The sequence below is a fragment of the Pipistrellus hanaki genome, assembly GCF_964339955.1.
Source record: "Pipistrellus hanaki genome assembly, contig: scaffold_39, whole genome shotgun sequence".
NCBI lineage: Eukaryota > Metazoa > Chordata > Mammalia > Chiroptera > Vespertilionidae > Pipistrellus > Pipistrellus hanaki.
Window position 1 is genome coordinate 242,462 of NW_028182294.1, and position 102,728 is coordinate 345,189.

Consider the following 102,728-nt stretch of genomic DNA (forward strand, 5'->3'; position numbering starts at 1 on the left):
GGGGCAGCATGTGACACGGAGTCCTGCCCGGGGGCTGGAGGAACCCGCCCTGCAGGCCTCGCCCGTTTTACCGTTTTACCGGGAAGGAGCCTGGGGGGCGACCCTCTCAGGCTGCCGGCTTCCCAGCTTATTTCTCTGGGCACCGTGGGACCCCTCCTTTCTCAGCAGAGAGGTGACCCCCTCTTTGGCGAGACTCTGAATCGAATCAAGAGTGGCAGTCACCGGCTTACTGAACCTGCCGGTCCCGGGACTCTCTGGGCCCTCCCCGTAAGGCAGGGGCAGAGCCTGGGGGGGGGGGGGGGGGCAGGCCACCCAGGGCCCCGGCAAGCAAACATCACACTCTGGATACAGACACTGCGCTCTCCTTTTGTCGTTAAAAGTGTGTGGGGAGGAAGCAAAGGGAACCCGTTTGTGCTGGAGACGGCACCGCAGCCGGCCGGGGTCCGAGCCCTCTGTGGGGCGTGGGGCCCTGCTGGCACCTGGCCCGTACCCTCCTCACCCCCCCCCCCGGAGTGGTGGGCGCCGGCCGGGCCACAGCCCTCCGGAGCTCGGAGAGGCCACGTGTGCCGACCCTCGGCCAAGAGGCGAGATCGCAAAACCAGAGCAGAGGGGCCCAGCGCCCCAGCCCTCCCCGGCCACCGGCGGCTCCCCCTCCTCGCCCCGGGGCGCCGCGGTCCGGGAGGAGAGAGGGACCGGGGAGGCGGCTGGGACGCCCAGGAGCCCGAGGACCGCCGAGCAGAGCGCGCACACCGCCTGCAGCCGGAGCAGAAACACACTTTTATTGCGTCTCCGTCCGTTACGGACACACTCACTCTCGTGACACGGGCCCCGGGCCGGGACGGCCCTGTGGGGTGGCCTCCTCCCGCGCCCCGAGATGGCGGGACCCGCTCCCTTCTCAGCCTGAGACCCAGGTCCATCGCCAGCCCTCGCCTAAGTGCTGGGCGGCGCCTTCCTGGCCGCACACTGCCCCCTGGCGGCCGATCCGCCGCGGCGCCTCTCCCTTCTCCGGGGGACCTGCCAGGCTGCTCTGGAGACCCACTGGGGCCGCGGCCCCCTCCTGTGCCCGGGACCCCGCGGGGTGTCTCTGTGTGTGTGTGGGTGTGTGTGTCTGTGTGTCTGTGTGTGTCTCTGTGTCTGTGTGTGTCTGTGTCTGTGAGTGTCTCCGTGTGTGTGTCTCTCTCTGTGTGTGTATGTGTGTGTGTGTCTGTGTGTGTGTCTGTGTGTGTGAGTGTGTGTGAGTGTGTGTGTATGTGTGTGTGAGTATGTGTATGTGTGTGCATGTGTGTGTGTCTGTGTGTGTCTGTGTCTGTGTCTGTGTGTCTGTGAGTGTGTGTGTGTGTCTGTGTGTGTGTGTCTGTGTGTGTCTGTGTGTGTCTGTGTGTGTGTGTCTGTGTCTGTTTGTGTGTGTATGTGTGTGCATGTGTGTGTGTCTGTGTGTGTCTGTGAGTGTATGTGTGTGTCTGTGTCTGTGTGTGTCTGTGAGTGTGTATGTGTGTGTCTGTGTCTGTGTGTGTCTGTGAGTGTGTGTGTGTGTGTGTGTGTGTCTGTGTCTGTGTGTGTGTGTGTGTGTGCGCCCCAGCCAGGCAGCCTCTGATGCCATCCAGGCCGTGCCCGTCTGCAGAGCCCTCACCATCACACACCCAGACCCCCAGCCACACGCCTCCGGACCCTCCGGACCCGGGGGGAGGCGTCCGGGTGCCTGTTTGGTGGGGGAGGAACCGGAGTCCGGGCAGCCGGCGGGAGCAGGTCCGAGCCTCTCCCGGCCTGGAGCCCCGACTTCGAGGCCGGGGGCCTGAACGCAGTAAGAACGTCAAGGGTCCCCGCTAACCTCCCCCGGCAGCCCTGAGCCCCAGACCCGGCTGGGCATCCGGGGGGCACAGCCCTGCCCAGGATGGCTGACCCCCGGCACCTCCCACCTGGATGGAGGGGACCAGGCTCCCCTCTTCTCCCCTCCCTCCCCCCCAGGCCTGGACCTGTCCCCCTCCCCCCTCCTCTCCCCCCAGGCCTGGACCTGTCCCCCTCCCCCCTCCTCTCCCCCCAGGCCTGGACCTGTCCCCCTCCCCCCCTCCCCCCAGGCCTGGACCTGTCCCCCTCCCCCCAGCAGGGCCAGGCCCGCCCTGTCCCATCCACTCCCCCCCCAGTGGAGGGGCACCCACACGGCCCCAGAAGGCCCCCCCGGCCTCCAGCCGCACCCCAGAGTGGGCCTTCCATAGGCCCCGGACTGCGGGCCCTCTGAGACCCCCCTGGGAAGGCCCTGGCCCCGGAGCCCCCTTCCCCTCCCTGAAATGGGCCGGAGGCCCCGCGGGTGGGAGTTACAGATTAACCCGCGGCCCAGCGCCAGGCGGGGCGCTCCGAGCGCCCGCTCGCCAGCCCGCGGGGGAGGCTCTGCTTGGCCGGGCCCAGCGCCGCCCCGGCCTCTCCCCCCGGTTCCCGCGCCCGGCCCGCCCGCCCCGGCCTCTCCCCCGTTCCCGCGCCCGGCCCGCCCGCCCCGGCCTCTCCCCCCGTTCCCGCGCCCGGCCCGCCCGCCCCGGCCTCTCCCCCGTTCCCGCGCCCGGCCCGCCCGCCCCGGCCTCTCCCCCGTTCCCGCGCCCGGCCCGCCCGCCCCGGCCTCTCCCCCCGTTCCCGCGCCCGGCCCGCCCGCCCCGGCCCCGGACGGCTGTTCCCGGCGGCTGCCAGGCACGTCCCCCACAGGTGCCGCCCGCCGCGGGGAGGGCCGGCCTGGGCTCTGGTTACAGGGCGGCCTCCGGCTGGGGTGCCTCAAGCTGGGGTCCCCGCCGGTATCGCCCCGGATCGAGGGGCTGGGGGCGGGGCAGCGGGACCGAGCAGCCCTGCCCCCGCCCCTCCCGCCCCAGCCCCTGGCTGCTGGCCTGGGTCTCCAGCGGGGACCCTCCCCCGGGGCTGCTGGCCTGGGTCTCCAGCGGGGACACACACCCCCTCCCCCCGGCTGCTGGCCTGGGTCTCCAGCGGGGACCCTCCCCCGGGGCTGCTGGCCTGGGTCTCCAGCGGGGACCCTCCCGACTGGGTGGGAACGTCTCCGGGTTTAAGGCTGACCGTCCCGGGAGGCCTGGACCCTGGTCCTCGCGGGCCGTCCAGGGCTGGGGCCGGCGCGGGCTCAGGGGTAACCCCCTCAGAGGCTGCATGGCCGGCTCTGAGCCACCGGCACCCCCTCCTCCAGGCCCCTCCCCAGGCCCCTCACAGGGAGGCTGGTGGGCTGCGGGGGGCTCACTCTGCCGGGGAAGCAAATGGACCTGGGCCAGGCCATGCCCCTTCCTGGACCTCACACCCCTGCACCCCGACTTTCTGTCTGCTTTTCCTGGACCGTGGGGACCCCTCTGAGGCAGCATGTGCCGCCACGTGGTGCTCCGAGAGCCAGGAAGGCAGGGAGGAGGCTCTCCCCCAGCGGGGACCTGGCCCCGTGGTCACAGAGGGACAGGCTGACCCCCCACACGGTGTCCCCATCCCAGAGCGCCCTGAGCCGCGGTGGAGACCGCGTGGGCGTGGGGTGAGCCCCACCTGGCCGGCTCAGGACAAGTCTCTCCGGGAAGAGCAGGCTCAGGCCTCTGCCGCCCACGCCCACGTCCACATCCATGTCCACGCCCATGCCCACGACCACGTCCACGACCACAACCACGACCACGTCCACGACCACATCCACGCCCACGACCACGTCCACGGTCGGGATGGGGGGAGACCTCCCCACTCCTTCGCCCCCCACCCCGTTCATCCATCCTGCCAGCTCCCCCCGCCGAGTGTGGAGGGGACAGGCTAGGAGGTCAAAGCAGCTCTGGCCGGTCCTGGGGGGCGGGGGCAGGGCTGCTCAGGGTTAGGGGCCCAGCAGAAGGGGCGCCATCCCCTCTCTCCCCCTGGAGCCCGGGCCGCCTGCCAGACCCGGCCCGCCACCTCCCCGCCCGCCAGCAGCCCCAGGCCTTGAGGCCCAAAGCTGGATGCCTGCTGCCCCCTGGTGTCCGCAGATGGCAGCGCAGCCAGCAGCCTTGGGCCCCGCCCCGGGGACAGAGGACCCCCAGCCCGCCCCGCCCCCGTGCGGCGAGGGCCTGGCTCTGTGACTCCGCCTCCTCAAGTCCAAGGTGGGGTGTCTGCCAATGGGGCCAGGCAGGGCTGTGCAGGGGGAGATTCATTTAAGTGAATAAATAAATGAATAAATGACACCCCAGGTGCTGGGGGCTGTCCCTCACACCTCAGTGGGAACAGCAGGGTAGGCCGGGCCAGGGGGCCAAGGAGCTGGGGGGTGGGGGGGAGGCCGAGGTTAACGCTGAAGGTGAAGGCCAGCCCCGCCCCACTCCAGTCCCCTCCCTCTCCCTTCCCCCTCCCCTCCCACCTCCCCTCCCACCTTCCCTCTCAGCCCCTCAGCCCTCCCGCCCCTTCCTCTCTCCCTCCTCCTCGCAAGCTCCTCCTCTTCCTTTTCCTCCTATGGATCCCCCTCCGCCGGCCTCCAGCGCCCTCTGCCTTCCTTCTGTGTCAGTGCAGCCAGGCCTGTGCCAGCTCCTGCCTGTACCTGCGCCCTGCCCCCTGCCCTCTGGCCCCCTGCCCCCTGCCCCCTGCCCCCTGCCCCCTACCTCCTGCCCCCTGTCCCCTGCCCCCTGCCCTCTGGCCCCCTGCCCCCTGCCCCCTGCCCCCTGCCCCCTGCCCTCTGGCCCCCTGCCCCCTGCCCCCTGCCCCCTGCCCTCTGGCCCCCTGCCCCCTGCCCCCTGCCTCCTGCCCCCTGTCCCCTGCCCCCTGCCTCCTGCCCCCTGTCCCCTGCCCCCTGCCCTCCGGCCCCCTGCCCCCTGCCCCCTGCCTCCTGCCCCCTGCCTCCTGCCCCCTGTCCCCTGCCCCCTGCCCTCCGGCACCCTGTCCCCTGCCCCCTGCCCTCTGGCCCCCTGCCCCCTGCCCCCTGCCCTCTGGCCCCCTGCCCCCTGCCCTCTGGCCCCCTGCCCCCTGCCCTCTGGCCCCCTGCCCCCTGCCCCCTGCCTCCTGCCCCCTGTCCCCTGCCCCCTGCCTCCTGCCCCCTGTCCCCTGCCCCCTGCCCTCCGGCCCCCTGCCCCCTGCCCCCTGCCCCCTGCCCCCTGCCTCCTGCCCCCTGTCCCCTGCCCCCTGCCCTCCGGCCCCCTGCCCCCTGCCCCCTGCCTCCTGCCCCCTGCCTCCTGCCCCCTGTCCCCTGCCCCCTGCCCTCCGGCACCCTGTCCCCTGCCCCCTGCCCTCTGGCCCCCTGCCCCCTGCCCTCTGGCCCCCTGCCCCCTGCCCCCTGCCCTCCGGCCCCCTGCCCCCTGCCCCCTGCCCTCCGGCCCCCTGCCCCCTGCCCTCCGGCCCCCTGCCCCCTGCCCCCTGCCTCCTGCCCCCTGCCTCCTGCCCTCTGGCCCCCTGCCCCCTGCCCTCCGGCCCCCTGCCCCCTGCCCCCTGCCCTCCGGCCCCCTGCCCCCTGCCCTCCGGCCCCCTGCCCCCTGCCCCCTGCCTCCTGCCCCCTGCCTCCTGCCCTCTGGCCCCCTGCCCCCTGCCCCCTGCCCTCCGGCCCCCTGCCCCCTGCCCCCTGCCCTCCGGCCCCCTGCCCCCTGCCCTCCGGCCCCCTGCCCCCTGCCCCCTGCCTCCTGCCCCCTGCCTCCTGCCCTCTGGCCCCCTGCCCCCTGCCCCCTGCCCTCCGGCCCCCTGCCCCCTGCCCCCTGCCCCCTGCCCTCCGGCCCCCTGCCCCCTGCCCCCTGCCTCCTGCCCCCTGCCTCCTGCCCTCTGGCCCCCTGCCCCCTGCCCCCTGCCCTCCGGCCCCCTGCCCCCTGCCCCCTGCCCTCCGGCCCCCTGCCCCCTGCCCTCTGGCCCCCTGCCCCCTGCCCCCTGCCCTCCGGCCCCCTGCCCCCTGCCCTCCGGCCCCCTGCCCCCTGCCCCCTGCCTCCTGCCCCCTGCCTCCTGCCCTCTGGCCCCCTGCCCCCTGCCCCCTGCCCTCCGGCCCCCTGCCCCCTGCCCCCTGCCCTCCGGCCCCCTGCCCCCTGCCCTCTGGCCCCCTGCCCCCTGGCCCCCTGCCCCCTGCCCCCTGCCTGCCCGGCCTGGGCCTGGGCAACCGCGGGGGGCACGCACTGAGCACCTGGGCTCAGCGCCTCCCATGCCAACGTGGAAACCCCAAACCCCGGCTCCCACTTGTGAGCTGGGAGCTGGGCCTGGGGCGCAGCACCCCTAGGTGCTGTGAGGGGGGGCTGTCCCTAGGCAAGCAGGCCTGAGGGCTCTGTGTTCCCCACTCTCCCCATCGGCCGCCACCCCCCAAATGAGCCCGCAGCCGCAGGGAGCCGGGTCCCCTCCCGCCCACAGCCAGGTGCACAGGCTGGGGCCCTCGGCTGCGGTGCCCACGACGGCGGGCAGAGGGACAGGGGAACCCGGAGGGGCCCCAGGATTGGGGCGAGGAGGAGCCGGGAGGGAGGGGCACACAGGCCTGAGCCCCTGGCCTGGAGCCCAGGCCGGCCGGGGGAGCCGGCTGAGGGCTGGGCTCTGGCTCTGGCTCCGGCTCCCGCCCCGGCAGGGGCTGCGCCGGGAAGGCCCGATGCCCGAGGGTCCAGCGCGGGTCCGGGTCCGATGACGGGGCGGGGGGAGGGGGCAGTGATGGGGCTGGTGGGCAGGCCGGGCAGGGCTGGGGCCCACGAGGGGGCGTCAGAGGCCCCAGGCCCCGGGAGGTGGGGGGGGCAGGAAGGGGGAGTCTGGGAGGATGGGGGTGCTGAGGGCAGCCCCGAGGGTGCTGGTGGCTCGGTCCCTGCGGTGGCAGCGGCTCCTCCACCCGGCGCTCCCTGCCGGCAGCACCGCAGCCGGGGGAGCGGGCAGGGCTCGGCACGGTGCTGGCCGAGGGGCAGCGTGGGCTCAGGAGCCAGGCAGAGCGTGGCCCCTTCCCGGCGTGCGCCCTCGGCCCGCGGCGTTACCTCTCTGGCCTCCCGCGGGGGCTCAGGCCCGTGACCACCGGTGCCGCCGGGCCCTCTGGGAGGCAGCCTCACCTCCAGCCGCGGCTCTCCCTCCAGCCCCACGGGCGGCGTGCTCGCCCAGCCCAGGGACGCCGCGCGGGAGAGCCCGCCACCGGCCAGGCCTGCCCGGCGACAGCCCGGGGCCGTGGGAGCGGATGGAGCAGGGTCTGCATGACAAGCAGCCGGGACAAAGCCGGTTCAGAGGAGTCTGGCACAGGCTGACGCTCAGCCCGCCCCTACCCGCTCACACGGGCCCGGCTCCGGCCCAGGCGGGCGCTGGTTAGAACCCGCTGTGCCCCTGTGTGAATTATCTCATTCCACCTTCACAGGGATCCCATTTCACAGATGGGGAGACTGAGGCCGAAGAGGACAAGGCCGGCCGGCCCAGCGTGGCCACAGCTGGCAGCACCACCATGGCAGCCCCTCGGCTGTCCAGTCGGGGCCTGGCCTGGGGGTGTCTGGTCTGTGTCCTCGTCCGTGTCCACCCATCTCCCGGAGGCCTCAGGAGCCCTCCCCCCAGGGGCTTCTGGCCGGCGGGTGGGGCAGAAAAAGGCGAAGAAACGGGGGGTGCAGGCGGGTCAGGGCCACGACCTGGGCGGAGTCCCAGGGGGTCCCTCCTGCTGCTCCGGTTTGCACACTGTGAGCGAGCCCAGGCTGCCTGGCCCTGAGCGGCGGCCGACGCCCTCCTGCCCCCCCAGGTGCACGGGTTCGAGACCTCCTGCTCTGAAGTCCTTCCTGCCTCTTCCTGGATCCCCGCAGAGGCCCAGCGGCGGAGGCTCTGGAAGAGGCTGAGTGCCGGACGGAGGTCAGAACCGGACCTCCAACTGGACCGCAGCCGGACGACGCCCCTGCAGGAGCCGCTGGGCCTGGGCTCCGGACCCACCCGCCCGGCCCTCCCCGTCTCCGCGGCTGGAGGCCCCGCCCGTCAGGGCACCGGCCGCCTTCCTCCCCGGTGCAGAGCCCCCTCGCACCCTCTGCCCCCCTGGCCGGCAGCAGCGGCCTGTGCTGCCCCCTCCCCGCACACCGGCCGCTGCCCTCAGAGCAGGAGGTCAGGGCACGCTCAGCGGTGCACCGAGCCTCGCGTGCTTGTGCCACCGGCGGTCACCGTGAGCCAGCCACACGCCTCGCACGCAGGCGAACACGGGCGTGCACGCAGGCGAACACGAGTGTGCTCACGCAGGTAAACACGGGCATGCATGCACAGGCAAACACGGGCGTGCACGCGCACGGCCCTCCCCGCACTGTGATGCCAGCTGCCCGGTGGGCGGAGCCACGGGGGACACAGCACAGCGTGGCGCTCGGTAAGGCCTGTCCGCGTGGCGAGGCTGCCCGTGGCGGGCCCCCTCTGGCCTCCGGCTCTGGGACACTCCGGGGACCCGCCCTCCCCCAGCCCAGCTCACCCTGATCCTCCCACTCCCAGCCCTTCCGGGCCCGGGCCTCCCCGCCCTCTCCTCCCCGCACTGCACACCGCCGCCCCGTCAGACAGGGGTTTTCCCAGTCCCACACGCCTGGCTTTTCCCCGCTCCCCCCACCGGCACGCCCTTCCCACACCCGTGGAGGCAGTGCCTCCTCCGAGAAGCCCTCCTCCCAGCCCCCCCAGAGGCCTCGGGAGTGCTCTGAGGGCTGGATGCCCGGCGGGTGTGGCGGACGCAGAGGGTGGCCCCGGAGGAGGCGGGGGCCCGGCCAGGGCTTGGTGCTCCTGCCCAGCCGCCCCAGCTCCCCCTCTCCTGGCATCAGGACGCCCCCGCCTCCCCGGGCCTGTTCCTGGCAGCACCAGCCAGACCTGACTGCTCCGCGACAGCTTCACCGACCACGGGCCCCGCGTGAGCAGGAGGCAGGAGGAGGGGGAGGTGAGCAGCCAGCCCCCGCCTCCCCCACCTCCCCTCCCGGCCTGGCGCTGGAGACTCCCTCCGCCAGCCCCGTGCCCTCCGCCAGCCCTGTGCCCACGCCAGGCCCCGTGCCCTCCGCCGGCCCCGTGCCCTCCGCCGGCCCTGTGCCCTCCGCCGGCCCCGTGCCCTCCGCCGGCCCCGTGCCCACGCCAGGCCCCGTGCCCTCCGCCGGCCCCGTGCCCTCTGCCGGCCCCGTGCCCTCCGCCGGCCCCGTGCCCACCGCCAGGCAGGCCGTGGGAAGCAGCCGGAGCCCTGGGCTGGGACACCTGATGCTGCCGCCGCGCCCCTGCCCAGAGCCGGCTGCATGGCGGCCGGGCGGCTCACGCTCAGTCCGGGGAGGGGGGGGGGGCCCGCTCTGACTGTGGGCGCTGTTCAGGCTGCACGCTGCCTCTCGCCCAGGCCCAGGCTGAGAGGTGCAGGGGCCCAGGCTCCGCTCAGCCTCACCGCCTGGGCCTCGGCCTCCCTCCGCCTCCGGGCACTTGCCTGGCTCTCCGGCATCTGCCAGCCTCGCCCCGTCCCTCCCGGCTCTCTGCTCTGCCGGCTGCAGGTCACACGGGGCGGGGGGGGGGGGGGGCGGGGGCCTTGGGTCCTCACACCTGAGCCCGCGGCCTGGCTCTGAGCTGCTGGCCGGGGAGGCAGCAGGAAGAAACGCTGCCTGCAGGGAGCTGGGTCTGTGTGCTGCCCGGGTCCCTGTGGCTGTCAGCCCCCGGCACCCCAGCCCCCGGCCCCCGGCCCCCAGCCCCCAGACCCCGGCCCCCAGCCCCCAGACCCCAGACCCCAGCCCCCAGACCCACAGACTCCCAGCCCCCAGCCCCCCAGCCTCCAGACCCCCAGACCCCAGACCCCAGACCCACAGACCCCCAGACCACAGACCCCCAGACCCCCAGCCCCCAGTCCCCAGCCCCCAGTCCCCAGCCCCCCAGCCACGCAGAGGGACCTCTTGAAGCAAGTGGCTCTGGTGGCCCCAACCCGGGGCGTCACCACGTGTGACGGGGAAAACGCTGAGCCTGCCACTCACACAGCCTCCTGGGGGGGCGGGGGACACCCCCAGAAATGCTCCCGTCTTCCTGGCCCTCCTCTGGGCTCTGTCCCGCCCTCCATCCCGCTCATCCTTCCCAGCCTGCCCCGCCCCGCCCCGCCCCCTCTGCACCCCACGCCCGGCCTGGACCCAGTGCTCTCAGAGGTCAGAGGTCAGAGGCCCCGCCTCCCTTGGCGACGGGAGAAATGGAGCCAGGCCAGTCCGGGCAAAGTCAGGCGGAGGGAGGAGGCTGGCAGGGTGCCCGGGGGGCGGGCCGCAGGGGGAAGGGGTGTGTGCCAGGCTCGGCCAGTGAGAGCGAGGCGGCCACGGACATGGGTGCCCCCGAGAGAGTGGGTGTCCCGGTCCCCCTGGGTGGGCTGGAGTCTCAGGTCTCCCCGGGAGCGGGGACTCGCACCCAGCCCCGATGGGCCCGGGTCAGATTCACCGGGCGGCTCAGCCCCGGACGGTGCCAGGCCGAGCCCCGGGTCGCCGGGCCAGAAAGCGGTCCTGCCCCTCGAAGCGGCTTCATGGTGGGGTGCACTGGGCCTCAGGGTCCCCGCACCCCACACGGGGACCCCAATCCACCCAGGCAGGAGGCACCTACTGCGGGCAGTGAGCACACCCCGGCCTGCCCTGCAGACGGATGGGCACCCCCGAGGGAAGGCGTGAGGGTGAGACGGGCCGGCCGCCCCAGGTGCTGGGGCCAGGTGGGTCCCAGGCACCCGCCCGCCCGCAGGCCCGCAGGCCCGGGGCCAGCCCCGCCTGCCGCCCGGTGACTCAGCACCTCGCCGGCACCGCGGACTTTGCCCTGCCAGCCTGCGACTGATCCCTGCAGGCTCCCAGGATGCAGGGTGCCGGGGCCCCCGGGGGCCAGGGCCGGGCCCCCTCCGGGCTGGGCGCCCTGAGCCGGCCCCGGGTCCTCCTGCTCACCTACCTGCTGACCACGCTGGACCTCACCTGCCTCTTCATGCAGTTCTCCGTGCTGCCGGTGAGCCCCGCCCGCCCGCCCGGCACTCAGCCCACTCCGCGCCCCCTGTGCACCCGCAGGCAGGGCCTGACGCCCCGGGCCCTCTCGCCGGGCGAGGACGGGCCTCCTGGCGCCCCATCAGCACGTCCTGGGCTCGGGCGCACGGCCTGCCCCTGGCCTCCGACCACTCCCCCGGGCCGGCGCCTGGGCTCCTGCCTGTGGACCCGCCCCTCCGCCCCGCGCTCACACCCTCCCTCACCCACCCCGAGCCTCCTCGCCGCATCCTCTGCCCAGGCCACCCAGGGGCCCTCCCACAGGCTCACCCCGCCCAGCGGCAGCCCGGGCTTTGGGGTGCCAGAGCCCCTGTCTGGCCTGCCCAGTCCCCACCCGGGCCTGGGGGCAATGGGCATCGCCAGTGCCAACATCCTGGCACTGCCAGGGGCTCCGGGGCAGCGTGAGCCCGACACCGGCCCTCAGGCCCAGCTCCCTCCGCCCACGGCCCCATCCTCAGCATGGGGTGGCCGGGCAGGCCCACGTCCTCACCGCAAAACGGGGCCCAGCCACCGGCCTCGGGGGCTAGTGGGGAGCGATGGGTGCAGTTAGAACCCCAGGAGAGCTGGTGCCCAGCACAGCAGCTGCTGGGGCGGGGCTGACGGCCTGGAGACTGGGGTCCCCCCCCGTTCCTGGGGGACACTGGTCACTGCCCTCCGCTCCCCAGACAGGCCTCAGTGAGAGGGGCTCACTGGGCACTGCGGAGTGTCCCTGTGGCTGCGGGCACTCGGCTCACCCGCAGCTCTGAGCCCCGGGACAGACCCCGGCCCCTCCAACGCCCCCCCCCCCCCCCCGTGTCCCAGTACCTGTCCCGCAGGCTGGGCCTGGACTCCGTGGCCTTCGGCTACCTGCAGACGGTCTTCGGCGCGCTGCAGCTGCTGAGCGGGCCCATGTTCGGCAGGTACCGCGGGCCGCGGCCCCCCAGGCCACGGGCTGCCCTGCCAGGCCCCCCAGGGGGCGCCAGCTCCCGTTCCACAGAGGGGCCCACTGAGGCACCCCGACCCCCAGGGTGCCCCCCGGGACTCCCACCAGAGAAGAGAGGATCTCACGGGGAGACTCGGGGCTGGAGGCCCCCTCCGGGGGAACCGGGGACCCCCTGGCCTCGCCCTCCCGCTCACTCCTTGGGGGCAGAGCCCTGCAGGCGTGGGGTCTGCAGGGACTTTGCAGGGAGGGACTCCCCAGCAGCGAACGCCGCAGACAGGTGGGGGCGGCCGGAGGGGGCCCCACAGGACAGGCTCTGCAGAATGCACACACCGTCCCCTCGGATCCCAGTCTCCCGCTCAGGGGACGGGGCGCCGGGCGGGGTCAGGCCCCTCCGGAAGGCTGGGGACCCAGGCCAGCCCGGGCGCCCGCAGGGGGTGGGGGCGGGCAGAAGAGGGTCTCAGTGCGGGCCTCCAGGTTCGCAGACCAGCGCGGGGCGCGGGCCGCCCTCACCGCCTCCTTCCTGGCCGGCTCGGCACTCTACCTGCTCCTGGCGGCCGCCTGCAGCCCCGGCCTGCCGGGCACCGCCCTGCTCTTCGCCTCCCGCCTGCCCGCCCCGCTGCTGCACACGCTGCCAGGTGGGCTCTGGCCGGGGGCACTGAGAGCGGACGGGGGCGGGGTGGCCTGTGGGAGGGCGGGGAGCAGCGTGGGGGTGGCCTGTGGGAGGGCGGGGAGCAGGGTGGGGGTGGCCTGGCCGCAGGGGGTCAGGATGGGGCGGCCCCCTCACCCCCCCCCCGGCCCCCCAGCTGCCCAGATGGTAGTGGCGGACCTGTCGGCGCCGGAGGAGCGGCCCGCAGCCCTGGGCCACCTGGGCCTCTGCTTCGGCGTCGGCACCATCCTGGGCTCGCTGCTCGGCGGGACCCTGAGCGCCGCCTGCGGGTGAGTGGACGGCGTGGGGGGGGGGGGCCGCCAGCAGGGGGCGCCGTCCCTGTCCCCGCCTCCGGGGCTGCAGGGGGGGACGGGGGAGGGTGTGGGGCAGCCCAGCCGGACGGGGTCGCGGGGTGACAGGGTCGGGAACCGGACGGCGGCCCGCGGCCCTGGGACGGGGTGCTGGGCCGGGAGCCCCGGACGGGAGGGAGCTGTTGGGCGGCTGCTGACCGCGGGAATGAGGGCTGTCCCCTCCGCACGCACACACACACGTGCACGCACGCACACACATGCACATGCACACGCACAAATACGCGCACACGCACACATGTGCACCGGCTTTGCATCTGGAGAGCCCAGCCAGCAGGCCCCGCAGGCGGCCACAGGGACCCTCCAGGCCGCACCCACACCCCCACCCCTGTGAGGGGCTGCCCCTGCCGGCGCCCTCCCGGGAGAAGAGCTTAACCGTGGCCGGGGTGCCTGGCCCTGCAGAGGCCGCCTGGCCCCCTCACCCCCCGGTCCCCCTGCGCCCCTCCCCCCGCCCCAGAAGCCCCCACACCACCCAAACCAGCCTTCCTCCAGGAGCGGGTGACCTCTGACCTCTGACCTACCTCCATCCAGCCTGGGTTTGGCTTCAGTCTGGGTGGTGGCAGTGAGCCGCCCAGGGCTGCCTCCAGGGGGCAGATGTCCTGGTGTCGGAACTACACACACGCACATGCACACACACACACACACACACACACTGAACATGCTCCCACACACATGCACACACACACCTTACACGCTCATGCACACAGGACAGCGGATCTCTGCTTGGCTTCTGGCCGACCCTGACACGTGGCCCCCAATCTTGGCGGACCCTGTGCCAGCCCCTAGGCTCCGGGGGGGGGGGGGGGGGGCGGGGTCTGTTTCCCCAGGCCACGTGCCCACAGTGCGGGGCGGCTGGTGATGGCTGAGCCCGGGTGGGGCCCAGGGAATGGTGGCCCCCTGGGGTGCCCCCCAGCATTGCATCCGGGCCTGGGTTCGGGGAGTCCCCTCTGCTGAGCCTCCTCCTCCGTTCTGTTCCTCGCCATGCTTGCTGCACACCCACTGGGCGCCCGGGGACCCAGGTCCCGGGACCGAGCGGCAGACAGACGGGCTGTGGCTCAGACGCCCTGACTGTGACATCCCCGCAGGCCAGGCCGGGGAGCGGGGTCGGGGCCGCCTGGACAGCGGTCACCTCGCTGGAGGGGGTGCCGGCCACGTGGCTCCGTGGCCGAGCGTCGACCTGAGTGCCAGGGGCCGCGGTTCAGCCCCTGCCAGGCGCACGCCCGGGGGTGACCCCCTCCCTCGCCGGCGGGAGGCAGCCGTCCGGCTCTCCCTCCTCACAGCGTGTCCATCTCTCCCTCTCCCTCTCCCTTCCTCTCTGACATCAAGACAAACGTTAAAAGAGGAAGGTGAGGGCGGAGGCAGGAGGCGTGTGACTGGCGTGGAGGGAGGAGGGCGGGGGGGGGGGGCAGGCCCGGAGCCCGGGCGGGCGTGAGCGGGCGTGAGCGGGCAGGTGCAGCCGGCTGCGTGCTGAGAACTGGGGGGAGGGGCCGGGCACGGAGCAGCGGGGGCTGCCGGCTGCCCCGGGCAGGACAGAGTGGCCCGGGCCAGAGCGGCTGGGGGTGAGGGTGCGGGGGGGGGGGGGGGGGGGCAGAGGGCCGGTTCGGCCCGGTTTTGCCCACGGGGTGGGGATGGGGGGATGCGTGTGTGGGGGCCGGTGGCAGAGGGAGTCGGGCGGGCGGAGCCGGCTCCGGGTGGCTCTGAGCCCTGGGAGCCGGTTCGGGTGGCGGTGGGGGGGGGGGGTCACTGCGGAGGCACCGGAGGGCCGAGGGGAAGGTCCATGGGAGCCGCGAGGCAGGGGGTCTTGGAGGGGAGGCCCCGGATTCCACTCCGCCGTGCTGGCTGAGCCGGGGTCCAGGGAAGCAGGCCCCCAGTGCCAGGAGAGAAAGGGGTGCAGGGCTGAGAGCCGGGCAGGAGGACCCGCTGCACTGCTCCCTCCGGTCCCTCAGCCCAGCGCCTGCTCCCTCTGGCTCCCTCCGTGGCTGCTGGGTGGTCTCCCCTGGGCAGCGCCCCCGTGCCAGCCCTGCCCCCTCCCCCAAGCCACCCGCTTCCTCTCCACCAGCTGCTGGCCCGGGGGCCACGTCTCTCCCTGCCAGCAGCTTCCAGAACATTCCATTCGCTTCCCTCTTTCATCCCGAGATCTAAGGCGCTTTATGTCCTGGGAGTTTCCTTTGATGGCGGGAGGCAGGCTCCCGGTGGAGCGCCCAGGCCTTACCCAGGGCCCAGGGAACCGGCTCCAGGTGCCTGATGCCCTGTGGCCAGGTCTGGCACCCCTCTCCCTGCCCCCTCCCTGTACACCTCCCCCAGAAAGGCCCAGCCACCCCACCCCCTCCTGGGGGGGGGGGGGAAGCGGGCTAGGCCGGCCGGGCTGTGTGCCGGCGGGCGGGCGCTGGCATCGGCGGGCGCTGGCATAACTGGTTTGGCTCAGCGGGAGCTCGGCCGGAGGCTGGTCTGGGGCGGGGGGTGGGGGGGCAGGGACAGCTCTGTGACCCGGCTCTGCCCCCAGCAGAGGTCAGATGCCGGCAGATGCCGCCGGCCACGGTCTCAGCCGGGAGAGCGAGAGCGTGGGGCGGGTGGTGTCAGCCACGGGCCACGGGCCACGGCGGAGGGGGGGGCCCACGTGCCCGCACGGCAGCGAGCAGCCCGGCTCTGCCCGGCTGCCCGGGGCGGGGAGCACCGGCTCTATCAGGAGGCGGAGCCGGCCCGCCCGGAAGCCGCCCCGCCCGGTGGCTGGCGAAGGCGTGGGAAACCCTTATCTCGCGACAGGTTTCCGCCTGGCAACACCCCGGCTTCCCCTGCCGCTGCCAAGCCGGCATCCGGCTGTCCCGCCGGCCTCGGGCAGCAGTGACTCACCCACAGCCAGGCCACCTGCCCGCCTGGTGCTGGGTGGCTCACCGCGGCCGTGCCAGGCTCTGCCTCCAGCCCGGGTGCCAGCCCTCACACAGCCGGGGTGCCAGCCCTCACACAGCCGGGGTGCCAGCCCTCAGACAGCGGGGTGCCAGGCCTCAGACAATCGGGGTGCCAGCCCTCACACAACCGGGGTGCCAGCCCTCACACAACCGGGGTGCCAGCCCTCACACAGCCGGGGTGCCAGCCCTCACACAGCCGGGGTGCCAGCCCTCACACAGCCGGGGTGCCAGGCCTCACACAGCCGGGGTGCCAGGCCTCACACAACCGGGGTGCCAGGCCTCAGACAATCGGGGTGCCAGGCCTCACACAGCCGGGGTGCCAGCCCTCACACAACCGGGGTGCCAGCCCTCAGACAGCCGGGGTGCCAGCCCTCACACAACCGGGGTGCCAGCCCTCACACAACCGGGGTGCCAGCCCTCACACAACCGGGTTGCCAGCCCTCACACAGCCGGGGTGCCAGGCCTCACACAACCGGGGTGCCAGCCCTCAGACAGCCGGGGTGCCAGCCCTCACACAACCGGGGTGCCAGCCCTCAGACAGCTGGGGTGCCAGCCCTCAGACAGCTGGGGTGCCAGCCCTCACACAACGGGGTGCCAGCCCTCAGACAACTGGGGTGCCAGCCCTCAGACAGCCGGGGTGCCAGCCCTCAGACAACCGGGGTGCCATCCCCCCATATAACCCGGGTGCCAGCCCTCACACAACCTGGGTGCCAGCCCTCACACAACCGGGGTGCCAGCCCTCACACAACCGGGGTGCCAGCCCTCACATAGCCGGGGTGCCAGCCCTCAGACAGCCGGGGTGCCAGCCCTCAGACAGCCGGGGTGCCAGGCGCTGGGTGTGCAATCTGAGGGCATGAAGGCGGGTGAGGGGCTGGGAGTCGGGCGTCCCCGTGGGAGGCCCGGGCGCAGGGCTCAGGCCGGGTGAGGGTGTGGGCGCCCAGGAGGCCTGTGGTGCAGTGAGGGGGGCGGCACAGAGGGCTGGGCGCCGGCGGCCACGCTGGGGGCTGTGTGTGGACCTGGCGCTGGAGGAGGCTGTCAGGGGCCGCCCCCCAGGAGTCCCCTCCCCCCGGGGCCCTTCCTCCACGGTCCAGCCCGGTGTTCCAGGCGGTGACCCCGTCCCAGCTGACCCCAGCCTGCCCTCCGCTGGGACGGGGGGACCCCAGGCCCCCCTGCAGCCAGGCCAGGGACCCAGCCACTGCCTGCCCTCAGAGCCTCGGCCCCGCTGGGAGGCAGCCGGCTTCACAGCGACCGGCCCTGGAGCGGCCGGGGCGGCGGAGGGCACAGCGGTCACACTGGGGCAGCGGCCAGGCCCCGCCCTCCGGACAGTGTCCTGTGGGCCCCACGGCAGCCCCCGGAGACCAGTGCAGCCTTGGGGGTCCCGGAGGGAAAGCAGGCCTGACCCCGCCCCTCCTCTGTGTCTGAGGAAGGAGTCCCCCTTCCGCGGCGTCCGAGAGGCTGTCTGTCCAGCCTCCTGTCCGGCGATGGACAGTCGCGGGGAAGGCGCTGCCTGGCAGCCGGCACCCACCTGTCGAGGCCCCTGAGCCGGACCCATCCGGGCGGCCCTGGGTCTGAGCTCCGGGAGGTCCCAGCACACCGCCCAGGGCGCCCGAGACCCTCTGAGCAAAGGCCCGGCTGGAGCCGCCCGCCCGTGTCCCTCTTCCCGCTCCGGCATCAGCCTGCCGCCGACCCTGCTTGTCACCAGCCCCCAAATCAGCCGTCTCAGGGCCGCTCTGCCCCCACGTTCCCCGGGCCTCCGGCAGGGAAAGCAGGCCTGACTCCGGCCCTGCAGGGACTCTGCCCGAGTCTCTGGGGCAGCGTCCGGTGTCCCTGCCCCGTCACAGGCCGGCCCTGCGGGGAGGGCGGCGAGGGCCACGGAGAGGCCGCGGGGGCCCGGGCAGTGGGAGCCCAGGCAGTGGCCTCGGGGGCAGGGGTGTAGGTAGAGGGGCAGAGCCGGGCCCATGTGGGCGGGAGGGGTCAGGCTGCACCCCTGTGTGAGCCGGGCAGGTCCCGGCCCAAGGAACGAGGGGGGCCAGGAGCAGGTCCCCACCGGCTTCCCTCTTGGTGTGTGTGCATGCAGTTTGTGTGTGTGCATGCGTGTGCAGTTTTTGTATATACCGTTTGTGTGTGTGCATGTGTGTGTGCAGTTTGGGGGGTCTGACACTCGCACAGTTGCAGGGGGAGGGCGGGGGCGCCCCTCTGACCTCCATGGGGAGCTGCGGGCAGCTGGGGGGAGGCTGCCTGTGGGGGTGCAGGGGCGCCGCTGAGGCCACGGACCCAGCACCGTGTCACTGGTTCCTCAGCCACAGCAGGAGGGCGTGGGGTCAGGAGGGCCTGGGGTCAGGAGGGCGGTGGGGTCAGGAGGGCCGTGGGGTCAGGAGGGCGTGGGGTCAGGAGGGCGTGGGGTCAGGAGGGCCGTGTGGTCAGGAGGGCCATGAGAGCTTGGAGAAGTGCGCCTGCAGACCCCCGCGCCGCCCGGTCTGGGGTGCGGCTGCTCACGGCCGGCCTCGGTGGGGCTGCAGGGGGGGAGGGGCTCAGGCACTGGCCCTGGGCTGAGCCCAGGTGATGCCGCTTCCCCAGGATTCAGTGTCCAGTCCTCGTGGCTCTCGTGGCCAACCTCCTGGGAGCCGCCCTCAGCGCCACCTACATCCCCGCCAGCACCAAGGGGGCCCACGCCCAGGCTGCCCCGCCGGGTGAGTCCCCAGCCACGTCCCCAGCGACGCCGACGGCGCAGCCTGGGCTCCTGGCCCCGCCACACCCCCCTCAGAGCCGGCGGGCACAGGCGGGGGCGACCGGGCCCCGGGCCCGGCAGCAGGCAGGGGTGGGGGTGCGCCCTCGGGGCACCTCGCGGGCAGTGCCCAGCCAGCAGAGCCCCCACGTTCAGGCCCGGGGGGACTGGGGGGCCTGACGGCTCCTCTCGTGGCAGGCGTCCCCGCGGCCCGCGTGTTCGACCTGAGGGCCGTCTCCCGCCTGCTGCTGCGGCCGGGCGTGCTGCCCGTGTTCCTGGTCAAGGTGGTCTCCGGCTTCCCCTCCGGTGAGTCCCGGCTGCCCGGCAGGCGGGGCTGGCACAGCCAGGCATGGAGGCCCTCCCTCTGGCCCAGGTCCCTCAGCCCCGCTCCCGCCCCGGCCCCCAGGCCCGGCCCCCAGGCCCGGCCCCCACCCCGGCCCCCGCCCCGGCCCCCGCCCCGGCCCCCGCCCCGGCCCCCAGGCCCCGCTCCCGCCCCCACCCCGGCCCCCAGACCCCGCCCCCGCCCCGGCCCCCAGGCCCCGCTCCCGCCCCGCCCCCGCCCCGGCCCCCAGGCCCCGCCCCTGCCCCCGCCCCGGCCCCCAGGCACCCCCTGTGGGAGGCCAGCCCCCAGCCCCTTCCTGCTCATCGCACAGCCCAGGGGGCGGGGTCCCGTGCCTGGGACTGGCCACACTGAGGCAGCGCCTGGTCTGGCAGGCGCCACCCGCTCCCCCATACGGTCCCGTGGATGACCCTGCTAGCCCGCCCCTGACCCCTGACCCCTGACCCCTGACCCCTGCCCCCACCCCCAGGGCTCTTCATGGTCATGTTCTCCATCATCTGCATGGACTTCTTCCGGCTGGACGCCGCCCAGGCCGGCTACCTCATGTCCGCCTTCGGGGTCCTCCTGATGGTGAGTGAGGCCAGGCGCCGGAGGGGGGGGGGGCCTCAGCCTCCAGGCAGCTCGGGCCTGTGCTGCCGCCTGCTCACCTGCTTCCCGGAGCCCCCGCCTCCGCACCCCCTCCCCCCCCCCCCCCCCCCCCGCTCACCAATCTCGGACTCACTGCCCCCCTCGGGCTCCTGTCCACAGAGTCCTCTGAGTGCCCAGTGTGGGCGTGGGAAGGAGGGCCGGGCTCCATAAGACACTGAGGGGGGTGGGGGGTCTGCAGGGGCCGCAGGGGGCCCCGGAGGCGGACGAGGTCCCCCCCCAGGCTCCAGGAGGGCGCGTGGTGTGGGAGACGGCGTGTGGAGCGCAGTCAGGCCCAGCCCACACGCCGGCCGGCCTGTCTAGTGGAGCGGCCAGCGGCGCACGAGGGTCGGGGAGCGGGGTTTTCAGAGGACGCTGATGGTTTGAAAGAGGTTTTTATTGGTCTCGGGGAGGGAGGGAGAGAGAAACGTCCATAGGAGAGAATCATTGATCGGCTGCCTCCTGCAGCCCCCACTGGGGATGGAGCCAACCCGGGCACTGGGGATGGAGCCAACCCGGGCCTGTGCCCCGACCGGGAATCGAACCCTGACCTCCTGGTTCCTAGTCGGCAGCCCTGACCCTCCTCCTGTCCCCTCCCCCCAGGTCATCCAGGGCCTGGTCATCGGCCGGCTGAGCAGTCGCTTCTCTGAGGCCGCCCTGGTCCGGGCCAGCGTGCTGGTGCTCAGCCTGGTGGGCCTGGCCATGGTGAGCGTCCAGCTGCACCGGGGGCCGGTCCAGGCCTGTTCCCTGACCCTCCCTCCCCCCTCCTCTCACCCCTCCCACCCCCTCCCACCCCCTCCCACCCCCTCCCAGGATCCCGCGATGGGGCCTGGGGCGGAGCCTCCTGCCAACCCCCCGCCCGCCTGTGCCAGGCGCTGATGTCCTCCGTGTTCCACTTCTGCCTCCTGATGCCCGGCCTGGTCTTCGGCCTGTGCCTGCTCAACGTGGTGACGGACAGCATGCTGACCAAGGCCGTCTCGGCCTCGGACACCGGTGAGCACAGCGGCCGCCGAGGCGAGGAGGCCCGGCTCCGGGGACAGCCGTCCGGGTTTGGGGCAGGGTGGGTGAGAGGCTGGCCACCAGCCGGCCGGCTCCTAGCCCTCAGACCAGTCCAGGCCGACCTGGGGTGGGAGGAGGGCTCCCTGGAAGTGGCTTCGGCCTGGCTGTGCGGGAAAGGAGGGAGGGGCGTCTGGCCCAGGAGCAGAGACGTGGAGTGGGGGCGGGAGAGGCTCCAGTCCGGGAGGCAGCCCGGTGGGCGGGGCGGGGAGGGGGAGGCCGAGGGGCCAGGCCCTGTCCCGCCCCAGCACGGTGCCCAGGTGCCCGTGTGAATGCCAGCTGGTTAACCCGGGCAGCCTCGGCTCACAGGGCCAGGCTCCCGCCCCACCCGCTCCAGGCCGAGTCCGGGGGCTCCCGTGGCTGTCTGAGGTGAAGGGGTCCCCAGCAGCGGGGGCAGAAAGCTCGGGGGGCCTGGCTGACGCTCGGTCCGTGCGTCTGTCTGTCAGTCAGGGAGGCGCTGGCGGAGGCCTGTGGTCCTGGGGTCCCGGGAGGCCGGGGGGGCCTGGAGGGCTTCCCGGAGGGGGCGGCCGGCACGTGGGAGGCGGGAGGAGCAGCCGGGGACAGGCCTGAGAGGTGAGGGCAGGCCGGGCCTCAGGGTGCCGGAGGCCCCACCCTCGGCGTGGAAGGAGCCGGCGCCGGTTCCCAGCACCGGCCTGGGAACCCCGGCCACAGAGGGGGCGGAAAATTGCTCCGTGGCCGCCGGGCGGGCCGTGTGGGCGGCGGGAGCGGCTGCTCCGCAGTTTCCCTCCGGCCTGAGCCCGGCGCGGCTCCCAGGCGGCTCCGGACCAGCCAGGCTCCCACCCGCCTGGGCGCTGACCTGCGGCTGGGGACAGGAGCCACCACGTGCTGCCCACAGCGGGGGAGCCGGGAGGGGGGGTCAGATGCGGGGGTGCCCGCCGTAAGCCCCCAAAGCCCTCGGGACCTGTGGGGTGTGTTCCCATCAGGCCTGTGGGGGGCTGTGTGGGACCCTGGGAAGTTGTGGGGGGCTGTGTGGGACCCTGGGAAGTTGTGGGGGGCTGTGTGGGACCCTGAGACGGTGGCCACCTTGCTCCCCAGGCCCCGCCCCCACCTGGCCGCTCACCTTTACCGCCAGGCTCACCCCCACCCCGTTTCTGTGGGCTGCGCACATCGCCATCTCCCTGGCGGCCTGGGGGGGGGGGGCACCCCGTGACTGGGCCCAGGCCACCCCCCGTGCGTGGGAACTCTCCGGCCCAGGGCGGCCGGTCCGGTCCGGCGGGCCCTTCACGGCTGAGTGGTCGCAGGGAGCAGGCCCACAGGCCGTGGGGGAGGGGTGGGGAGACAGGAAGTGGGCGGGGTGGCGCTGAGGGACCCAGGCCTGACCCCTGCCCCCCCCAGGGACCATGCTGGGCCTCTGTGCCGCGGTGCAGCCGCTGACCCGCACGCTGGGGCCCACGCTGGGCGGCCTGCTGTACCGCGGCTTCGGAGTCCCCGCCTTCGGCCACGTGCAGCTCGCCGTCAACCTGCTCGTCCTCCTGGCCCTCTGCCGGCAGCCCACGCCCCGGAAGGCGGACAAAGTGCGGTGACCGTGGCCCCGGGCACCGGGGGCAATAAACCAACCCCCGCACGGCTTCCGCCTGGTCTCTGCGTCTGCGCTGGGGGGGGGGGGGCGCAGAATTACCCAGAGCTTGTCCCGGTGTGCGGGGGGGGGGGGGGGGGTGGCCCCTGAAGTCCAGCCCCACCTCCCGTGAGACGTGCCCCCCAGAGAGGGGGAGCCTGCTGCCCCTTCCCTCCTCCTGCCCCAGCTGGGAGCACGCGGCCCCCACGCGCCCCCTCAGGGACCCCGCACGCCCCAAGACTCTCCAAGTCGTCCTGCTCCTGAGAAGACGTGTTTGCTTAGGGCCAGGAATCCCGGGCTCGGGAAGGGCCTGGGCACAGGGCTTCCCTCTGTGGGGGCCCAGCGGGGAGCCCGGGCAGCCAGGCCTGAGGCCTGAGGCCTGGGTGCACCATCTCCCCCTGCTCCCCCCTGCCTTCCGGAGAGGGGCCCGGGCAGGGAGACCAGGGGCTGCTGTGACCGACAACAACCTTGACGTGGCCGCTGCCCCTGAGGCCAGCCCTCCCCCCAGGCTGCCTTCAAAGCCATTAAACCCGATTCCAGCCCCAACCAGACAAGTCCGGCTGCTCTGGACCCCTCTGGGGCCCGGAATCCGCTCCGGCTGCTCATTCGTCCCCACGAGGGGGTCCCTCCGGGGCCCCGGGGCCATGCGGCTGGCCCGCCCCACCCTCTGAGCCCCCCCCCCCCGCCCCGAGGCGGCTTCCTCTCTGGGCCCAGCACCCAGGGGAGGGCAGTGGGTGACTCGGCCCGTGTGTCAGGTTCCTCAGGTGCCCCTCCCACGCCCATCACTGGCCCCGGGCCCCTCGGAGGCCTCAGCTCGGCCACATCCCGCACTGCCCGCTCTGCCGGCCTCCGTGGCGGCCAGACCACCCCGAGCGTGGCCAGACGGGTGGGGTCCGAGGACAGAGCAGGTGGCCTGTGGGCGTGACGGCAGCTGGCCGGGGAGGCTCCTGACCGCAGTGGCGGGTACATGACCTCCCGGAGCAAAAGCTGCCGCCGCCCCGTCCTGCCAGGCCCTGCCCGGCCGGCCCCAGCGGAAGTCAGCCCGGGCCGAACCCGGCGCACTTCCTGCCTCTGGGGCGGCTGCGGGCGAAGAGGTGCCACCGGCCCATTCATTCAGCCCTGCCCTGCCCGGCGGGCCGCACCCCGTGACTCGGCCGGGCCCCCCCATTCCCAGGAAGGCACAGCGCCCGCGGGTAGAAAAGCGAACCCACAAGTGGTTTATTGGAATGGCACTGGTTTAAAAAACAGAATATTAAGACAAAAGACCTGGTTTAACGACAAACAGCCACCAGAATAAATACATAGATAGTCAATAACTTAGGGCAGCCGCGCGGGGCGGCGGGCAGGGAGGTCCCTCCGGGGGCAGCCCCGCCGGCCCCTCCTTCAGTCCTCGCCGCGGCGGAGCGGGGCTTCGGCGTCTCCTGCCGGCTCGTCCGTCCAGCGGGGTCCTGCGGGAAGAGGGGGTCAGGGCTGCGCCAAGCCGGGGCGGGTCCGGCCGGGTCCACCGGCGGCTCCCCGAGGCCGGCGGCGGCCCCGGACGCCCCCGCTCCAAAGGGAACGTCGACGGCGCGGTCCCCCGGCGTCGCCGTCCGGCGCACTCACCGCGGCTCAGGACGCGCGGGCGGCGCGGGGCTCGGGGGCGGCGGGGCCCGGGGCCGGGGCCGGGGCGCGGGGGGCCGGGGCCGGGGCGCGCTCCTGCAGGGCGCGGCGGTTCTGGAAGTCCATGAGCGCCAGCGCGATGGCCGCGTTCCAGCAGCTCTCGCCCGGGCAGCGGAAGTCGATCTCCTTTTGGTCGGTGGTGACGAGGGTGAAGTAGACGTGCTTGCCGGTGCGCTCCACGCAGTCCACCTTGAGCAGCGAGTGGAAGCGCAGCTCCTTGGGCCGCGCGCCGCGGCCGGCGGGGAAGAGGCGCAGCCGGTCGGCCGTGAGCTCGCCGCGCTTCCGCTTCCAGAGCTGCAGCAGGCTGCCGCTGCGCTTCTCCAGCTCGCCCTCGCGCAGCACCTCGCGCAGCACCTCGCCGGGCGCCCGGGGCACCGCGGGGCCGGGGGGCCTGGGGGCCGCGGGGCCGGGGATCCTCATGGCGGCGGGGCGGGGGTCCGGGGGCCGAGCCGAGCAGCGGGGCGGGCGGCGGAGGCGAGAGCAGTGTGGCCCGGCCGCCCGGGCGCGCGGTCTTTATAACGGCCCCGCCCCCGCCCGCTCAGGCCCCGCCCCTCGACACGCCCCCGGAGGCTCCGCCACTCACAGCCACGCCCGCAGGCCACGCCCCGCACGCTCAGGCCACGCCCAGCGGCGCCCCGCCGCCCTCCCGCCCGGGGTCACCCTTCCTTCTTGTCTGCAAACCGCCAGGCGCCCCTCCGACCCCCGGCCCCGGCCCCGGCCCCCGGAGGGACACGCGGTCCCCACCCCAGGGACCGGCCCGCGGAGGAAGGTCCTTCCCGCCAGCGGTGACTCAGCGCCCGGGGCCGGGAAGCACCGCAGCCGGGCGGACCCGGGGCGCCCGGATCCCCGCCCTCCAGGCGCGGACACCCGCCCCGGCCGCGCTGGCCGGTTCCTCCCGGGGCCCTTCCCGGGGAGACCCCCCTGGCTTCGCCCCCCGGACCCCCGGCCCCCGGCCCCCGGGAGCAGGCGCTCTGAGCCGGGGTCCGGGTGCGGAGCGGACGGGACACCGGGAAGGGCTCCCGCAGCCCCGCGCGGTGCCAGCGGACGTGGGGGAAGGCGCAGCCTCCTGTCCCGGCGGGGCCGCCTCTCCCCGGACCCCGAGCCGGAGGGGCGCGGGGCAGGGGCGGCTCCGCTGGGGCCGCACGTGCGGCGGGGAGACCGGAGCCCGGGGGGCGGGGAGGCCGGTCGCCGGGCGGAGGCCGCGGGGGCGGCTGAGTCATCGCCGGCAGCCGGCGCCCGGGCGGCGTTCATCACCTCCTTCCTTTAGGCTGAGCGGGAGCAAATCCGGGCGGCCCCTCCTGTTCCCAGGGCGGGGGGGGGGGGGGGGCAGTCAAGGGGATTTCTGGGGCGCACAGCCGCCGGGCCCCACCTTCCCACACCCACGGAAGCGGTGACCCGGCGGGAGTGGCAGGAGCGGGACGGGTCCCACTGAAACGCAGGTGCCGGCGCCACAGAATTAGGCATTTCCGCCGGGACAGCCCGGCCCGGGGCAGGAGCGGCCGGACTGGACCAGCCTCTCCTCCCCTCCCCGGCTCTGGCTGTGCCTCTCGGCTGCCCCTGACCCCTGAGGGTGGTCCAGACCCTGGAGGGACGTGGGGGCTCAGGTCTGTGCCCACGGCAGCCAGTGGTGCTCACTGTGTGGCTAGAGGGCTGACTGGGGTGCGAGTGAGTCCCCCGCTAAAGGCTCCACCAGCCTGCGGACCCCCCAGCACCGGGTCACCCCAGCACCCCGGCCCGTGCCGAGCTGAGCAGGTCTCAGGCTGCTGGGCAGACCTGGTCCTCGGGACAGTGGGACACCAGGCACAGACCAGGGGTGCTGCTGTCACCGTCCCTAGGGAGCCACTGTCTGGCCGCCACCCCCACCCCCGTGCCCGCCGCTCTGCAGGGACCCTCTGAGGTCCACCAGCGTGCCAGCCTGCCCCCCCCCCACCCCCCCAAGGGCCAGCTGCTGGAACCTGAGCTCTGGGCAGACTGGATGCTCAGCTGAAGGTCCTACTGTGCCTGCAGGCCCTTCTTGTCCTAGTCCTCGCAGGAGAGGGGTGCCTGCAGGCCGTGGGTGGTGGGGGTGCGGGGTGGGGGTGGAGCCTAGAGGAGCTGTCCTGGCAGGGCCCTGAAGGTCAGTGGGGTCCGTGTGCACACGCCCAGCCTCTGTGCACCGCCCCAGAGACCGCCCCGCGGGGGCACGCTCCCTGGGAAAGAAGCCCCAGGGAATGGGGAGACCAGAAACCAGAGGCGGGGCTTGGGGTGTGGGAGGGAGGCTGGGAGAGTGGGGCCAGGTCTCTCCCTCCTCAGCATGGGCCTGGCCCTCTGGCAGGGGTGGTGGTAAGCTGGGGGTTGTGCTGACAAGTGGGCGTTAGTGGGAGCTGGGAGGACAGGCCATGGGGTGGGGAGCACACTGCTCTTCTCAGAGGCTCCTGGGCAGGGTCCCCGGGGAGAGGACCCTGAGGGAGCCGGTGGGCACCGGCCAGGCCCACCCAGGCAGCCTCACTCCCAGCAGCCCGCCCAGGCCTGAGACCTGGGGGGTGGGGAGAGAGGAAGCGGGTTTGACCGCCCTGTCAGAAGCTGCTCGGTCCCAGTGCAGCTCGGGCCAAGCTGACCCTGGAGCGAGGGGAGGGCCGTGTCTCCGCCCACTTCCTGGGAGACAGAGGCAAAGTGCTGGTCCAACATCGTGGGGGTGGGGGCCCTCCCTGGACAGCCAGGAGCCTAGAGGACCATCAGGATAGCTGCCCAGCGGGCTGCCCCTTCCTACCCCGCCTCCCCCCCCCCCCCCCGGGGAGCAGCCGCCCAGGGATCTAGGCCCAGACAGAGCCCTGACCCCCCTCTCCACCACGGCCGGGCTGTGGGGCTTTTCTTGGGTTTCCTGGGAACAAGATGAGGGCCTGAGAGACTGGTCCGAGGTCACACAGCCGGCCAGCACGAGGCCAATCCGTCCCACCGAACCCCAAGGCCAGGCAGGGAACGGCTCGCTGCAGCTGGCTTCTGGGGTGGGGGCGTTAGGGGTGCACTGGGCTTCGCCTCCTCAGTGGGTATGGTCCGCGGGGACCTTCCCCAGGCAGTGACACTGGTCCTCGAACCCCTGGCAGTCCAGCTGGGAGGCGTCAGGTGGCCGTGAAGGAGGAAGACGCCTCTTCGAAACTCCGTGTGAGGTCACTTCCACAGTGACGCAGCCAAGCCCCGGGGCTGCGTGTGTCAGCGGTTGTGCCTGGGGTTGGGCACCACCCCCTTCCTGTGTGGAGGGCAGGAGGGAGAGCAGACTGTCTGCCATGGGGGTCCCCTGCCTGGAAGACCCTCTCCCCTGGCCCCCCCCATGGAGCCCTCCTAGATTGCCAGGGCAAACTCTCAGACCTGCTCCCACCCACCGGCAGGAGAGGAGGGGAGGCAGGGAGAGGAGCAGGGGAGAGGCCCACACTGCCTGGCACTGCAGCACCGGAGGCGGCCGGCTACAGTCCACTGGGCCCAGCCTGCGGTCCAGGCCTGCCCTCTGCTGGAAGGTGCAGCCGGGGAGGCGGCGGCCCAGGTAGAAAGGGGAGGCCGCTCCACCTGGCTCCGGGATCAGGCTCAGCCCGGCCTCCTCACAGCCCCGCCGCTGGAGTCTGAGGGCGGGCCCACCTCACCAGGCCCTGGGGGTCCAATGAAAGCGATACCCCAGTCAGCTCCAGAGACGCAGTGGCCACGTCCTGTTCTTCGGGGCCCCCAGGTGCTCAGAAAACGTCTTTGGGGAAAAGGAGGAACTAAAGTGTCCACCTCGCTGCCTCCAAGACCTCACTCTGGTCAGAGCCAGGGAATCGGGGAGACGCAGCCCTCCTGTGCCCCGAGGGCGCACTGTGTGCTGCGGCAGCCCTCGGTCTGAGCTCGAGGGGTCCCCAGCTCCTGGGGGAAGAGGTGGTTCCACAGGCAGGTCCCCGGCTCCTGGGAGCCTGGGAGCGGAGGGTGCCCGGGCTCTGCCTGCGTCTCCGGCCTGGAGGCGGTCCTGAGCCACAAGCCCCAGGCGGGGCTGGCGGCTCAGGGCCAGGCCTGTTAGGTTGCCATGGGAAGTAACATCCGGCCGCGCCCACAGCAGTCAGCATGGCCAGGCGGGGCCAGTGACGCAGCGGTGACACCTGGGGCGGGTGGAGCCCTGTCTGGGGCACCAAGGTGACTTGGCCTGGGGGGAGGGGTGCCGGGGAGCTGTCGTGGGACCTGGAAAGGCTGGAGGGGTCCAAGGCTGACAAGGTGCCTGGAGACCCTCACCAGCTCTGAGCATGAGCTTGGTGGGGGGTCCGGGGGTGCAGTCCTGCTGTTGGGGACCACTGCGTCTCTTGGTGGGGGGCCAGATGCTCCTCAGCCTCCCCTGCCCCCCAAGACCTGCCCTGAGGTTGAGGGAGAGTCTGCCCCCCGAGGAAGGAGGCTGGGAAGTCACTGACAGGAAGGGACCGAAGTCCAGGTGCGGCCACACTGGGTGGCGGGGCGGCCAGCTGGCGGGGAGCCGAGGGCAGCCCACATGGACGATGCCGGCAGGACTCCACGCCCAGCCCTGGCCCACCAGGGGCTCTGAGCAGGGGGACCGGGAGGGAGGGAGGACGGCCACCCCGTATTCCCTGCCACGGGCGCTCGGGAGGGAGACAGGACCCAGGTTCTGAGCGGAGGAGCCTCCTCAGGGCAGGGCAGTCAGCCACACTGACACGGGCACCGGCCTGGCTGAAGCCGAGGGCCCAGCCCCTCCCTCCCCGCCCACCTCCCTGGTGGCCAAGGAGCCTCAGCAAACCCCTCTGGGAGCAGGAGCCTGGGCTGAGGGGATGGAGGGGCCGGGCTGGCCCACCAGACGGGCCAACAGGAGTCGCAGGAGTGGGCAGAGGCTGCCGCCAGGCTGCAGGTGACCACGACTCCTGACCCCTGGAGAGGAAAGCCAGTGTTTTAAGTGGAATCTGCCCAAAGTGGGGCTTTTGAAAAAGGCTCCAATGAGGTGCGATTCACACCCAGAAGCCGCAGGTACCCACCTGTGTAACCACTCCCTCCCGAACAGGCCCCGCCCCAGCAGGTGCTCAGCAGGTCCCGGGTCCCAGAACCCCGTCCCTCGGGTCATGCTTTCCTGTGTTGTGGGGGTCCCGATGCTGGGGCCACTGTTGTGGGTACACAGCATTGCTAGCGCCCCACCTTTAACTGCTGGCACCTGGGGGAAGCAGCGAGCCCCTCCCAGCAGGATGCCAGGAGAGCAGAAAGGGCAGCGGGACCCAGGCCAGTCTGTGACAGGCAACACCCCGGCCCCGAGGGCCGCAGGGATGGGAGCTGGCCTTGGTCACCCTCCCGTCACCAGAAAGCTCTGATGTCTGGGCCCAGAGTGGTGGCTGGGCTGGAGGCTGGGCTGGAGGCTGTCCAGGGACCATTGGGGACAGAGGCACAGCAGCACCAGAGGGGGGAAGGGGGTCCTGAGGCCGGAGGCTGCAGCTCCCAGGCCCAGTGGGCCCGGCCAGGCCAGGCGGGTGGCCACCCGGAGTGCTACAAGCGTCACCTTCCCCGCTGGGACTCCGGGCAAACCTCCCATGTCCGTGACTGCCCAGCTCGTGCCAAGGCCCAGGGCAACCTCCACAGCGCGGCGTCCTGGAGGCCTGTGACGGGAGCGGAGTGGCCTCCCCCGGGGCAGGGGCAGGGCCAGGCCCCTGGCCACCGGAGACTGTCCGGGAGGGGGAGCCGTGGGAGGGCAGAGGACAGCGTCATGATGGCCTGGTGCAGGCGAGGCTGAGCCCGTGGGCGGCCGGGAGAGCCCCGCCTCTGGGCGCGGCGCTGGAGGCCCGTCCGTCCCCGTCCGGTGCAGGAACAGCCTGGCAGCAGCTGCGCCCCTCCTCGCCCCCACAGTGCCCGGCTCACACGGAGGGCGCAGAGCGGCCAGCACCGCTTGTCCTGCCACCTGACCCCGGCAGCCCACTGCCTCCAGCTTCCTGTTTACCTGTGGCGGCCCCACGGAATCCCTGTGCACACGAGGCCCACCCCTCCCCCCTGCACGCCATCACACCCAGAGACCGTCCTTCTCGTCCCCGGCACCCGTTTAGGCAGGAGCCGACCTGACCGGTCTCCTGGCCATTTCATCGGCGTGTGCCCCGGAGCGGAGTGTGTGCCGCCCGCAGCACACGAGGGCGGGGGCTCCGTCACGGGGAGCTCAGCAGCTGGCAGCCGCCCGCTCTCAGCCCGTCACGCTGAGCGGCCCAGCCCTCGTGACCACTCCGTTTCCGCTCCCCTGGCGAGGCCCCGTGTCCGGGCGGCGCGGCGCTGATGGCACGTGAGCCCGCCCGTGATTGGGGCGGTGGGGACGGCTCCCCCTGGAGCCCGGTTTCCTTGCAGACGGCCCGGGACAGCGCTCTGTGCAGCCGCTCTGACTGCAATGACCTGTGCGCCAGGTGCTCAGCCAGCTCCCTTCGAGCGCCCAGGCTGTGGGCAGCGCAGGCTCCTCTGCAGCCCGCCTGTGGGGGGGCATCCTCAGGCTGGGGTTCCCGGGGGAGCCCGCCCTCTCGTGCAGGGCGAGGAGCCAGCAAAGGGCGCCCCATGGCCTGGGGACCAGCAGGCAAGAACATGAGCCTGAGGAACAGGAGGAAAACCAGACACCGAGGTTCGGACTGGCCACACCTCGGGGTGCGACCACCCGCCCCATCCCCTTTCCCCTTTCCCCTGCCCCACAGAGAGACACCGGGCCCAGGTTTCACCGCTTTAATAGATACTCTAACTGTCTGTACAAATTGAAAACAGCATCTTCAGTTACAAATGTATCTAAGTAATAAGGCTGAGCACTCTCCAGGCCTGTCCGTGTGGCCCCGAGTCGCCGGCTGCAGGGACCAGGGAACGAGGTCACACGCTCGGAGCCCCACACGCCAGCCGAGAGCAGGTCGCTCTGAACCCAGGGCTTTAAGACACGATGGACATGGGGCTGAGAAACGGGCTAAGGAGACGCGACACGCACACACGAGGACCCGTGCCCGCCCAGCCCTCCCACGGAAGGCGGGCGCACGGCACGGCCGGCCAAGGAGCCCGTGTCCGAGAGGCGGCTCGCCCAGCTGGCGTGGCGGAGGGCGGGCTTCCCGCCTCAGGCCTCCTCCCAGCCCTCCCAGGTCTCCATCACAAACATGGTCTCAGAAACCTGAAACAGGCGCCAGCACCACCCGAGGCTCACAGCACGAGGAACAAATAAATATGGGGACGCACCACACAAGCCAACGCCTCAGCACTGTGGGCGCCGGACCCCACCCCACCCAGGAAAGGAACCGAAGGAAGAGCCGGCAGCACGGACGGCTCTGCGGCCCGAGAGGCCAGACAGGACCCGGCCGGACAGAGCGTGTGGTGTCTTCAAACGAGAGGGAGCAGAGCTCCCGGACTTCTGTCCTGGGCTCGGGGACCTTCCCACCCCACGGGGTCTACGGGCCCCCCAAAGGTGGGCCTGGGGAAGTCTACTGAGCTGCACCCAAGGCTGCGGAGGGTGCGGGATTAGATTCAACCTCCTACTTCTGAAACGCGTGTAAGTGGCCGCTGTACAGGTTAAGCAAAATAATAAGGAAAGAGGAAAACGAAGCGAAAACCATGCACGTGAAGAAGGCCGGTGTGGGCGTGCCGACAGGTCGCTGCTCACTGCTGCTTGCACTCCGAGGGCTGGCTGGGCTCCTTCTGTCAACGAGAGACAAGACTTGTGGGACCGTCCACGCCCCCGCCATTTCCCACCAACACCACGTGTGCAACACGCTGTGGCTGAAAAAGTGGTTACTGCTAGCGGACTTGTAAGAGTACCAAGTCCTGCTGGGGTGGCTCAGGGGTTGAGCATTGACCTGTGAACCAGGAGGTCACCAGATTGAATCCAGGTCAGGGCACAGGTCCGGGTTGCGGGCTCGATCCTCAGAGTGGGGTGTGCAAGAGGCAGCGGATCCAAGATTCTCTCTCATCAGTGATGTTTCTCTCTCTTCCTCTCCCTTCCTCTCTGAAGTCAGAACATACACAGTTTATAAAGTAGCAAACATAAGCCAACTGCCCAGAGAATGTCATAGCAGAGCTGCCTCTTCTGTTCCAAGAGGCCTGAGACCCTCTCGTTCTGGGCATGGCAGCAGGAGGCCCGGGCAGAACGGCTCACTCGTGAGCAGGTGACAGGAGACCCCGTTGGCAGGCTGGAAGCAGCTGGGAGCTCTGGGTGCCCAGGCACTGCTCAGTGAGTCCTGACGGGCTCCTGTCCCAGCCCCACGCCCAGGAGGGCTGCCTCTCCCCTCCTTGATGATGAGTGCCCGCAAAGCCATGGCTCCAAGATCCACAGACAAGCTGCGCCCCCCCCCCCAGGAGCTCCAGGGGGGATGCTAGCCTTTCGGATAAGCTAGGGGGGGTCCCCCACCCTGGAACCACTTCAGTGTGACGTGTCGTGTGCATCCCTGCCACTGAAACCGCACGCGCCCCTGAACGCGGTGGGGCACAGAGCAGGCCCCCATCGTCCGAGCTAAGATTGCCAATCTCCCTGCACCCACCGGCCCGCCTATGGACTCAGCACCCGGGCTGAGAAGCAGCACCTGGGACCACACCACCCACACCCTCAGGTGGGAGCTGGGCTCCAGCTGGCCTTTGGAATCCCATTTAAGGGCTGAGAAAGGCTCGTAAGGGGGCATACAGACAAGCAGCAGCCTCGGACCCTGGTCCACGCTCCCGATGAGAACACGTAATGGAAAGAGCACAGGACATGCCAGGACCCACAAGCTGGCCCCGTGTCTGCCTAGCTCTGCCCAGGGCTGGGGGCCCGCCCTGTCACATGCTCACCCGAAACACCAAAACCACAAGCCTGACCAGCGGTCCTGGCCGAGAGCTCGGCACCAGCAGCGTCCTTGCAGGGGGACCGTGGGCCGGGCCCCGTGCTGCGGCCGAGCAGAGTGCTCAGGGAGCTGCGGAGGGGACACAGCGGACTGTATCACGCAGGGAGCACGAACTGCCCGCTGGTCCACAGGCAGCCCCAGCGTGGCTGTGGAGACGGGGGAAGAGTCTGCACCCACACCAAGGCCAGGAGGGCCGTGGACACAGGACAACACGGCTGCCGGCCGAGCCTCCTGCTTCATGCCAGTGTGACGGCAGTGTGGCCACTCCACGCCGATGATCAAGGGAGAGGAACTGGCGTTCCAAAGGCACAAACTTACAGTCAAAAACCTGGCGAATCCCGGGACCAAAGACGGGTTTGGGTGGCTGACAAGTGCCCGAGCAGGAGCGCAGAGACGCCCGCACCGCTGTGCACGGGGCGCTGTGGTCACACCGCTCCTCTGCTCAGAGGCCCAGGCTGCACAGCTCGTGACGCTCACAGGAGCTGGCGGGGGGGAGTGAGCTTCGGGCACAACCTGGGAGACAAGCTCCTCAGACATGTGGGCGCAGTCATGCCAACACGCAGGTAGGTGATCAGCCCTGCCCTAGCTAGCGCCCAGACCTACCTTCAGCCCAGTCTGCGCCCCACGAGCGAGAAAGGACAGTGCAACCGACCCTCTAAGGCGCCGATCTGAACTCACACCAGCACCTGCGCCTCCTACAGGGAGCCCCGGTCCCGGCTCTCACAGGCACGTCCTGTCTGAGCTGCCTCTGGCCATAGACCCCGACTTCCCAGAAGGCCCCTGCTGCCTTCGTGCCTGCCTCCGGCCCCAACACCTCCCCCGCTGCGCCCCAGCCCTGGCAGCAGTGAGTGTCCCAGGCGAGCCCAGAGGGAGCACGGTGACGACGGCCCACAGGGGACAGTGGCCCTGGCTTGCTGCTGCTCCTGCTGCTGAAACCAACAGCTGACCTGGCATTGAGTGAGAACTGCAGCGACCGCAACACACGTGCTAATGCCACCCCACACGGGCAGTCGCTTTCCAGATAAGAAACGCACAAGCTCCGCCACCTCACTGCCCACTGGCTGCACACGGACAGATGCACACCCAGGAACATCGCGGGGTGGCACGGGCACAGGGCCTGAGGGAGCGGCAGGGGCGGGGAAGCGTGCCGCCTCCAGGAGGACCGCTGGCCTCTGGCTCTGTGCCCTGCAGACTGCCCACCTCCCAGGGCCTCCCCTGTCCTCTTCCTGGAGGGCAGTCCTGTCACCGAGAAAAACGCCACACCAGTTGCTCCTTGGCTGCGTGGTCAGCAAGAAACCCTGGGCTCGGCAAGCAGGAGCCATGCGTGGTCGTGGCCAGCTGGTTCGCTGGGCACACAGAGCCCCCCACAAGGCGGCTGGTCAGGAGGCCGTGTCCGCCTGGCGCGTGCACCCGCACAGCAGCCTGCTCTGCCCCAGTCACAACAGGCATTGTCATAAAGCACAGATCGACAATTTGGAAGTTAGGAATGAATGGAATTCCACCTTACCTAGAAACGCATGATTAACAGACAAAAATTACACCTAAACAGGGAGAAAAATTGAAAGGCACGGTCAGCATGAGGAAAACGAAGGCACGCCATCTTACAGGAGGGAGCAGCCCCGTCTCAGGCACGAAAGGGCTGCAGCGAGGCCGAGAGCACAGCCTCCACACACAGCTGTGCTGGCTCCTGCTGCTGCTCTCCTTTGCGCACACACTCTGGCAAGTGCCTCTACAGAGGTGCCCTCTGACAGGGGACAGGGGGACGTGGACAGACGGCTCACAAGGACAAGCCTGAGTCTGACTCACGGCTGACAGTTCCAGCACTCACAGCACCACCCGCTCCCAACAGACACCTCGAGACGTCATGGGGTGAGTGCCACAACCCTCCACCTCTGCCAGGTCATGTGACCGCGTGGTGACAGTGCCCCCAGGACACAGGACGTGGAACAGGACAGACACCAGAAGGAAACAACAGGAGCCAAGCGCCTGCTGCCAGTGAGACAGGCAGAGAACACATCTGGGGCTCGGCGTGGCAGTGTCAGGGGTCACCACCACCCAGTCTTGTTAACTTAGACACCCCGCAACTCCTGTCCCCCAAGGGTGACGCGCTCACAGCCGGCCCCAGGTCTGCGTGCCTCTCCGCTATGGCTCAGAGGCGAGCACAGGGGTGTATGGAACAGCTGCCGTGATGGACAGGCCACCCCAACACAACGCTCGTTCCGGGGAGCACATTTACACCCTGACCCCTCGTCCCCGCAGGCACTCCGCAGCGAGCATGGTTCACGGACACGCGGTGCGGACAGTGACAGACGGGCTCTGCACGCACAGCCACGGGCACACTGCACCGGGAAGACGGGGACACGCACACGGGGAACCAGAAGTGCGCACTGCCCAGGCCAGGTGTCGGGAGGGACGACTGCAGAGGCTCCTGCGCAGACCAGAGCGAGTCCCAGGAAGGCCGCCCTGCAGTCAGCACCAGGCAAGTGGCAAAGCACCTGAGTGTGAGCCAATCAAGAGCAGGAGCACAGCTCCGGACTTACAATAAGTTAACGGGGCTGTCCACTCATGTTGTCACTTTTAAAAAAACTTCGTTTACTTTAAATTATGAGAAATCTAGCCAGTTTTTCAGCATTCTCACCCAAGTACAGGTGGTAAGTTACACTTACGTTTTCGTTACGCTATTTAAAAATAACACCCTGCCCCCCACGAAGTGCCATCTTCCCACCTCTCCAAAAGCAAGCACCTGAGTGCCTGTGCGTCAGTGACAGCGTCCCCGGACGGGACCAGAGGGGCACAGCCTGAGGAGCTGGGGGCAGGCGCTGGACACTCGCCCGCCGTCCAAGGCGCCGAGCAGTCCCGCCCCAGTCCCCGACACCTGCCCGCGTTCTAACTGGAGGGAGGGGCCACGTCGGGCTCCTCACCGATGTGGGCGGGCGTGCTCAGCAGCACAGCGCACGGTCGCACAGCCCCAGAGCAACTCACCTTGAGGCCGGCGTCGGCATCGTCCTCTTCTTCCGCCTCCTCGTCTCCTTCCAGCTCCTGCGCGGAGGATGGACAGGCATCACTTCCGCTCGGAGGAAAGCAACCGCTCCCCACACTACTGACCCCTCTGGACTATTCCGTTCCCCGTATCCTCTGCTGCTCAGCCCTGCAACCACCCTCGCGCTGCTTCTGTGGACTGAACCACCACTTCCTAAGAAGCATTTCATCAGCCAAACATAGGGTCACCGGGACACTGCGAGGGCATCTGCCACCTTCCTGCCGCCTCACCGGGGCCCACGTCTGACGTGCCACACCAAGGGATGTCACCAGGGCCCGGGGCCCACACGCTGTCCCCCCGCCCGGGGCACTGAGCTGCCACATACAAGCTGGCCTTACCTCCTCTTCTCCTTCCTCACCTTCTTCAAACTGAAAAAGAAGGGAACACACGTTTAGGTTTTGAAAGGCCTGAGGAAGGCAGGCCATCCTGCTCGGGCGGAGCACAAGGCAGCATGACCAGACCAAGTGCTGAGAGGCCACCTGCTGCTGGCAGCCTGGGCACCAGCGCCATGGCTGGCTAGGGCCAGGCTGCAGGAAGGCTTGCTCCCAAGCCCTGCCCATCAATGGGATGCCAGTCGAGAGGACGAACGGGGGTGAAGAGGGGAGACTGCCTGCTGGGGCTGGCCCAACCAGGACACTGTCATTTGTCTCCGACCGGCTCAGGGGTGGGCTTCCGAAGCTTCCACACGCACCCTTTCACGGGCAGCCTTTGGAGATCCGCAGAGGCCTCTCAAACCCGTCTCACACTCGGCAGAGCTGGTCCTATGTGGGGCGCACAGGCCCAGGACGAGCCCAGAACTCCCGCCTCCACTTCTTCGTGTGACCAGCACTTCCTAAATCTCAGCAAGCACTTGTGGTGGCACAGCACAGGCCAAGCTGTGGACACGGGCCCAAGCCCACCACGCCCTCCAGCCTGGACCACACAGCCCAGCAGGGCCTTCAGCACAGGAGTGGGGGGAGCCGGCCTCGCAAGCAAGGAAACCTGAGGCACCAGGAGCCGCCATCGCTCTGAAAGCAAGGGATCAGCATCACCGGAAACGCCCCGGAGCAACATGCTGCACAACAGAACTTGGTGCCCAGCCCACGTGGCTCAATGGGTTGAGTGTCGACCTATGAGCCAGGGGGTCAGGGTTTGATCCTGATCAGGGCATATGCCCTCGTTGTGGCTCAACCCCAGCATGCGGCGTGCAGGAGGCAGCCAATCAACGATTCTCACCATTGGTGTTTCTCTCTCCCCCCTCTCCCTTCCTCTCTGAAGTCAATGATACAGTATATATGTTTATATACTTAATGAAAAAGAACTTTGTGGCCAATAATCAGGACCCATGGCAACCTGGGTTCTGGAGGAGATGCCTCAGGTGCAGACCCGGGACTGGCAGTCCTGGGAGGCTGGCTCGGGGCCACCCCCCACTCTGGCTGGGGAGGCTCCCCTCCGTGAGCGACCCTTCTGAAAGAGCGGGCCCACACCCGAGGTCACAGAGCCACAGGCCGGCACGAGTCGGCTCTGCTGCTGCTGACTGCGTGGTGCGGTCAGACCTCCGTGGATGAGGGTCCCTCCTGTTTGGCAGTCACCCAAAGCTTACAGGGACTGCCCGGACGCTGCCTCCCCCCTGCGGTGACCTCTCCTCTCCCTTCGTCCCCCCAACACCACCAGCAGCGCCCGCATCCTGGGCGGGCTCCGCAGACACATACATTGTCGTCATCCTCTATGGCCTCCCCCGTGAAGTACAGCACGGCCCTCGGCACTATCCGCTCACGGAAGAAGTGTCCAATCTCAAAGTCAGAGGCTAGCGTGAACTCGGAATCTTCATCCTGAGAGGGAAGCTGCACAGTCACTCCCTTCAGTGGGACTGGCCCACATTCCCATGTCCCACCCCCCCGTCCCCGTGACAGCACCCCGAGTTCAGCTGCTTTAAAGGCACAGAGTGCAATGCAGGAGGCAGAAGTGCAGCCATATGGGCAACACGGGCTGTGTCCCAGGGCAGAGGGCAGTGGACACAAATCCCCCCCACCCCCGCTTCAGGGAAGAGGAATAGATCGCAAAGCAAGTAGGTATCTAATTGGGAAACAGATCTATCAGCCAAGCAGGAGCCCTCAATAACGTCACAAATCTTACCAGCGATTCTCCGTCCCCGGATGCTAGAAAAAACAGAACACACCGTTACACCGAGCAACAGAACCGCCCAGCAGAGCGCCTCCAGCTCAGCTTTAACCTGTGCCTCCTGGTGGGCACCCACAGCACCCATGCCCGCTCCCCCGCACCCCAGGTGGGCACCCAGCTGCAGGAGGCCAACCCCGAGGCCCTGACAGCTGTTTAAACGTGAGCAGGTGCAGGCGTGCCGAGTGGCGCGGACTGTGGCCACGGAGCACTGTGCCGAGTGGGTGTGACTTCCGTCCTGCAGAGCCTCGGGGGCCGTGTGGGAGCGGAGGGCAGGGAGGCTCCCAGAGGTCAGCACTGCGCTCCGTCTGCGAGGAGGCAGGAGCGAGCATGCTGCCCCCTTGCTGCGGGGGAGAAACTGCCCTGTGGGCCGGGGCATTATCCCTGCCCACCCAGAGCACCTCAGCTCCACACGAACCATGACGCTGAGTCGGTTCCACACACGACACAGACTGTGCTGGACTGAGGGTGACGGCAGGTCAGGAATCAGACCCGCCCTCAGTGAGGCCAGTGACATTCAATCGATCAAGGGATTGGAATCCCTAATCTCAGCGGTGCTGGCCCGAGACCCTCCCTGAACTGCGGGCCTCATTCCTGCCTGTCCATCCTCTGGAGTCTCCGCCTCTCCCCAGGCTGTTTAAGATTCAGGGCCTGGGGCCCCGGGCTCAGGGTTCGGGATCAGCCCACGGACCTCCCCAACTTGCCTTCTGGACCCGTTTTGTAGGTTTAAGGACAGAGGCCGCTGGGCTGGCCATTTTGTTTCTTTCATTTCAAAAATCACTTCATCCATTCTGATGTCTTTTTGGCTACCCCTCCCTGCCCCACTCGCACCCCGTTTTCATGGAGCTCATCACGGGTAGGGATGTTCGTGTGATTGCTGTGACCACAGCAACATGGAGCCATGACGCACATTCCACAGAGCTCGCCCCATGAGGAGTGCAGTCAACGCTGCCTGTAGGCTTGGAGCCGTGCTGCCACCAGTTCTCGGGACCACCCACAAAGGACCAATCCCCCCGCCCCCGGGTCTCCTTGGTTCCATTTGACCTCACCAAGTATTTTAAGGAAACTCCCTAAAATCAAAGCTCATCTGTGTCCTGACTCCACACAGGCTCCGAGGGACCTCCCACTCAGGGACACTAAGGGGCCACGTTTATGGCTGTTCTCACCCCCCAGCCCGCTCAATGGCACCTTCTGGGCCCCAAGACAAGCCACAGAAAACATCCACAATGACGAGGAGACAGGACAGCATGGGGAGCGGGAGCGGGAGGAAAGGGCACTGGGCTCAGAGACAAGGTCAAAAGTAAAGGCTCAGCCGAAACCGGTGTGGCTCAGTGGATAGAGCGTCCAGCCTGCGGACTGAAGGGTCCCGGGTTTGATTCTGATCAAGGGCATGTACCTTGGTTGTGGGCATATCCCCAGTAGGGGATGTGCAAGAGGCAGCTGATCGAAGACTCTCTCATCAATGTTTCTAACTCTCCTATCTCTCTCCCTTCCTCTCTGTAAAAAAAAAAAAAAGTAAAGGCTCAGCCCGAGGAGCTGCTGAGCACTGCGTGTCCTGCGGCAGAGCTGGCAGCTCACCGCCAGCTGGTTTGCAGGGGGAAGGCGAGCAATGGGTGTCTGCGCGTGAGCACAGCAGCTGCTCCGCCATCACGTCCTCTCAGGGTCCGGAAACGACCCTCAGATGTCCGGTAACTGCCTCTCGGAGCCAGAGCTCGCCTTCCCGCTCGGACCGCCTTCATTTTACCGCTCGGGGCCACCACGCAGAACGGGAGCTTCCAGGCTCTGCTTCGGGCCCACGTTCTCCCGATGGGGACCCAGACACCGAGCACCACGACAGACACGTCTCCAAACGCCGGCCCCACCGGGCCCGGGTGAGGCAGAGGCGGGCAGCTGCACCTGTGACGGCAGTGCGCAGTGGCCGGTGCCACAGAGCCGAGCTGCGAGCAGCCTGGGACAGAGGGAGGCGTGGGAGGGCCCCTGCAGGCACTCGGAGCTTTCTACAATGGAGCTTGGGGTGCTGTCTCGGCCTCTCTTCCTGCTGCAAGGACCCCTGCTGCCCCCGGCACCCCGTGAGCACAGTGCCTGTGGCCAGCGCCGTCCATTCCCTTAGCAGCCAGCTCGCCTGGGGACCAGAACTGGACTCTGAAGCTTCGAGCTCTTACAGAGGCACAGGTCCCGCTATCCAAAGCAGAAGGTTCCTATGACATGTTCTTAGGCGGCCAGCGGAAAGCCAAGCAGCAATTATCGTTCATTTAGGTGGAAATGTCTTCAGTGTTCTCAGAACCAAAAACCAACCTCCAATCACACCAAATCGCACCCAAAGCCTAAAGCAGCCCCGGCACGAGGTGAACACAGAATGCCGTGATACACACGCTCTGCACGCCTGCCACCCAGCGCATTTTACCCACGGGTCCCCGCTTGGCTGCTGGCACCAGCCCTGGCAGCTTTCAAGGCGTCCTCAGCCTGCACGATGAGGATGGCGGCTGCAGACAGGATCAGCGCACGCACTGTGTCTTTCTTTTGCTCACGAGGATGGAAATCCCGCCCGACCTCATGAGCGCGCCCCCCTGCGGAGCTCTCAGGCTCTGCTCCCACCTCAGTGTGCGTCCTGCCAACAAACGCGCAGGGTCACGGCAAAGCCCAGGCCCCACGGCCAGAGCTGGGGCTGGGGGCGATGGTGCTGAGCGTGGTCGTGGGAGGGGCTCAGGGTAAAATGCCCTCTGCTCGAGGTGCCCGGCCCAGCAACGACTTGTGCAAGAGGAACGCTGCGTGCTATGTCCCTTCTCGCCTTCTCCTGTAAAAACCAAAACCCTCTCCCATTTCTCGGGTCAGTGAGAGGCGCCGCCCTGCAGGTCTTTTGTAAGAGCCAAGCCGCGGGACAGGGGCTTCTGGAAAGCAGGGCCACCTGCCATCAGCCTCGTGGCCACCTCACCTTTCAGCGGGCTGAAGAAGTTGAAAAAGGAATCATTGGGGACTTGCTTGGTGATGGTTCTGACAGTGCCTCGACCCTTGTGTTTCTGCTTTTTCTTGATGGTTTTGACGGTGACATTTTTTCCTTTCTTCCAGTCAATGGTGCACCTGCAGGGGGAAAGATAGCCGTCAACACACTCCACAAGAAGAGCCGACATGCGGTAACAGCACACTACGCTCTACGCTGAAGCTGAAGCTTCACGAACCCACCTGCAGGCACGTATCCACACCCAGGAAGCTCACCTGCAGGCAGACCGAAACCGGCAGCCTGCCTCACCCTGACCTCACCCGGACCGGAAGCACTGCCGCCAGCGCGGCTTCTGCAGCCAAGGGCGCCAGCGCCCTGGCCCTCCGCGGGCTGGAGGCATGTGTGTGTCAGCCCAGGCTGCAGCGTGTTTCCTGCAAAGAACCCCCAGGCACCTCCAGAGCCGCTCACTTGCTGCCCCTGGACAACCCCCCATCCCCAGGAAGTCACCACTCAAACCCCAATTTCCAAGGCAACTGAGCGGGACAAGCTGGAGAAGGGAAAGTGGGAAGGGCCGTGCACAACACACAGCTCCTGGTATGCTGAGGGCGGGCAGGGCACAGCGAGCGTTCTCACCGCTGAATCACCGCGGACCAACAGGGAGCGCCTGGCAGCACTAAAAGCCTGGAGAGCCACGCCCATCTCTCGAGGGCTGCTCCGGGCCATGGCCCTGTCTCAGCTGCCCTGGCCATGTGAGCCCAGCCGGGCCTGAGTCTGAATCACCAACAGGGAGCGTTGTGAGGACGAGCACTAGGTTCAGTGAGTCAAGTAACGTCTTAACCACTAAAAAACAAGCGCCAAAGCACCTCACACGCCCGAGAGGAGTGACTCAGACCACACGCTCTCCCTGGCGACCGGCACCCTGAGGCCGCCAAGGTGCACATCCCAGAGTCCAAGGACAAGCACGGCGCCCCAATCTGCAGAGCAAGCCGCTGGCCGCACTGCCCTGTGCTGACCACCACCACCACCACCACCGGGCTGACGGCCACGCCTCACTGTGGGGCCTGGGGAACCGACCCCCTCCCGAAAACGAGGGAGCCAGACCACTGCCCCAAAGCCTTCACTTGCAACTACGTGATCCATCCCTCAGCGCTGCCATCACATGCGCAAACAGAAAGCGACTTCCTCGTGGTCTCCTGGCTTTGGGCAAGTTCCAGACCTCCAGCTTCAGCCCGTTTCTCTGACAGAGTCCTCCGGCGACTGGCGCTCCTTACCCGTCACAGTCGACTATCTCCGGGCCTTCGAAGGAGAAGGGGTCGGCCTTGTCCGGCTCGGACTTCATCTTGTACGTCTTGGTCAGCACCGAGTTGGTAAAGTAGTCGTTGGGCTCAAAGTGGAACTCTAGCACAAAAGACTGAGACAGAAACGCAGAGTGAGCACAAAAGACCGAGACAGAAAGTCAGAGTGAGCCCTGACATCCAGACACCCAGGACGGACTCGGTAAGCCACAGTGCTTCCCGGACCAGCTCCCTCAGCAGCACACACAGGCAGTAGCCAACAGCATGGCGACGGAATGAGAAAAAAGTCTTTACCGCCAAAAGCAGCAGCACAAGGGGAAGCCAGTGACTGGGCGGGGCGGGGTCTGTGCGGCTCCTCCTGTGGAGGGGGAGTGCTTGGTGGGTGGAGGGTCTGGAGGGAGAAGCTGGGCATCGACAGCCCGCCCTCTCCTACTCTCTCCCCCGGGTACAGGGTCCAGGGTGCGGGCAGAGCTCAGCTGTCTGCTCTGCGAAGTGGCAGGACCCCAAGGGGGGAGGGCAGTAAACACAGCACCCCAGGACAAATTCCCTGCAGCCACAGAGCAGTCTGCAAGCTGGGACAGAGCCGCACAGGGAGAATGGACACAGTGTGCAGAGCAGCAGTCATGGCCTGCACGGAGGACACGGACACTCAGGAGCACGGAGCAAATGAAAAGTAAAAACGTAGTCTACTCCTGTTCTGGGAAACCAAGAGCACTCACACAGGTAAATAGCTTCACAAATTGTTTTTTTTTTCTTCAAGTTTTGGGTTTGCAAATTTCCAGTATGTTTTTTGTATGTCTCTCTCTCTCTCACACACACACACACACACACATACACGCACACACACTAGAGGCCCGGTGCACAAAATTCATGCACGGGGGTAGGGGGGTCCCCCTTAGGGGATGTCTAACTACCGCTCACAATCCGGAACCGCTAGCCCCTAACTGCCACCTGCCAGCCTGCCTGTGTGCCTGATTGCCTAACTGTCCTCCGCCCTGCCAACTGCCCGCCCCCCACGGTCTGGTCACCCCTTACTACCCCCCTCTACCCTCCCCACTGCCAACCTTGTCACCCCAAAGCCTTCTGTTTAGTCGTTTGGTAGTCCCTCACTAACTCCCCTGCCGGCCTTGTCGCCACAGGCAGCCTACTAGTCATGATGGCATCCTGGACACGTTGCATATTCCTCTATTATTAGTCTGACTCCAGAGAGGAAGGGAAAGGGAGAGACAAACATCATGATGAGCGAGAAATCACCAATCAGTTGCCTCCCGCATGCCCCCAACTGGGGATTGAGCCTGCAACCCAGGCATGTGCCCTGGACTGAACTGAACTCAGGAAACCTCAGTCCACAGGCTGACACTCTATCCACTGAGCAAAACCAGCCAGGCCTATACATTTTTAAAAAATATATTTTTATTGATTTCATAGAGGAAGGAAAAGGGAAAGAGAAACATCAATGATGAGAGAATCATGAATCGGTTGCCTCCTGCATGCCCCACACGGATTGAGCCCGCAACCCGACCACCGGGACCCCAACCAGTGACCTCGCTTCCTGGATTAACGCTCAATGGCTGAGCCACACTGGTTGGACTGTAAATAGCTCTCTGAAGGTGACTAGGCAATATCTAAGTAAGTAATGAAATAAAGACACCGCCTGTGACCTCAATACTGTCCTGAGGAAGGCCTTCTACTCGAGGAGATGTTGAGTGGACGCAGGAAGCTGTGCACGTCCCCTCGCCTCCGCCCGCTGACCAAGGACAAAAAAGCCTGTGCTGGTGAGTAAGGAGCGTCGGTGAAGCCCAAGTCGGGGCTCAGACCGCCGGGGGCAACCCCACTGCTCAGAGCGCTGTGTGGTTTCGGGAAGTTTCTGCGCTTTCCTCACCTGTACAGTGAAAATGACACCCCCTCCCGATTGAAGATTGATCCATGGAAGCAGCACTCAGAACACAAAGGGGAGTGAGACAGGGTTCTCCGAAGAAGGGGTGAAGGGAGAGAGGCCACGACAGCACGAGAGCACAGACGGGGATCAGAGACGGGAGCACCAGTCAGTGCTGGAAGGGATGGCAGAGGGTCTGGCCAGGAGATGTCCCCTGACCTTTCAGAGCCGTGGGGGCTGGAGAGGAAGGATGGCCAACAAAGACAAGACACTGGTCTGGCGGGTCCAGGCTCAGCAGGACAGGGAGGCAGCCGTGGGAACCGGGTCCCAGCATGAAGACGGAGATGGGAGGGACCACTGGGCCATGACCACAACGTGGGCCCGCTGGGCAAACGAGCGTTGTGTGGGATTCGGTCCTTCCGCACCCAGTCTGTCGGGGAGAGTTCTTCCCTTTCCCCTCCCCGCAGGTCCTACCACCCAGTGTCACTTCTCTTCTTCCCGTTTTCTGACTTTCCCTTTCCCGAGGCCTGTTTATCTAGAGCAGGGGTCTTCAAACTACGGCCCGCGGGCCACATGCAGCCCCCAGGGGAGTCTGATCCTGCCCGCCAGGTTTTTTGGGCAGTGAGCGCAGCCAAGGTGTTACAGTAGGAATTAGTAGTTCATATAGTCTGGCCCTCCAGCTCTCTGAGGGACCGTGATCTGGCCCCCACTTTAAAAAGTTTGAGGACCCCTGATCTAGAGTAACCCAAAGGCACTGGGGTGAATTAAAGTGTCTAATGGACCAACAAAAAGGCCCAAGGGTGAGGCCTCCGCCTTCGTGCCCGATCCCACACTTGTTAATGGTGATCTCTAACCAGCAGTAGAGTCGCTGCTGCTGTCTTTGCCACAGTCATGCCGAGACTAGAAGATTCTCTGTGCTGCTTGGAATTATTCCAAAATAGAGATCAATAAAAATCGCTATTACAAAAAGGGAGTGCAAAGACATATTGCCAGCAGGAGCAGACTGACAGCCTCTGGGCCTCACTGATGCTCACCTCCACTGGCCCAGGCATTCCACTAACAGACTGTCAGAAGCTTCAACAAAGATCCGGGTTCCAGGACGCTGACCACGATGCAGCCATTCAGAGCGGGGCGGGGTGGGCATACAGGGAATGCTAAGGAACCATCCACCCCAACAGGTGCAGGAAGAACGCCGTCCCGCCCAGCCGAGCGCGTGGTGTGGAAGAGCAGCACACAGTGTCTCATGCCCTCACTTCACGCCCCTGGCTGCCTGCCGCGTGGGAGCAGTGGCCGCGGAGAGGGGAAGGGAGGTGGGGGCGGGGAGGGCGGGGAGGGCGGGCACGGGGCGCTGGGCCCTCCATTCTGAGGCTGGGCTTTCTCTTTGGGCTCTAATGTCCTAGGTGTTTCAGACACTTGACAGGACGCGGCTGAGGGAGACGGGCTGGGGCATCTCTCCAGGCGCTGGAGACCGTCTGATTTCCTAAGTTTCCAGAGTGAGCACCAGGACCACGAGGGACACTGGCTCATGGCCTCCCCCCTCGGGCTCTTCTCCTCGGGGAGCCACATCCGACACATTGCGAGAAAGGAAGGGAACCAATGAAAAAGGAAACACCAATAAAGTGAATCCAGATGAGTGACAGGCGAGAAGGCAGTGGAAGGAAAAAACTTGCGGAATCTTAGTGCTCACACGGGAAAGAGCATTCACATCTATCAGACCGCCATGGCCACAGGTGGTCCCCGGGGGGCGCCCTGGCAAAGCCTCTGCACAGAGAGGAGCCCAGACTGGGAGGGGCTGAGAGGAGGGCCCAGGCTAGCCCAGAGGCTGCGGGAGGAGGAAGGAGTCGCCTGGACACCAGAGCGGCCCTCAGCCTGGAGAGGCATCTGTGGCTCAGGCCCACTCCTCACCTGCAGAGGGAGGGCGGATGTCACCCCCGGAGCACAGCAGACAGGGAGGGGAAGGGACATACATAGGCATGTCTCCCTGTCCACCTGCAGCCTAAGGAAGAGAATTCCCAGTCACACTGGCCCCGTCCCCTACCTGGGCTGGTGCTCTGTGACAGGAGGGACAAAGGCCAGGCTAGCTCCTGGCCAAGGCCCTCAGCCCACAGCCCAAGTGCTGTCTCCAAGACCCGAACCTGAGAGCCACCATAAGCCAGTCAGTCGCGTGTCGTGGGAACTGCTGTGGCGCTTGTATGGAGCCAGACGAACAGGCCACGAACAGTGCTCCTGTGAGCCGGCTCCCCAGAGAAGAGGGAGGCTGGCTGAGCCTCACTGGCAGGCAGACCCCCACACGCACTAACACTCGGTGACCTGGAAAGGGGGGTTTGTGACAAGTCAGGGCAGGGGATCATATTTTCAGTCTTATCTGCATTCGAGGATATGTTTTTATTGCTTTTTTAGAGAAAGAGGAAAGGGGAGGAGGGGGAGAGAGAGAGAGGGAGGAGCATTGATGAGATAGGAACATCAACCAGTTGCCTCCCGCACACGCCCTGACTAGGGATCCGACCTTAGCCTGGGTGGTGCCCTAACTGGGCATCAAAACCACGACCTCTTGGTGGACGAGATGAGCTCCAACCCAGGCCCGGGCCAGGCGCTCTGCAGGTGCTGGGGGAGCAGACACCTGGGAGGTCCCTGTCCAGCGCTGCTCACACCCAACCAGTCTATCCTCACCTCCTTTCAAACCATTTCAAAGACACGAGATCCTCAAAAACCCAGGAGCCACTCAGGGACAGGATGGCAGAGGCACAAGCTAGTGAGAAGCCACGGCACCTCAGTGGACACCACGTGGGACGGAGGAGTCCAACCCTGCCGGGCTCCTGCACCTGCCTCCCCTGCCAGGCGGCCCGAATCCTCAGGAGGCATCTGGCTCATGTCACACACGTGGGTGATGGGCTGCCTTCTTGCCTGGACCCAAGCCCCTCCTTCACCCTCCGTGGCCTGACGCCCGACCCCCCGGAGCCCCATCGGCACTCACCATGGGCTGGCCGGGGTCTGAGAACTTCACTTTGATGTCCTGCAGGTGCTTCAGGATCGGCTCGTCGTATTCCTGCGCACAGAGAGAAGAACCTGAGCTTCTGAGACCACACCGTCCCTGCCGAGCTGCTGCTGTGTCCCTTTTGGGTGGTGGACGCGGGGCCCTGGTGGGTCCTCTTCTTGCCAAGGAATGACTCCTGGGAGCCACCCAAGCTGCTGCCTGACAACTGGTCTGAGGGGCAGCGCCTTCAACACCGAGACCAGGGCCTGGCTGCTCTCACAGTGCACAGTGCTGGGACTCAGGGGCCATCACCCAGCACTCTGATCCTGAGCACTCTGAAGAGACAGAATCACAGAATCACCTGGATCAACCAAACTCCCATCCCACCGCCATTAGCAGGTGGCACTAACTCTCCCAAATCCACAACACAGCCACGAGGCGTGTCAGAGGCCTGCAGCTCAGGGATCACACGAGAGCTTCCAACACTGGCTGCACACTTTTACTCTGAGTGTCACTCAAATGCAGTTTACCAACGTCTTCCTCTGAGAAAGTCCGAGAGAGAACAGAAAAGGAAGACGAGACTCGAAACCCACAACCACATCCTAACCGGAAGTGCTCCATCTGTGTGACTTCTTGATATTACGAGAAGGGAGGAAAGAGAGGGAGAGAAAGAGAAACATCGATAGGGTGCCTCCCACATGCACTCCGACCAGGGATCAAACCCACAACCTTTGTCTGTGCCCAGGTTGATGTGCCAACCACTGAGCCGCACCGGCCAGAGCAAGCAGTTATTTCTTTACCCCTGAAGCCTGGGGACTGAACTGAAAGATCTCTTGAGGTTCCACCAAGTTCTAAGAATCGAGCCTGATAAATATCAAGTTCCCAATATCAAATTCTTTGACATAGACATAGAATAACCAAACAGCAACAGCGAGGCCCATAGCACGTCTAGACAAAAAGTCACGGCAGTTTGAGATGTCAGAACTGCCTCCAGAGAACACCGGCTCAGACTGCACGTCACTAGTGTGTCGTGTCTCGTGCCAAAGGCCAAGGGGAACGTCATCACCAGCATGCTGCTGGCGAGCTGCCCTCATGTGGGACCGTCCACGTCTCCCTCACCCGCAGTGCCCTCTGCCATGTCCCGGCCATGAAATGACACCATGCCCCTCCGGCCTCGAGGACAAGAACTCCGCGGTGGTCCCAGCTGAGCCCCTGGTGACAGCTCCGAATAGGACCACAAGCCCAGCCCTGGGCACGGGGGGCTGAGCGGGAGCTGCTGCCCAGACCCTCTCAATCCTCCTGCAGCACCCGCTCTGCCACCCCCATACCGAGCACCGAGCACTCGTTGCGCCCATCTTCTGGAATTAACGTCTGACCCGAATGGCACCTCCGGCCACAAACGCTGTCAGGTCAGTGCCAACGACCTCTCCCTCTCCCTCCTATGGAGAAACGCTCTGGACACGCCAGCTGGTCTTCCCGCAGCTTTCAGACGCGCTGCACACACGGAAGTAGGCGGTGACCCAGAGGTGCTGGGGGAATGAAGGAGACGCCTCTCGGAAGCAGGCCTAAGCTTCCTACTGCCCTCAACACCAGCCACGCCACCCCAGCACCCGGAGCCAGGTTACAGCCAGTCACCTACTGGCCCCAAAGCCCCATCACGACAAGCCTGCCACACACCCAGCAGCACGGTACCACCAGTGGCACACCGGAAAGCAGTCCCTCAGGCCCACCCAGACCCGAGAAACCAGGCCTGCGTGCCGCAGGGATGGCACACCCACCGAGGTCTGAGAGCACCACCCAGTCCTCTGCGTGGGGACTTCCCGCCCCGGGGCACCCCAGAACCTGGGAACTTCTACCGACACCTGGGACTGCCAGTGATGTGGGGACAGAGGCATTGAGGCTGCTACTGAATTTTGGTTTTTTTTTCTTTGCTATTGTTTTAAAAGTTGCCCAGGTGCCCGGATGGCATGGCTCAGTAGTTGAGTGTCAACCTATGAACCAGTGGTCTCAATTCAATTCCCGGGTTGTGATCTATGATTCTCTCTCATCACTGATGTTTCTCTCTCTCCCCCTCTCCCTTCCTTTCTGACATCAATGAAATCATTTATTTTTTTTTTTGGGGGGGGGGGGGACGGGGGTGCCCAGGTGATTCTAAAAAGCAGCCTGGGTGGTCTGCACAGAGCACAAAATCTTCCCAATGAGTTTCTGGCGCGTGGCAGGATCTGGTTTTCCTAAACCCGACCTGAACTTCTGCGTGAAGGGGCTCGGGCGGGAACACAGGCTACAGCAGGCACGTGCTTCCGACGCAGCCTGTCAGCTGAAGGAGAGCAGGAAACGCACCCTCACACCCTTTCCTGAGTCTCTGCCGTGGACACTGCCCGACGGGCCTGCTTCACGGTTCAAATGCCCACCGACGGAGAAGTGTGACCAGCACGTGTTAGCGCGCGTGTGTACGTTCACAGCCCTCACTGGCCCCGTCCACATCAGTGAGCTGGAGAAGGGCTGCCTCGCTGGGTGATCAGGGTCAGTGCACAAGGCTGCAGGTTCCGTCTCCAGCCGGGCACACACAAGGGGCAACCCATGAAGGCAGAAATACGTGAACAAACTGATGTTTCTGCTTCTTTCTTCCTCCCTCCCTCCCTCTTCTCTAAAATCAATAAATTAAAAAACAAAGACAAAAAAAAGCCATGAACTTTTTTAAAAAGGAAGAACAAGAAATGGAAGGGGGCTGGAACCTGCTGACAGGCTTTCTGGCTGAGGCCACAGCCCTTCCCAGGAGGCGCGGCCGCAGGGCTCCAGCAGCAGTAGCAGAGAGGTGTGACTGGGTCCGCACCAGAATAGCCCTCCTGTGAGGGGCCAGAGTGCCTTTCCACCCACAATGCACCACCGAGGAACCCCAGCGAGCAGCTCACCCCGTCTGAAGACCAACCTTCCGCCCGGGAGAAGCATGCTCACCTGGACCAGCTCGCTCAGCATGTCCACGTTTCTGAAGATGGTGAACCAGAACTCGGGAATCCCTTTGGGGGCTGGCTCCTCCGCCGCCTCGGCTTCTTTCTCCGCAATGACCACTTTGCTTTTCATGTCTCCCTAGGAGCAACGGTGAGGACAGTAGTCACCACAGAGCAGCAACCCGCCAACACTCCACGGCTGACGCAGAGGATCCTTCCAGAACCCGCACAGACACTATCGCAAACACGTGTCCTTTGACCCTGCATGCACGATGTAAAGGTTTCTGGGACAAAGCATTCAAGGCACTCAGCCCAGACACAATTCCGCCAAAGAATTTAAATTGGTGGAAAAGTTCAAGAGGGGTCAAAGACCACGTACTGGAAAGGCCGTGCAGTGCTGTCCCCACGAGGCCCCCACCTGGAATGATCACCCCTACCACACGCAACTCCAGAGGCTTCTGCAACCAGAACTGCCAACCATTTGTGCACCACGTCCAGGGAGACCGCTCTACCTGCCACCGCAGCCGGAGGCACTGTGCCCACACCAGGTGGTGACCAGAGACGCCAGTGCCCGTGTAGACACAGGGTCCTGGAGGGAGGAAGACATGTGCACAGGCTGCGGGAAGGTGCGAGTGCTGTGCCACGGGGACCTGCCCAGGAAACGGCAGAGGCAGGTTTTTCTTGAACAGAAGGACCTGATTCACAAGGACACTGACCCGCAGCCACAGCTACAAGCAGGCCAGGCTCTGCATGTCTTTAGACCCACACACGGCTACCAAAACTAGCACACGCCTCAAAACGCCCCTGAAAGGGAACTTTCCAACAGACGCTCCTTGTCTCCCAAACGCAAGGTCAGGCTGACGGTGAACCGATGGCACTGGAACGGGACTGGCAGGCAAAAGGCTGTGAGCATGTGAAGGACAGGCCCGTCACGGAAAGGACCAGTAACCCACTGACCTAACGGGGCCAGTGGTGAGGTGCTCTGGCCACACCTCCTGGCGCTGGTCCTGGAGCAGGATGGCGGGAGTTCCCGATACACCCTCCTCACCACACCCGTCTGCTGTGCCCAGCACCGCACGCCTGGCTGAGCCTGTCACTGAGGCTTGACAACCTCGCTCATTGGCTCCGGGATCTCAATGCAGACAGTGCAGAGCTGTTCAGGTCACTGAGGGGGTGGGGAGACTGCCTGGGCCACTGCACGAGCTGGTGGCGCCGTCAGACGCCAGGCCCGCAGCTGCTCGGTATCCAGCCACGAAGAACCCCAGCACCTGGCCTCGGGGCGGAGCAGCACCTTCTGTGAGAGCTCTTTCTCCGCCAGGTCAGACTTGTACCGGGAGAGAACGCAGGCGGCGCTCACTAAGAGCACAACTTACAGCCAGTTTGTCCTCCTCTTCGTTCTCGCTGTGCCACTCCGACTCTGCATCTGTCGGCTCCACGTCACCAGTGACGAACTCCCTTCTCTAAATGAGAGCAAGACCTTCTTAGTTATGTCACTCGGAAAGGCAGGCCCACGAGAAGGCTGAAGCCCGATGCTCCCACCACTCCTCCTGGGACTCGGCCTGGGACTCGGAGCAGCCGGGCCCTCTCCTGGCGGTCGGAGCCGCGCAGCGGGGCCCACCTTGTCGAAGAGGGGCTGGTAGAGCGCCGCGTACTTCCTCTCCAGGTCATGGACCTCCTCGTAGAACTTGGCTTCTATGTGAGCACACTTCACCTGAAGCTGTTTCAATGCGTTGATTCTTCTTTTCACGGCTTTAGGTAAACTAAAGAGAAAGCAGAAAAGAAACTGCCACATGCTTACAAAACCAAAGTGGTATGCTTTCCTGTTTTATAAAATAAATCTAGGTTAACACAGAATTAACATCCTTGCTATGAAAAAGAGCTAAAACCGTTTACAAAGGCCCGACCGGCGGGGCTCAGTGGTTGAGTGTAGACCTATGAACCAGGAGGTCACGGCTCAATTCCCGGTCAGGGCACAGGCCTGGGTGTGGGCTCGATCGCCAGTGGGGGACTTACAGGAGGCAGCCTGCTCTCTCATCACTCCTGTTTCTATCTCTCGCTCCCTCTCCTTCCTCTCTGAAATCAATAGAAATGTATTTTAAGAGGGACACACATCCCAACAGGGGGGAAAAACAGTGTGAAGGAAGCTGAGGAAATAATTCACAAAATAAAAATCAAACACAGAAGAAACCCCTTAATTTTTAAGATATTTTCATTGATTTTTAGAGAAAGAAGAAAGGAGAGGAAGAGAAGCATTGATGAGAGCAGAACACTGATCGGCTGCCTCCACCAGGTCCCCACCAGGGATTAACCTCACAACCTGGGCATGTGCCCTGACTGGGTATCGAACAAGCAACCTTTGGGTGCGGGGACAACACCCATCCAACTGAGCCACACCAGCTAGGGCTGTCCAGTCTCATTCAGCGTCCAAAAGAACGCCAATGACAAAGCACTGTGTCCTGCTGCTGTGGCTCACCAAGGACCCCGCGCTGGGTAAGCCACACCCAGGCCACCTGAGCGTGAGGGGTCACGCCCCGGCCGAGTGCGGGAGGCGGGCACAGGCAGTGGGCTCACAAGAGGACACACACTGCCCCGCCCGCTTCCCTGCACGAGCTACACGTCTTGAAATCACTTTCTAACTTAAGTCTTCCTCGTGCAGTGAGAACCGAAAAGGTCCCAAGCACACTGGTCCCTGCTGCGACCTGGCCATCGGAGGCAGCGACAGGAACGACAGCCTCCCACAAGCCCTGGCCCCGCTCCGAAGCACTGCCCCCTCGCCTCTCCCACTGAGGCACCGTGCGCTGCAGCACTGACAGCCTGCAGAGGCTCCCAGCCAGCTGCCCAGGGCCTTCTATCTGGGCAAGGCGGACCTAAGGCCCCCCTCCCCCCCAACAGCCTGCAACACGGGAGCCGTGCGTCGGAACTCAGGGGTGGGACGTCCTGCAGAAGGAGACCACCGGCCGGAAGAGAGCTGCCTTCGCTGGCGGCTCCACGACAGGCCTCTCCTGGAAGAGCCGCTGGAGGTGCTGCAGGCACGGCAGGTGAGTCCGGGAGGAGTGGCTGGCAGCTGACAGCCACCAGGAGAGAAGCCTTCGGCCCTCACCGGCACCCGGTCCCGCCAACTCCGTCCCTGTGCTGCTGGCTCACAGGCTGCAATCGCCACCGGATGGGCTACGGGCCCAGTGTCAGAGCGCCCTCCTGCTGCGTGCTTTCTACAGGTCTGAGCCCCTCGCCCCGACCCTGAACCGAGCCAGCACGCCTCGCCGGAACCAGAGCCTGGCTCAGCAGGCTCTGCCGGATGGAAGCACCATTCCAATCTAAGGACAGGCCAGTCGCTTCCCTCCTCCGTTCCCGGAAGTGGACCACGCCTCACGCCCAGGCACTTACGTCTCGATGTAGCTGGAAGGAGTGTGGGAGACGCTGTCCAGCCGCTCCTGCAAGGCTGCCAGCACCTGAGGGTTCTGCATCACCTGGTCGGTGAGCTTCTCTGCACGTTGAAAACAAGGCGGAACAATCACCACACGCCCACCCCGTGCAGCCAAGCCCCATCGCCCACACCGCCTCTGAGCCTGCTCACCTAGTGAGCTTCTAAACGTGGCCTGTGGCTGGGGAAAACAGAATACCTGAGGTGCCCTCCCAAGGCACCGGATATTCTGTTCATCACCAGGCGGGTGATAAAGCCTGAGAGGGCCCCAGAGACTTCTGGTCTCATCATGGCTGTTTAAGCTCTAAATCTCCCAACCAAGGACACCGCCATTTCCCATCACCTTGCCTTCACGCCCCAAGTCCCACGTGGGCGCAGAAGCCAAGGACAGGGGTAAGCCGACGGCTCCTCAGAGTGAGTCAGTGCCCACGTGTGCCCGGCACACAGCCCGGAAAGCCCGGCCTCACCCACCAGTTCCTTGGTGCGACTTCCCAAGTGCCCTTTGGTCCTCACGGCACCATCCTCCTGCGCACACCCCCTCCTCACCGCCGTGTCCTGACCAGCTCCTGGCAGAGGCCGCGTGGCCCTCGCAGGAGGGGAGCGTCACCCTGTGCACTGTGACCGCCTGGCCCCTGCGGTCACGGCACAGACTCATTTGCTGAGCCGACCCCTCTTCCTGCCGCTGTGCAGCCAGGCAGACTCACGGGGCGCCACAGCCCCGGTGGGAACGTGCGTGGGCAAGCAGAGCGCACCAAGCAGGCCCCCAGTTAGCTACACGCAACCACCACAGGAAGCGCTGTGCTTAACATCCGCAACTGTGTCCACACACAACCGTACACTGTGTGCACACACCTCTTCTCTGGCTCTGCCGTGGCAAGGCCTACACACAGTGACACCTCTCACCTACACTTTGGTTTCTCTCTCTCTCCCACCAACAAAGACAGAGCCCCTAGACAACTGACAGAGCCCAAGTCGGGGCAAGGCAAGTTCAAAGGAAAATGGACCATGGCTTGTGCACAAAGCTACTCAAAAAAAGCACTGCAAGGAAGGGGACACCGCCAGCCTGAAGGAGCCTCTTCAGTGGGACAAACCGTGCACCCAAGAGAGTAGCAATAGCCACTCTCAACACTGACAAGCAAGTGACCCCCGTCCCTACAGTAACAGCTGTGGTCTGCGGCGGCAGTGAGGGTTAGAAAGCACCTGTGCAGCCCCAGGCCATACCGATGCAGCGAGGATCACCGTGGTGCCGACACCAGGGGGGCGCCTCGTGGAGAACGGCCCCACGGGGCCAGTGCAGCCTTTAACAGAAGGAGCCTCACGACAGAGGCCTGGCAGACGCTGTCTTAACCGCGTCACCAACGCCAGCACCTGCCACGGCCCAACTGCACTTTCCGCGGCACAAGGTCCCCCACGTGGCCGTCTTGCAAACGTTCACCCTGACTCTCAGGAGGGAAGGCAGAGCAGTCCAGAGCACGGGCATTCCACAAGACGCCGGGCACCGTGCCACTGCGCTGAGGGGAAGGGGCTGGGGGCTCTCCAACCAAGGAGACTTCCCTCGGGCTAGGCTGGGGGGAGCAGGGCCGTGAGGAACCGCGGGGCAAGGGGAGGTAGACAGACAGACATGACCCCACACACTGTCGCATCGATGCTATAAGCTTCTGGTGGTGCTTATGAGGATTCCTCCCAGTGTTCAGGGAATTTCCACTAAATTGTTTTAGCGACTATCTTAGCCAATATATCCATAAAAAAAGTTCAGGGGGCCTTTTGGAACTGGAAGGGGAAAGACTCCTGTGAACTTGTACGAAAATGGGGATCTGGGATCTGCTTCAGAACCATCGGAGAAGGCACAGATGGATGGAAAGAGCCTGGTCATTCATGAGTCACCGCTGACGCCAGGAGGTAGGCGCGTGACCTCTGCCGAGTCTGAACTGCCCGTGACACTTTCAGGCGGTGTCCTGGTTCTCATCTCACCACCAGGTTCTCCCCGGCTCTGAGGAGCCCTTTGTCAGAGCAGCTGCTCTTCCCGCAGCGGGCGGCGCCGAACCCCGGGCGGAGACCCACCTGCCCGCCAGCTCTCCTGGGGACGCCCTCCCGCGGGGACTGACCTGTAGCACTGGCATCTTTAGCAGCTTCCGAGGAATCTGAAGGAGCCCCATCTAAAAAGCTAGAGCAACATGTTCCGTAAGGAAGGGTTACTGTGGACAAAGCCCAAAGGTAAGTAGCACAGGGCGTTCTTCACACTTAACACGTTAGAGGTGTCAATAGTGACTTCAGATTTGATGGACGAGAACTACAGACACACGTGGTACATAACTTAACCACCCCATCCTCATCCTGGGCCCCCACATGCCACTCCCAACAGTTCTAATTTCCAACCCTCGTCAAAGCTTCTACATTCTTTCCTCTACCATTTCTTCCCCCAAATAATCTCCCTGCTCTGAAACCAAACCCACTACCCAACCAACAAGGACCCTGGTCTGCATGACTGCTGACCAAGACTAGCCACCTTCCCCAGCTGGAGGACAGCGCCCCCCGCGGCTCTGTCAGCCGCCACAGGAACCAAAGGCTTGCCTGCAGCTCACCACTAGAATGTTCATTCTGGCTTACCTGTTATCTGCCATCTGAATGTCTTTATCTCCTGCAAGTAAAGGAAGAGTTGTAACAGTTACTACCACTCAGCAATCAAACAAAACGTTTGTCAAATGCACCCTTTTACTAGCACTGTCCATGGGGATGCCAGCTACTTCCTGGGGCGGCAGGGGAGAGGGACTTTCTGGGCGATGAAAAGTCCGAAATCTCGAATGGGGCACCGTCACCCATGTGCACACACTTATCAAAGCTCAAACCCCACATCCGGGTATGTACTTGTCAGTGTGTGCACACCTAACTCAAACATTTCTCTTGTTGGTACTAAAATGACCAGCCTTCAGAATAAAAGCAATTCTAATTTGCCTTGTCTCTGTAAGTTCTAGCAACAGGAATATAAGTTTATGCTAGGCCAACTACTTTAGAGCAATTCGAAGCATTTATTGGCAAGAACATTGTGTGTTTTTTTTAAAGACACACACACATGCCCTAACCAGTTTGGCTCAGTGAATAGAGCATCATTCACTGAAGGGTCCCAGGTTCAATTCCAGTCAAGGGCATGTACCTTGGTTGCGGGCACATCCCCAGTGGGGGGTGTGCAAGAGGCAGCTGATCGATGATTCTCTCTCTCATCGATGTTTCTAACTCTCTATCCCTCTCTCTTCCTCTCTGTGAAAAATCAATAAAATAAAATTTAAAAATAATAAATAAATAAATAAATAAATAATTCCTATGGTTCCGTTGAGTGTGCTCAGTGGTTAGAGCCCACGCACTTAAGGGCTGCGGGCTTGGTCAATGTGTCTTCCACAACGATGTTTCTCTCTCTCCCTCCTCATCCTTCCCTTATTTTCGTTCTCTGAAAAGCAATGGAAAAAGCATCCTCAGGTGAGGATTCACAACAGTAATTCAGTATGCCAGGTTGAACGTCAATTTATGAAACACAGCCCCGAGCCTCATCAGATGTTCCTACTTCCAAAGGGCAGCCACGTTAAAGGTGGAAGGGATGCAGGCAAAGACGTGCTAAAACTTCGAAGAATGCAGACCGGCATTCGGGCTCCCTCACGAGCCCACATTCCACGTGTGGACGGGCACGCACGCTGCACAAAGGCACCGGTAAGCCCTGTGCTTCTCGTCCTACTTTTACCTCAAACAACACACTCTTCGAGGGGAAACTTTTTTAAATTTTCGTGGCAAATTATCCAGCAATATGCTGAATCCTTAACTCTAAACTGAAATCATCTAGTCTACTGCTAGAGAAATATTATTTCCAATAGGGCCACTTGAGAGAGAAAGGAGGTGTGAGCTGGGGAACACAACTGACATGTTTACCACGTTATCATGTCTTATCACGTCAAAGAGCCCCGATGTCTCTTCATGAGGTAGATGAACGATTAGCCCACTGTACGCCATAAGCAGACGCAAGCAGCGGACCGTCCCCACTCCCCACACGCGTCTGTAAAAAAGTTTTCCCTAAGTGGCAGCCCTGACCAACTTTAAAATCATTTTTTGTGAGAATTTTCAGCTGAAAATATTCAAGAACATTCAAATTGTAAGTAATATATTTATTTTCATAATATTCATTGCAAATTGATTTTTAAAATTAAATTTAAAACATCGTGGCGTGGGGATGGTTTCCGTTTTGGGTGCGTGGCAGTTAACGGGTTCAGATCACCTCCAATGACAGGCCGGAATCCCGTTAGTCTACAGTTCTCATCCCGCTGAGATGGTAGTAAAGTAAGCCTGTAGCACAGCTGCTGGGTTCACCCAAGTGAAGGGTGGGGATCCCACCTCCGCACCATGGAGTCCCAGCAGCCCAGGGCCCAGCACCACACAAAGGGACCGAGGAGCCACCTGTTCTGAAGGGAGCACCACAAAGCCTGGCCCACCGGCCGCCGGGGCAGCCCATCTCGTTTACGGTGCTCCAATCAGTAGTCCTTACCCAATCTACCGCTGCATTCTTTAGCATTTGAAGGTAATTGTGTGAGAACCAGTACGCCAGAGGTAAGTGAAAACAAATGTCAAGAGCCAAGTAACTTACGTTAAGCTCCCAAACCAGTGGTCAATGTTCTCATTAAGCATAACCTTCACTTAGCAATTCTAACAAGAGCCCTAGCCAGGCTCAGGGGATAGAGCGTCAGCCCGAGGACTGAAGGATCCCAGGTTCCATTCCGGTCAAGGGCAGGTTTGATTTCGGTCAAGTGCACGTTATCTGTTATGGGTTGGATCCAGGATCAAGGCATGTGTGGTAGGCAACTAATTGATCTCTCTCACACAGAAATTTCTGTCTCTCCCCCTCCCTTCCACTCTCTTTAAAAATCAAAGAAAAAATATCCCCAGGTGAGGATTAACAACAAAAAAGAGGTGTCTAAGACCTAAACATATTCAGATTGAAATTATATTCAAACTGATTCCAACCCTAAGTAATGACTGATAATCTAATTCAACATATACACACCTCCTTCTTCAGGCATCTATCAAAAGATTTCACTTCAAAACGCACATATAGCCCAGCCGTGGGGCTCAGTTGGTTGACGTAACCCCATGCACCTACACATTCAATTCCCATCAGGGAACATGCCGGGGTTTGGGGTTCAATACCCAGTAGGGGGCGAACAAGAGGCAGCCAATCGACATTTCTCTCTCACCAACAGAAGTTTCTATGTCTCTCCCTGAAATCAATAAAAACATACTTACCTATATCTATAGATATCTATCTTTAATCCTCACCCGAGACCCGGAATCAAACCCAAGACCCTTCGGTGCATGGGCCGATGCTCTAACCACTGAAGTAAACCAGCCAGGGCAAAAAAAAATTTTTTTAATAATTTTAAAAAGCACATATATTTTTCCAGAGGAACTGACAACTAATTAATTAAATAAGACTGACTACTAATGACTTCACACAGCTGAGCATTAGGTACAGGAGCGATCACTGCTTTGTGAATGTCTGAAGCCACTTCTTGTGATGTTTTAAGAAGAGAACGGGTCATCGATGGTGCCATCTTCCCGCTGACAAGCAAGCTCCCTGAGGGCAGGGACTGCCCCTCGCTCAGCGCAGCAGCGTGCCCAGCATGGGCCTCGGCCGAGACAGGGGCCAAGCGTGGCTGCCCCCTCGCTGCCGCTCACTGCTCCGAGTGTCACCTGAAGAGCGAGGCGCGGACCCAGAGCACCCAGGCTGCCCCTGGGTTTCTGAAGCCGCACAGGCAGCCGTGTCTGCACACCACGTCGCGCTGCCACCAGGCACGCGTGGACTGTCCTTTTCAGAAACTTACTAGAGACCGAGCCCTGTCTCCAGGAAGGAAATAAAGAACCAAAACAGTTTTTACTCAAGGCACATGGCCTCCTTGCTATCCTCCGATTTCCTCCTCTGCCCTGTGCTGAGCTCCTTAGCACGTGGCTGAGGAAGGCAAACTCGGGAAGTCTCTCTTAACTCAGTACGTAGACCCTGACACCCTCTCCACCCTATTTAACACCAGGGCCCAATCCCCATTCCTTCCCTCTGCCTCCAGAAGCCCCCACACCGTCCGCTGTGGAAACGCAAGAGGGAAGGTCTGCTTGCTCAGCCTGAGGTCCTAGCACCTGGGACCCGCACCCATAAGGTTCATCACTGACCGGGAAGGGATGGAAGCACCGAGAGCAAGCTGGTGATAATTGGGCAAACAGGTGTTCTAAATCAGAACGCACTGCACGCTTATAACCTACTACATAAACACTTACAGTGCAAAGATATTTGTTCCACAAAACTACTACACAGAAACCACATCTTAAAAACAACCTTATTTTTTAATGTTTTCACGGATTTTAGAGAGAGGGAGAGAAACATCAATGAGGAGAATCATTGGTTGTCTGGCCCATTAGTAAGGATTTCCCCATTACTACGTGCTCATGGACAAATCTCAAGATCGCAGCTTAGGGACAAGCCTGATAAACTAGGAGATACCATTAGGTGAGCTCCGATGACAGCGATTCCCTACAATGATTCCTCCTCTGGAGATCACCCTGGTGGCAGTACAGCCTTTCACTCTGGACGCCTACATGCATTTCCCTTCAAAAACAAAAAAGGCCCCGCTGGTTCTGCTCGGTGGCTAGTGTTGTCCTGGGTTTGATTATAGTCAAGGGCGCGTATCTCAGTTGCAGGATCAAACCCCAGCCCTAGTCAGGTCCCATGAGAAGGGCAACCAACTGATGTGTTCTCCCTCTTACCGATGTTTCTCCCCCTCCCTTCCACTCGCTCTAAAAATCAATGGAAAAATATCCTCAGGTGAAACCACACCACAACCAAGCATGCCCTCCCTAACCAGCAACCTCAGACCTCCTCCGAGTTCCTCACTGCTGCCCAGACACTATTCTCCCCAACAAACCCGATAATGTGGGTCCTCTGGCCACATGGCTTATCAAAACAGCTTTAAAACACTTGAGAACTTTGAACGAAGAACAGAAAGGGAAAAACTAAGAAATAAGTACTTCTGGACTCCATAAGGCTTTCGTACACGCACATGTGAGGTCCCCCCTCTGCCAGAGACCATCCCAGCTTAGGAGGAGGAAGGGGGAAAGACCTCCAGCCAACCCGCCGCAGTGGGAGTCGCAGAGGCGGGAGCTGGCTAACACCTCCCAGGGCATGGGAGCCACCGGCCACCGCACAGGCGGGACCTTCCCTCAAGCACACTCCAGGAGGAGCCGGTCACCCAAGGCCCATCACAAGCCACAGAAAGAACACTCCTCTCCAGAACTCAGTCTATCGAGGTCATCAGACCACACACGGTAAAAGTCAACTACTGCAAACAATCGCTATTCTGTATCTGTTTTGTGAAAAACCACAAAACTCACAAAGCGTTAGATGCTGTGATGCAGACAGTTCACATCACTCACAGGGCCAGACGAGAAAAAGGTCTGCAAGCGTGTTTGTGCGTGTGTGTGCATGTGTGTGTAAGGGGCGTCGGGGACAGTGTGTGGTTATTCACACACTGTGAACACTTTCGGAGTGAGTGCTGTGTGTGAGGGTTGTGTGTGTGTACCGGGCGTCGGGGACAGCCCTGGTGCTTACACGGTTATTCACACACTGAACACTTTCAGAGTGAGCGCTGTGTGTGTGTGTGTGTGTGTGTGTGTGTGTGTGTAAGGGCGTCAGGGACTGTGTGTGTGGTCATTCACACACTGTGAACACTTTCAGAGTGAGCGCTGTGTGTGTGTGTGTGTGTGTGTGTGTGTGTGTAAGGGCGTCAGGGACTGTGTGTGTGGTTATTCACATACTGTGAACACTTTCAGAGTGCGCGCTGGGTGTGAGAGTGTGTGTGTGTGTGACGGGCGTCGGGGACAGCCCTGGTGCTTACACGGTCATTCACACTGAGCACTTGCAGAGTGAGCGCTCCCACCATGCCCTGAGAGGCGCCCCAGAGAGCCTGGGAGCTACCACCGCCCTCAGCCTTCCACCTGCCCGCCCCCTCGCCACTTGACACTTTATGAAACCGGGTTTGCAATTATGTTTTCATCAACCGGAAAGGCCTTCCTTCCCTCAGTGATCCTCGAAGACACCACGTTCCCTGTCCCCAAACAAGCCCGACAGCAGCCCCTGCGGAGGAGAAGGCTCACTCCCTGGGGTTCTGCCCCCCGACCCGGGCGGCCTGGGCGAGGGAAGCGGGGAGGCCGCTCCACCGCGGAACGGGGGCCCCGCCGTTCCCGCGGCTCCCGGGCACCCGCTCCGCCTCCTCCGGGAGGCCCCTGGCGGAGCCCGGACCCGGGCGCCGGGTTCCCGGCCGGCTCCCCCGCTGACCCACCGGCGCCGGCGGGGCTCCGTGCGCGAGGGAACCGGAACCCGGAAAACTTCCCTCCCCCCACCCTCCGCGGCGGCAGCGGGCAGCGGAGCATCCGCCCGGAGACTCGGGGGAGGGGGCCGCTGGGGCCGCGGAGCCCGGGCTTGGACAGGCTCCGGCCGCGCACGGACACGCGCGAGGGCCGCCGGGCGGGAAGGCAGCGCGGGCAGCGGCTTCCCCGCCAAGACGTGCTCGGGCGGGAAGGGCCCCCCGGCCGCCCCCGCGTCCTCCGCGGCCGGCCCCACGCGGCGTGTCTCCCGTAAACACACCGCCCCGCCCACGGGCGTCGGGGCCGCCGGGCCGGGCCCGCTCCCCACGGCGGCAGCGCCAGTTCCGGAAACAAAGGCCCGGCGGCGGCCCCGCGCGCCCCGGAGCCCGGCCCGCCCGGCCCGCGACGTCAACCTCCGCGGGGCCGCCGCGCGGGAACAAAGCGCCTCCTGACCTTCAGGCCGCGCCGGGGCGGGCGGAGCGGAGGGAACATCCGCCGCCGCCGCCCGGCCTCCCGGCGGCCCGCTCCCCGCCGCCGCTCCGGGCGCCCGGCCCCGCCCCAGCCGCCGCGGCCTCCCGAGGGCGGCCGGCCCGGCCCCCGGCCCCGAACCCCGGCCCCGCGCCGCCCGGCGCCGTTACCCGCCAGGACGCGCGTCCGCACCTCACGCCTCCTGCGGCTGTAGCGGCGGCCGTGGCTTCGCCTGCTCCTGGGATAGCGCCGCCGTGGCCGCCAACAACGCCGCCTCCCATTGGCCGAGCCCACGGGCCCCGCCCTCCACGAGGAAGGCGGGCTACGATTGGACTGTTCCGGCGCAAGTCAACTACGCCTCGGCGCCGGCGAAGACGACCAATCAGAGGCTGGGTCGCGCGAGACCCGGGAGTCATATGCAAATACAGGGCGCGACGCCGGCCGGGTTCCCTGGCTCCCCGGGCGCCTCCTCCCCGCGCCCTCCGGGCCGCTCCGCCTTGGCTCCGCCCGGAATGCGCGCCCGGGCCCCGCCGACCGCCTCCCACCCTGTGGCCGCGTGACCGGCCTCCCCCGGAACCCGCGGTCTCCCCGGCCCCGGGCCTCGCACGTGGAGTCACACCCCCTACCCCCCCGCTCACCCCCTGTGCCCCACGTTCTCCCCCTGCGCCCCCGTTCTCCCCCTGCGCCCCCCTCTCTCCCCCTGCGCCCCACGCTCACCCCCTGCGCCCCCCTCTCTCCCCCTGCGCCCCCCGCCCCACACTCACCCCCTGCGCCCCACGTTCTCCCCCTGCGCCCCCGTTCTCCCCCTGCGCCCCCCGCTCTCCCCCTGCGCCCCACGCTCACCCCCTGCGCCCCACGCTCTCCCCCTGCGCCCCCCGCTCTCCCCCTAAGCCCCCCGTTCTCCCCCTGCGCCCCACGCTCACCCCCTGCGCCCCCCTCTCTCCCCCTGCGCCCCCCGCCCCACACTCACCCCCTGCGCCCCACGGTCTCCCCCTGCGCCCCCCGCTCTCCCCCTGCGCCCCCCGTTCTCCCCCTGCGCCCCCCGCTCTCCCCCTGCGCCCCCCGCTCTCCCCCTGCGCCCCCCGCTCTCCCCCTGCGCCCCCCGCTCTCCCCCTGCGCCCCACGCTCACCCCCTGCGCCCCACGGTCTCCCCCTGCGCCCCCCGCTCTCCCCCTGCTCCCCCCATTCTCCCCAGACCGGGTCTTCGTGGCTTTGGTCCTTTTATTCAGAAACTCGTTTCTTCGCGTGGGGTGGCCTGGGAAGAGTTTCTACCGAATCCTGTGCCGTGGTGCCTGGGGGGCATGAAGCGGGCAGCGGGCCCGCAGGGCACAAAGTCCCGGTGGCGGAGCCCCGGGGTGACCCCGCATCAGGGCCTTTGGGCTGCCGCACTGTTGGGGGGCTGCCGCCTGGGAATGCGATAACCTCGCTCCGCTATCAGCGCGGGTGGAGCGGGGGAGGAGACAGGACCAACAGGAAAGACAAAAGGAGGTTTTCCGGTTCGGAGGGCTTTCCTCCCGTTTAATGAAGTTTGACGAAGGCGCACGTTCCCCAGGGACCAGGCCCGCCCCTCCCGTGGTGGGGCGGCAGGAAGCTGGTCCTGGTCTGGGGGGGCGGTCTGCGCAGGTGGGGGCGAGGCTGTGGTCGTGGGGCCTCCCTTGGGTCACTGCCATGAGCTGCTGGGAAGGCGGGTGTCGCCCAAAGCCTTTCCAGGGGAGAAGGCGCTGGGACGCCGCGTCGATTCCCACGGCCAAGGCCACGGGGTAGGAAGCACAGGAGACGGCTCTCGCTCCAGGCCAGGATAGGAATCCAGGTGTTGGGGGGGAAGGTCCCCGGCCTCTCCCAGCTGCGGGGCTCCCGGAGCCCCAGAAGGCCACTCCAGCCCAGGCATCAGCACACACCCCGGCGGTCTTGCCTTCACCGAGGACATCGGCAAAGACCCCACTCAGCGCCCGCGCTCCGTGTCCCGTGAGCACTGCCGAGCCGCAGCCCCGTGGGGTGTTGGTAGGCGGAGTTTCTACACCCGCAGAGCAGGAGCCCAGAGGCAGCCCCCAATGGCCCAGGCCCCCGCCCTCAGGGGCACTGCCTCTAGATGAGAGGTTCTGTCTTCCACGGGGGCGTCCGCGTCTCGGGAGCGAGGAAAACCCACCACGGTGGGCCTCCTGCCACGGTGCCAGCCGGCCCAGCCGACCCCCTGGCCACCGGAGGCGCTGTCCCAGTGGGCATCGCTGGCACCGGATACCGGGTGCTCCCCAACATGACCTTATCGTCGCCCTGAGAGCTGGGAGGGGCAGAGAGAATACTGGGGACCAGCCACAACGATGAGAAACATGTCCTGCTCTGGGACCGGGGATGGCGCTGTTCCGCTCAGAGGAAGCTCCTCTAGCCGGGCTGGGAGCGGAGCCCTGGGACGGAGGCCACGTGGGACTGCAGCCCATCCTCCTGCGAGAACTGCCTACCATCACGGGAAGACTGCCACCTCGTGGCCGAAGCAACCTGGTCCCGGAGGCACCTGCACTTCACTACCCCAGCCCTGTGCCTGCAGTCTGGTCCCGGGGTGCCGGCCCATGTATGACCCCCCCAGCCCGCATGCCTGTGCCCTGTAATGACCACCCCGTGCCGCTTCCCCCTGCCTGCAATTCCTACTTCCCACGTAATCCTGTCCTTCCGCCCCAAACACGCAGCTGGCGTATGGGGGGGGGGGGGCGTGGGGAGGGGCAGAGATGTCTGTGGGTGACCTGCTGCTCTCCCTGCAGCGGCAGGATCGGAATAAACGCTCGTACGATTCGACCCGTCTGCTGCATTGGCTGACGGAGTGACAGGCAGCCTGGACCCTTGACTGTCCGGTTAGAGTAGGGGTGTCGAACTCAATCAGAGAAGGGGCCAAAATCTAAAATCCAGCCTAAATCGAGGGCCGAATGGTTTACTGAACAGTCATAAACTGACAATGTCATAAACTGACAGCGGAGTGCAGTGATGACAGCGCGGTGCGGGACACATTGCAAGGCCTGGCGGGCTGGATTTGGCCCGCGGGCCTTGTGTTTGACACATGTGGGTTAGAGCTTTCCGTGGCCCAGCTTCCAGGCCCGGGGCGGCCCAGCTGGGCCAGCACCCTCCGCCGTCAGGATCCTGAGCCCCGTGAGCAAGTTCAGGGACGGGGAGGTGAGGGCCCGGAGACCTGGGGCCGCCCTGCGCGTGGAGTCCTCCCCCCAGCCAGGAAGGGCGCCCTGGGCAGAGGCCAGGGTCCACCGAGAGCCAGCCTGGGAGGCGGAGGTGGCGGAGGCGGCGGAGGCCGAGGGGGACGGCTGCGACAGGCTGCAGCGCTGACTCAAGGGAACCGGACAGAGGCCCCGGCAGGCTCCGGGCCCAGCGCTGAGCCGGCGCTCCCTGCTCACAGCTCTCGTGCCACACGCGCGGTCAGCAGGTCCCCTCTGCACGCGGGCACTCCTGGCAGCTCAGCCGGTGGCTCCTGGGTGACCTGCTGAGCAGGCGGCGCGGCAGAGAGTGCGGGCCTCGCGGTGGGAAGGCTTTATTTCGGCCGGAGCCACAGGCCCGGCGAGGCCGCCGTGAGCACGTGCACAGCGCCGCGGGCACAGCGCCAGCGGCCGGAGCCGGGGCCGGGCCGCAGTCCCCACGGCCGCTGGGCAGAGAGACAGTCACCGCGGGCAGAGGGCAGCGGCCGTGGGGACTGCCCCCACCCCCGCCCGCTCAGGGGGCGCCCCCGCACGGGGCCATCTGCAGGTACTCGGCATGCAGCTTCTGCTGGGCTTCGAAGAGCTTCCGCAGCTTCTTGGCCTGGCCCTTGCTCAGCTCCTTGCCCTCCGTGTCGTGTGTGGGCAGTCCCTGCGGCAGCACGGCGGTCAGCCGGGCACCGGGCCCACCGGCTCACCGGCTCCGTCCTGCCAGCAGCCCGCCCGCCCGCCCTCGGGGCACCTGCCGACAGCCACGCTCCGGGCCGGGCGCCGGCTCCCGGGATGCAGGGACACAGGGGCCGGCGGGAGGCCGAGGGGCCGTGAGGGGCCTGGCGCGGCAGCACACCTGCCAGCTCGGGGACAGGCCCGAGTCCCAGGCGGTCCCCTCGGCTCAGCCCCAGCACCCTGGGCCCCAGGCGCCAGAGGACCCCACCTCCCCCGGCTGCGCCCCAAACAAGACCCGCTCCCCAGGTGCCGTTCCTGCATCGCTGGCAGGGGACCCCGCTCTGGGGAGAAGTGGTTCTTACGTTTTCGTCAAACCTGGAGTACTTGTCGCCTTCGGACAAGAACATCTCGCAGGGCGGGATCTTCATCTTGGCCAGCCTGGCCGCCTGCAACAGACACGGGCCGCTGCACGGAGCCACACGGGCCGCTGCACAGAGCCACGCGGGCCGCTGCACGGAGCCACACGGGCCGCTGCACGGAGCCACATGAGCCGCTGCACAGAGCCACACGGGCTGCTGCACAGAGCCGCATGGAGCCACTGCACGGAGCCACACGGGCCGCTGCACAGAGCCACACGGGCCGCTGCACGGAGCCACACAGAGCCACGCAGGCTGCTGCACAGAGCCACACGGGCAGCTGCACGGAGCCACACGGGCCGCTGCACGGAGCCACATGAGCCGCTGCACAGAGCCACACGGGCCGCTGCACAGAGCCACACGGGCCGCTGCACGGAGCCACACGGGCCACTGCACGAAGCCACACGGGCCGCTCCCCGCCCCGCCCCAGCGCCGATGCTGCCGACAGGCGAGGGGCGAGGAGCAGCGAGGCCGTGCCTCTCTGGGAGCAGTGGGCCGCTCCAGCCCGTGGGGGTGCGGGGACCGGGCGGGGCCGCTGGGGCGGAGGCACAGGGCTGATCCCACACAGAGCAGTACCTCTTGTTCTTGCTTCTTCCGGGCGGCCTCCTCCTTCTTCCTCCTCCGCTCCTCCTCCACCTGGGGCACAGGGCACGGTAACCAGGTCTGCCCCCGAGCTCCCGCTGCCCCGGTGTGGACGGCCTGCCCCGGGCATGGGGACGGCCTGCCCACCGGGAGGAACGGGCTCCGGAGCACCCAGGCCTGGCGGGCCACGGGCCTCGGGGTGCCCAGCCCTGCTCTGCACCAACACCACGCCGGCCGGAGGGTCCGGAGGACAGCCAGGGTGGGGTGCGGGGTCCCTCATGTGACCCCGAGGGCCCCCTGGCTGTGCAGTTCTGGCACCGCTGTGTCCCGGCCACTCCCTCCGTGGGTCACCAAGGCCCTCCAGGGGCCCGGCCTGGCTCCACCCTGGCCATGGGGGCATGGGTTCTTGGGGGGACGGTTGTACCCGGTGACAAGGGAGACACCCCTCAGGCAGGAGCAGGTGTGGCTGAGCAGGTTGGCTCCACCATCTCCCAGGACGGCCTCCCTCCCGCCCGGAGCTGTCTGAGGCCCCTCGGAGGACGTCTCTGTTTGCTATCGAGTTGCCGTCACCTGTGCCAGCGTTCCGCTCTGAACGTGTGAGGCCTGGCGTTTAATAAAGTGGAGCCCGGCCGGCGCGGCTCAGGGCTCAGAGTTGGATTCCCAGACAGGCACTGCCGGGTCGCAGGCTCGATCCCCAGGGGGCTGCGGGAGGCAGCCGGTCCCTGATGCTCCCCAATCACCGGCATGTCTGTGGCTCCCTCCCTCTCCCGTCCTCCGAGAGCAGTAGAATGTGAATCTTTAAAACGTACAAACAGCTAAACCGCCGCGGCTCCACTCACCCTCCGCTTCTCCTCTCTCTCTCTCAGGAGCGTTTCTCTGTCCACCAGCTTGACCACAGTCGGCAGGCCTGCAACCCAAGCGGCCGGAGCGCTGAGGCCTGGTGTCGGTCTGTCCCGCCGCCCCGCACGCCCCACGGCCGCCCGCTCGCCACACCCCCGCCCGGCCCCCGGGGCCCCTGGGGAGAAGCCAGGTGGGCCCCTTGCTCGCCGCTCGGGACAGAAAACAGTCACGAAGCACAAGTCCCCTGAACCCGTGAGCCCTCACGCTGTCTCTGAGCCTCGCAGACAGCACGTGACACGCAGACAGCACGTGACACGGGCTGTCCCACAACAGCACTAGGAAGGTGGCCCTCCCCCCAGCACCCTCCCCCACCCCCTCCCCCAGCGCCCGCGGTCCTGGCGAGAGCTCCTCGCAGCGAGTCCCAGGGGTGGCGGGCGGCACCCACCTTCGTGGTCCTCCAGCCGCACCCCAAGTTCGGGCAGGACGTCGTCCCGCAGGGCGTCGCTGAGCCGCAGCACCTCGGGGACTGGAGCGGAGGAGCGAGTCAGCGAGGCCGGGCCCACCGGATGGCGCCCGAGCCCACCGGACGGCGCCCGAGCCCCGGAGGGAGCAGAGCTGCTCGCCCGGCAGACGGAGCGGCCGGACACGGACCCAGCAGGGGGCCCTGGCTCAGCACCTCCAGAGCGGCCGCTGCTGGGGCTGCACAGACAGGCCCGGGAGCCACGCAGGGAAAAGCTGGGGTCCACGGGAACTACATGCTGCCCGTGGCAGAGGCTCACCACGCACTCCCGGGCCCAGAGCGGCCCCTAGCGGCCGCAGTCCTGCGGGAGGCAGCTGGGCCGGGCCCGGGGCCCACTCGCTCTGGGCTGTGCGGAGGCCACCCAGGAGGGCACAGGGCACCTGGGCGCGAGGGTGGGTGTCGGGACTACCAGGCCCAGGGGGTAGGGCCAGGCGCGCCCTCCGTGACGGACGCCCAGGGAGAAGGGCTGGCCCGGGCCCGCCCGGAGGGCCGGCAGCTCACCGTTGCTCTCGCGGGCGATCCTGCGCACGCCCGCCCGGAACTCAGACAGCGCCTGCAGGTACGGCATGACGGCGCCCTCCAGCTGCGGGGAGGAGATCCTGAGGGCTCGCCCTCGGTCCCGCCTCCGGCCCTCACAGGCCATACCCCTCCTCCTGCCCCACACACGCTCGCCCTGCTCTCCCTCGAACCCGCGGCAGACGGGGCGGCCACGGAGCGCATGGCCACTGGGCAGGCCGCGCGGGAGGGGTGGTGGGGAAACTGTTCCACCTGCCCCACTTCCCAGGCGACAGCCTGACCCGATGCCACCCAACAGACAGCAAGGCTGGTGAGGGGCACAGGGGGCCCCTGCACCCCTGGGCCTGGCCCTGGCCCCGGCCCCGGGCCGTGACCCTGCGGGGCCGGGCTCCGGGCTCAGTACGTCTGCCGGCGGCCGGGGAGCCCGGCGGAGCGGGCGGAGGCTTTCAGGGCTGGGCTGGGCCACAGCAGCGGCCCCAGCACGGGCACCACTCGGGGCTGAGCTGCCTCCCGGCTCCTGACACCGTCCAGGGTTGGAAGTGAGCCGAGAACTTGAAATGGCATGGACTGCGCGGCAGCCCTGGGCCCGGCAGGCTCACCCAGCCACGTCCTGTGGCCCACAGGCATTCTGGGAACCCGCGCCCACGGCCACTGAAGCCCCCGGCCCCCACGGGGCATTTGGCGAAGGTGAAAGGGAGGCTGTCCTCGGAGGCTCTGCAGACGGGGAACGTCGGGTCCCGTGCACGGGAACGAGCAGCTGGGGCTTTCCGAGAGCCGGCCCCGGCCCGGCGGTGACGTCACAGCGGGCCCCAGGGGGTGACGTCACGGCGGGCTCAGAGGCGCTGATGTCACAGCGGGCCCCAGGGGGTGACGTCACGGCGGGCTCCGAGGCGGTGATGTCACAGCGGGCCCCAGGGGGTGACGTCACGGCGGGCTCAGAGGCGCTGATGTCACAGCGGGCCCCAGGGAGTGATGTCACGGCGGGCTCCGAGGCGGTGACGTCACAGCGGGCCCCAGGGGGTGACGTCAGCAGCGGTTTGGGGGCTGCCTGGGCCGGCTCCCTGCTGGCTCCCGCCCCTCCCTGGCTCCCCGGCTCCTGCCTCCACTCCTCTAGGTCCCGCCCTCAGGCCTGAGGCCTCAGCATCTCCACCTGTTCTAACACGGAGCCACGCCGGCCGGGGAGGGGCGCCTCCTGACGAGCCTGGCCAGTGCGGTCAGTGCGGTCCTCACCGGGAGCCGTGTCTGCGGGGAGCTCTCGCACGCACAGGCCATGGGACACACGTTTCACGTGATCAGAGTGGACACGGTCACGCGGCGCGGGTGCGAGTGAGAACCACCTGCCACGGGCTGGGCCCTCTGGCCTGGCCTCTCCCGGAGCGGGCTCCGAGGACAGACCGCGGCAGGGAGGCCGGGCTGCCGTCCGCAGGGAGGGCGCCCCACGCCCAGCACAGCCGGGTGCCTGACCGAGGCTCGGTCCCGGGGCCCACGGCCGCCCCACGGGAGCGGAGAGGCGGACGCCGGTGCGGGAGGGCCTGGCGTGGGCTGTCCCGGGCGGGCGTACTCACGTTCAGGCTGCTTCCGGGCCCCCCGACGGGGAAGCCCAGGGCGCTCTCCTCCTCGATGGCCCCGAAGATCTAGGGGGGAGAGGGGCGTGGGAGGAGGTCCTGAGACGGCCGCCGGACCCCGGCTGCTGGGGAGGCGCCCAGGTGCTGCTGGCACAGCCCCGGCCCGGGTGCGGGGCCTCTGGTCTGCTTCCCACCAAGATGGAGGGAAGCCGAGGTGCACAGGTGTGATCGCTCAGCGCCAGGCCTGGGCTCACTGCAGCAGGTGGTGAGGAACCCCGCGATGCTCTCCAGCAGGGGGAGAGGGTGGTAGGGGGAGGGAGAATGGGGGGAGTGGAGAGGGGGAGGGGGAGGGGGTGAGAAGGGGGAGAGGGGGGCGGGGCTCACCTGCAGCAGGTGGGTGAGGTAGCCCGCGATGCTCTCCAGCGGGGGGGCGAGGAGGGTGAGGTGGGGGGATTAGGAGGGTGAGGTGGGTGAAGGGGGGGAGAGGGGAGGAGGGAGGGGGAGGGAGAAGGGGGAGAGGGGGCGGGGCTCACCTGCAACAGGTGGGTGAGGTACCCCGCGATGCTCTCCAGCGGGGGCGGGGCGAGGAGGGTGAGGTGAGGGGAGTGAGGTGGGGGGATTAGGAGGGTGAGGTGGGTGAAGGGGGGGAAGGCGGAGGGGGAGGGGGAGTGAGGAGGGGGGAGGGAGGGGGCGGGGCTCACCTGCAGCAGGTGGGTGAGGTAGCCCGCGATGGTCTCCAGCAGGGCGCGGTTGGGCCGCCTCCGGGCAGCCTTGCGGGCGGCCATGTACAGGTTGCACTGGCTGACCAGCGCCCGCATCTCCTCCAGGGCGGAGCGCGTGTCCACGTTGTCGCAGAGCGCCTCGTGCACCGCCGTCTTCTTGTCGAAGAAGCTGAGCGGGCGAGGGGGGCGGGGGCCCGGCTCAGGTCGCTGTGGGGGCCCCATGGCCTCAGGTCGCTGCGGGGGGGGCGGGGGCAGAGGGGGGCACAGACCCACAGACCCACAGGCCCGCGCCCGGCCTCACCTCTCGTTCAGCGCGGCCTCCTCCTCCCCCCACTTCTCGAACCGGCCGGTGACGTCCGCGGGGGCTCGGAGGAGGTCCTTCACCGTCAGGAAGAACTCCTGAGGGCGGGGGGGGGGGGGGAGCATCAGCGCGGGGGCAGCCTTCCCCCCCCGCCTTCCCCCCGCCTTCCCCCGCCCGCCTTCCCCCCGCCTTCCCTTCCCCCACCCGCCTTCCCCCACCCGCCTTCCCTTCCCCCCCCGCCTTCCCCCCGCCTTCCCCCGCCCGCCTTCCCCCACCCGCCTTCCCTTCCCCCACCCGCCTTCCCCCACCCGCCTTCCCCCCGCCCGCCTTCCCCCACCCGCCTTCCCTTCCCCCCCTGCCTTCCCCCCGCCCGCCTTCCCTTCCCCCACCCGCCTTCCCCCACCCGCCTTCCCTTCCCCCGCCCGCCTTCCCTTCCCCCACCCGCCTTCCCCCACCCGCCTTCCCTTCCCCCGCCCGCCTTCCCTTCCCCCACCCGCCTTCCCCCACCCGCCTTCCCTTCCCCCACCCGCCTTCCCCCACCCGCCTTCCCTTCCCCCGCCCGCCTTCCCCCACCCGCCTTCCCTTCCCCCACCCGCCTTCCCCCACCCGCCTTCCCTTCCCCCGCCCGCCTTCCCTTCCCCCACCCGCCTTCCCCCACCCGCCTTCCCTTCCCCCACCCGCCTTCCCCCACCCGCCTTCCCTTCCCCGCCCGCCTTCCCCCCGCCTTCCCCCGCCCGCCTTCCCCCGCCCGCCTTCCCCCGCCCGCCTCCCCCCGCCCGCCTTCCCCCGCCCGCCTTCCCTTCCCCCGCCCGCCTCCCCCCCGCCCGCCTTCCCCCACCCGCCTTCCCCCGCCCGCCTTCCCCCGCCCGCCTCCCCCCGCCCGCCTTCCCCCACCCGCCTTCCCTTCCCCCACCCGCCTTCCCCCACCCGCCTTCCCCCACCCGCCTTCCCCCACCCGCCTTCCCTTCCCCCGCCCGCCTTCCCCCCGCCCGCCTTCCCCCCGCCCGCCTTCCCCCCGCCCGCCTTCCCCCACCCGCCTTCCCTTCCCCCACCCGCCTTCCCTTCCCCCACCCGCCTTCCCCCCGCCCGCCTTCCCCCGCCCGCCTTCCCCCGCCCGCCTTCCCTTCCCCCACCCGCCTTCCCCCCCCGCCTTCCCCCCGCCCGCCTTCCCCCCCCGCCTTCCCCCACCCGCCTTCCCCCCCCCGCCTTCCCCCCCCCGCCTTCCCCCCGCCCGCCTTCCCCCCGCCCGCCTTCCCCCCGCCCGCCTTCCCCCCGCCCGCCTTCCCCCCGCCCGCCTTCCCCCCGCCCGCCTTCCCCCCGCCCGCCTTCCCCCCGCCCGCCTTCCCCCCGCCCGCCTTCCCCCCGCCCGCCTTCCCCCGCCCGCCTTCCCCCCGCCTTCCCCCGCCCGCCTTCCCCCACCCGCCTTCCCTTCCCCCACCCGCCTTCCCCACCCGCCTTCCCCCCACCCGCCTTCCCTTCCCCCCCCCGCCTTCCCCCCCCTGCCTTCCCCCCCCCCCGCCTTCCCCCCGCCCGCCTTCCCCCACCCGCCTTCCCCCCACCGCCTTCCCCCCCCCCGCCTTCCCTTCCCCCACCCGCCTTCCCTTCCCCCACCCGCCTTCCCTTCCCCCACCCGCCTCCCCCCCGCCCGCCTTCCCCCACCCGCCTTCCCTTCCCCCACCCGCCTTCCCCCGCCCGCCTCCCCCCCGCCCGCCTTCCCCCACCCGCCTTCCCTTCCCCCACCCGCCTTCCCCCGCCCGCCTCCCCCCCGCCCGCCTTCCCCCACCCGCCTTCCCTTCCCCCACCCGCCTTCCCCCGCCCGCCTCCCCCCCGCCCGCCTTCCCCCCACCCGCCTTCCCCCGCCCGCCTTCCCTTCCCCCACCCGCCTTCCCCCGCCCGCCTCCCCCCCCACCCGCCTCCCCCCCACCCACCTCCCCCCCGCCCGCCTCCCCCCCGCCCGCCTTCCCCCACCCGCCTCCCCCCACCCGCCTTCCCCCACCCGCCTTCCCCGCCAAGCAGCCGCGCTGAGGCCCCACGCGGCACGGCATGGCACAACCGCCCACCGCCGGGGCCACACGCTCCTTCGCTCCTTTGCTCCAGGCCGGCGGGTCCCTCCCGCCCCCGCCCCACGCCCGCGCCCCGAACGCACGTTCATGAACTTCTCGTACTGCAGGGCCGACTCCATGGTGTTGCTCGAATAGTCCAGCGTGTCCTTCCAGGAGTGCAGCAGGAAGGCCAGGCGCAGCTGCCTCGCTGCGGGGACAGGAGCCACGGCCTCATGGTCCTGAGGGTCCCGCCCGGCCCCGTCCCTGTCCCCATCCCCAGCCCCCGGCCCCGGCCCCGGCCCTGGCCCCAGCCCCAGCCCCGGCCCCGGACTCAGCCCCCAGCCCCGTCCTCTGTCCCCGTCCCTATCCCCTTCCATGGCCCCCGTGCCCATCCCGTCCTATCCCCGCCCCGCCCGGCCCCCGTGCCCGTCCGGTCCTGTCCCCCACCGGGTCCCCGTGCCCGTCCCATCCCGTCCCTGCCCGGCCCCCGTGCCCGTCCCATCCCGTCCCGCCCGGCCCCCGTCCCATCCCGTCCCGTCCATGCCCGGCCCCCGTCCCGTCCCCGCCGGGTCCCCGTCCCGTCCTGTCCTGTCCCCGCCCAGCCCCCGTGCCCATCCTGTCCCGTCCCCGCCCGGCCCCCATGCCCGTCCCGTCCCCGCCCGGTCCCCGTGCCCGTCCTGTCCTCAGCCCCCGTCCTGTCCCGTCCCGTCCCCGCCAGGCCCCCATGCCCGCCCGGCCCCCGTGCCCGTCCCGTCCCTCATGGCCCAGGCCGAGGGCGGCGCTCACCGGAGTGCCTCCTCAGGGCGTCCTTGATGGTGATGAAGTTCTTGAGGGACTTGGACATCTTGCAGCCGGCGATGGTCAGGTGGCCCGTGTGCAGGAAGTAGCGCACCCAGCAGTCGTTCTCGAAGTGGGCCTGCCGGGCGCGGGGCGGGAGCGGGGGGCTCAGTCCCAGCGGCTGCTTGTGGGGGGGCCTTTCGGGGGATGGGGGCCCCGGGCTCAGAGGGGACGAGCAGGAGGGGCCGGGGCTCCAGCCCAGGCCTGTCTGCGCCCACGGCCAGGCCACGTGTGGGAAACCAGCCTAAGCAGTTAGGGGCCAGCCCCAGGGCAGACCCCGGCATGGGGCCAGGCTCTACTCCTGCCCGCCCACTGGCCAGCTCCCCCTCTCCCCCAACCCCCCTCCCCGGGCGCCTACCTCGGACTGGGCCAGCTCGTTGTCGTGGTGGGGGAAGCGGAGGTCGAAGCCGCCGCCGTGGATGTCCATCGAGGCGCCCAGGAGGGTGCCCGCCATGGCCGAGCACTCGATGTGCCACCCCGGGCGGCCCTAGGACCCAAGGACCCGGTGACCGAGGGGCCGCCCTCCGGCTGCCTCCCCACCGTCCCAACCTGGAGCTGTGCTCCCAGAGCATGTGGGGCGCTGCACCCCAAAGCGAGGGGCCCACCGGCAGGGTCCCGGGGCCTGCTCAGGGGCGCCACCCCAAACCCTCACCCGCGGCTCGGGGCTCAGAGGGCCTCGCGGAGCCCTCAGGCTCAGAGCCCTGGGGGGGGGGTCCCCGCAGCCCACGGCCGGCCCGCCCCCACGGCTCCGGGGCTCAGAGGGGCCTCGCCGGAGCCCTCAGGCTCAGAGCCCAGGGGGGTGAGGGGGGGGGGTCCCCGCAGCCACGGCCCGCCCGCCCGGCTCACCTTCCCCCAGGGGCTCGGCCAGGACGGCTCCCCCGGCTTGGAGGCCTTCCACAGCGCGAAGTCGTTGGGGGACCGCTTCTCGCTGAGGCGCTCCGTGGAGACGCTCAGGTCGCCTGTGGGCGGGGCGGTCAGCGTGGCCTGACGCCATCGCTGTGCGTCCCCCGACCCCGCGTCCTCTGACTGTCCCCCTGACCGTGCATCCCTGACTGCACGTCCTCTGTGTGTCCCCCTGACCACGCGTCCTCTGTCCCCGACTGCACGTCCCTCTGTGTGTCCCTCCCTCTGACTGTGCGTGCCTCTGACTGTCCCTTTGACTGTGCGTCCCCGACTGTCCCTCTGTGCGTCCCTCTGACTGTGTGTCCCCGACTGCACGTCCTCTGTCCCCCTGACCGTGCATCCCTGACTGCACGTCCTCTGTGTGTCCCCTGACCACGCGTCCTCTGTCCCCCTGACTGCACGTCCCTCTGTGTGTCCCTCCCTCTGACTGTGCGTGCCTCTGACTGTCCCTTTGACTGTGCGTCCCCGACTGTCCCTCTGTGCGTCCCTCTGACTGTGTGTCCCCGACTGCACGTCCTCTGTCCCCCTGACCGTGCATCCCTGACTGTCCCTAGATGACTGTGTGTCCTCTGTGTGTCGCCCTGACCGCGCGTCCCTCTGACTGTGTGTCCCCCTGACTGCGCGTTCCTCTGACTGTGCGTCCTCTGACTGTGTGTCCCCGACTGTCCCCGACTGCACGTCCCTCTGACTGTGTGTCCCTCTGTGTGTCCCCCTGACTGTATGTCCCTCTGACTGCGCATCCTCTGACTGCGCATCCCGCTGACTGTATGTCCCTCTGACTGTGTTTCCCCCTGACTGTATGTCCCTCTGACTGTGCCTGCTGTGCAGGGCAGGCCCGCCTTGGGCGCTCTGCCCAGGTGCGGGGCCACGTCCAGCTGGCGAAGTCCTGGTCTGATCCCGACCCCCACAGCCGCCCCGGGAAACCCAGAGGCTCTGATCCCGACCCCCACAGCCGCCCCGGGAAACCCAGAGGACCGCTCTGATCCCGACCCCCACAGCCGCCCCGGAAACCCAGAGGACCGCTCTGATCCCGACCCCCACAGCCGCCCGGGAAACCCAGAGGACCGCTCTGATCCCGACCCCCACAGCCGCCGCCCGCCGGGCACAGGCGCAGCCGAGGAGCGGGAGGGAGGGAGGGAGGCGGCTAACGAGTCCTGCCCCGTCAGTCAGTAAAAGCAAGTCCACAGCCCGCACAGCCCTCTGGGAACCTCCCCTGCAGGCCCGCCTGCCGCTCACCTTCCCCCTCCTGCAGGGCCTGCTGGTCGCCCACGGCCTCGGGCACCAGCTTCCCGTACGAGTGCCGCTCGCTGGCCGCGAACTTGACCGTGTCGAAGTAGACGGAGCCGCCGGACACGTAGCTGGGGAGAAGCGGACACGGGAGGTGGCAGACCCCGGCCGCCTGAGCCGCCCGAGCCGCCGCCCGGCACCCGGAACCGAGGCCCGCGGGCTGCGGCCGCCCACCCGGCTCGGAGCCTGTCTCAGTCCACGGCCGTGCGGCCCGAGCCCACACGACAAGGAACGGCACACGCAGAGGCCAGGCCTCACCCCCGGCCGGGAGCGTGTCCGTGAGCATGCAGCAGGGGGAGCGGGAGGGGAGCCAGCGTGAGAGGGGTGCGGGTCACTGCGCCCGGGGAGCGTGGGGTGCAGTCCTGAGCCCCGCACCTGAGTGGCTGCCGGCTCCCAGAGGGACTGAGGGGCCGGGCCAGAGTTCTGACCCAAGGTCGGGCTCGGAGACGGTGCTCACAGGGCCCGGCGTGCCACTCCCGGCTGCTGGCCAGGAGGGCGCCTGGCCCAGACCCTCTCTCAGCCGGGCCGGACCCGGCCCTGCCGTGTGCTCTCCACGGCCCCTCCGGCGGCAGCCCCTCCGCGGCAGCTCCGACAGCGCAGGGCCCGCCCCAGAGCGGACTGGGCTGGGGAGGCCCCACCTGGGAACCCCGCCCCCCGGAGCCAGGGGCTGGGCTGCTCACCCGTAGCCATTGTCCACGATCCTCTGGACGAAGCGCACAATCTCGGGCACGTACTCGCTCACCCGGGTCAGCACATCCGGAGGAAGGACCTGTGGCCACAGCGGTCAGTCCTGCCCCAGTGCTGCCCTCCTGCGCCCGGCCGGGACGGTGGGGCCGGGCGGCGGGGCAGGGGCAGGGGCAGGGACTGCGGGGCCGGGACGGCAGGGGCCGGGACGGTGGGGCCAGGCGGTGGGGCAGGGGCAGGGGCCAGGCGACGGGGCAGGGGCAGGGGCCGGGACGGCAGGGGCCGGGACAGTGGGGCCGGGCGGCGGGGCAGGGGCAGGGGCAGGGGCAGGGGCAGGGGCAGGGACTGCGGGGCAGGGGCAGGGGCCGGGATGGCAGGGGCCGGGACAGTGGGGCCAGGCGGCGGGGCAGGGGAAGGGGCAGGGGCAGGGACTGCGGGGCAGGGACGCAGGGGCCGGGCAGGGTCAGCGGTCACTCACGTTCAGGGCCGCCATGTCCTTGTGGAACTCCGCCTCCCAGAACCGGGGCAGCTCGGAGAAGATGGAGTTGTCCGTCACCCCGCTGCCCAGGGTGGAGTCCAGCCAGTCAGACAGCACATCCCGGGCCTCGTCCAGCAGCGCCTGGGGAGCATGGCACGGTGAGGCCCACGGGGCCACACACACACACACACGCACACACACACGCACGAGGCCCACGGGGCCACACACGCACACACACACACGCACACGCACGAGGCCCACGGGGCCACACACACACACACAAACGTGCACGCCACGGCCGGTTTCCCTCTCCGTGGCTGCGATGCCCCCGCACACGGTAAGAACATGCAGTGATGCAGCTGAGTCACCGCAAAGAGCTCACGCCAGGGCCTGGCCCGCAGCTACAGGCGCAGGAGACGGGCCCACGGTCACACGGAGACCACACGCCTCCGCAGAGACACCCGCAGGCCCCTGGCTGCGAGGGGCGGCCACAGAGACGGCGCCCACAGAACACACGCCTCACCCAACGTGCCTCCAGGGCCCACGGACAGCCAGGCGGCCGCACAGCCGGGCCGTACAGCGCCGAACAAACGTACAGAACAGGCCAGGCCCGGCCGGCACGGGTGACGGTCCACCTGTGAGCCAGGAGGTCAGGGTCCGTTCCCGGCCAGGCTCATCCCCGATGGTGCGGGAGGCAGCACCCTGACGCACCTCTGAGGTCTCCCCTGTCCCCCCTGGTGTAGGTAGAGTTTGTACTTTAAATCGGCCGGGGGAGCCGGGGGACTGCCGAGTGCACCTCTGGGCGCCCCGGCGTCCACGCACCCCCACGGGGCCTCTCAGCCCGAGCGACGCCCTGTCCGAGCCCGGGGCCCGACCCAGCACCATGCCACCTGCCACGTGAGGACAGAGGCTGACACCCGGAGCCAGCCCCAGGCCACGTCCCCTCTGCCGGGGCACCATCCGCACTGCCCCCAGCAGGTTTCACAGGTTAAAGAGGGCGACCAGCAGGGGGCGCAGGCGTGAAGGCCAAGGGCCACCTCGCTGGTCTGCTGGGGGATGCAGGGCGTGGCCCAGGGAGATGGGGCTGCAGGGCAAAGCAGGGGTGGGGGGATGGGGGTGTAGCTGCAGGGCGTGGCTGTGGTCCCGGTGGGGTGTCCGCAGGGCAGCCTTTCGGAGGCAGAGGAGGCGGGTGTGTGTGTGTAAGGACGGCAGGAGCCCCCCAGCTCTTTGCGGCTTTAACCTCTCACCCGCTGCCGCAGGGGCTGCCGCTCAACGCCCGGAGGGCCTGCGGACCCGAGGGAAGGTGCTCCCCACCCGACCGGCCTGCCTCCTGCTCCCGAGGGGCGCGGGGGAGAGGGGGAGGGGGGCAGGAGAAGGGGGTGGGAGTGGGAAGGGGTGGGAGCCGGGCAGAAGGGGGGGATGGGAGCCGGGCAGGAGAAGGGGTGGGGGCAGGAGGCGCACTGCTCGGAGTGCCAGGAGGAGGACCACCGGGGAGCACCGGCGGCGGCCGCGCTCACCTGCGCCCGGCGCTCCAGCTCCTCGGCGGCCAGGCCGGCGCGCAGGGTGTCCTCCAGCGGCCCGGCGGCCAGCTGCACGGCGCTCTGCATGCGCTCCAGCATCTGCTTCTTGTCGGGGTCCGAGGTGGCGCTCAGCTTCTCCGCCAGCGGCTGGAGGCGGCAGAGAGGCGCCTGTGAGCCCGCTCAGGGCTCGCCCGGAGGCCACGGCCCCGGCCCGTCTCCCGCGGCCGTGACTGCGTCCTCCCCAGTCCCGGGGACACACACACACACACACACACACACCGGGAACGTTCCAGCAGGGGGCGTCCCACAAAGTGCCCGACAGCTTTCCTCCAAGTGGCCCAGAGTCCGCCCGCCGGCGTGGCTCAGGGGCTGAGCTTCAACCCACGAACCAGGAGGTCAGGGTTCAAATCCCGACAGGGCACATGCTCAGGTTGCAGGCTCGATCCCCAGGGGGGCATGGAGGCGGCAGCCAATCCATGATTCTCGCTCATCATTGATGTTTCCATCTCTCTCCCTCTCCCTTCCTCTCTGACATCAACAAAAATATATTTTCTTTAAAAAGAAGCCCTAACCGGTGTGGCTCAGTGGATAGAGCGTCGGCCTGCAGACCGAAGGGTCCCGGTTTTGATTCTGGTCAAGGGCATGGACCTTGGTTGTGGGCACATCCCCAGTAGGAGGTGTGCAGGAGGCAGCTGACTGATGTTTCTCTCTCATTGACGTCTCTAAGTCTCTATCCCCCTCCCTTCCTCTCTGTGAAAAATCAACAAAATATACTTAAAAGAAAGAAAAAAAGAAAATGGGCGTGAGAGCCGCCCTCCTCAGGCGGTGCCGGGGGCGACACAGGTGCCACCAGCCACGTGGCCCTTCCCTAAACGAGGCTGAGCTGCCATCTGACTCCAGGCTTTACCCACAGGCATTCCTCCGATCACCAAAGGCGGGGATGCTGAGTAATGTCAGCTGTGCTCACAGGTGACAGTGACCTCTAACAGCTCATTCAGGACGAAATGCGGAGCTGGAAGGACCCCTGTTCAGCGAACTCCGCAGAACTCCGGGGTTCGAACCTGAGGCCGGCGCAGCTCTGCCCCGGCCAGGGGCGCTGGGGGGCAGCGGGCAGTCAGGCGGCCCACAGCAGGGACGGGCACACCGGCGCGGGTGCCGAGGCTCCCGGTTTCCCTCAGGAGCCACACCGCCCGCCTGCGCCCACCGGACGGACCGAGGAGCCCTACCCCAGGCCAGCGGCACGCGAACACGCGTGTGTGACCGGGACCGGGAGCAGCGGGACCCACCTCCAGCGCGGCGCGCACGTCCTGCAGGAGCTGGGCCGGGCGGGGCCGCCGCCCCCGGTACTGCTCGAACAGGTGGTTCTGCCGGGCCCGCCGGATGATCTGCCGAGAGAGGCCCCGCTCAGAGCCGCTCAGAGCCACGCCTGGCCCCGCGGGCGCCCCGGGGTGAGGGCCCCCCAGGGTGAGGTCCCCGAGCCCGAGTGCTCGGCACCAGTGACCGCGAACACCGCCCGAGCTGGCCCGCCGTCACCATGTGACCCGCCCGGTCCTAGTCACGGGCCTCCGCGGTCTGACTCCGTCTGCCTGGACTGCGACCCCAACCGGCTCAGGCTGACCTCGTCCTGTTTCCTTTTCCCAAAGTTGTTTCTTTAACATGTTGCCTTGCCCTGGTCGGTGTGCTCAGTGGTTAGAGCGTTACCCTGTGCCCCAAAGGGTGCTGGGTTCGATTCCCGGTCAAGGGCAGGTACCTGGGTTGCAGGTTAAATCCCGGCCCGGTCAGAGCGAGTGGGAGGTAACCAATTGATGTGTCCTTCTCACATCAACGTTTCTCTCCCTGACTCTCCCCACCTCCCTCCCTCCCTTCCACTCTCTCTAGAAATCAAGGGGGAGGAGAGAAATATCCTCCAGCAAGGATTCACACACACAAAAAAACTGAAACTGAAATCTGTATAAAAGCCTAGTTTAGCCATTTGACTGGTAACTATGCTGCACCCTGGCCACCAGGGGGCAGACACGCTGACCGGTAGGTTAGCTTGCTGCTGGGATCCAGCAGATCCGGACTCGGCGAGACAGGCTGGACATGCCCTGGGTCCCTCCCAGCCCCAATCGTGCACCCGTGGGGTCCCTCAGCCCGGCCTGCGGACATCCCCTGAGGAGTCCTGGACTGGGAGAGGGCGCTGCAGGACTCACCCCCAGGCCCCTCGTAAGTAAATAAAACAGCGTGCTGCCAGCACCCGTTACCTTGTCGTCGATGTCTGTGATGTTCATGCAGTAAAACACGTCGAACTGGAAGTAGTCCCTCAGCACCCGCCGCAGGATGTCGAAGGAGATGTAGGACCTGGGGCCGAGAGGCCGTCTCCCACTGCACGCCGAGCCGGCCACGGCCACGGCCCAGCCCGCCCCTGCCGGCCACGGCCACGGCCACGCCTGCCCCCATGCCGGCCACGGCCACGGCCCAGCCCGCCCCCTGCCAGCCACGGCCACAGCCACAGCCACGGCCCAGCCCGCCCCAGCAGCCACGGCCACAGCAGGTAGCCCAGCGCCTGGGCCCCCCTACCTCCTCCCACCCCCCCACCCGAACTGCGGGGCGGGCAGGAGGCAGCTGGTCAATGGTTCTGTCATCACTGATGTCCTCCCTCACCCTCTCCTGTCCTCCCTGAATCCATAAAAACATAAACAACAAGGGAGAGACGCCAGGCTCTCTACCTGGCGTGGCCCATGTGGGACGCGTCGTACACGGTGGGCCCGCAGCAGTACCAGGTCACTCGCCGCCCGCTCTGCGGCACAAACACATCCTGCGGACACGGAGGCGTGGCGTCACAGGGAGCCAGGCCCGGGGGGACCCCAGAGTGCTTCATACCAGGCCACCGGGGGGCGGGGGGGTCTGAGGTCACACGGGGGGGATGGGGGGAGGTCTGAGATCACACGGGGGAGGGAGGCGGGGGGGGGGTCTGAGGTCACACAGAGGGACGGGGTCTGAGGTCACACGGGGGGACCTGGGAGGGGGGGTCTGAGGTCACACGGGGGGAGGCCGGGGTCTGAGGTCACACGGGGGGATGGGGGGGCGGGGTCTGAGGTCACACGAGGGTGGGGGGGTCTGAGGTCACACGGGGGTGGGGGGTCTGAGGTCACACAAGGGGATGGGGGGGGTCTGAGGTCACAGGGGGGGGCCGGGGGGGGTCTGAGGTCACACGGGGGGCTTGGGGGGGGGTCTGAGGTCACACGGGGGGCCGGGGGGGGGGTCTGAGGTCACACGGGGGTGCGGGGAGCGGGGCGCAGGCCGGGCAGACGCCAGGCGGCTCTCCTGAGCGAGGTGGCCGCCCTCTCCGGCCCCGGTCGCCCTCTCGGCCCCGGTGGCCCTCTCGGCCCCGGTCGCCCTCTCCGGCCCCGGTCGCCCTCTCGGCCCCGGACGCCCTCTCGGCCCCGGACGCCCTCTCGGCCCCGGTCGCCCTCTCGGCCCCGGTCGCCCTCTCGGCCCCGGACGCCCTCTCGGCCCCGGACGCCCTCTCGGCCCCGGACGCCCTCTCGGCCCCGGTCGCCCTCTCCGGCCCCGGTCGCCCTCTCGGCCCCGGTCGCCGCTCCGGGCGCAGGCGGGAGGAAGGCTGTGCCTCCTGCTGAGACGCTGCCTCCGTTGGCACAGCCGCCGGCGCGGCTCAGAGCTTCCCACCCCCCGGCCGGGCCGGTTCGATCCCGGGCGGGGCACGTGGCCTGGTGGCGGGCTCCGTCCCCAGTGGGGGCGTGCAGGAGGCAGCCGATCCGTGATTCTCCCTCTTCATGGATGCTTCTCTCTCCCTCTCCCTTCCTCTCTGACGTCAGTAAAACACACAAAACCAGCGCTGTCACAGGGCCACGGGGCCGGGCCCCTGGGGGCTCCGAGGCCCGGCCTGGCTCCTCGAGGCCCTCGGGAGGGGGTGCTGGGTCCTGTCCCAGGAAGACACGGCTCCACCACCCCCCGGCCGCACCCGACGGAGCAGCTTGGATGCGGGACCCCTTGCCCCGCCCCCGCTCCCCACCCCCCCACCGCCCGCAGGCCGGGCCACGGGGCGGGCGCCCGCAGGCTGCCGGTGCCGGCTTGGGCACAGCGCTCCGGCCGCGGGGCGGCTCCCGGCGGGCAGCGGGGGCTCACGCCCGGACTCAGGGCCCGAGCCCACAGGCGACACCACGTGCCCCACGCCGGCTGCTGACCTTGTTGCGGGTGAGGCTGTTGTACAGGCGCAGCTTGCAGGGCTCGGAGCCGGCCGGGGGGGCCCACGGGGGCTGCGCACGCCGGCCTCTACCTGTGGGCAGAGGGGCATGACACTGACCTGAACATACAACGAGCATAACATGGACCTGAACATACAACAAGCATGACACGGACCTGAACAACATACATGAGCACAACACGGCGCTGAACATGTGCATCCGCCAGCGCCGCCACATCCAGCGGCTGCTCCTCAGCTCTGCTCGCCATGCAGAGCCCACAGTCACAGCCCCCACAGCCCTTCAGGGACCCCTCTCACCGCCCCCCTCCCCCCGGCCGCCTGTGGGTGGGGCCCTGGACGCGGACACAGGAACGTCCATTCCCTCATGTCCCTCCCTCTCGCCTTTGCCCTAATAAATCACACACACGGCTTCACAGCCGGCCGCGCAGCCAGGAGCCGCCCGGCACAGCCCGCCCCGAGCCTTTACGAGCAGCTTTGCAGGCCCCGCCAGTGCGGCTGCCCTGTCATCACACCGGCCAGGGCTCCCGGCGTCACCGCAGTCGCACCGCGGGGGCAGCTGGCGCGTCCAGAGGGCCGGGCGGGGCCAGGAGGGCAGGTGCCTGGGAGCCGCCCTGCGGGCACAGTCACAGGGTGATTGCAGCCGCTGCCCCAGCGTGTCAGGAGGGAGCAAAAGCAAAAGCAGGTCAGCTCGGGGGGACAGAGCGGGCCCCCACCCCCATCCCGCACGCAACCGGGGGCCGCCGCCTGCGGGGCGCGGAGAGAGGCTGGGAGACAGCCTCCCCGGGGACTCAGCCTCCCCCACGGCCTCCCCGGGGACACGGCCTCCCCGCGGACACAGCCTCCCCGCGGACACAGCCTCCCCCACAGCCTCCCCGCGGACACAGCCTCCCCGCGGACACAGCCTCCCCGGGGACTCAGCCTCCCCGCGGACACAGCCTCCCCGGGGACTCAGCCTCCCCGCGGACACAGCCTCCCCCACAGCCTCCCCGCGGACACAGCCTCCCCGGGGACACGGCCTCCCCCACAGCCTCCCCGCGGACACAGCCTCCCCGCGGACTCAGCCTCCCCGCGGACACAGCCTCCCCGGGGACTCAGCCTCCCCGCGGACACAGCCTCCCCGGGGACACAGCCTCCCCGCGGACACAGCCTCCCCGGGGACACAGCCTCCCCGCGGACACAGCCTCCCCGGGGACTCAGCCTCCCCGCGGACACAGCCTCCCCGCGGACACAGCCTCCCCGGGGACTCAGCCTCCCCGCGGACACAGCCTCCCCGCGGACACGGCCTCCCCGGGCGATGACGGCTCGCAGTGACAGGACGGTGAAGAGGCAGGCCGGCCGGAGGCGGAGGGAAGGAGAGTGTGAGCCCCCCCAGGGGGCGCTGGGGAGCGGTCAGCCCTGTCACTGTGTGGGGCCGGGCACCGGTCCTCGTTGTGCCCATGAAGGCGGCCGCTCCGCGGAGCGGGCAGCGTGGGCGCGGCTCCGGGCCGGGCACGAGGCTGCGGGCGGCCGGGGGACACTGCCTTCAGGAGGTTCCGTCCCGGCCTGGACCGGAGGAGTCCTATCCCCTCACGCAGAGGCGGGCATGCAGGTCAGGCGCGGTGGCTGCTGCCAACAACATCCCTCCGCACGGGGCGCCCGCCTGAGGCAGCGGCTCTGCGGTCCCTCTGTGGCTGCAGGTGCAGCCGCCTGGCCTCCGGCTCGGTGAGGCCGCCTGGCCTCCTGGTCGGTGAGGACGGCGTTTACGAGGCCGCGCTCAGGGGCGGGGATCTAGGTCAGGGCGTCTGCTGCTGGGCTGTGGCTTTGAAGGACAAGATTGAGCAGCAGTAAAGACTGGATTGTCTGGATAGAGCATCGGCCTGTGGACTGAGAGGTCCCAGGTTCGATTCCGGTCAAAGGCTCCATCCACAGTGGGAAGCGTGCAGGAGGCAGCCAATCAGTGATTCTCATTATGGATGTTTCTCTCTCTCTCTCTCTCTCTCTCTCTCTCTCCCTCTCTCTCTCTCTCCCCCTTCCTCTCTGAAATCAATAAAAACATAAACAAAAACAAAACAAAACACATCATTATGGTCAATTACTAAAACATAAAAATGAACCCTGGCTGGTTTGGTTCAATGGATGGAGCGTGGGCCTGCGGACTGAGGGGTCCCAGGTTCCATTCCGGCCAGGGGCACAGGCCTGCGGACAGGGGTCCCAGTTCCATCCCGGCCAGGGGCACAGGCCTGCGGACAGGGGTCCCAGTTCCATCCCGGCCAGGGGCACAGGCCTGCGGACTAAGGGGTCCCAGTTCCATCCGGGCCAGGGGCACAGGCCCGATCCCCAGCAGGGGGCGTGCAGGAGGCAGCCGATGGATCATTCTCCTCTTCATTGATGTTCCTGTCTCTCTATTCCTCCCCCTTCCTCTCTAAAAGCAATAAAATGTATTTTAAAGAATAAAATAAAAGTCAATGGGAAAGACTGATTAAGACCCTGGGGTGAGAATTAACAAGGACAAGAAATGAACCAAGAACACACTTTTCTCTAAAAGACGAGAGAACCAGGCTGCGCTCTTCCGCCGGGACAGCGCCCTCGGCCTTCGGGGGCCGCACCCCGCGGCGGGTCCTGAGGCAGCGGCAGGGCTGAGCCCGGCCGCCCCGGGTCCGAGTCCGGGGAGGCAGCCGGCTCGGCGGGTGGAGGCGGACGGGACCCGGGGCGCCAGGAGGCGGCACCCGCGGGCGGGAGGGGGCACCGGAGCCGGCCGGCCCCGGCCCCGCAGGCGGCCCGGAGGAGGGGCTGCGCGGTCAGGAGCCGCCTCCCGGGTCCCGCGGCGCCCGGCCGGCCCGGGGCTCGGGGCCGGTGGCCGCGCGGCTGCCCTCGGACCCGGGAGCCGGCGAGCTCCGTCCGACCCGACCCGGCCCCGCCCGGCCCCAGGACCGGGCCAGCCCTCCGGCCCGGGGCCCCGCCGGCCCGGGGGCACCACGCGCGCTCGCTCACCCTGATCCGCGGAGGAGCCTGCCATCCTGGGGGACCGATGCCCAGCCACAGCGTCCCCGAAGCTGATGCAACTGCCGGAAGTCCCGCCCCGCGTCCCCGTCACTAAACAACCGTCCGGGGCATTCTGGGAGTTGTAGTTCTGACTTGGCTGGCTGGAGTGGCGTCCTCAGGACCGGGATGGGTGTCCAGCAGGAGCGCCAGGCTGCAGGCGAGGCAGCCCGGAAACCGAGGAAATAGACACAGCACGGAGACTCGGGCAGAAAGCCAGGCCGAGGGGACAGGAAACGGAGCAGACAGGGACACAACGGTGCAGCCCACTAGGAAGATCAGATGCCAAGCAGGCTGCGGCCACCTAAGCCAGTGTGGTGAGCCGCATGCGGTTCTTTGGCCCCTTGAGGGTGGCTCTCCCACAAAAATACCAGGGCCTGGGCGAGTCTATGTTGAAGAAGTGGCGTTAGAAAAAGTTTAAGTTTAAAAAATGTGGCTCTCCAAAGAAATTTCAATCATCATCCTGTTGATATTTGGCTCTGTGGGCTAATGAGTTTGCTGACCACTGTCCTAACAAAATCCCATCTCGCCTCAATTAAGGACACTTCAGAGCAAATGGTTTGCCTCCTCCCCAGCCAGCGGGGAAAGAGCCTAGACCCCCCCTCAGGGACAGCAGAACCCAGGCCCAGTGCAACCTCAACGCTGGCTGTCTCCGTCGTGAACAATTAGCTTCTCACCCTGAAAACGAGAGAGAATGCGCCACGGAGTCAGTGTCCCTGTTAACACCTCCGGGGGTGGTCCTGGGAACATTTTTTACTGTACATTTCCCTTCCTTTTGGTTAAATTGTCACCAACATATTATGTCCTTTTTGTTTTCAAAGTGTTTACTTATAAACTGTGTTGTGGGGTTGAACCCTGGGTTCAGAATAAGACAACCGGAGGCTGAAGATTGATTAAAACACAGGCAAGGATTTATTGAAAAACTGGCCAGGACCGCAAGAGCACCACACGCAGGTGGACTCCACACGACCTCACCATTTCAGAGGTAGGCAGTCTTTTTAAAAGCCTAAACCACAAGAATTTTCCTTTGCTCTGAATTCCAAATCCTAAAGACTACATTCTAAAGACTGGGGACAGGGTCGTTCCCAGTCACATCCGGCTGGACACTGGAATGTGGCCCTATCTTGCAATGGCCGATAACACAGAAGCAGAGTTCAGAGGCTATCTACAGTGTCTATCTCTGAAGGTTACTGAGTCAGTGGGAATCAATCTCCTGTGGTCCTGGTCCCAGGCAAGGGAAAACTGCCTTAGCCTCCAGGTCTCCACCTGGAAGCTGAGGTAAATATCCTGTGTTTAATCAGGTGCAGGAGCCAGACTAGAGGGGTTAAAATTCAAAAAGCAGTTTTTACCTGAGTATGGTTGTTACTATATTTCAACTATAAAAAGACATGAGCTGCATATAAAAAGGTTATAATAGGAGTGTCCTCTGGGGCTGGAAGGGACGAATTCCGTGCACATCACTTCTGGTGGGAAAGCAGGATTCGGTGCACTGAGGTCTCTGGTTGATCTCTTCCCCGCCACCCCCTCCCCCTCCGCCTCCGTCCTTCAGGTGTCGAAGGATGTATTAAGTCACAACCTTCGGCTAAAAGAACATCTTAGTAAGGCACCTAAAAAGGGTCTCAGACCATGGCTCAGAGGATAGAGCACCGGCCTATGGACTGAAGGATCCTGAGCTCGATTCTGGTCAAGGTCACATGTTGTGGGCTCAGTCCTCAGTAGGAGGTGTGCAGGAGGTAGCTGGTCAGTGATCTGAGATGGTTCTGGTGGTGTGCAGGCCGCCGGGAGCACAAATGGCTGGCTCCCTCCCGGCGGGGCCTTCCAGCGAGCAGCATCTCACAGCACGGCCACAGGATGCAGGGCACCGAAGGTCACGGGTCCCGCAGCCACTTCCTTCCAGCCCAGCACGAGGCTCTGGTCCCATTCTGGGGCCTGAGGTTCAAGTTCACCAGGGAGCCTATCGGGCAGCTGAAAAGGGAAATCAGAAGGAAGACGGGCCTCACACTCCGGAAGGTGCGTGTGGCCAGGACCTGGCGCGGCCCCCCACCTGCCTGCCCCCAGCCCGCAGCCGGCAGCCCATGACCTGGCAGAGGGGACCCAGGATCTGGGAGTCGGCACCCTGGGGCAGGGGAACGGGTTTTCCGAGGTGCGGGGTGAGGTGGGGGGTGGGCAGGTGTCAGCCCTGGCAGCAGGGCCCTCCTGCCACGACTCCCAGGGCGGCACCGGCGGGCACTCGCTGCCTCTCCGTGGCCCCCGGGGCCCCTGTCCCTGGATAGCAGGTGGGGTGGGACTGCTGTGGTGGGAGTGCTGTCCCCAGAGATACTGGCGGCCTAACCCCCGAGGGCGAAGGCGGCTGAGGTGGAAGGAGGGAGCGGGAGGCCCTGGCCCAGCACGGCGGGTCCCTGTGACGGACAGACGCACTGGCAGGGGGGACGCCGCGTGACCGAGACGGCAGAGACGGGGTGCATCGCTGTCCCCCAGGCCCGCCCAGGCCCCTCACCTGCTCCGGGGGACGGAGGCCGGCGGCTGCCTCGGCCCAGGCCAGGGCCCCAGGCGCAGCGGCAGCAGGAGACGGGGGCGCCGGCTCTGGGGCTTCCCGGCTGCCTCCCTCCACCTCCACCTCCATCTCCACCTCCACCTCCACCTGCAGCTCCACTCCTGCCCCGGGGTCGGTGTCGGTGTCGGGGTCGGGGTCGAGGACAGGGTCCAGGTCGGTGTCGGTGTCAAGGTCGGGGTCGGGGTCGAGGACAGGGTCCAGGTCGGTGTCGGTGTCAAGGTCGGGGTCGGGGTCGAGGACAGGGTCCAGGTCGGTGTCGGTGTCAAGGTCGGGGTCGGGGTTGGGGTCGGCTGAGGGTCCCGGGCGGGTCTGGGTCCCGGGCGTTGGGGTGGAGGCCTCCTTCAGCAGCTGTGTGGTCTCCGCGTTGGGGGCCTGGAGGCCGCTCTCAGGGTCCATGGTTTTCAGCTTCTGGACGAGATGGATGTTGCCAAGTGACTAAAGGACAAGCCGTTCCTGTGTGACAGGAGCCGCGGCCCAGCCCCCCGAGACACTCTGTGTGTGGGGGGGGGGGGGGGGGGCGGAGGGACAGGCCGCGTGGCCTGAGGGTCAAAGGGGCTGCGCCTTTTAGAGAAAAACACCCCATGAGCTCAGGTTCCAGCACGGGCCCAACACCAGGTGGCGCCCGGCCGGCGTGGCCAGTGGCTGAGTGCCCTTGACCAGAATCGAACCCGGGACCCTTCAGTCTGCAGGCCAACGCTCTATCCACTGACCCACACCGGCCGGGGCATCATCCATGTTTCTCTCTCCTCCTCTCTCTGAAACCCATAAAAACTTTTTTAAAGACAGGGCTGAATGGTGACCGCAGAAAGATGTGCCCACGCCCGCCCCGGGCCTGTGACGGGGCCTCGTTTGGAAATGGGGGCTTTGCCGCCCCGGAGGCCCCGCCGGGTGCGGAGGCCCCTGTGATGACGTTCAGAGCAACACCAGGGAGGAGGCGGGGGAGTGCAGAGGCCGAGCAGACACCCTCGGGGGCGGCGGGCTGGGGCGGGAGACCCTCAGGGCCTCTAGGCAGCCCCACCGGCCCCCGCAGGGTGGGCTGCTGGCCCGGTCCGGACAATAGCTGCTGTTTGAGAGCCCGGGAAACCCGTAAGAAGCCCTCGGCCCTGTGCCTCCGTCTCCACACGGCCGCCCGGGCGTGCCGGGCCCCTCCGGCACACATTCGGGGCTCGGCCTCCCCGCCCGCTGTCTCCCCTGCCCTCCAGGCCGCCGGGAAGTCCAGGGAGACACTCACGTGGCCATGGCTGCCGGGCTCCACCGACGCCGCTGAAAACCAGACGGGAGAGAAGCAGGTGAGGCACAGGCGCCACCGCCGATGCCGTGGGTCACTGAGGCCCGTCCGCCCTGACCCAGCCAGAGGCGGCGGGCTGGCCCTCCACCGCCAGTGACACCATCGCGTCCAGGCCTCCCCTCCGCCCCCAGGCCAAGTGGTCCCGGCCTCGGCCTCCGCCCAGCCCCAGAGCCCGCCGCCCGGGCACCCCCGGGCCTGCGGTGGGCCAGCACACAGGAGCTGTCTGAGCTGGTGCAGTTGGCGGGAATGTGGCACATACAGGCCCCCCCCAACCCCGTCACACTGGAGAATGAGCTACAGTGGAGGAGGGGTGGCGGAGGGCGGGGGGGAACGGGACCAGCAGGACACGGGCTTCTGAGAGGCACAGGCTGAGCGTCCACCGCAGGGAAAGTACTCACATTTGGTGAAACGGCACACCCACTGGGGAAGCCGCACCCCTGTGAGCGTCCTCCGAGCCCTCCCCACCCCCACGGCCCCGGGCGGCGGCCCCCCAGGCTCTCCCAGCCTCCCCCCATGTGCCCCCCATGCCCGCCGTCTGCAGCCGCCGCGTGGCCGAGGTCTTAGCCTGCACCCGGTCAGCGGCATCAGCACACGGCACAGGCCCCGAGTTAGAAAGTGAACCCAGCCCGGCCGGTGCAGCCCAGGGGCTGAGGGTTGACCTATGAACCAGGAGGTCAGGGTTCAATTCCCAGACAGAGCACAGGCCCGGGCTGCGGGCTCCATCCCCGGTGGGGGCGTGCAGGAGGCAGCCGGTCCGTGATTCTCTCTCCTCGTGGATGTTTCTCTCTCGCTCTCCCGCTCCCTTCCGCTCTGACATCAATAAAAACGAATAAAAGTGGGTAAGAAAGTGGGCGCAGCGGCGTTCTAAGGGAAAGGCCGGCCAGGAACCCACCGGGCTCTGGCCAGGCTGCTGCCCGCTCCTCCCGAGCGCTCTCCTCCGCTTACCTCCTCTCCGCCAACAGACGACGGCGGCGATGAAGGCGACGACGATGACAAGGGTCACCACAGACACGACCAAGGCGCTGACAGCGAGGGGACAGGCTGAAGGTCCTGGGGGCACAGAGAGCGCTGCAGCAGGTAAGGTGTCCCTCACGGAGGGTCACACCCCTGCAGGGGCCGCCCTCCCAGGAGAGGGGCGAAGGCCCGTGTCCAGGGTGGGGCTCTGGTGAGGCAGCCACGCCCGAAGGAGAGGACCCCATGGTGACTGCGGGAAGGCCCGGCCACAGCGGCCCGAGGGACAGGGCAGGGCCAGCCCAGGAGCCAGCTGTTGAGACCGCTCGGGGGCCTGGTTTCCCCCTGGTGACATTACAGCACCAAGCAGAGCCAGGAAAAAGAAGAATCCAAAAAGTTGAAGATAGTGTAAGAAGCCTCTGGGACAACTTCAAGCAAACCAACATCGAAATTATGGGGGTGCCAGAAGAAGAGAGAGAACAAGATACTGAAAACCTATTTGAAGAAATATGACTGAAAACTTCCCCCACCTGGTGAAAGAAATAGACTTACAAGTCCAGGAAGCGCACAAAACCCCAAACAAAAGGAACCCAAAAAGGACCACACCAAGACACATCATAATTAAAATGCCAAGAGCAAAAGACAAAGAGAATCTTACAAGCAGCAAGAAAAAAAGTTAATTACCTACAAGGGAGCACCCATGTGATTGTCAGCTGATTTCTCACTGCAGGCTAGAAGGGAGTTGCAAGAAATACTCAAAAGTGATGAATAGCAAGAATCTACAACCAAGATTACTCTACCCAGCAAAGCTATCATTCAGAATGGAATGTCAGATAAAGAACTTCACAGATAAGAAAAAGCTAAAGGAGTTCATCACCACCAAACCCCTCAAGGGGTGTCTGACTGACCATTGAGGCCAGATCCCAGTAGCATCGGGCCTAAACGGGCAGTTGGACATCCCTCTCACAATCCAGGACTACTGGCTTCCAACTGCTCGCCAGCCTGCCTTCCTGATTGCCCCTAACTGCTTCTGCCTGCCAGCCTGATCAACACCTAACAACTCCCCTGCCAGCCTGATTGCTCCCCCGCCAGCCTGTTTACCCCTAACTGCCCTCCTTTGAAGGCCTGGTCACCCCTAACTGCCCTCCCCTGCAGGCCTGAGTCCCCCCTGCCATTCCCTGAAGGCCCGGTCACCCCTAACTGCCCTCCCCTACAGGCCTGAGTCCCCCCTAACTGCCATTCCCTGAAGGCCCGGTCACCCCCAACTGCCCTCCTTTGCAGGCTTGGTCCCTCCCAACTGCCCTCTCCTGCTTGCCATCTTGTGGTGGCCATCCTGTGTCCACATGCGATGCGGGCAGCCATCTTGTGTGTTGGAGTAACAGTCAATTTCCATGTTACCGTTTTATTATATATGATGCTGAAAGGCATTCTTTAAGAAGAGGAAGAAGAAAGATATAGGTAAAAATTATAAACAATAAATGCCTATCTATCAACGAGTGAATCTAAAAATCAAGTGAATTTAAGGTCTGATGAACAGAATAAACTGGTGAATATAATAGAATCAGGTGCATAGAATGGGAGTGGATTGATAATTCTCAGGGGGGGAAGGGTGTGAGGGTGTGGGAGAGACTGGACGAAAACTGTGCACCTATGGCTGAGGACAGTGTGGGGAGGTAAGGGCAGAGGGTGGAGAGGGAACCGGGTGGAGGGGAGCTATGGGGGGAAAAGGGAGGAACAATTGTAATAACGTGAACAATAAAGAATAAATTAAAAAATAAGTAAACAAAGCCACGCACACCCACCACTTCCCGCCGGCAGCCTCATTCCTCCGGGGCAGAGCTGAGCACTGACCCCAGGCCCGGAGCCGGCCGGGCCCCTGTGCAGAGGCGGCTGCCCGTGGAAGAGTCCGCTCACCTGGCTGTGCAGCGCACACGGTGTCCTTCGTGGCGGTGCAGTTATGCAGGGTGGCGCCGGGACAGCTGAGAGGAAGGAGCGAAGGACCCAGCATCACTGCCCGGCCAGGCCGGCCCCTCCCCGAGGGCCCACCGGCTCGGGACCATTGAGAGCACAGCGGGGAGTCGGGGCCCCGGGGTGCGGCTCTGAGGACCGCACCGAGAGGGAGCAGCCCCGAGAGGAAGCCCATGGAAACCAGGCAGGCGAGCGAGTGGAGAGAAGCCGGACCCGATCGAACCAGACCTGCAGGTGGCCCCTGCTTTGGACTAGCTGGGCCCCAGGGCCACGGCTCTACTTGGTCTGAGTCGCACTGAAGGGCCCACAACGCGCCTCACAAAAGTGCGCTGCTCTGCCCGCTGGCGGGGCTCAGGGCTGAGCGTCGGCCTAGGACCCGGCGGTCACGGTGCGGTTCCCGGGAGGGCACAGGCCCGGGTTGCAGGCTCCCGCCCCGGCAGGAGAGGGAGCCTGCAATTCTCTCTCATCATTGACGTTTCTCTCTCCCTCTCCCTTCCTCTCTGACATCAATTAAAACCCATTGACTTATTTTTTATTCTATTTCTTTATAATATACTTTATTGATTTTTACAGAAAGGAGGGAAGAGGGATAGAGAGCTAGAAACGTTGATGAGAGAGAAACATCAACCAGCTGCCTCCTGCACACCCCCTACTGAAGATGTGCCCGCAACCAATGTACATGCCCTTGACCGGAATCGAACCAGGGACCTTTCAGTCCGCAGGCCGACACTCTATCCACTGAGCCAAACCGGTTTCGGCGAAACCTATTTATTTTAAAAAGGGAGCCATTCTGCTAGCGGCTATCCCGCTGTCACGTCTCCCCAGCAGGCCCTTCCCCTGCCCGGAGCTGCCCCTCCGAACCGTCCATGGCTCCCACCTGCCTCCCTCCTGGGCCTCTGCTCCCCCACAGCCCCGCCCTCCCCCCCCCCCTCGGGGCCCTGAGCTTTGAGGGGAGCAGCGGTGGCCCCATGGGTGGACGGAGCCCCGGCCCAGGGCGGCCCGGGGACACAGCCAGGCCAGGGGTTCGCCTCCCTCCGCAGGCGCCTCCGGGGCAGGTCTGCCAGGCCGGGCGGGGGCGGTACCTGGTGCAGCGGTGGCAGGCCTCCGGGCAGCGCCCCGAGTCGCAGTAGAACTCCCCGGGCTTGCACTGGCACTGCCGGTCCCGTGTCGGGGTGCAGTCACGCACCATCTCCTGGTCTGCGGGCGGGAAGGCGGCTCAGGCACCGGGGCGGTCTCCGTGGGGACGCTGTGTCCCTTTACCCGCCTTCCCTGCCAGTGGACACGGCGCACACGGCCGCTGACACACGGGAGCGGCCCCGTCCACGGCGGCGGGCGGCGGGCGGCGGGCGGGGTGGCCTGGGCCCGTGGGGACGCCACCCGCTGCCCCGTGTCTCTCCCCGTGCGCCCCCATCCCCGTCTCCCGTCGGGCAGGGTTCCCCCGCCCTCCCCCCGGCGGCCCCGGCTCTGGGATGTGAGAGGCCACCTCTCCACTGCTCAGAGACCCTCTCTTTTCTCTCTTAATTACATGTTTACTGAGACCGGTAACTCCGTGCACATTAAAAGGGGATTAATTAGAGGAAATAATTAAATATTGGTATTTGCCCTTTCTCTAAAATAGAAGTGTCAGAGATTAAAGAAAACCTTCCTCCTGTCAGAATCTGGGGCTCACCACGGGGCCGAGTCAAGTCCCCGCCCCCCACATGCACCTCAAAATCACGTGAGAAATTGGTGCTTGGGGGTGGGAGGGTGTGGTCCCTCAGCCCAGCCTGCACCCTCTCCAATCTGGGCCCCCTCAAGGGATGTCCGACTGCCCGTTTAGGCCTGATCCCAGTGTGATTGGGCCTAAATGGGCAGTCAGACATCCCTCCCACAATCCAGGACTGCTGGCTCCCAACTGCTCGCCTGCCAGCCTGATCACCCCCTAACCACTCCCATCCCAGCCTGATTGATGTCTAACTGCTCCCCTGCCAGCCTGTTTGCCCCCAACTTCCCTCCTCTGCCGGCCTGGCCACCCCTAACTGCCCTCCCCTGCAGGCCATCTTATGGTGGCCATCTTGTGTCCACATAGGAACAGGATCTTTGACCACATGGGGGCAGACATATTGTGTGTTGGAATGATGGTTAATCTGCATATTACTCTTTTATTAGATAGGATAGAGGCCTGGTGTATGGGTGGGGGCCAGCTGGTTTGCCCTGAAGGGTGTCCCGGATCAGGGTGGGGGTTCCCTTGGGACGTGGGGCAGCCTGAGCAAAGAGCCTGTGTGGTTTGCAGGCCAGCCATGGCCCCCCCCCCTTGCTCCGAGGCGGATTTGTTTACCTTCTACAACTGAAACTTTGTAGCCTTGAGTGAAGGCCTAGGCCGGCAAGGGCAGGCGGAAAGCTTGAGGCAATGCCTCCCTTTTGCTCTCTGTGGCTGTAGCCATCTTGGTTGGGGTTTATTTGCATACTCACCCTGTCTGGTGGGCGTGGCTTTGTGGAGTGGAGTGATGTTTAATTTGCATATTACTCTTTATATAAATATATATATATGTGTATATATATATATATGTGTGTGTGTGTGTGTGTGTGTGTGTGTGTGTATATCCTTATTGATTTCAGCAAGGACGGGAGAGAGAAATATCAATGAGGACAGAGAATCATAGACTGGCTGCCTCCTGCCCGCCCCCTACCGGGGGTTTGAAACCTGGGCATCTGCCCTGACCGGGAGGAACCATGACCTCCTGGCTCACTGGTTGATGCTCAACCACTGAGCCATGTGGCCAGGCCCCGCTGTTTTTTTTTTTAGAGAGAGTGGAAGGGAAGGGAGAGTCAGAGAGAGAAATGGCAATGTGTGAGAGAGACACAGTGATGAGATGCCGCCCACCCACAACCCAACTGCGAGCAGGGATGGAGCCTGCCACCGAGGTGTGTGAGCCGCGCCCTCCGTCCTCCGCTGACCCTCACCCACCGAGCCCGACCGACCAGGGCTGTCCACGCTGATTTCCCGGGAGACGGGAGAGAGACAGAAACACGGACCGGCTGCCTCCTGCACGCTCCCCGCTGGGGAGTGTACCAGCAACCTAGACTGTGCCCTGGCCCGGAGCACGGAGGACACACGCACTGGGCCCCGCACCCAAGGGCCGCGTCCTGGCTGCCATGCCTTTGTCTCCGCACTTCACTTATGTTACTGTGGTCATCATCGTGCTGTTGCTGTTATTTTAGCTCACTTCCACCTTCCGCACCGACGGGCGGGCGCCTGCATCCTGGACACGGGTCCTGTGCGCCGCTGCGTCCTCTCCATGGCCGCTTTGGCCCCTCGCTCGGCCACCTGCCCCGAGGGCGCTCCGCAGCCCAGCGCCCCTGCCCCCCATCTCCCTGTGGGCTGCGCCCGCCAGGTCCAGGGGGTGGGGTGCTCTACCCGACAGACCCCACGCCTGACGGCACCCGCTTACCTTTCCTGCACGGGGTACACGGCCTGCAGGACGCTGCCTTGTTGGGGTGGCTCAGGAAGGTCCCGGGGGGGCACGGACAGCACATCCTGGCCCGGCCCATATAGCAGTCCTCCGTGAGGTAGTGGCCTGAGGCAGGGAGGCACAGAGGGAGGCACAGAGGGTAGGAGGGGGGGGCACAGAGGTGAGGTGGGGCCTGGCACCGACCCCTCCTGGTCCGAGGCCAGGCCCCTCCCTTCGCACAGCGCCAACCCTGGCCTCCTGTCGCCTTGAAATGTTCTGGACTGAGCCTCGGCTACATGTGTCCCAGGAACCGGGACCTGCCTCACCCCTGGGCCTTTACGGACATCCCGCAGGTCGGCTAAGAGGGGTGCGGGCGTGCACACTGGAGCCAACATCTACCCCACGCCGACACCAGGGGCGCTCTGCAGCTCCCGGGGCAGCCCGGCCACGCCCGCAGGAGCCCGCAGCCCCGCGCCTGCCAGGCCGCCCTGGAGCCAGAGCCACGCCTCGCACACGGCCCCTCCGGCTGGTGTGGGACCGGCTGTCTCCGTCACGCCTGTGGGTGTGCCCGCTCAGACGTGTGCGTGCGGAGGGTGCAGCGTGTGCATGGCGTGTGTGCATGGGAGTTAGGTGAGTGGTCGGAGGCTGGGGGTTCAGTCCCTGAGCTGGGGAGCCCCAGGAAGCTCCTGGCTGACAGGAGGCGGGTACAGTGGGGGTGGGTGTGGGTTGAGTGGGGGTGGAGGGTGAGGGGAGCAGGGGTGTGGTCGGCCCCTACAAAGAGGAGACCCCTGAAGGCAGGCTCACTGACCATGTGGTCCACTGTCTGTGCAGTGGGGTCCGGGCGTGGGGGCCGCAGGGTGTGACCAGGCTCCAGGGGCCCGGGTTCTGGCCTTGACTGGCAGGAGGGGACGCGGCTGGAGGGCGGGCAGAGCAGGCCCTGGAAGCTGGGGCTCCCAACTGCTCTGGGGGCTGGTTCGGAGACGGAATGAGCCTGAGTGGGCCTGGGTGCCCATCATTGCCCGACGGGACGGGCTCCTGACAGGGCTTCCTGGGGAGCAGGGAGCCTGGGCACACCCCCACTTCCGGCTGAGTAAGCAGCGTCCCTCTGTCAGCGGAGCCCCAGGCCGGTGCGGAGGGGGAGGGCGGTGAGCCGGTGCAGCCGGGTAAGTGCTGGGAGAGGCCCGCCCACCAGGCTCCCCCCACCCACCATAGCCCGGGGCGCCGGAGGCTCAGGGCCAGAGGCCCAGCCCTCCCCCCCGGGCCAGGGGCTGAGCCCTCCCTCCCTCCCTCGCTCCCTCCGGGCCAGGGGCTGAGTCCTCCCTCCCTCCGGGCCAGGGGCTGAGTCCTCCCTCCGGGCCAGGGGCTGAGCCCTCCCTCCCTCCGGGCCAGGGGCTGAGTCCTCCCTCCGGGCCAGGGGCTGAGCCCTCCCTCTGGGCCAGGGGCTGAGCCCTCCCTCCCTCCGGGCCAGGGGCTGAGTCCTCCCTCCGGGCCAGGGGCTGAGCCCTCCCTCCCTCCGGGCCAGGGGCTGAGTCCTCCCTCCGGGCCAGGGGCTGAGCCCTCCCTCTGGGCCAGGGGCTGAGCCCTCCCTCCCTCCGGGCCAGGGGCTGAGTCCTCCCTCTGGGCCAGGGGCTGAGTCCTCCCTCCGGGCCAGGGGCTCAGTCCTCCCTCCGGGCCAGGGGCTGAGCCCTCCCTCTGGGCCAGGGGCTGAGCCCTCCCTCCCTCCGGGCCAGGGGCTGAGTCCTCCCTCCGGGCCAGGGGCTCAGTCCTCCCTCCGGGCCAGGGGCTGAGCCCTCCCTCTGGGCCAGGGGCTGAGCCCTCCCTCCCTCCGGGCCAGGGGCTGAGTCCTCCCTCCGGGCCAGGGGCTCAGTCCTCCCTCCGGGCCAGGGGCTCAGTCCTCCCTCCGGGCCAGGGGCTGAGTCCTCCCGGGCAGGCAGCAGAAGGCATAGGTGAAGGCTCGGGGACGCGGCTGCTCACTCACCAGCCGCACAGAGGTGGTCAGAGGGGCTCGTGGCTGCATGCTGGTTGGGGTCACCCGGTTCCGGTTCCGGTTCCGGTTCCGAGCTGGCTGCCGCGGCCGCCTGAAATCAGCCAGGGAGACGGGCTTAGGCAGAGCCTCGGCCCGGCCAGCACCGCTCAGTGGCCAGGAGGTCACAGTGTAATTCCCAGTCAGAGCACTTCGGGGTTGTGGGCTCCATCCCCGGTGGGGTGTGCAGGAGGCAAACTGATCCATGATATTCATTCTCTCTCTCTCTCTCTCTCTCTCTCTCTCTCTCTCTCTCTCTCTCTCTCTCTAAACATCAATGAGGAGAATCACTGATCAGCTGCCTCCTACACGCCCCACACGGGGGATCGAGCTCACAACCCGGGCCTGTGCCCTTGACCAGAATCAAACCAGGGGTCCTTCAATCCACAGGCTGACGCTCTATCCACTGAGCCATCCTGGCCAGGACCGTGGTGGGCAAACCGCAGCTCACGAGAGCCACATTCGGCTCTTTGGCCCCTTGAGTGTGGCTCTTCCACAAAATACCACAGCCTGGGCGAATCTATTTTGAAGTGGCGCTAGAAGAAGTTTAAGTTTAAAAAATGTGGCTCTCCAAAGAAATTTCAATCGTTGCCCTGTTGATAATTGGCTCTGTGGGCTAATGAGTTTGCCGACCACTGAGCTAGGGCGATACTGGTAAATATACATTTTTAAAAAGAAGGAAACACAGCTTGCAAACAGCAGGGAGACATGGTTCCCGGTAAGAACCACCATTATGAAGGGAGAGCGCACGGAAGAATGTTTCCATAGTTTCAAAGCAACGCCCCACAGGGTCCCCGGGAATCACCGGGGGCAGTGGTGACTTCCAGGTGAGCATGCGAGGCAGGCAAGCACCCCGAGAACAGTTGTCAATCAACACCCCAAGAAGCGGGGGGGGGGGGGAGCCCCTCTCTGCCGAGGGCCGTGGGGTATTTCTATCGCCATCCTCAGGCCATACAAAAGGACCCACTGGGAAACTAGCCGGCTAGTCCTGGCCGGTGCGGCTCAGTGGTCAGTGTCAGCATGGATTCAATTCAAGTCAAGGGCATGCACCTGGGTTTTGGGTCCCATCCCCAGGTGGGGGCGTGTACATTCTCATAGATGTTTCTCTCTCTCCCTCACTCTCCCCCGCCCTTCCCCTCTCCCACTGTCTCTCAAAAAAAAAATTTTTTTAATCTTCTGAAAATGTAAAAAAAATATCCTTGGGTGAGGATTAACAAAAAAGAAAAAAGTAGGAGGAGGAGGAGGAATAAAAGAAAAAGGAAAACAGTGAAACCGCATGACCGCTTCCTTTTTCCTCTCGGAGTTACTTCTACGGACCGGGATGTCCACCCGCCCCTCTGCGGATGGCGGAGGCCCCCCCCAGGCCCAGGATTCGGCCCGGCGCCAGCTGCCCCAGGGGCGCCAGCCCGCGGGTGGGGGGCGGGGGAGGTGCCCGTGCCGCCACCAGCCACCAGCCAGGCTGCGGCCGGCCGCTGATGGGTGTTTCTCTCGAGGATGCTACTAACTCTACCCCTCTCCCTTCCTCTCTGTGAAAAACCAATAAAGTGTTTTTTAAAAGAAAAGGAAGCCTTTAAACACCCTGGGGGCCGCCATGTCCGCAGGCCCACCTGTCAGCGACCCCTCCTCCACCTGCACCCGCCCCCTCCCCCACACCCCGCCCCCCGCCCCCCCTCCCCCCACAGTCCCCCGGCCCCCTCCCCCCGCACCCCCGCCCGGGCCGCACAGGAGGGGGCGGGGCGGTCACGCTGCGCCCGGGCTGCCCCTGGGCTCCTCCCGGGGCCGCGCCCCTCCCGGGCGGCCCGCACCCGCTCCCACCGCCGCCCACCCCGCACCCGGGCCGCCTCACCCCCCTCACCCACCCGCACCCGCTCCCACCGCCGCCCTCTCAGCCCCGCGCCCGGCCGCCCTCTCCCAGGCCGCCCTCTCCCAGGCCGCCCTCACCCAGGCCGCCCTCACCCAGGCCGCCCTCTCCCAGGCCGCCCTCTCCCAGGCCGCCCTCACCCAGGCCGCCCTCACCCAGGCCGCCCTCTCCCAGGCCGCCCTCTCCCAGGCCGCCCTCTCCCAGGCCGCCCTCACCCAGGCCGCCCTCTCCCAGGCCGCCCTCTCCCAGGCCGCCCTCACCCAGGCCGCCCTCTCCCAGGCCCGCCCTCGCCGCCCTCTCCCAGGCCGCCCTCTCCCAGGCCGCCCTCTCCCAGGCCGGCCTCTCCCAGGCCGCCCTCTCCCAGGCCGCCCTCTCCCAGGCCGCCCTCACCCAGGCCGCCCTCTCCCAGGCCGCCCTCTCCCAGGCCGCCCTCACCCAGGCCGCCCTCTCCCAGGCCGCCCTCTCCCAGGCCGCCCTCTCCCAGGCCGCCCTCACCCAGGCCGCCCTCACCCAGGCCGCCCTCTCCCAGGCCGCCCTCTCCCAGGCCGCCCTCACCCAGGCCGCCCTCACCCAGGCCGCCCTCTCCCAGGCCGGCACCAGGAGCGGAAAGAGCAGAAGCTGCAGCCGCGACCTCATCATCCGGGATCTGACTGAATGGAAGCCGATGGCGAGCGAGCTCCGCCGGCTCCCGCCGGAGGCGGACTGGCCCTGAGGTGGCCCCGAGGCTGATTGGCTGGCTCCCGTGGGCCCCGAGGCTGATTGGCTGGCTCCCGTGGGCCCCGAGGCTGATTGGCTGGCTCCCGTGGGCCCCGAGGCTGACCCGCCCACCCACAACAAGGACAGTGGGGAGGGAAACCTGGGGAGCTCCCCTTCTGACCAGGGCCTCCGCTCCTCCCGCCCGCCTTCCGCTGCCCCGCGCCCGCACCCCGCGACCCCCCCCCCCCCCCGCGACCCGGCCCCCCCCCCGCGACCCGCCCCCGCGACCCGCCCCCCGCGCCCCGCCCCCCGCGCCCGCGACCCCACCCCCCCGCGCCCCGGCCCCCGCGCCCGCACCCCGCGCCCGCACCCCGCGCCCCCCCCCCCGCGCCCCGGCCCCCCCCCCGCGACCCGCCCCCGCGACCCCCCCCCGCGCCCCGCGCCCCCCCCCGCGCCCCCGCCGCCCCCCCCCGCGCGCCCGGCCCCCCCCCCCGCGAACCCGCCCCCGCGCCCCGGCCCCCCCCCGCGCCCCGCGCCCCCCCCCGCGCCCCGCGCCCCCCCCCCGCTCGCGCCCCCGCCCCCGCGCCCCGCCCTGCGCCCGCGCCCCTACCCCCGCCCCACCCCCACCCCCACCCCCCCCCCCCCCCGTGCCGGCATCTCCCCGCCCCCCCCCCCCCCCCCCCCCCCCCCCCCGCGCCCGCGCCGCGCCCGCGCCGCGCCCCGCGCTCCGCGCACCCGCCCCCGCGCTCCCCGCCCCTGCCCCTCCCCCCGCGCTCCCGCCCCGCGCCCAAAGGGGGAGAGAAATAGAAACGCCCATGATGGGAGAGAATCATGGACCGGCTGACGCCTGCAGCCCCCACTGGGGATGGAGCCCGCACCCCGGCCTGTGCCCTGACCGGGGATTGAACGCTGACCTCCTGGATCCTAGATGGACGCTGAGCCACGGAGTCACGCCGGCTGGGCAGATTCTATTTCTCCGAATATCCTGCTGGCCGGGCGCACCCTGCCCTTCCGCCTCACCCCTAGGCAGCGGGGCCGGGCGGGCTCCGGGGGAGCGCCTGGGGTTCCCTCCGGCCTCCCCGGCTGCAGGGCTGAGGGGCCTGGTCCTGGGAGGGCACCCTCTCCTCTCATTCTTGGCCCTTCATCCTGTTGTGGGTATTTAAACAATAAAACAATTCAGGCATTTTAACACATGTGCCAACTTATCAGGTCTAGTAATAATTAATGTCGTTTTTAACATTCGTTTAAAATCTTGCTTGGCGTTGACTTGTATTGACATAACCTTCAAACACGTGGTATCTACAGAACGTGTGAAGTGCAATTAACAAGTTTTGCTTGAAAAAGTTTGTGTTTGGTTTGGTTTTTGTTGCAGAACTAGGGCTAAGAAGATGGCGGATGAAGAGCATATTCGGCACTGCATGCTTTACGAGTTCCAATTAGGAAGAAAAGCAAGTGAGGCTGCAAAAAACATCTGTAGTGCTCTTGGTCAAGATGCAGTTAGCGCCAGAAAATGCCAGCGTTGGTTTGAGAAATTTCGCGAGGGAAATTTTTCGTTAGATGACAAGAGTGGTCGAGGCCGTGTGTCCATTTTGATCAAGAAGCTCTTCAAGCTCTTTTGGTGCAAAATTCTCAAATTACCCAACAAGAGCTTGCGACAACTTTAAATTGTTCACAAAAAACAAT

The 102,728-nt window shown here is 66.7% G+C and overlaps 5 protein-coding genes across 12 annotated transcripts; 1 reads left to right on the top strand and 4 right to left on the bottom strand.

Annotated features, from left to right (window-relative positions):
* The first annotated feature begins 9,749 nt into the window (after positions 1-9,749).
* On the top strand, positions 9,750-22,030 carry SLC67A1 (solute carrier family 67 member 1). 3 transcript variants are annotated; one of them, XM_084907076.1, is made up of 11 exons: positions 9,755-10,183; positions 10,669-10,821; positions 11,655-11,752; positions 12,250-12,410; positions 12,579-12,711; positions 18,273-18,385; positions 18,619-18,726; positions 19,230-19,330; positions 19,988-20,089; positions 20,257-20,377; positions 21,797-22,030. In XM_084907076.1, the coding sequence occupies exons 1-11, from the start codon at positions 9,869-9,871 to the stop codon at positions 21,982-21,984; spliced, it is 1,593 nt and encodes a 530-aa protein (XP_084763202.1). In that variant the 5' UTR covers positions 9,755-9,868; the 3' UTR covers positions 21,985-22,030. The 3 variants fall into 3 exon arrangements, with proteins under 3 accessions (XP_084763201.1, XP_084763202.1, XP_084763203.1); XM_084907075.1 differs by having other exon boundaries at positions 9,750-10,183; positions 12,250-12,711; XM_084907077.1 differs by having other exon boundaries at positions 9,755-10,821.
* A 1,180-nt stretch (positions 22,031-23,210) lies between these two features.
* PHLDA2 (pleckstrin homology like domain family A member 2) lies at positions 23,211-24,178 on the bottom strand. Its single transcript, XM_084907104.1, has 2 exons — positions 23,619-24,178; positions 23,211-23,464 (listed from the first exon to the last, which is right to left on the bottom strand). The coding sequence occupies exon 1, from the start codon at positions 24,093-24,095 to the stop codon at positions 23,625-23,627; it is 471 nt and encodes a 156-aa protein (XP_084763230.1). The 5' UTR covers positions 24,096-24,178; the 3' UTR covers positions 23,211-23,464; positions 23,619-23,624.
* Positions 24,179-30,338: 6,160 nt separating this feature from the next.
* On the bottom strand, positions 30,339-62,305 carry NAP1L4 (nucleosome assembly protein 1 like 4). 5 transcript variants are annotated; one of them, XM_084907087.1, is made up of 16 exons: positions 62,174-62,305; positions 55,736-55,766; positions 55,234-55,292; positions 53,092-53,191; positions 51,326-51,467; positions 51,081-51,167; positions 49,715-49,846; positions 46,760-46,831; positions 41,886-42,025; positions 40,609-40,754; positions 37,635-37,657; positions 37,211-37,330; positions 35,858-35,887; positions 35,462-35,518; positions 33,987-34,020; positions 30,339-31,301 (listed from the first exon to the last, which is right to left on the bottom strand). In XM_084907087.1, the coding sequence occupies exons 2-15, from the start codon at positions 55,747-55,749 to the stop codon at positions 34,015-34,017; spliced, it is 1,128 nt and encodes a 375-aa protein (XP_084763213.1). In that variant the 5' UTR covers positions 55,750-55,766; positions 62,174-62,305; the 3' UTR covers positions 30,339-31,301; positions 33,987-34,014. The 5 variants fall into 5 exon arrangements, with proteins under 5 accessions (XP_084763213.1, XP_084763212.1, XP_084763211.1 ...); XM_084907086.1 differs by having other exon boundaries at positions 37,211-37,342; positions 62,174-62,304; XM_084907085.1 differs by lacking the exon at positions 33,987-34,020 and having other exon boundaries at positions 62,174-62,304.
* A 3,185-nt stretch (positions 62,306-65,490) lies between these two features.
* CARS1 (cysteinyl-tRNA synthetase 1) lies at positions 65,491-86,310 on the bottom strand. The gene is made up of 22 exons (XM_084907062.1): positions 86,226-86,310; positions 83,236-83,327; positions 81,757-81,845; positions 81,292-81,388; positions 80,335-80,433; positions 79,046-79,195; positions 77,529-77,669; positions 77,047-77,135; positions 76,316-76,437; positions 75,023-75,135; positions 74,535-74,663; positions 74,126-74,255; positions 73,444-73,547; positions 71,298-71,395; positions 70,976-71,165; positions 70,275-70,343; positions 68,695-68,776; positions 68,119-68,199; positions 67,673-67,740; positions 66,828-66,887; positions 66,198-66,281; positions 65,491-65,821 (listed from the first exon to the last, which is right to left on the bottom strand). The coding sequence occupies exons 1-22, from the start codon at positions 86,248-86,250 to the stop codon at positions 65,687-65,689; spliced, it is 2,247 nt and encodes a 748-aa protein (XP_084763188.1). The 5' UTR covers positions 86,251-86,310; the 3' UTR covers positions 65,491-65,686.
* Positions 86,311-87,162: 852 nt separating this feature from the next.
* On the bottom strand, positions 87,163-101,003 carry LOC311615948 (uncharacterized protein). Of its 2 annotated transcripts, XM_084907090.1 has the most exons (10): positions 100,920-101,003; positions 98,444-98,543; positions 96,466-96,591; positions 94,117-94,231; positions 92,981-93,045; positions 91,061-91,165; positions 90,514-90,552; positions 90,059-90,090; positions 88,972-89,235; positions 87,163-88,238 (listed from the first exon to the last, which is right to left on the bottom strand). In XM_084907090.1, the coding sequence occupies exons 1-10, from the start codon at positions 100,986-100,988 to the stop codon at positions 88,107-88,109; spliced, it is 1,047 nt and encodes a 348-aa protein (XP_084763216.1). In that variant the 5' UTR covers positions 100,989-101,003; the 3' UTR covers positions 87,163-88,106. The 2 variants fall into 2 exon arrangements, with proteins under 2 accessions (XP_084763216.1, XP_084763217.1); XM_084907091.1 differs by lacking the exon at positions 90,514-90,552.
* Positions 101,004-102,728: the final 1,725 nt, after the last annotated feature.

Bases quoted from the DNA above. Each gene is read 5' to 3' on its own strand.
- SLC67A1 (XM_084907075.1), top strand. From the start codon at position 9,869: ATGCTCCCGTCTTCCTGGCCCTCCTCTGGGCTCTGTCCCGCCCTCCAT. The intron at 11,753-12,249 runs GTACCGCGGGCC...GCGGGCCTCCAG, and splicing joins AGCGGGCCCATGTTCGGCAG to GTTCGCAGACCAGCGCGGGG. The intron at 20,090-20,256 runs GTGAGCGTCCAG...CGCCTGTGCCAG, and splicing joins GCCTGGTGGGCCTGGCCATG to GCGCTGATGTCCTCCGTGTT.
- PHLDA2 (XM_084907104.1), bottom strand. From the start codon at position 24,095: ATGAGGATCCCCGGCCCCGCGGCCCCCAGGCCCCCCGGCCCCGCGGTG.
- CARS1 (XM_084907062.1), bottom strand. From the start codon at position 86,250: ATGGCAGGCTCCTCCGCGGATCAGG. The intron at 81,846-83,235 runs GTCAGCAGCCGG...CCGTGTCCGCAG, and splicing joins ACAGCCTCACCCGCAACAAG to GATGTGTTTGTGCCGCAGAG. The intron at 68,777-70,274 runs GTGAGTACGCCC...TCCTCCCCGCAG, and splicing joins GGCCCGGAAGCAGCCTGAAC to CTGGAGGGCGCCGTCATGCC.
- LOC311615948 (XM_084907090.1), bottom strand. From the start codon at position 100,988: ATGATGAGGTCGCGGCTGCAGCTTCTGCTCTTTCCGCTCCTGGTGCCG. The intron at 94,232-96,465 runs GTAAGCGGGTGC...TCCCGCCCGCAG, and splicing joins GTGTACCCCGTGCAGGAAAG to ACCAGGAGATGGTGCGTGAC. The intron at 88,239-88,971 runs GTCCTCGACCCC...TTCCCTTTTCAG, and splicing joins CCGACACCGACCTGGACCCT to CTGCCCGATAGGCTCCCTGG.
- NAP1L4 (XM_084907083.1), bottom strand. The intron at 35,888-37,210 runs GTATGTGTCTGC...CTTCTTTTTCAG, and splicing joins CCATAGAGGATGACGACAAT to TTTGAAGAAGGTGAGGAAGG. The intron at 31,302-35,461 runs GTGAGTTGCTCT...TCTCGTTGACAG, and splicing joins ATGCCGACGCCGGCCTCAAG to AAGGAGCCCAGCCAGCCCTC.